Raw genomic sequence first — 144,179 nt, forward strand, 5'->3', positions numbered from 1 at the left:
TAGCAAAAATTGGGTTTGATCCTTAGTGTATGGAATCAGAATGCTATCAGGGTCTTTGCCAAAATGTTGTCGAGAAAGCAAGCGACCTTTAATAATGATAGAAGATACCTGAGCAGGATAGACAGCAATAACTTTAGAGGATGTGGTGGGCAAATGAACCCAAAGCAAGGGGCAACCTTTATTTTTAAAATGTGGATTCCACTGCCAGAATAGTCCCGTGGGTGTATGAGGGGTGTGTAATATAACCAAAACCAAAAGAAGATTATAAGATATTTGTGTAACAAATTGTTGAGCAATGGCTTCTGTGACTTGAATTAATGCTTGCCGCGCCTCAGGAGTAAGCTCTTGAGGAGAAGAAGGGTCAGAATCTCCCCTTAAAATATCATTAAGAGGCAAAAGCACATAGGTGGGTAGTTTTAAATATGGTCTTAGCCATTGGATATCCCCTAGTAATTTTTGAAAATTGTTAAGAGTGTGGAGATGGTCCACATGCAATTTTATATTAGGGATTTGAATTTGACTAGTTTGAAGTTTGAGGCCCAAGTAGGTGTAGGGGTCCTGTGTCTGAACCTTATCAGGGGCTATCTGAAGTCCCAAGGCAGTAAGGGCCTTATAGAGATCCAAATAACAATTGTTAAGATCATAGGTATTAGGTGCAGCGATTAACAAATCATCCATATAATGTAATATATAAACTTGTGGCCACTGCTCTCCCACAGGGTCTACTGCTTGAGCAACATATTTTTGGCAAAGACTAGGGCTGTTAGCCATACCCTGGGGAAGGACCTTCCATTGAAATCTTTGCATAGGGCCCTGAAAATTGATGCAGGGAAGGCTGAAAGCAAAATAGGGTCTGTCCTCAGGATGTAAAGGAATAGTAAAAAAGCAATCTTTAAGTCGATGACCATTTTATAATAGTCCCTAGGAATAGCTACCGGTGTAGGAATGCCTGGCTGTAATGCCCCCATCGGGCGCATAACCTTATTGATAGCACGCAAATCCTGTAAAAGGCGCCATTTGCCTGATTTCTTCTTAATAACAAAAATAGGAGTGTTCCAGGGTGAGGTTGAGGGTTCCACATGGCCGGCTGTCAACTGTTCCTGTACTAACATGGAGGCAGCCTCTAATTTTTCTTGGGTAAGGAGCCACTGATCCACCCACACAGGAGTTTGAGTTTCCCAAATAATTTTGTCTGCATGGGGTACAGGAGGGTCAGGGACCGACACTAAAAATCCAAATACCCAAGTCCAAATTTGTTTTTTGTATGGGCTGTACAGTCTCAACCTGTCCTTGTCCTAGCCTCCCAAGGCCTGTACCAGGGATAAAGCCCATACAGAGCATTTGATGAGTGACTAAAGAGTTGGGACTAGCAAGAATAGCTTTCATTTGGCTTAGAATGTCTCGTCCCCAAAGGTTGACAGGGAGATCAGGAACAACGAAGGGGGTAACAGTTCCTTTATTTCCTGTGTTATCTTTTGTGTCAGTCCAATTAAGCACCCTGGAGCTAACTAAGGGGTTTTTTGATTGCCCTATTCCTTTAAGGTCAGTTAATGATGAGGTGAGGGACCATTCTGATGGCCAATATTTTTGAGAAATAACTGTGGCGTCCGCACCAGTATCTAGGATCCCTTGGAATTTCTTTCCTTCAATAAATAAGGTAAGAGTGGGTCTTTTGTGGGAGATAGGTTGGACCCAATACACATCAGAGGAACCTAAAGAGGCTGTGTTTCATGGTGAATTTGGGGCGGCAGGAGTGTTTCCTGAATTAAGGGGAAGGAGTATTAATTGTGCAATTCTTGTTCCTGCAGGGATGGCTGCTACTCCGTTAATAGCTGTGGCCAGTATTTTAATTTCTCCAGTGTAATCATTATCAATGATGCCAGGGAAGACCTGAACACCTTGTAAGGTGTTAGAAGCTCTCTCAAGAATAAGAGCACACATATGAGGTGGAGGGGGGCCTACAACCCCAGTGGGTATTATTTGGGGTCCTTGCATAGAGTCTAATATTGTATCGGTGGAGGCACAGAGGTCCAATCCTGCACTGCCTGGGGTAGTGCGTTGGAGGGAGGTGATTGTGGAGAAGGACAGGGGGCCTGGATTGGGTTGGGAGTCTGAGAGGGAACAAACCTTATTGCCCCTGGGTTTGTTCTGGGGGCGGTCGGGGCCAGGGGCTGACCCCGAGAGGAGTTTCCCGAGAAGTTAGAGGGAATAGGCTGTCCAAGGGCATTGGTCTTGGATCTACACTCCTTGGCCCAGTGGCGACCTTTACCACATTTAGGGCAAAGGGTGAGCGGAGGTAGTTTAGCCCCTGTTTGAGGAGATATGGGTCCTTGACCCAGTCTCCCTGTTGGGCAGTCTCGTGCAAAATGGCCAGGTTGTTTGCAAGTAAAGCAAGTACGTGGGCCAGGGTGGTGAAGGGCCTTGGTGAAGGCAACGCCAATGGCAAGACCCATGGGCTGTTCCTACCCTGGCACACAGCCTAATGAAGTCAGAAAGGTCCCCTTTATCTTTGTGGGGCTGAAGAACATCTTGACATATCAGGTTGGCATTTTCAAAGGCAAGATATTTTACAAAGGAGCTCTCGTTTTCACTTGGTCCAAGTAAGCGCTCCGCAGTTAGATTAAGCCGGGCAACAAAGTCACTGTAAGGCTCGTCAGGACCCTGACGAATTTTTGCTAGGGAGGTGGTGGCCGAGCCCTTTTGAGGGAGCCATCTCCAAGCGTGCAAACCAGGAGTTTGAACCTGTGCTAGGAGCCCAGTAGGGAAGTGCGCCTGTTTAACGTTAGTATCAAATGGCACATTACCCACTAGTTTAACATAGGTCCAGGATTTAGAGGAAGACTTGGTTGAATTTTTTTGGGCAGTTTCCCGACAGTATTCCCTAAAGTCTGCGCTCCACAAAAGGAAGTCACCCGCACTGAGGGTGGCTTGGGCCAAAAATTTCCAATCATTACGGGTGAGCCATTGTGTACTATGGTTCTCTAGCAAGGCCAGTGTATAAGGTGCAGTGGGGCCATACTGTGTACAAGCCTTTTTAAGTCTTTCAAGAAAGTGGAGGCTCAGCCTTTTATAAGAACTAAGGGCTCCACTCTGTCCAGAGGTGGGCTCCTCCTCATCCCCTGATTCCTGGTCCTCCTCTTGTTCTCTCTCTGGTTCTACCTCTTGTTCCTCCCCTGATTCCTCTTCCTGACTTCCTTTTAAATTCTCTGCCTCAGTTTGTGCGGGCTGATCTGCTTGACTGCTAGTAACTGGAAAGGCAAGAACAGGCTGACCACGTGGCTTCACCTTACGAGTATTAAGGGGTCTTGGGCCAGTTTGTGTTAACTCCATGCCCAAAGCCAGTGAGTGAAGTTCAGCATCAAGGGCTTTTAGTTCTTTTAAAAGTTGGATTTGTTCCCGCCTATGTTGGAGAGACTCGCGTAAAGGGGCTAGATTAGGCAAGGGAAGTGGGGAAAAAATGTCTGGGGTGGCTGTAGGTCCCTGAAGGGCCGGAGCACAAAAGGCAGGGGATATATAAGAGGAAGGTGGATTTTTAAGAGGTGGCAGGTCTGGAGAATGGTATCAAGCCGCTGCCTCCTCCAGGGTAGCCTCATCCTCTGGGGTCAACTCATCATGGGGATTTAAAACCGGATAAATCTTAGGGGGATTTTTAGGGGACTCCTTTGGTAAGGTGGGGTCTGGGAGGTTCCTGGGGTCTGGGAGGGTCCCAGGGTCCTGAGAAGGCTGAGTAGGGGGCATTTGAATACTAACCGAAGGGCATGCCGAGGGGGAACGAGAGGTGGATTGCATTGCCTGCTCCCCAATTTTTACAAGTTTTAAAGTGCCACTGTCAAAGGGTGAACTTTTAAGAATCTCATTAATTAAATTCCAATAAGAAAAGGCAGTGATGGGCACCTTTTGAGGACCAAAAGTCTCATAATAATCTTTGAGGCAGTCTCCTACTCTGAGCCACCTTTTACCCTCAATCGACCCCTCGAGGAGAAACCAAGGACACAAATCCTCTATGTATGAAAAGAATGATCTTAAATCCTTTTTCTTAACACGTGTTCCCCGAGTCTTGAGGGCCTCCTTGAGACCCGTCAGAAACAAATCATGTGACGAAACTGCTTGTCCCATGGTGTGTCACTCACCTTGTGCCGGCCTCACTCTCTTCCTGGATCTGACTCCCGGTTGCGTTTGCCGAGGTGATCCCGAATCCCGCTTGGCCAAGGCTTCCCCGGAGGGCGGCGTTTGCTTCTCAGACAAAAGGCTTGAGTCAACCACGTTGGGCGCCAACTGTCCCGAACCGGAGGACATCAATGAGGACGGCGAACCTAAGAGAGAAGGAATGAAGGGACAAGAGATGCAGGGAGTGACAGCAAGACAGGAATTCTGATCAAGCTGCAAATTTTTATTGTTCTCACGGGTATTTATGCTGAGGTAATGGGGGGTATGACGAGGTGCAGGCTGGTTGGATGTGTTCTTCTATTGGGCTCCTGATAGGCTGCAAGTTCACGCCGGCGGGAAGGTGAGGTTCACGCCGGTGGGAAGGTGAAGTCCCAGAAGAGAAGCTGTAGGCGCCTTAGGTGCCATACTGTCAGAATTATCAGCCAGGAGTGGGGGAGGGGTGCTGCTGCTTATTGTAAAGGTCAGAATGTTCTCAGAATGAGAACTTCTTGGTCCCTGACAAAGCTGGACAAACTGACTTGTTCCTGTGTGGTAAAAGATTCAGCTGAGTTCCCACAGGGGTCACTTGTAGAGAACTTAAGAGCAGCTCCTTAGCTCCATTAGTGCCATTGGTTAGGCAGGGTCGCCTTGATGAGGTGGCTTCCTTTGGAAGCATCAAGGGATTTCTCCATTTTTCCATGACCCTCCTCTGCAGCAGATGCACTGAGTGATTTTTCATCCTCTAGTGGTCTCAACAATCTCCTTGATCAGGAGGTTGTGTGACCCAGAGTTGCAAAGCTCCTTAGAGAAGTCCTCTTATTCCCTGGGTTCAGGCTGACTGAGGGCAAAAGATCCAAATACTGGTCTATCTTGCCCTCTGTATTTAGTCTCAATCTCTAAATTTGGTCTTAATCATCCAGCAAGCCAGTGTCACCAGTCATAAAGTAAGAGTGCTGGGCTTTAACTTCAATGTCTATAACTTTACAGTTATTTACCCTTTTATCTAACTGGAGTCAGCATTAGTACTGGAAGTTACCACTATCTGTTCTATATGTGATGGCTTATTATCAAATTTACCTAGGTTGTGTGTTCTTGAAGCAGCTACATCTGCAAAACATTAACAGGTAAGTTTTAGCAAGAGTAAAATTATATATTCAACTTGCATAATAGTTATCTTAAATTTTGACTGAGAACCACATTATATCCCCTATTTGAGATTATAGTAATTTTACAACAAAAACCAATCTTTTGACTATAACTTTAAAGAAGCTGTAGTCTGGCTTATTTTGGAGCCATTCTACATGCAGTGAGGTGGGAGGCAGAGCCTCATCTCAGTTAAGGCATGGTTCTTTACAGATCTTAAGTGTTCTAATTCTCATGTTGATCTTTGCTTCTTCCTTAAATATCATTAAGTAGTTTACATATACTGTTTCCTGAGTCTATATAAACTTTATAATTAACACAATTTAACATTGTATCTAAAACATGAATCAAAGAAAGGCTGAGAGAGCTCTTAACTTTCATTTTGTGAGTCAAAGTGGCAAAATGTTTTCCTGTTTCACAATATTAACCTTTAAACAAGTCAGGCTCTAACTTTTATAAATACATTTATATTTGAAATTTGTTATCTCAGTGTAAAAAGTAACAAATTTTACATATACCCTATTGATAGCAGGTTCTATAATAGAACATTAAATGATAGAAATAAATCCCCAATTAAAATTTACTCTTTATAAGTTTAAGATTACCATTACAGACACGTTTAATCTGGAGAATAGCAGAGCTTGATAAAATCCCTGTGTTAAAAACTTGAATACCTGGAAAATATTAACACATTTAATATACAAAGAGTAACCATTTCACAATTACCTTGACACTTTTATATTACCAAATTTAGTTTTTAAAGAAAAATGTAGACTCTGTAACATAGTACAATACTCTAACAGTTGTTTAACCACAATTTGAATAAGCCCCAATTTTTAACATTAATTGTTCTAAAGAATAAAACTTAATAGACATAAAGTTGAGTAAATTAGTGTTTCTAAGCAATCCTTGTCATTTTACCATATAGATTAAACTTCAGTTTATATCAGAACATTAGTATTTCACCTTATGAAAAACCTTAAATAGCTTTAGCTGTCTCACATACATACAGCCAACTTAGTTACACACAAACTTGCTGAAACTTGCCCTTTACTTACACAGACTTTCTTAGCACTTACTTAGACCCTCATGTATTTCATCACACAAGCACTTTCTTACCCAGAAACGTTTCCTTTTCCCTTTTACTAAATATATTTCCATACCCAGAACCTTTAATTTTCTCTTTCCTATCTGTTGACCCCTTTTTGTTCACATTCTGAAACAACTCTTATGAAATTTCTGAATTTAGATAAATTATTCTATTTTAATAAGATTAAATGTTTTGTTATTTATAGTACTCTAATTGAAGTACAGTTGAAAATTTTGGGACCCTTTGTATATAGAATTGCACTTGTTAGGACATAACTCTTAGTAGCCTTGTTTTTAGGTTAGTGATGACACAAAGCAAGTTTAAACACTTTTATTTACCAACCTATGAAAACACCAATAATGTTTAAGCATGATACCCCATGGAATTTAAGGAGTTAAAAGTACTCGATGTTTTTTAACAATTAGCATTTGAACTTTGTAAATTAATCAGATGTCTCTACAAACACATTTGAGTAATCCATTACATGTTAACTCTAATTCACTTATTCTGTAAAAACCAAGATATCAGACAAGTGTCCTGAACAGTATTTGCCATCTCTTTCCTGTTGAAGAAAAGTCCTAGAAACAATTGATATTAGACATTTTATTAACATCAATATTTTATTAGCTTGACAACCTAGAGACTTGTGAAATATTTTCAAAGACATTTTACTTTTATTAGTTTACCCAATTTGAATTGAACCTTTAAATCATGTGAATTAAAAGTATCCGGATCCATTTTTAAATTTTAATTTTAGGAGCACTCAGTTTTGCTACAGAGAATACATGACATCAGACAGCATGACATACAACTAACACAAAATCAAAGCCTTGTAACTTTATAGGTGAATCTCCATTGCAATGCAACAGATGTTCAAAAATTCTAGTTGAATAAAAAATAGAACTCATCAATAAAATCATGAGCTCAAAAAAAGTATAGAATTGAAAAAAAAAAGAGTCCTGCAAAAATGGTACGGCCATTAATTACTTCAGTAAAGCACCATAAAATTTACTTTTGCTGGAGTTTAGGTAAGATTCTTTTTACCTTTTTTTCCTTGGGTTTTAGACTGATTTCCTACTGTGCTTTTAGGCTTCCTATTTACATTTCAATGTAAGCATTGACTGAGATCTGGAAGGATCTAACAGGTTTTAACAGAAACCTTGTGCCTAGGGCATTTTAGCCATCTCATCAGGACAGGTTGGATGTCAAATAAAATTATGAGACCTTATTTTCCATTACTTTTGAGAATGAAGCTACTTTGCTAAATTCCTCACTGAGATATGCCATTGGTTATTGAGCTGCCTATGGCTGCCTATCCAGGATTTATTTTCCCCTTTGTGACAAACAGGTTAAATCTTGCTTCATACGTAAGCTGAGGACAGGAGCTTGAAGTAAGGCCCCTTCTTGATATTCCTGGGGCAGAATATTGTCCTATGGTGGCTATTTTCTGTAGTATTGAACCTGTTGATGACAAAATTAAACTTTATTTTTTGAGATCTTTTAATTCCCATTAGCTAAGAAATTTAGGAGTTCCATAATGGCCTTTTGATTCTCCTCCTGGGTGGAGGCACATAAAGGATGTCACTTACTTACAGGAGAACAATCACAGATGTTTTGTCTCTGAATTTTGTTAAGTCCTTAGCTAAGGTTTGTCCAGAACAGGTGAGGGCCATCTAAATCCTGAGGCAACACTGTCTAGGTTAGTTGAGATACAGTATCTGGTTCCTCAAAGGCAAACAGAAATTGCTATTCAGAGTCTAGCATAAACAGGAAAAGCCATCTTTTAAATCTAACTTAGTAAACCAAGCAGCAGTTGGAATCCAAGATAAAAGTGTATGGATTAAGAACTACAGGGTGGGGGAAATTACTGCTTCATTATTTTAAGGTTTTGGACTAGGCAGTTTGCTTTTTAACTCCTAAAATGGGTGGATTGCATGGGCTATTGCAAGGCATTAAAAGTTTCTATCAGCTGGAATCATCTTTAATAAGTTCTTTTTCTTGCCTATATGTTCCCTTTTCTTGCTTTTTGATGTCTATTAAAAAAAATGGAAGATGCAAGCTGGAGAAGATCATCTGAGGATTGATCAGGGCCACGTGCCAATTTTTGTAATTTTCTCTAAATATTTGGGGCTGACTAAATGATAAATTTGTACCTTAAAAGTAGGTGGTCCTTTATAGACTCAGGATTCAGGGTGGTGTGTTTTCTTATTGCCTTCCTGAGTCTTTCTGTGAAAATAATAGGACTTTCCTGCTATTCCTCTTTAGGCATCCTACTCATTATTCAAATCCCAGTTAGGATGGTTTCTGGGAACTGCCTGTGCTCTAGATGGTGAATAGCATAATTTTCCAGGTGAAGTCAAATACCTGGCATAAGTTTTGAAACATCTCAATATTTATTAGGATCCTCCAAAAGCCTCTTTAAATTTATTTTTGTCTGTCTTATGTTGGGAGGGTCCCCTCAATTTTCCTCCTTTAGTGGGCAATTCCTCAAGGCTTTCTCCTCTCATGGTAGAGATTATTGATGGCAAGCATGGTAACACATGAAAGGCACTTTTCTTGATCATTTGCAATTTAGCAGTATGCAGGCTAGTGGTGAACCTGGCAATACTGTTGAGAGAGAAGCTCCCTTCTGAGTTAGAAGTATTAGGGATGTCTCCCTAACTTTGAGCTTCCTTACAGTCCAAAAAAACCGGTCTCTCACTACCTGGCTTTGCCAAAGTTATTTCTGGCTTTCTTTGGCAAAGTGCTAAGGTCCTAGTTTGCCCTGTGCTAGACACCCTGGGATGATTCAGATTTAAGGGCATTATTGCTTTCCTCCTGCCACTATAAACTCCTAATTATGAAAAATGATGACAAGAGTAAAAAGTGTGACTTTTGCCTATATTTTTGCCCTGTAGACTAAAGGAATCTCCGGAGGGTGAGGGGACATCTCTTGGTTGTTAGGCGTATAACGCCCTTTGCTTGGAGGGTCACAGGGCAGGGGTTTTTAAATGCCTCCCTCTTGCAGCTTAAAGAGAACATGAAAGACCCTCCGTCCCCCTGTCCAAGGAAGATCACGCGAAGACACTGGCTGCAAAAGCAAGAGGCTATTTATTCGTACACAGGCACCTGCAGGTGCTCAGTAAAACCTCAGCCGGAGCTTCGGTGAACTGGCACACCGGGCTTTGGGGCACAGGGTTTGTATAGGGTGAAGGGGCAGGTTTCGCGCGCGTGGTAAGCAACAGGTATCTTATTGGCTATTTTGAATCCAGCATTTAGACATCCTTGGAAAAGCCATAATTTTACTTTAACTGGAGAGGGGGAAATGAAAGATAGAGACACAGGTTTTCCCAAATTGCCCGCAGCCTCGCACTTCTGCACCTGCATAAACAGGCTTTCCCTAATTGCCCGCAGCATGGGTCGTAAAAATGGTAAAGAATGTATAAACACAGACTTCTCTCATCTTATCTGTGAAGTCCAGGGGAGCTGACCCGAGAAGGAACCTTACTAAGGATAACCCTGGGGGGGGGGGGAGGTCAGAGCGGCTCAGAACTTAAGATAACATGCTTCACAGGCCATAATTTTACTTTGTCATTTACAGTCCTTTGTTATCTCATCCTATTTACTCTGTCCTTGGTCAGGAATCTGGTATCAGAAGTTTTACAGGACAGTTTTATAGTTCCTGCTTATCAGCTCCTGTTAGTTCAGACATGCTCTGACTTTCCCAATTATCCTGCCCCTTTCTTAACTAAATCTTCAGATAAATTCCTTTAACATGCCCCATTAATGATTTTTCTTTTTCTCTTAAAATAGGCCTGAGCTGATGGGGCAGGGGTCTTTTCAAACACAGTGAGCACATTTAAGCACAGGAACAGTAATTGGGAGACTCTAGATGTCTAGACTAGTGAACGCTAACTATGGGAACAAAGGGAACCTGGACATTTTCATAGTAATCATCACAGGCCTTAATCCTACAGCTTGTATTCCTAATGTCTGACCGGCAAGGGAAGGGGAGCATCCAGGAGGGAGTGGAGTGAGGGAGTGTTGTGCACTGCAAGGCCCATACAGAGGCAAAGGTAATTGGTGCTTTCCCTCAGTGCCACTCGTCTACCGATCACTCTGGATACCCCTCAGGGCTGTCAGGAGGGGGAGTCCAGAGAAGGAACCTTTGGGGTCCACCGAAGAGTAGCCCAGGCTGTGAATCCCACAGTTGTTCCAACCCTTCCTCCACCTCCACGAATCCTAGGCAGATCAGGACTAGGGACACTGTGTACTTGGGGCAATTGCACTCCGGGCCTGGACAGAAAAGTAGGAAACAGCTTCAGTACAGCCCAACATGCCTACAGAGCAGGTGATTGGAAACTTGCCTGGGCAGAGAATCCTCTCACCCAAGTCTTTAGAATGGCAGCTGCACTAACTGCATTTAAGTAGCTGAGGGGTGCCCATTTTGCCCTCCAAAAATAAAGAGACAGAAAGATGCACCTCAAACAGATGTGGGGTGCATGGAGAGAGAAGCTTATTTACTTTGGCGTAAGTCTTTGTGGGACCTCCAAATCTGATACCGCCATTTACTGGTGATGAGTTCTGCTCCTTCTAATATTGAAGATTGAACACTAGAGAAGCAGCCAAGGCAAGCATATTAAGCAGGTTTTATTTAAAGGTAATAATACAGACTTCTCCCAGCAGGAAGAAGGGGGCCATGGTTGATGTTCTAAAGTCCCAAGAAGTGAGAGCACCCTACATCATTTATAGGTTAAAGTCTTGTTGAGAACAGGGTGGTATCTGTGCTGCTAACTGTCTCAATCACCCAGATGCAGGCAACACAGGACAAACAGGACTGCTGGTCACCTGTGCTTACCAAGGTTGTTAAGAGATATTTGTCTGAGGAATGTGCAGTTGCCTGGAGACCTTATCTGTCAAACACGGGGGGGGGGGGGGTAGCACCAACTCATCTCCTGCATAGTTCACCCCTTCCCTCCTCCCTTCTTCCACTAGGACCTTTCAGTTCTGGCGGGACCCAAGGAGAATCAAATAGATTGGCAGGACCTAACCAGAGGAGGACTAATGTTTATCTGTTCAAATGTTAACCAATTAAAAGAACACTGTAAAACTGCTTGCCTTTCATTATAAAAACCCTGCTAAATGAGGCTCAGGGCCTCTTAGCATCACCTGTTTTTGAGGGCGTGGAGGAGAAGGCTCCAGCTTGCAAATAAATGACTCTTTGTTGCTTGCATTGATCCTGGTCTCTGGTGGTCTTTATGGGGTCTCCAGCCTTTGGGCACAACAGTCTCTTTTGTTCTGCAATTCTCTCCCCCTTATCTCTCCTTCCTGCCTAAGTGACTAGGCCTGGTTTTGCATTAAGTGAGAAACCATGGGCAGGGGGAGGGCCAGGGTGATTCAGGCAGATAAGGGCCCAGAGGGCACAAATTAGCAGTCTGTTGTTTGCAGTCCTTGATAAAGGCAGGTAAATTTGGTAATCAATGGCCTCCAGAGATCCTTGACATTCCATTCTTCCAGGGGCTGTTTCCAACTTCCAGAGGCAGATGGCTTTATGGCCTCCATTTCCTCGATTTGACCAGATCCCCTATTTCTACACTAACTACCTGTTCTTAATTCTGGCCTCAGCAACAACAGGTGTTGGCGAGGATGTGGGGAAAATGGTACACTCATACATTGTTGGTGGGGCTGCAAATGAGTGCAGCGACTCTGGAAAGCAGTGTGGAGATTCCTTAGAACACTTGGAATGGAAACACCATTTGACCCAGCTATCCCACTCCTCGGCCTATACCCAAAGGAATTCAAATCAGCATACTACAGAGATACAGCCACATCAATGTTCATAGGTGCTCAATTCACAATAACCAGATTGTAGAACCAACCTAGATGCACTTCAATTGATGAATAGATAAAGAAACTGTGGTGTATATATATACAATGGAATATTACTCAGCCATAGAGAATGATAAAATTATGGCATTTGCAGGCAAATGGATGCAATTGGAGAATATCATGCTAAGTGAGATAAGCCAATCACAAAAAAACAAAGGAAGAATGATCTCTCTGATAAGCAGATGATGACACATAATGGGGGGTGGAAGGGGTTAGTATTAGGGTTAGAGTTAGGGTTAGGGAGGGGGGCAAGAATGGAGGAAGGAAGGACTATATAGAGGAAAAAGAGGGGTGGGAGGGGCGGGAGGAAGGGAAAAATAACAGAATGAATCAAACAACATTACCCTATGTAAATTTATGATTACACAAATGGTATGCCTTTACTCTATGTACAAACAGAGAAACAATATGTATCCCATTTGTTTACAATAATAAAAAAGGAAGAAAATGTATTTGTTAAAAAAAATAAAATAAAATAAAAAATAAATATATATTTTTTTCTGTAAAAAAAAAAGTCATGAGCTCAAAAAAAATATATAGAATAAAAAAAAAAAAAAAAGAGTCCTGGAAAAATTATATGTCCGTTAATTACTTTAGTAAAGCACCATAAAATTTACTTTTGCTGGAGTTCAGGTAAGACTCTTTTTACCTTTTTTTCTTGGGTTTGAGACCAGTCTCCTACTGAGCCTTTAGGCTTCCTCTATTTACATCTCAATGTAAGCCTTGACTGAGATCTGGAAGGATCTAATGGGTTTTAACAGAAACCTTGTGCCTAGGACACTTTAGCCATCTCATCAGGACAGGTTGGATGTCAAATAAAATTATGAGACCTTATTTTCCATTACTTTTGAGAATGAAGCTACTTTGCTAAATTCCTCACTGAGATATGCCATTGGTTATTGAGCTGCGTATAGCTGCATATCTGGGATTTATTTTCCCCTCAGTGACAAACAGGTTAAATCTTTCTCCATAGGTAAGCTGAGGACAGGAGCTTGAAGTAAGGCCCCTTCTTGATATTCCTGGGGCAGAATATTGTCCTATGGTGGCTATTTTCTGTAGTATTGAACCTGTTGATGACAAAATTAAACTTTATCTTTGAGATCTTATAAATCCTATTAGCTAAGAAGTGTAGGAGCTCCATAATGGCCTTTTGATATTCCTCCTGGGTGGGGGCACATAAAGGATGTCATTTACTTACTGGAGAACAATCACAGATATTTTATCTCTAAATTTTGTTAAGTCCTTAGCTAAGGTTTGTCAAATACATGAGGGCCATCTAAATCCTGAGGCAATACTGTCTAGGTTAGTTGAGATACAGTATCTGTATCTCAACAGGTTCCTCAAAAGCAAACAGAAATTGCTATTCAGAGTCTAGCATAAACAGGAAAAGCCATCTTTTAAATCTAACTTAGTAAACCAAGCAGCAGTTGGAATCCAAGATAAAAGTGTATGGATTAAGAACTACGGGGGGGGGGGGGGATTACTGCTTCATTATTCTAAGGTTTTGGACTAGGTAGTTTGCTTTTTAACTCCTAAAATGGGTGGATTGCATGGGTTGCAAGGCATTAAAAGTTTCTGTCATTTTGAATGATCTTCAATAAGTCCTTTTTCTTGTCTTTATGTTCCCTTTTCTTTCCTTTTGATCTCTATTAAAAATGGAAGGTGCAAGCTGGAGAAGATCATCTAAGGATTGATCAGGGCCATGTGCCAATTTTTGTTATTTCCTCTAAATATTTGGGGCTGACTAAATGATAAATTTGTACCTTAAAAGTAGGTGGCCCTTTATGGACTCAGGATTCAGGGTGGTGTGTTTTCTTATTGCCTTCCTGAGTCTTTCTGTGAAAATAATAGGACTTTCCTGCTATTCCTCTTTAAGCATCCTACTCATTATTCAAATCCCAGTTAGGATGGTTTCTGGGAACTGCCTGTGCTCTAGATGGTGAATAGCATAATTTTCCAGGTGAAGTCAAATACCTGGCATAAGTTTTGAAACATCTCAATATTTATTAGGATCCTCCAAAAGCCTCTTTAATTTTTGTCTGTCTTAAGTTGGGAGGTGTAAGAGTTGCTCAGGCCAAAGGACATGAGAAAGTTAAATGGTAGGAAAGGGTTAACTAAAAAAAGTCAGAAAATGGCCCAGAAAAGATAATGTAACCCCCACCTGCATTTTGTTGTAGTTTTGTGACTAAAACAGATAAGGAACTGAGCTCTGGAGCTAATCCTGTGTAAACATCACCAAATTGCTGGTAAACCATAAATTTGCCCACCCAAGAAAACTGCAAAAAAACTGCTTGTTTGCTTCCCATTATAAAAGGCCGCTGTACTTTGGCTCGGGGCTCTTTGCCTCTGTCCTGCTGTAAGGACATGTAGTGGGCCCTAGCAAGCTTGGACAATAAACCCTGTGCGTATTGCATGAGAAGGTCTCTTGGAGTCTTCCTTTGCGGGCGGTGGGTGCCGCGACCCTAACATTTGGAGGTCCCACCAAGATTTCCCTGCTGCCCTGGTCGTTTCCAACAGGCTCTTCTCGGGGTAAGTAAGGCGCCTATATTCTGTTCAGGTTCTGGCATTGCTGTGACTGTCGAGTGTAAGGCGTGAGCCTTCCCTGACCGTGGTGGATAGACGCGTCCTGGAACCACAAGTCACAACCCTGGGGGACGCCCCAGAGGTGGGAGGACTCCAGGGACGCCTGGATGTCTCATTTACAGTAGGTTCTGAAACAGTGACTTTGTTGCCAGAGAAATCAGAATCAGTAAGACAGGTGCACCATTTGAATTGTTGTTAATGTCTTTTGGGGGTCGTTTTGTGTCACTGTCTGTTTTTCTTTGTCTCTTTTTGTATTCGATCTCTTCCGTTATTGTCCTAGTAAGATGGGTCAAGCAACTTCAACTCCTTTATCTTTAACCCTTGCTCATTGGTCAGAGGTCCGGAGCCATGCCCAGAATCTCTCTCTCATTGTTACAAAAGGCAAATGGCAGACCTTTTGCTCCGCTGAGTGACCATCCTTCGGAGTCGAATGACCTCCTGAAGGGTCTTTCCATTTGGTCCTGATCAGAAGAGTAAAAGATATTGTCTTCCAACCCGGCCGTGATGGTCACCCGGACCAAAAACCCTACATCATAGTTTGGCAGGACCTTTGTGAGACTCCTCCATCGTGGGTAAGACCATTCCTGCCCCCAGATTTAACTCCAAAACTGGCTCCGGCAACTGTGCTCCCTCTAAAATCTGACAATTGGAAATTGTTTGTTTTGTTTGCAAAATACCAACTAGACAATTTTGATTTAGCGCGCTTTATGTCTGTCTGTTTGTGTATTGGACCATACGGTCTTTACTCTTTTCTCATATTAAATTCTTCTTTGTGTTAATTCGATCTTAGGCTTAGGGATACTCATTGCAGGGTACTTTACAGTCCTTCTCCTTGTTCCTGAGAGATTTGTTTACTCCAATCCCCCTAGGCAGAGAGCTCAGCAGCTCCATTCCTCAAAAGTAGTGAGAAATAATGTTTTGTGATCTTCTGCATTCAAACCTAACCTGATTTCTCAACCAGGAAGAAAAAGGGTTAAAAAGTCCTAGGTGATCCCCCCTCCACCCTACCTGGCCTTGCCTAAGCCTGCATTGGAATGTAAACTGCAGCAGTCTCAGCAGGAAAGGGGGGTAACCTGAAAAAAAGAAAAAAAAAAGGTGTCCGGTTTAAATTCCTGGGCTGCTACACAGAACTAATTTTCTAGGATTCTTGGTTTGTTTTGTTTTTCTCTAATGCTGTATTTTTGAGCTCATAATTTTGATCCTGCATACCTAGGTTAATGATTTTTTTTCTTTTTGATCAGTTCTATTTTTTATTCAACTAGAGTTTTTAAACATCTGTTACATTGCAATGGAGATAAAGTTACAAGGCCTTTGATTTTGTATTATTTGTATGTCGTACTAATGTCATGTTTTGTCTGTATCAAAACTGAGTGCTCCTAAAATTAAAATTTAAAAATGGATCCAAATACTTTTATTCACATGATTTAAAAGGGTTCGATTTAAATTGGGTAAACTAATAAAAGTAAGATGTCTTTGAAAATAACTCGCAAGTCTCTAGGTGGTCAAACTAATGGAATGTTGATGTTAAACAATGTCTAATATCAATTGTTTCTAGGACTTTTCTTCAACAGGAAAGAGACAGCAAATACTGTTCAGGACACTTGTCTAATATCTTGGTTTTTGCAGAATAAGTGAATTAGAGTTAACATGTATGGGATTACTCAAATGTGTTTGTTTGTGACATCTGATTAATTTGCAAAGTTAAAATGCTAATTGTTAAATAACATCAAGTACTTTTAACTCCTTAAATTCCATGGAGTAACATACTTAAACATTATTGGTGGTTTCATAGGTTGGTAAATCAAAAAGTGTTTAAAATCGCTTTGTGTCATTACTAAAAACAAGGTTATTAAGAATTATGTCCTAACAGGTAAAACCCCAACCCAGAGGGTGAGTGTTGCATCTGCTCCCTTACCACTTCCCCCTGCTCCCCCTCCAGTTCTGCAAAGCTCCAAGGAGATCTTAGATTTGGATTTAGAGTTACCATCTCCCTCTCACTGTGTTTCAGTTAGAGTACCATAAACAACAAAGTATTTTATCTTGTTAAAGTAGAGTGATTTGTCTAAATTCGAAAATTTCATAAGTGTTGTTTCAGAATGTGGACAAAAAGGTGTCAACAGATAGGAAAGAGAAAATAAAAGATTCTGGGTATGGAAATATATTTAATAAAAAGGAAAAGAAAATGTTTCTGGGTAAGAAAGAGCTTGTGTGATGGAATACATGAGGGTCTAAGTAAGTGCTAAGAAAGTCTGTGTAAGTAAAGGGCAAGTTTCAACAAGTTTGTGTGTAACTAAGTTGGTTGTGTATGAGACAGTTGAAGCTATTTAAGTTTTTTTCCTAAGGTGAAATACTAATGTTCTGATATAAGCCAAAGTTTAATCTATATGGTAAAATTACATGGTAAAATAACAAGGATTTCTTAGAAACACTAATTTACTCTTAACTTTGTGTCTATTAAGTTTTATTCTTTAAAACAATTAGTCTTAAAAATTGGGGTTTATACAATTATGGTTAAACAACTGTTAAGAGTATTGTACTATGTTACGGAGTCTAAATTTTTCTTTAAAAACTGAATTTAGTAAGATTAAAGTGTCAAGGTAATTGTGAAATGGTCACTCTTTGTATATTAAATGTATTTATATTTTCCAGGTATACAAGTTTTTAAAGCAGGAAATTTGTCAAGCTGCTATTCTCCAGAATAAACTTGTCTGTAATGGTAATTTTAAACTTAAAGAGTACATTTTATTGGGGATTTATTTCTATCATTTAATGTTCTATTATGGGACATATTATCAGTAAGGTATATGTAAAATTAGTTACTTATTTCACTGAGATAAAAATTTAAATGTAAATGTATATCTAAGAGCTACTGACAGCCTGATTTGTTTAAAGGTTCATATTGTAGAAGGTGAAAGCATTTCGCTACACAAAAGAAAAGTTAAAAGCTCTCTCAGCCTTTCTTTGATTGATTCCTGTTTTGGATATAATGTTAGACTGTGTTAACAAATGTTCATATGGACTCAGGAATCAATATATGTAAACTTCTTAAAATGACATTTAAGAAAAAGTGTAATGCACAATAGCAAAAATGGGACAACAATGACTGAGATTGGGGTCTCTGACCTCATGACTGTAGCATGCCTTGTGCCTGGGAGTATTCCTGTGTAGTTGCACAAGATGCCTAACTGCTGTGGCAGACTCTGTACAGGAGTCCTATCAGCTTTTACATTGATCTCAGGCACACAGCTCTTGGGCAGAAAGAAATTGTTTTGCTAGATAACCAGTGTTTTATCAGTCCCCTTCTCTAGTTCCTGCCCACCTTACAGTAACTTTGGATAGTGGACTTATTTGAGAGCTACACAGAGTTCCTAACATTGCACTTTGCAGTTGTGGGAAAAAGTTGCGTAGATGTTCTAGTCTCTGTAACTCTCCTGAAAACAAAGAATAATGCTTACATAGTCTTTAACCTAATAATAAGACATGTATAAAGATTGCTAACATAACTCTTTAGGTCTGCATTTCCATCAGAGAACAGAACTCCATCTGATCTCAGCTTAATTTTCAAAATCTGTGTTTATAAACCTTTATTTTCTAATACTCCTTTGACCCCCACTGAACTTGAAAATTTAGTCATACTGGTCATGGCAAAAGGGGCAAAAATTAGCTTTAGGATTAGAACATTTTACTTAAGATTTGTGAAGAGCCCTGCCTTACCTGAGATAAGGCTCTCCCTCACCCTGCTACATGTTAAAATGGCTCCAAAGTAAGCCAGACTTTAGCTCATTTAAAGTTGTGCTCAAAAGTTTGATGTTTGTTGTAAAGATTACTAGGATCTCAAACAGGGAATATAATGTAGAACTCAGCCAAAATTCAAGATAACTATTATACAAGCTAAATAAGTTTTTACTCTTGCTAATTTCATTTTGTAAAACTGTTGCCTGTTACTGTTTTGCGGAAGGAGCTGCTTCCAGAACATACAACCTAGGTAACTTGTGATAATAGGCCATCACCTTCAAAACAGATAGTATATGGTAGTACTTTAATAAAAGGGTAAATGACTGTAGAGTTATGGACATTAAAGTTAAAGCCCAGTACTCTTACTTTATGACTGGTGAGACTGGCTTGCTGGATGATTAAGATCAAACTTAGAAATTAGAATTAAATACAGAGGCCAAGAGAAAAAAACAAAAAAACAAAAAACAGTATCTTGCCCTCAAAGTCAGCCTGAACCCAGGGAATAAGAGAACTTCTCTAAGGAGCGCTGCAACTCTGGGTCACACAACCTCCTGATCAAGGAGATTGTTGAGACTACAGGATGAAAATCACTCCATGCATCTGCTGCAGAGGAGAGTCATGGAAAAAGGGAGACACCCCTAATACTTTCAAGGAAATCCACCTCATCGAGAAGACCCTGACTAACCAATGGCACTAATGGAGTTAAGAAGCTGCTCTTAAGTTCTCTATGAGTGACCCCTGTGGAAACTCAGCTGACTCTTTAACAAGACAGGAACCAGGTCAATTTGACCAGCTTGATCTTGGACACCCAGCAAAACAGTTAAAACCAAAATATAGTCATTCTTGAGCATTTAAAAAAATAATATGTACACTTATGTTAGCCCACTAAAATTAAGAGTGGAAGCTACAAAAGAAAGATTCTTAGGCAACTTAAGATAAGTTTCTTATCAAGGGAAACTGCCAGAGTCAGAAGATTTTAGTCAGTTTAAGGCCTACAGTCACAGGTAGGCTTAATCTATGTTTGCTAGTATGATTATCTAGCCCTAAGTAACAGAAATATAGAGATCTCTACTTAACACAGGCTATACCAATAAAGAGATATTGTACAAAAATCAGATGACATTAAGTAGCTTAACTATATTTTCTGGGGACATCAATGACATTAAGAGTTAAATATCGTGTTTACATTCCTGATAACCTGGACAATGTTAAAGTCCCCAAATAAAAGCCTTGTTCCCTCCAGCCTTTGCTAGGCCTTGTTATGGGAACAACTTCTCAGTTCTTCCACCCCCTGGTGAGGAATTATTGACTTCTGTCATCTTTATGATATTCATTGGCATGTTCCAGATTCCACAACATTTATATTGTATCAATCTCATTTCAGTACTCATGTCTTTTTGTTCTTCTCTCATAGAAGCACCCATCCCCAGATGCCTTTACAGCCTGCTCTTCCCCAACCAGACTTCTACCTTGGACCCCTCAGTTGACCCAATTTCTAAAAGGGAACTCCAAACTGCTTGCCCCACACTGCCCATTTCCAGCTCAAAGAAGCCAGATTGGTCATCGCCCACTTTCCCTACAGCAGTGAAGAAGTTCCTCGTATTAGAGGGGGTAAATGAGGTCAGAATTGGGAACAGGTAGTTAGTATAGAAATATGGGATTGGGTCAAATTGAGGAAATGAAGGCCATGAAGGCCATCTGCCTCTGGAAGTTGGAGACTGCCCCTGGGAGAATAAAATATTAAGGATCTCCTAAGCTCATTAATTACCAAATTTACCTGCCTTTAAAGACTGTAAGTAAGGAGGTCTATGTGCAGCCCTGGGAGAAGAATGTGGGTTTTATGCTAATCATTCTGGAGTAGTGAGGGAATCCATGGCAAAAGTCAGAGAAGGACTAACAAACAGAAAGAAAGAATGGAAAGCTAGCCAAAGCTGGTTTGAATCCTGGTTCAATTTTTCCCCTTAGTTAACTACTCTGGTGTCCGCTATAGTGGGACCCCTAATATTGTTGCTACTAGCTTTAACTATAGGACCCTGTATACTTAACAGAATCATAGACTTTGTGCAAGAAAGGATAGGAGATGTCAAATTAATGGTAATTAGACAATAATACACAGCCCTGGGTGACTCAGATGGTCTCTAGGATTAGAGACCGACCAAGAGAAGGGGGAAATGTAAGAGTTGCTCAGGCCAAAGGACATGAGAAAGTTAAATGGTAGGAAAGGGTTAACTAAACAAAGTCAGAAAATGGCCCAGAAAAGATAATGTAACCCCCACCTGCATTTTGTTGTAGTTTTGTGACTAAAACAGATAAGGAACTGAGCTCTGGAGCTAATCCTGTGTAAACATCACCAAATTGCTGGTAAACCATAAATTTGCCCACCCAAGAAAACTGCAAAAAAACTGCTTGTTTGCTTGCCATTATAAAAGGCCGCTGTACTTTGGCTCGGGGCTCTCTGCCTCTGTCCTGCTGTAAGGACATGTAGTGGGCCCCAGCATGCTTGGACAATAAACCCTGTGCGTATTGCATGAGAAGGTCTCTTGGAGTCTTCCTTTGCGGGCGGTGGGTGCCGCGACCCTAACAGAGGGTCCCCTCAATTTTCCTCCTTTAGTGGGCAATTCCTCAAGGCTTTCTCCTCTCATGGTAGAGATTATTGATGGCAAGCATGGTAACATATGAAAGGCAATTTTCTTGATCATTTGTAATTTAGCAATGTGCAGGCTAGTGGTGAACCTGGCAATACGGTTGAGAGAGAAGCTCCCTTCTGAATTAGAAGTATTAGGGACATCTCCCTAACCTTGAGCTTCCTTACAGTCCAGAAAAACCCATCTCTCACTACCTGGCTTTGCCAAAGTTATTTCTGGCTTTCTTTGGCAAAGTGCTAAGGTCCTAGTTTGCCCTGTGCTAGACACCCTGGGAGGATTCAGACTTAAGGGCATTACTGCTTTCCTCCTGCCACTATAAATTCCTAATTATGAAAAATGATGACAAGAGTAAAAAGTGTGATTTTGCCTATCTTTTTGCCCTATAGACTAAAGGAATCTCCGAAGGGTGAGGGGACATCTGTTGGTTGTTAGGCATCTTTGCTTGGAGGGCCTCACAGGAGGGGTTTTTAAATGCCTCCCTCTTGCAGCTTAAAGAGAACACAGTGAGCACATTTAAGCATAGGAACAGGAATGGGAAGACTCTAGATGTCAAGACTAGTGAAGGGTAACTGTGCAAACAAAGGGAACCTGGACATTTTCATACTAATCATCCCAGGCCTTAATCTTATATTTTGAATTCCTAATGTCTGATGGGCAAGGGAAGGAGAGCATCCAGGAGAGAGTGGATGTGGGGGAGTGTTGTGCACTGTACGGCCCATACGGAGGCAAAGGTAATTGGTGCTTTCCCTCAGTGCCATTCATCTACTGATCACCCTGGATACCCTCAGGGTGGTCAGGAGGGCGATTCTGGAGAAGGAACCTTTGGGGTTTGCCCGAGAGTAGCCCAGGCCGAGAATCCCGCAGTTGTTCCAAACCTTCCTTTGCCTTCACGCATCCTGGGTGGATCAGGACTAGGGACACTGTGTACTGGCAGCAATTGCCCTCCAGGCCTGGACAGAAAAGTAGGAAATGACTTTGGCAGAGTCTAACATGTCTACAGAGCAGGTGATTGGAAACTTGCCTGAGCCGGGAAACCTCTCACCCAAGTCTTAAGAATGGTGACTGCACTAACTGCATTTAAGTATCTGAGGGGTGCCCAATTTGCCCTCCAAAAATAAAGAGACAGAAAGATGCACCTCAAACAGATGTGGGGTGCATGGAAAGAGAAACTTATTTACCTTGGCATAAGTCTCAGTGGGACCTCCAAATCTGATACCGCTGTTTACTGGTGATGAGTTCTGCTCCTTCTAATGTTGAAGACTGAACATGTGAGAAGCATGCCAAGGCAAGCATATTAAGCAGGTTTTATTTAAAGGTAATAATACAGACTTCTCCTAGCAGGAAGAAGGGGGCCATGGCTGATGTTCTAAAGTCCCCTGTGTTAGTATTTTAACACTGCTTATAAATCAGATGTCTCCTCTAACAAATCCATTTATGTAAAAACTTACGTAAGTTAAACAAACCCACTTATGTAAAAACTCATTTGCTCATTTGTAACTTAGGATACCCCTAGAAAGCAAGGTATGAAACAAGTCTAATTAACTTTAAGTCAGTTATTACTGTGAAAGAAAAATTCTTAGAAGCAATGGCCATTGCACTTTAAATATTTTATAGGAATTAACAATCTGGCTAGGCACCTGGAAAAATGCATGGTTTAGTAGAATCAATGGCACCTTTGTTCTAACAATTTAGATGGACCTTTTTTGTTAAAGTTTTATTTAAATCATGTGAATTGAAATTCATTTGTATCCAATCATGACATTTATGAGTACTTATCAATCAATCAGCCAATTATGATGACATGCGCATAATATAGACAAGCATGTACATAGACACAGAATACAAAACATGGGTTAAAATAATGCCCGTTGCATAATTTTACAGAATGACCATGACAATAAAGGGCCTGGGTAGTTGGGAAAATTAGGAATAGAGTGTGCCAGCAGTGGTGGACACCAAAAATAAAGTTTCAGGTGGCCACGTGTCCTCCACAGGGGCAGAATTACTCCTACCACCAACACTGTTTTTTCCCTGCTTTTCAAATGAAAAGAAGATTTACACATATGAGATCTTCCATTGTTCTTCCCCATTCCTAGGTCTAGAATTTTCATTCCCCATTCCTGAAATTAAGCTTCCCCCTGTCCTGAACCCCTCCTCATTGAGGTTTCTTGCACACATGGGCCCCCTGTGTGATCAGTCTTCCTTACTGGGGATTTTATTCACACACCCTTCCTGATTTCCTGGGTGTTGGCTTGTGTTCTGAATAGAACCTCAATGACCCTGCTCTTTTGGTAAGTTTGTTGAACTCTTGTCTCAGTCACACTCACACCACCTCTGGGATGTCACAACCACTAAGGTGGTACTTGTTTATCAAGCTGAACAATAGAACTTCCTCCCTTGGTCAGTCTTTACTTGGAGTTACCTGGTTGCCATGGTGCTTGCATGGCCCTCTCTATATGGTGCCAATCAACTTTCTATTTTGGGTCCACTGTCAACCTCAGTGATCACAGATTCCTCCCATGCTCTACAGCCAAGCAACAAGGAAGTAGAAGGTTTCTGCTCTAATGTGGGGCATCCTAACAACCCTGAAGTAGTTTATGAAACACTGGAGCTGGTGCAGAAATTGTTAGCAATACCCAAAAAAAAAAAAAAAAAATCAAACCTGTGGTAGGAGCTGGGTGTTGAAGGTGAACTTTCCTTCTGCCAGAAGGGCATGCTACAGAATCTGGGTAGCAAGTATGCTTGGGTGAGCAATCAGGAAGATTTAACTTTAATGCATGCTCCCTCCTGCTCTGATAAGAAGATTTGGTATAAAATCTAGTACATTAGACAATTTTAAAATTGTGGCAGGGAAATGCAAAAGTTATCATAAAAATGGATAACTGAATTTTTTTTGAGAGAGAGATCAATTGAATTTTTTTTTCAGGGTCTGGGGATTGAACTTAGGGACACATATCCACTGACACATCTTTGCACTTTTTATGTTTTGAGGCAGGATCTCATGAAGTCACAGAGGGCCTTTCACATTGCTGAGGCTGGTTTTGCACTCCCAATCCTCTTGCTTCAGTTTCCTGAGCAGCTGGGAGTACAGCAGTGTGCCATTGCACCTGGCTACAATTGGGGCTCACATGCCAAATAAGACTAGATGCTATATTCTTAAATTGGACCATCAAACTTTCTGTTTATCACACCCAGAGTCTTATTATTGCCCCATATTGAACTAGGGCCTTCAGAGTGATGCTCAAAAACCTTCCACAAAATCTACATGGTCTCATTGTCTTCCCAGGAACTCAGTGGAACTGGGAGTATTTACAAGGGGTCACATGGTGCTCAGAGCATCTCCCAGAGTCTCAGTGAAACTCAGGGCTTTCTGTAGAGTCTCAATGGGGCTCAGTGACTGACCCATTATGTCAGTAGGACTTAGGGCCATTCCCATTGTCATAACGGTGCTCAGGGCCTTCTACAGAGAGCTAAAGGAACTGAAGATATTCCAAGTTTTGTAGTGTAGCATGGTTTTCCTTAGTATTTCATTCTCTGTCATCATTTTCTCTAATAAATCATAGGGCTAGACCATACCCTAGGGTTTTATGTAAATGTTCCCTGCAGATTACAGGTCCTTCCACAGAATGTTAATGTGTCTTGGAGTGTGCACAGTTGTATGGGGCTAAGATATTTCCCACATATTTATTTGAAGTTAAAGACTTTGCTGTTTTCTCAGTGGGGTTCAGGACTTCTGCCAGGGTATAATGGAGATGCAGACCATTCCCAGGGTTGCATTGGTCTCAGGGATTTTCCAGGACATCAGTGGAACTCATGGCTTTTCCAAGTCTTGTGGGCTCAGTGCCTTCCAATGAATATCATTAGGTCTCAGGATTTTTCCTTATATTTGAGTGTGGCTCAGTGATGTCCATAGTACTTTATTAGGGATTGGATACTTTCCCAGTGTTTGTGGGATCCAAAGACTTTTAAAATTATCTCAGGGGGGTCAGGGACTTCACTGGGATCTGAATGAGATTCAGGAATTCCCCACTATATCATTGTGTTTTTGTGCTTTTCAATAGGACATATGGCCTTTCCTAGTCAAAAATGAGGATCAGGGCCTTGCCCAGAGTTTCATTGGGTTTCACAGCCTTTTCCAGTCTCATAGTCAGAGTTTGTTCTTCCAGAGGCATCATGGTCTGATTACATCCCCAGGCACTCAGTTGGACACCTAGAATTTGCTAGGGTCTGTATGGTTGAGGACATTCCCTAAATTCTCAGTGGGGCACAGTCCTTCAACAGGTTCTCAGCAGGACTCACAGATTTACCTCCATGTCAGTTATTCTCATGGACTTTTGCAGTGTCCCAGTGGTGCCAACTGTTATTCCCAGAGCTCCATATGACTTAGAAACTTCCCAAGGACACACTGGGTTCAGGGACATCACCAGGGTTCCAGTGAATATTATGACCTTATCCAGCTTCTTAGTACCACTAACAGCAATTCTCAGGGTCACAGTGGGGCTCAGGACATTGCCTGGGGTCTCATTGGTGTTCATTTCCTTCCCCATTCTTTCAGAGGAACTCCATCATCCTCAGCATCTCACTCTGTCTCAGGGCCTCTTACAAAACCTCAGTGGGGCTCAGTGCTATTCCCAATGCCTGAGTGAGGCTCAGTGCTGTTCTCAGACTCTTAGTGAGGCTCTGAGTGTCCCACACACACAGCCCACTGGGGTCTGGGTCTTCATGACAGTCTCAGAAAATGTAGGGCCTTATACAGTTTCTCAGTGGAGCTCAGCATCAATCTCAGAGTCACAGTGGTGCTCCTGATCCTCCCTAGATTCTTAGTGCAGGTCTGCCCTATGCCAGGATTTCAATAGGACTGAATGCCTTCCTCAAACCCTCTGTGACCTCATGACCTTCCCTAGAATCTCAGTGTCATTTGCAGTTGCCCACCTAATTTATTGGGGATCAGACTTCCCCAGTGTTTCTGTTACACTAAAGGCCTTCAGTAGAATATAAGTGGATTTGATGGCCTCCAGTGGAGTCCAAATGTTGTTGGACTCAACATAAGGCTTCAGGGCCTTATGTAGAGTCTTAGGGAAGCTCAGGTCTTCCCCAGGGTCACAGTCACATGAAGAGCCTTCCCAAGAGTTTTATTTTCATTGCCTTTTCTGAGAGTTATGAAGCTCACTGCCATTCTGAAGGTCAGAGTCATACTTAGGACCTTCCTGTGGTCTCATTGGGGGTCATTGCCTTGCCCAGAGAGTCAGTGGTACTCAAGATCATCCCCAGAGTTTCAGTGATGTTTGGAGCACTCCTATGATTTTTGTGGGGTCAGATTTTTCTGAACTGTTTCTGAGAATTTAAAGGTCCTAAATATAGTCTCAGTGTGGTTCAGCCCATTCAGTGTGGTCTTAATGAGGTTCAAAGCCCATAACAGTCTTTCACTGTGTCTCAAGACTGCAGTTCATGACATTGCTTAAAGCCTTACCAAGTTTTTCTGTGGCACTCAGTTCTTCCCAAGGTTATCATGGAGCTAAGGTTTTCCTCAGGGTCACAGTCCTATGTAGGCCCTTCCTCAGAATCTTAGTAGTCTCATTGCCTTCCCCAGAAACATGGTCCTTCCCTGGGATTCAGGGGGATAGGGATATTCCCCTGATTTTCCCCAGGTTCTCAGTTGGTCTCATGGACTTTCTGAGATTCTCAGTGGGACTAAGTTCTATTCCAAGTGTTGAAGTGAGGCTCAGAAACTTCCCTAAGAATAACTGATTTCAGAGTTGCTAGGGTCTCAGTGGATCCCACGGCCTTGTCCAGGTTCTCAGTGGAAGTCATTGCTTTCCCAGGATCACAGTGCTACTCAGGGTCTTCTCCAGAGTCTTATTGAGGCCCAGAACCTTCTCCAGTGTATTCACCAGAGTATTATTGAGCCTCAGGGCCTTCTCCAATGCCACATTGGTGAATGGAATCTTCCCAAGTGTCTTACTAAACCTCGGGTCTACTCCAGTATTTCCATGGCCTCAGAGTACTCCACAAGACTTTTGTTGGATTTAAATGCTTCCCCAGGTTTCTGGCAGGCCTTTGCTACTATCTTAGTGGGTTTCTGGGCCTTCATTTTGTTCTGGATGGCTCTCAGGCCTTCCCAATGGCAGTGTTTTCAGTGTTTTCAGGATTTTCTAGGTCATAAATGGGGCTCATGTCCACCCAAGAGTTTCAGTGGGACTCAGGGCCTTCCTTAGCATATCAGTGGAGCCTGGATTTCTTCAGTGTCCCAGTGGTGCTCATAACCTTCCCCAGAGTCTTAGTGGTCTCCTTGCCTTTCCCAGGCATTCAGTGGGGCTCTTAGATATTCCCATATTCTCAGTTCAGTATATTTATGAAGTTCTCAATGGGGCAAAGGCCTGATCCAGGATCTCAGTGGAACTCATGGACATTACCAGCACCTTTTTCTGTGTATGGGTTTTGCTCAGCAATATTCCCAGTGTCTCAGTGGGGCTCAGTGCCATTCCCAGGGACAGAGTTCTCCTCCAAGTCTTCCCCACACTCTTATTGAACTCAAGGCTACTTCTTCAGGTCACAGTGGTGCTCAGGGTCTTCTCCAGTGTGTTAATGGTGCTCAGATTCATCTCAAGCTTCTTAGTGGACCTTAGGATCTCAGTCTGGCTCAGCACCTTTCCCACAGTTACACAGGGGCCTAAGGCTTTCTGGACACAAAGGAGCTTTTGGAATCCTAACCTTCTTTGGAACATCTCTGGGTCACAAGATCTTCCCCCAAATTTCAGTGGCTCTTGGGGTTTTCCACAGAATCTTAGTGAGAATGAGATTCTTCTTCACTGGTGCTTTTATTGAGGCCAAAGGGCTTCACTAGACTCTCATTGGGGTTCAGCCCTTTTGAGCTGTTATGGGTGCCATTTCCTAATCAACCAAAACTTCCCAGTCACCCCTCCCCTTTTGGCATCTTACTTACCCTATCTCACACTTTTGCACAAACTGTACGGAGTTCATGGACTGTTGTCTCCCTGTGCCATTCACAGCCTCATCTCCAGCTGAACCACCACCTGAATCAAACATCCTTCCATTGCAACTGAGCAATGTGACTTTGCTCTGGGAATTACATCCTCAGTCACTGCAACCTCACTGGACTGGACCTCATATGGTTATTCGTACCACCCCAACCAGAGCCAAACTTCTAGGACTCTCCTCCTTGTACCATGTCTCCTGCCTTAAAAAAACACCCATCCCAGATATCCAGTCCTGGGCCTCCACTACACTGGGACCCACCAAATTCAAAATCTCTCGCCTATCCTCTATGACTCCTCCTATTCATGAATCTGTCTCAGGACTCTGGTCCAGCCTACAGGTGGTGTTTCTATGTCCAGGAGACTTGGCAGCAGGATGAGACCTCCCATCAGATCAGATCAGAGTGGAGAGGACTGTTCCCCCACAGAACCTGAATGGAAGCTCATCTTCAATCTCATTGATTTTAACTCTATATGTATCTCCCCTCACAGCCCCACTGCTATGGCTTGCTTTCTGTTTGACCAGACCAAAACATACTGCAGAAAGTGACCCACCACCTATGGGGCTACCCCTACCACCAGTGTGAAAGGCACCTCGTTGACCCTGCGAAGAACCCAAATGGAAACCTACCAATTATCCCAAATGATGAATTGAACCTTACAAACATCAATATCAAAGGCCCCTGGGCCCCCAAATGGTCATCAGGTTTGATAGAAGCTCTACATGTGTATGGAGACAAACTTCCCACAGTTCTGCTTACAATCCTGAGGACCTCTACTCAGGTGGTTCCACAGGTTCATATAACCATCGAAGAACAGAAAGAAGAATTTCAATGACAACTCAAGAAGTCGAGCCATCCCAGTGTTGACCGCTTCTCATGGCTTCCCCTGATACATCAAGGCCTTCAGTTTCTCAATTTGTCCAGGGCCAACAATAGCATGCACTGCTTTCTGTACCCAGGTTTAGATCAGACCCTCTACCAGCCATTTCTATCAATTCCCTCCTTAACTCTTTCTCAGCACCTCACAGGAACCCCTCTCCAACTTTGGAGGGGGATCCCCTTTTTCACAACTCCTCAACTTTACCTACTGTTACATTTCCTCTACCTCATAACCTTGCATCCTACTGTTCAGGTCTCTTCCTGGATGTTTGCTCCTCTGGGATTCTTTTTCTGGTGAAATGGCACCATAACAAAGAAATTAGATTACAATATGCCCTCTGCATTCACTGTGCCTCTGCTTTAGTTCCTCAACTGACACTATAGAGTGAAGCTGAATTATCCTGCTCGCTCAGAATCCCATCCCTAGGGTGTGACAGGCCTTATTCTTACCAGTGTAGGTCGGGCTCTCCAGACTCTCTCACTCGCATCCTCTGGATTGGGGGAAGATGGACTTGGTTATGCAGTCACTGCCACCCAGAAGCTAGAACAGCAACTCCAAGGGGCAGAGAAGTCTCTGCTGCCTCCCTGGCATCATTACAAAGACAAACTAATCCTAATGCCCAAGTTTCCTCAGAGAACCATCAGGTGCTAGATCTGCTGACAGCAGTCAAAGGAGGAACATGTTTTTTCCTATAGAAGAAAGTTGTTACTACATCAATGAAACTGGCCTGGTTGAGAAAAACATTCAGTCTCCAGACATCTGAATGAAAGGCTGAAGCAACAACAGTCACATGGCCCCTGGATAGGATGGCTAGTTTCCAGTGTTGTCCGCTGGATGACCACTGGACTTATCCCCACATTACTGATAAGACTTGAACTAATGATTTATCCCTGTCTTCTCAGGTCACTCTGGAGTCACATAAGTGAGGTGGCCAGAGTAATACATAACCAAATGCTCTTGAACCCTTACACTGGGCCTCCCTACCGAACCCACATCCAAGCGTCATCTCCATGATGCCCCCTATTAGGCAGGAAGTAGCCAGATGGACTCCAGTTCCCTATATCATCAAAAAGACTGAAATGTTGGGAAAGTCAGAAGTGACTGAATGAGGGCAGGCATCAGTAGCCATGCATGCAAAAGAGCAACCAGACACTGACTCATAAACCCTAATGGCATCTCACACCCGCCTGTCACTCAGTGGCATCACCAGACAATCCCAGAAGGACATGGGTCCCAACAGGGTTTCCAGCATACCCCAGGAAGACACATCCACCCCTGAGCTTACGCTGCCTACCCCAGGGTACAGAAATGCCACCCCATTGGAGACCTAGTGAGAGTTCCCTGGTCCTTTACTGTGGTGGAATGCTGAATCTTGCCTGAAAGCTGATCCCAATAATGCTTTGCTGAGATGCCTGTGATCTGATACCTTTCTGGTCAATATCCGACCTTACAATAACCTTCTGTGGAACATCATTGGGTCACAGGGTCTTCCCCCAAATTTCAGTGGCACTTGGGATTTTCAACAGGATCTTAGTGAGAATGAGATTCTTCTTCCCTGATGCTTCTTTGAGGATAACTGCCTTCGCTATACTCTCTTTGGGGTTCAGGACTCCGCTGGAATCCACATTGTGTTGAGGTCTGCTGGCAGTGTCTGGTGTGTCTCAGGTCTTTTCCATCTCATTGTTGGGCTCATGGTTCTTCCAATGCATCATTGGTCTTAGTGCTTTTCATGGGGTGTCAGTAGGCCTCAGGACCTTTTCCAGAATTGCAGTGAGGTTCAGAGTTGTCCATAGTATTTTACTGGGGCTCAGATCCTTTCCTAGTGTGTATGTTATCTAAAGGCTTTCAAAAATGTTTTAATGGGGTTCAGGGCCTTAAGTGGGGTCTAAATATATTTTCAGAGTTTTCTACTGTGTGTCATTGAATTCAGTGATTTTCAGCTGATCAGTGAAGCTAATGGCCTTTTCCAGTGATTCAGAGGAGGTCAGGGCCTTGCTCAGGGGATCAGTAGGTTTCATGGATGCCATGTGGTTGCTCAGACCCTGGGAAACAGATGTGGGAGCCTAGCAGGTGGAAGAAAATACAAGACAGTTGGGAGAGTAACATTCTTTATTCATATGTCACAGTAGTGTCTCGCCTGTCCCATCTCTACTTCATCTCCTAACCAGTCCCATTTAGCCCCCTGAGTCTTTTCCATATGACTTTTTTACATGTTAGTCAGACAAAAATGCAAACTGCCATCCGGTTGCATTTTAGGTGAAGCTCACAAACAAATATTTATACCCTGAGTACATGCACTGAATCAGAGTTCATGACATTGATCACACAGGAAAAACCTAGTCCACTGGAAGCCTCATCCAGAGACCTAACTATGGCCACTTGGGGACTATACTACTAACCACCCTTTAGAATTACATGCCTTACATTTTACACATCTGAACCTCTGAAGGCTTCTGTAATGATCCTTAGTGAGGAGAGCAGAGCTCTGAAGACAGGCCACAAAACCAATACAAGCCAAAACAACACACAGTCAGAAAGCAGTCCCCATCACCTAGGATCATTAAACCCATTGCCAGCCTCGCCCATAGTGAGGTGGCAGCTCAAGGCTTTCCCAGCAAGTACAGTTGTCCATAATCATATTCTGGATTCACCAGGGTATCCCAGCAAAGCTCAGGGCACTTCACTGCACACTCGGCTGCAGAGGTTTGGCCACACTGGCATATGCATGTGCTACTTCACTATGGTGTGGGTGACTACACATCCATGGATGGAAAAACACAACAGTTAAAGGCACTAGCACACGAAATAATTCTCATGTGGGAGAATACATGCCAGTTGAGTCCTAGGAAGGCATAGTGACAGCCCATGGCAGCTTACCTGGGTGGTGATACCACACAGGCACAGCTTGGTCCTGAACCTTGACTGGCTCTATGTACACTAACACCAGGGGACATGTAAATCGACAGGGAAAAATATGTTACCTTATAACCAGTGTCCCCACTGCAGGGCCTAGCCATGTCACATGCACCTGGGGGAGGGTGGTTCACTAGCCATCCATGGTGTCACAAGACAATCACACTCCAAACCTTCTCTCATGGGGCTGACGGGCTACCCAACAAGGCCGGGGACTTTAATGTCCAGTGCCATGTATGTACAGTTTGCACCCTATACAATGCAGTGGGAATAGGGAAAACAACATTCCGTGCTTCCCTGACCCAGGCTTAAGAACGACACCCTTGTAACCACCTGAACTGCACTGGGGCTGCTGGGCGGTGTAGCAAGACCTCCACAGGAGCTGGTCCCTCTCCAGGATGCTCATTCAGAGCTCTTGCAACTACCCACAGGCACCATGCCCTCTCCTTCATGGAAGGCAGGTGGACTGAAGTCCTGTGTCCTTCCTCAAGCAGGCATTATGTCTATCAGGACTGCAGCCTGTGAGTTTTTAGAGATGTGCAGCCACCATGGAATCTGTAGCCCAACTGCCATTGCTGCCACCATGACCTGTGAAATGTTTCCTGGTGGCTATACTGTGATGGGAAGTGCATACAAGGCTATCAACACTGCCAGGGCACAGGACATAGTTTGCTGACCTGCTTGACCACAAGGACATCAACAAGCATATAGCCATATCCACTGTCATCAAGGCAAACATGGCCCCTTCTCACCCCTGTAAAAGGCAAGTGGACTCAACCTGACTAATGTGAAAGGGACAGGTCATGCCCTGCACTACCTGGACATCTGTGACTCCAAGGTGTCAGGGATGTGGTTACTCCTGAGTCCAAACCACAATGGCCTGGCAGGCCCCTATGTGCATCTGACATTGAAGGCAGAGCCCCCTGTTTCCCTGCATTCTACATGGTTTCACCCCTGCAGCTCAGGCAGCCATGCAGCCATGACAGAAGGTCAGGGAAGCACCCAGTGGAAGCTCCACACCCCAGCCAGAGCGTTGGCTCCATCCTTCCCTGGGCTTTGCCAGAGCCTGGACAGGATGTGTACTGGTCATCTGCCTTTCCTGGCTCATGGCCCAAAGGTACTCAGTTGCTGAACCCCACAAAGGCAATGTCCTTCCACGACATTGTCTACTTTCCATGTAGTAACCCTAAGTTGACCCCTAAACATGGCCCAGCTATCGGTACAGAAGATCAGAGGTCCTGGTTCATGCAGTGCCACCATCACTAAGGCATGCAACTCAGTCCATGGGCTGCTTTGCCCATTCCCACATCATACCACAAGGTGTCAGCAGAGGGCTGTTTAGCAGCAGTAGTGGAAGGAGACCAGGGCCTTCTATTGGATCCTTAGGGTACCAAGAAAAGGCAGCCAAGGGGCTGCTCCCACCTTGAAGAGCCCTGGCTCCTTGACTTATATGTATCAGCCCTACCTGGTGCGTCCTCATTGGACACTGCATGGGCCTTAGAATGTGTAGGAGCTCAAGGGACATGGAATAGTAGACAAGGCTCTTCTTTGTCAGAAGTATGCCTCCCATTTTCCTAGGGTAGGTGTCTAACCTCCCCCTGTCCTTGGGGTAAGGGGCAAACCCCAATTCCTTCTGCCACAGATACTTGGCATGCACCAAAACTTCAGCAGTTCTCTAAAGACTCTGAGGTCACAAGGGCTGCATACACAGCTGCCAGCTGCTTCTCTATCAGGGTAGTGAACCTCTACACCCTCCACCACTGTGACCTGAAGCTTACTGGTCTCCCCGGATGCTCATGCACTGCCACAGTCCTCCTCCAAACCCATTCAGCTCAATGGGGCAAGCTGGGTGTGCTGCAGGCAAGGCCTGAGCTTGCTGAACAGTGTCTTAGAGCATCTGTTCAGTGGCTGCAGTCCAGTCCCACCAAACCCCTTTCTTCACTAGGGCAACAGGGCTGACACAACTGGCCCAAATGGGAACCACCAATGTCACAATAATGCAACTAGGTCTGCAAGTATACAAGAATTGTTGGTCACAGATCTAACAGAATTTTATCAATAACAGCCTCAGGCAAACTTTTGTCCTACCCAATGGAAACTTATCCAAAAACTTGAATGACTAGCCAGGACTTGGCACCATGGGCTTGTTTACTGCCCAGCCATGTGTCTCAAAATGGGCCACTAAGGTCAAGGCTTCAAGATTTCTATCTGCAAGACAGTCAGAGGTCTACAACACATCATCTGGGGAGAAAACGTGTACTGAGGGTGGCTGAGTCCACTGGGCCAAGTCACTGGCCACCAATCATGGCATAGGGTCAGGCTATGCAAATAACCCTGGGGCAACACTTGAAATGTCCACTGCAGGCCTTCCTCTGTGAAGGCAGACTGCTCCTGGCTCTCCAGCAAAAGAGAAGAAAGCACTAGCCAGGTCCATCATATAGTGCTATGTGGGCAGCTGGAAGGCCAGCTGGTCCCTGAGGTTGTTCCTAGGATGGCAGCTCCAGGGAAGGCAGTGCTGCATCAGCTCTCCATGGTGCCCTGTCATGCTGCAGGTGCCTCAGGCTTCTCCACTGGCGTGAAGTAGATTTAAAGAGCACCTGCTCCAGCTGCAGGATGGAAGCTGATTCCTGAATGTCCCCCTGGAAGGCAAAGCTGCTTCACTACACAGTCCTCCAGGGCTGAGGTGGGACCTGGGTCTGCTGTCTTGCATGTCCTGTCATAAGCATCTTCAGAACTGCCCCTCTACTGCAACCTGTAGACACAACCCTGGGAGCAAATCTACACCTAAGATGTACTCCAACATAAAAGGCAAAGGCACCATGTGTGCTTGTGGGGTGTGGACTCTCCCCAACAGGAGGGACACTGCCTTCAGTTGGATTGTTGGATCTTGTGGCCATCAACATGGCATATGTGCCTGGGAACTTACCTGTTTGCCAAATTCCACACTGCACTCAGCCCCAGTGTCCACCAGGGCCAGCACATTGTTTGGGGACCAGTAGGTGGCCAGCTCCACATGTGGCCTTTAGCACCCAGCCATTCATTCAGGGTGGGCACCTTGGCTGGATTCCTAGTCATGCTGAAACACAGTCCCCTCACTCCTCCTAGAAGCAGCCAGGTCAACTTTCAGTTGCACAGTTCAGGTTTCTCAGGATGCTTGTCTACCTCTGTCTCTTTCAGGTACAGCTGGTGGCATATCTGTTCCCACAGTCAAGAAGGACCAAAGTAGCCTGGGTGCTATCTCCTGGCATCTACCCCTTCTGCCAGGAGATCAGCCCTCATTTGCATGTGAGTGATTGGAATGGGCACTTTCTTTCTTTCTGTCTCACCTCCAGGACTCACTCTGTGCACTTTTTGGATGGCCAGCTGCTAGGCCTTCTCCCAGGCCAGCCATCATGCTAGTGACTTCACTAAAGGGGCATCCAACATATGGGTGAACATAGCCATCAGAGACCCAAATGTGGTGGGCTGAGCAGGCTAAAGAACAAAGTCTCTCATGCCACTAGTAAATCTTCCATCATGTGGTCCGCATGTATTCGAATTAAACATTAACTGACACAGATATATAATAATCTCAAAAAATGTAACACCAAAATAATAAAAATAAAAGAAAGCAATAACAATCAATAAATGGGCAAAGGACCTGAACAGACATTTCCCATGATTATGAATAGTCAACAAATATAATAAAAAATATTCCACATCTCTAGCAATTAGATACATGCAAACAAAAACTACACTGAGATTTCTTCTCACTCTAGTCACAATAGCAATTATCAAGAATAGAAGCAACAATGTTGTAGGGGAGGATGTTGGGGGAAAGGTATACTTATATACTGCTGGTAGGATTACAAATTGATGCTACCACTCTGGAAAGGATTATGGAGATTCTTCAGAAAACTTGGAATGAAACCACCATTTGACCCAGTTATGCCACCACTTGGTATATAACCCAAAGGAATTAAAATCAGCATACTACAGTGACGTGGCCACATCAATGCACCCTACATGTCTTCAGTTACTGCTCAGTTAATCCCTATCAGAGGAGTAATTCACTCATTGAGTTAAGGCTGTATTAAACCAGTTGTTTAGCCTCGGAATATTCTTGTATTGTCTCACCCATGAACTTTTGGGGGATACCTAATGTCTGAACCATAACAGTTTCAGTGCTATTGTGGGAAAAAGACTGACCAAGAAAGAGCAAGCAGAACTCAGAATGGAGAACTCCAAGTAAATTATTTTATACCAGGAGCCCAGAGAAAAACAAAACCCCAAATCTGAGCACCATCCACAGTTTCTCACAATATTTTTAGGTTATGTGTGATGGCTTCACAGATTTGGCTCCTTGGACATGTTACAGGCCAGTGTATATAGGCAATGACCATACAGATTCCATTTTGCTCTGAGACTCCATGTTATATAGTAAATGAGCTTCTCCTAAGGGAACACCCTGCCTCTATACCTATCATCAGTTATTTAGCGTGATATGTTTAGCAATACAAAATGATAATTCTTATGTAATGAAAAATTGCTCTGTTTTGATTTCTATTGCTCCTAAACAATGTACCATCTGAATGGTGATTGTGTGGATGTTAGTAACCATTCTTTAGTTTGTACCTAGGTTAGGGTCATTTTTACCCACTTCCCCCTCTGTTGATGATCTCATGATGTTAGTTTGTAATTTCAAATCATAGCAACAGACACTTATGATTCATGTGATTTTTAATATAAGAACACCAAAAACCCTATGGTTGGGGCTCTTCTCCCAATAACCATTTTTGGGGCATTGCATGAGCCAGTCAGCCAGCCAGCTTACTAAAGACTCTCAAATTTGGACTTCTCAGTAGCAACCAATCTCTTCTTATGTTGCACCTCACACTATGTAGTGTCATAAATTTCTAGTCTACTGGATATATGGTTCTGCATGGGCTCTAGTTGGAAATATGTTTACAGAAGCAGACTGCAGAAGGGGAAGAACTGCCTCCTCTTACAAGACCTTCAGGAAATCTCCAGCCTTGGGCCCAGAGCCCCTACAGGTACATTTACACTTCAAAGGTGAGGAGTCAGACTCCCAGTGGAAGTTATCTACACTCCAAAAGATGGGGGCCCATGGCTAATCAGACTTCCTGGGAAAAGGCTGAGAGAGGGGAGGGGAACTGACCCCTTCCCCAGGGATAGGTGTCTTACCATAACATTTTTACAATCTTATTTCACCACCAGCTCTGGGTTTGCAATCACACTATTCCCACAGTGTCAAAGAGGTTCAGTGGTATTACCAGAGTCTAAGTAAGGCTCAGAATCTTCCTTCAGAGCCCATGAGGTTCAGGGCCTCCATGAGGTTCTCAGTGAATCCCAGGACCTTGCCCAGGTGCTCATTGAAGTTCAGCCATTAGCAGGGCCACAGTGGTGATCAATGCTTTGTCCAGTGTCTTAGTGAGGTTCAGGGCCCTTTCAAGGATCTCAGTGGGGCTCAATCTCTTGCCCAAGATCTCAGTGGGATGCAGCCTAATTCAGTGTGTCATGGGCTCTCAGTTTTTTGTAGGATATCAGTGATTCTCATGGTCTTTCCAAGTTTCTCAGTGGGCTCAGGCCTCTCTCCATGGTATAAGTTGTATCCTGTTTTGAAAAAACCATGTTGCTAGACTGGAAATGATGAATTGCAGACTCCAAAGGGGGAGGTGTCTGAGCAGCAGCTCGGAATAATGATACCAGAAAAAAGTGGCAAGACACACAGATCAAGTTTATGTAGGTAGAATGTTAAGAAGATTTGTAAGGTTTCAAATTCACTCAGCACAAACTTGTGACTCTGACAGCTTTTTGTGATAGTTATCAGGCCTCCAGCATGAAAACCAATCCTTTATTTAAAAAAAAATATTTTTTATTGCATTTGTTCTAATTGGTTGTACATCACAGTAAAATGCAATTATACATTTTGATAGGTCATACATAAATGGAGTGTAATCTCTCATTTTTCTGATTATACATGTTGCAGGTCATACAGTCAAACATGTACATGTGGGGATAATGTCTGTTTCACTCTACTATCATTCCTTCCTCCACACCCCTTCCCCTGACTTCATTCCCCTCTCCCTATTATAAAGTGACTCTATTCTTCCCTCTCCCCTCCATATTGTGAATTAACTTCTGCATATCAGAGGAAAAAATTGGCCTGTTGTGATTTGGGTCTGGCTTATTTCACTTAGCAGGATATGTTCTAACTCCATCCATCTACCAGCAAATGCCAGAATTTCATTCTTCTTTAAAGGTGAGTAATATTCCATTGCAGAGTTGTAGTTGCTTCTTTAAAAGACTTTATTTATTTTTTTAAAGACTTTAAAACAAGCACACTGTTAATCCCTCTAAGACTTAGTTTCCCTAAGTAATAAAAACTTTAAAAACAATAAATTATACTGAAAAATAAGACCAGATTAATGTTTTAAGAAGTTCTTACTTTTTCTAAACATAGCGAATTAGTGTATTAAAGCTTAACCTTAGAAAAAAGCCCTTCAATAACACTGATTATAACCAACTTAATCACGTACATGAACTTTTTGAGACTTACCTTCTTGAAACCTTTTGAAACTTCCTTCAGCTTCTTACAATTAGTTTATTATACAAAACAGAAACATTTCTTTTTCCTTTTCAATTTCCATACTCCAATATCTTTCCATAATTATAATTTTCTTATATCTCTCTTTGTCCAGTTGCTGACTGTCAGAATTGCACTCACCTGTTCAAGCCCAAAGAATGGACTAAGAGATACTAGGTAGAGGGAAAAATGAGACTTTACTTAAAGATGTTCTTGAAAGACTGGGTACCTATGGGTCAGGAACACACAGATTGGGTACAACCAGCATTTTATCCCCTAAAGCACAAGAGCCCTCCCCAGGTTCCACACCTAGGTTTACTATTTCCTATTGGTTATGTAAAGAAATAAAATTTATTCATCCCCACAACCATTTGTTTACTTGTGGTTGGACAGTCCCCTGCATTGGGTGCATTGTGGCACTCTTCTCACAAATACCTTTATGAAGTTGAATTCCACTTAGGTAAAAATAAATTTACCCACTTCTAATTTTTGTGTTACCTTTGAAATCCAAAATATCAAACAAGTCTAGTTAATACTCTAAGTCCCTTATTCCTGTCAAAGAAAAATACTTAGAAGCAATGGACATTGTACTTTATATAACTTATAGATTGAATTGTGACTTAGAAACATGTAGATTAGTAATCCTGAAGATATTTGTACTCCTAACCAATTTAACTTATGTGAACTGAAAGGCATTTGGATCCATTTGGGTGACTGTTTACGTAGTTTATAAGTGTTCATTTATCTATTTCTAATCTTCACACCACATATACAATACAGACACAAGCATATATGGAGACAACAAATATAGGCGAAGATAATCAATAATTTTGTAACTTTATTCTGAGTTTAAAATTTCTACAGGTAGTGGGCAAAGTAGCTATTAAATTTAGTGCTTTAGAAATTAAGATAGAGCCTGTCACAGATTTTTAAAGTATGACTTAGACCTGGGAAAGGCCTATGCTTTCCAATTTCCCTCCCTGTGTGTAGGCCTATAATTTTTCCTGGAGATTCCTTGCACATCCCAAACTCCCTGCACACACAATGAGTGTTAAAAATATATATATATATATACCATTTTATCACCTTTTGTATCTTTTTCCCTTTTATCCTAAGACTCTCTTTCCAATATTTTAACATAAGGCCCCAAGCTCTATCTGGGGGAATTTTAGTGTCTTTCCCTCTGCTTGCCTCCCCTTCTCTAGAGTTTTTTGGGTTAGAGGCTAAACCCCCCAATGGTGGTCTCTTGTTCCCACATGCCATCCCATTCCCTGGCTGTGGGCTCAATTTCTGAAAAAGGGTTCAACTGCCCTTTTGGGAGGTTCCTTGTCTCACATCTCAATCACACTCACACAGCCTTCAGGATGTCCTGACCCCAAGGAAAAACTTCTTTCTTTAGAACAAACTTTCCTATCTTCATCTGTGCATGATGCTACCTGGGTGCTGCTGCACTTACCAGGGTGCTCTCTCTCTCTCTGATCAATTTTTGATTTGGGAACTGTTTTTAGTCCCAGGGATCAAGGTATTATCTCTCATCCCAAGTTCATGGCAACAAGGCAGTGGGATGTATCTCCTCTAAAGTGAATTCCCCACAAGCCACTAGGTGATGAATGAATCCCCAGGTTGGGTGTCAACATTTTAGAGATATCAGGGTGACCCATGGAATCAAGCATGTTCTCAGAAGTAGCTTGGAAAGGCAAACTTTACCTTAGCAGAGGCGTGGGCTACCAAAGTCTGCAAGCAAGCACAAGTTGACAGGCAGTCTGCCTATTTTTATCCCCAATGCAGAACTGTTCCCTTCTATGATAGGAGGAGTTTGGGGTTAAAACCATGTGACTGGCTCATTTTAACATTGGAAAGGTAACCAGGCATATTGGCACATGACTAATCCCAGTGGCTCAGAAGTCCGAGGCATGAGGATCACAAGTTCAAAGCCAGCCTCATCCAATATGAGGTGCTAAGCAACTCAGTGAGACCCTGTTCCTGAATTAAATACAGAGTAGGGCTGGGGATGAGGCTCAGTGGTCCAGTGCCACTGAGATCATTTCCCAGCACAAACAAAAATTGGGGAGGGCAACAGAGGGACTATAGTTAAAATGGCTGTGCTTGGATACATGTTGGGAATCTCAAAATGAATAAGTATCAATCTTATATCCCATATAAGGCTAAATACTATATTCTATATACTCAGTGTCATTCTGGTGTTCACAGTGGTGCTCTGGACCTTCCACAGGGTCTCGATGAAAATCAGTGCCTTGACCAGGGTCTCAGTGTTACTCAGATCATCCCCAGAATCACAATAGCTTTTGGGGTCTCCTCAAGTGTGTAGGCAGGTCTCTGACCTTCCCCAGGTCAAAGCAGTGTTCAGGGATTTTGCCAGAGTCTAAGTGGATTCTTCCCTTTCCAGAGTAACCCACTTGGGCTCTTGGACCTCCTCAGGGTCTCTGTGGATTTCAGAATATTCCCAAGGTTTTTCATGGGGCTCAGGCCCTTGCCTAGGGACTTAGGAGGACTCATGTCTATCCCCAGAATTTCAGACTGTGTCTGGGACTTTCTCAGAGTCTCAGTGGTGTTCCCAGATCTCAGTGTGACTGAGAAACTTCCTCCAGGGCACATTGGGTTCAGGGCCCTCACAGGGACTTAGTGCATCCCAGGGCCTTACCTATGTTCTCACTGAAGCTCAGCACCATTCTGAGTCAGGTTCAGTGCCTTCCCCAAGTGTGCATAAGGGCTTGGAGATCAGAACATGGGAGATCAGAACATTTCCAAGAGTATCACTGGGACTCAGGGCCTTCCCCAGAATGTCAATACAACTCAAGGCTGTCTACAAGTTCTTAGCAATTCTTCCCCAGTGTTTCTGTGTTTAGCATTCACTATTCTCAGTGGTATTCAGAGCCTCCTCTATGGTGGTGTAAATGGGGTGCAGGGCCTTTCTCAGTGTCTCATTGGTTCTCAAGACTCTTCCAGGACATCAGTGGGGCCCATGGCATTTCTAAGTGCTTCAGTAGGTTTCTGGACATTGCACTGACTCTTAGTGGAATTCTGGGTTTTCCTCAGATTCACAGTCATGCACTGACCATTCTCCAGTGTCACAGTCATGCCTAGAACAATCCCCAGGTCACATTCATGCATATGCCATTTTCCAGGGTCACAGTCATGCCTAGACCCTTCCCCAGCATCACAGTCTTGAAGAGTCTCTTCTCAGTGTCACAGATATGCATAGGTCATCCCCCATAGTCACAGTCTTGCATAGGGTCCTTCAAGAGGGCCACAGATATGCATTCAGCCATCCCAAATGTCATAGTCATAAATAGATCCCTTCCCCAGGGTCACACTCATGCATGGGGCTCTTGAGAATGGTCACAGTCATACAGAGGGCATCCCAAGTGTCAGAGTCATGCATCAGGCCCTTCTCCATAGTCACAGTATTGGATAGGTCTCTTCCCCAGTGTCACAGTTATGTCTATGGCCTTTCCTCAGGGTTACATCATGCATAGGGCTCTTCTGCAAGATCACAGTCATGCATAGACCATTCTCCAGGGTCACAGTCATACATAGCCCCTTCCCCATGGTCACAATCATCATAGAGTATTCCACAGAGTCATGGTCATGCATAGCCCTTTCTCAGGGTCACAGTTATACATGTTTCTTCAGTGTCCAGTCATGCATAGGGCCCTTGTCTATGATCCCAGTCATGCATAGGGCCCTTTCCCATTTTCACAGTCATGCATATTCTCTACCTCAGGTCACAGTCAAGCATAGGCCCATCCTCAGGCTCAAAGTCATGCATAGGCCCTTTATCATTGTCACAGACATGCATAGGTCCTTCCCCTGAGTAAGAGTCATGCATGGCACCATCCCCAATATCACAGTCATGCACAGGGCCCTTCCTCATGATCACAGTCATGCATAGACCATTCTCCAGGGTCACAGTCATTCATAGCCCTTCCACAGAGTCACACTCATGCATAGGTCCTTCCTAAGAGTCACAGTCATTCATCAGGACCTTCTGCAGGTCACAGTTATGGATAGGTGCTACCTCAGGGTCACAGTCATGAATAAGCCCTTCCACAGTGTCACAGTCATGCATAGGCCCTTCCCCACATTCTCAGTCATGCAAATGGCTGTTCCCTAGGGTCACAAATATGCATAAGGCCCTTCCTGAGGTTCATAGTCAGTCATGGACCCTTCCATATTGTCACAGTCCTACACAGGAGCCTTCTCCAGGCTCACAGTCATGCACAAATCTTCCAGGATTCACAATCATGCATACACCCTTCTGCAGGGTCACAGTCATGCCTAGGACATTCCTGAGATTCAGTCTTGCTTAGGGCTCTTCTGCATGTCACAGTCATGCATAGACCCTGCCTCAGGGTCACAGTCATGCACAGGACCTTCCCCTTGATCACAGTCATTCATAGGCCTTCCCCATTGTCACCATCATGCATAGGTCATTCCTCAAGACCACAGTCATGCATATGTTCTTCTGCAGACTCGGGGTCATGCATAGGGCCCTTCCCCAGGATAACTGTCATGCTTAGGGACCTTCTGCAAGGTCACAGTCATAGTTCATTAATCAGGATCACAGTCATCCATGGGGTCCTGCCCCATGGTAACTATCATGCATAAGCCCTACATCAGAGTTACAGTCTTTCACAGGCTCTTTTCCATGATCACAGTCATACATAGGGTTCTTCCACAGGGCCCAGTCATGGATAGAACCCTTCCCAAGGGTCACAGTCATTCACATGGCTCTCCCATACACATCCACAGGGTATCAGTCATGCATAGCCCCTTCCCCAGTGTCACAGTCATGCATAGGTCCTTCCTAAGGGTCATAGTTATGAATAGGCCCTTCCCCAGTCAGGGTCATGCCTGCAGCCCACCCCAGTATTACAGTGTAACAGAGTAACAGTCATGCATGGGGACCTTCTCCAGGATCATAGTCATGTATAGACCCTTCCACATGGTCACAGTCATGCATAGGAGTTTCTTCAGTTCTCAGTCATACACAAGGCCCTTCTGCAAGGTCACCATCATGCATAGAACCTTCCCCAGTGTCACAGTCATATATAGGGCTATCACCTTGGAACAGTCATGCACAGGGCCCTTCCCCAGTCACAGTCTTGCATAGGTCCTTCCACATGGTCACAGTTAAGCAAAGGATTTTCCTCAGGCTCACCATCATTCTTATGGATGTTCCACAGGGTCAGAGTGATGAGTAGGCCATTCTCCATGGTCACAGTCATTCATAGGGCCAATCCTCAGGGTTGCAGTCAAGCTGAGAGCTTTTCCACAGGGTCACAGACATGCATAGGTGTTTCCTCAGGGTCTTAGTCATGCATGGCACCCTTCTGTAATGTCACAGTCATGCATACAACCTTCCCCATTGTCACAGTCATATATAGGGCCTTCATCTAGGAGCTGTCATGCACAGGGTCCTTCCCCAGGGATTGCATTCATGGATAGGCTCTTCTCCATGGTCACAGTCATACATAGGCCTTTCTCATGATCACAGTCATGCATTCAGCCCTTCCGTAGTGTTACAATGATGCATAGGCCCTTCCCCAAGGTCACAGTCATGCATAGGAATTTTCTCAGGCTCAACTCATTCATATGGACATTCTGCAGGGTCACAGTGATGAGTAGGCCCTTCCCCATGGTCACAGTCATTCATAGGGCCATTCCTCAGGGTCACATTCATGATTATGGCCCTTCCACTGGGTCACATCATGCCTAGGTGTTTCCTCACGGTCTCAGTCATTCATAATGCCCTTCTGTAATGTCACAGTCATGCTTAGAATCTTCCCCAGTGTCAGTCATACATAGGACCATCACCTGGGAACAGTCAAGCACAGGGACCTTCCCCAGGGTAACAGTCATTCATAGGACCCTTCCCCAGGGTCACGGTCATTCATAGGGCCCTTACCCAGGGTCACAGTTATTCATAGCGCTCTTCTCCAGGGTCACAGTCATGCATTGAGACCTTCTCCATGGTCACAGTCATACATAAGCCTTTCCTCAGGGTCACTGATATGCATAGGGCACTTCCCCAGGGTCACAGTCTTGCACAGGGCCCTTCCACAGGGTGACAGTCATGCAAAGGGGCCTTCTCCAGGGTCACAGTCATTGTTGCTTCCTCAGGGTCACAGTCATGCATTGACCTTCCTCAGGGTCACCATCATGCATAACCCTTCCTCAAGGTCATAGTAATGCATAGGTGATTTCTCAGGGTCACAGTCATGAATAGGCCTCTTTCTGTGGTCACAATCATGCGTATGTTATTTTCCAGGGTCACAGTCCTACTTAGGGTCGTCCCCAGTGTCACACTGATGCATACGCTCTTCACCAGGCTCAGCACAAAGCATAGGGCACTTCCCCAGGGACACAGTCATGCACAGGGAACTTCTCCAGGGTCACAGTCGTAGTCCATTCCCATGGTCACAGTCATGCATAGACACTTCCTCAGGGTCACAGTCAAGAATAGTGAATTTCCTATGGTCACAGTCATGCATAGACCCATCTGCAGTGTCACAGTCATGCATATGCCCTACCTCAGGTCACAATCATGCATACAGCCTTTCTGCAATGTCATAGTTATGCATAGGACCCTTTCTGTGGTACAGTCATACATAAGGCCCTTCCCTGTGGTCATAGTCATACATGTGGCCTTTTTCAAGGTTGAAGTATCAATTACAGTTTTCCCAAGTGTCACAGTCATGTGTAGACACTTCCCCAGTAAGGTTCATGCATTCGACCCTTCCCCTGTGTCAAGTTAATGCATAGGTCCCTTGCCCAGAGTAATAGACATGCATAGGGAACTTCTCCAGGATCACAGCTGCATAGGTCCTCTCACATGGTCACATTCATGCGTAGGATTTTCCTCAGGCTCATACACATTCATAGGGATGTTGGATCTCATTGGAAGTAGATTTACCCCACATGTCTGTGAGAATCAGGGCATTCACTAGGATCCATGAGGAGCTCAGAGCATTCAACAAGGTCTCATTATTTCTACAAATCTTCCTCAATTCTTAGTGGGTCTTTGTGCCTTTCCCAGGGTCTCTTTCTGGCTCAAGGTCTTTTTTCAGAGCTTTGTTAGAATTCACAGTCTTTCGCAGAGTCTCAGTGGGGCTCACTTCCCCAAGTGCAGGTCTCATGATCTTTGTGGGTGCTTAATTTGTATCAGGACCTTCCTAGTGTCTCACTGGGCTTGGTGCTATATTCACAGTTTGGGTGAGGCTTAGAGATCCTCATTGGTGCTCAGGTACAAATCCAGAGTCTCATTGGAGGCTCAAGGACTTCCCCAGATTATCACTGAGGTTCAGGGGTTACACAATTGTCTCATTGGACTGAAGTCCTTGAGTCTCAGGGAATTCCCCAGAGTTACCTTGGGGCACTGGTGCCTTCCCAAGGTCCAACTAAGTTCAGAGCCTTTTCTAGAGATTTAGTGGAGCTCAAGTTTATTTCAGATATTCTCAGTGGGGCTCAGGGAAATGTCTACAATATCAGTGGGAGCAGGGACTGCCACAAAAATCCACAGTGATGAGATATTTTGCCCAATTCTCACTGAGTTGCATGGCCTTGTCAGTGGGGCTTAGGGTATTCCCAATGTGTTACTGTGGCTCAGGACTTCCCTAGGTTCTCAGAGGGATGCTGAGGCTTCCAATGGGTGAAAGTGGTGTTCAGAGCTTTTGCCAAAATTGTACTGATCTCATTGACTTCCCCAGACCCTCAGTGGGACTCATGTGGAGTTCAGGACATTCCCCAGTTATTCCATGCAGATAGATTCTTTCCCCACTCTCAGTGGAAATCAGGACCTTTACCAGAGATTCAATAGAGCTCATGGCCTTCTCTGGGGACTCACTGAGGCTCAGGGTGTTTCCCAGAATCTCAGTGTAACTCAATATCTTTCCCAGAGTCTCACTGAGGCTCTCAGACTTCCTAATGCACTCTGTGTGCCTCATAAATTTTGCAGGTTTATAACATGTATCAGGAACTTCACTAGAATCTTGCTGGGGCTCAGCAGTATATCCAGAGTTGGGTGGAACATAGATACTTTCACACATTCTGTGTGGAGCTAAGAATTTGTCCAGAGTCTCAATAGAGCTTAAGAACTTCCCCAACCAAATGGATTCAGGGCCTTCCTCAGAGTCTTAGTGAAACTCAAGGCCTTCCCCAGGGTCTCATTGAGCCTCAGACTATCTGAGGTACTTAATGGGGATGAGGGTCTTCCTCAGGTTCTCAGTGGGACTCAGATCATTCCCCAGTGTCTCCATGACATTCAGGACTTTGCCCAGAGTCTCAGTAGAGCTCATGTACTTTGCCAGAATTCTATTGTGGTCACAGTTTTTCCCAGGGTCTCAGTGAGACTCTGATTCTTTCAGAATTCTAAGTGGAGCTCCTGGACATCCTAGGATCTCAGGATCATCACAGTGTTCCCCAAGAATCCAGAGGAATCAGAGATTTTACCAAAATTTTAGTGAATCCCATGTTTTGCCAAGGTTGTCAGTGGGACTCAGTGCCTTACTTCAGAATGGTAGTGTTGTTTAGGGGTTTGACATGGTGTCAGAGGGACTGGGAGCCTTCCCCAGGGTCAAAGTAGTTTTCAGAGTCTTCCACAGGGTCTCAGTGGAGTGCAGTCTACACTAGGGTTTCAGGGAGCTCAGAGTTTTCCCCACTATCTCTATGGGGATCATGGATTTTGTGGGTGTCTCACAGGACCTTCCCTAGAGTTTCGGTGGGCCTTGGCTCCATTCCCCAAATCCCAATGCATTCAGGGCCTTCCCAAGGACTCAATGGCTCACAACATTCTCCATGGTTTCAGGGGAACTTACAGTCTTCCCCAGAGTCTCAGTGGGACTTGGGGATATCCACAGATTCTCAGTGGGGCTCAGAATTTTACCTAGCATCTCTGTGGTGATTAGGGCCCTTTATCAAGTCTCAGTCCATGCTTAGGGCCTTGTCCCAGGTCCCATCATATTCAGGCCATTTTATATGGTCTCAGTGGAGTTCCAAGTTTCCCCAGATTCTCACTGGGTCTCAGGAAATTCCCCAGGTTCTCTGTTGGACTAAAGGCCTTGCTCTGGGTCTCAATGTTGCTCAGGTTCTTCCCAAGGAATTCATTGGGGAAGAGGGCTTCTCCACATTTGCAATAGTGTTCACAGCCTTTTCCCAAGAACCCAGTGGTGTTCAGGGTCATCCCCAGGTTTCAGTGGAGATGATTCTCTTTCTAGGATGTGTGTCTCCTAGTCTTCCTGGGGGACTATGGGACTCAGGGCCTTTCCCATGATCTCAGTGGGGTTTGGGGCCTGTCTTAGGGTCTTCAGAGCTCTCAGAGTCTTCTCCATGTTCTAATTGGGTTTTATGCCCTTCCACAACTTTCATTGGGACCTATCACTTTACAGTTTGTCACCTGGGTTCATGACCTTCCCCAGAAATTTAGTGTAGCTGGTAACAAATTGTGAGTCTCATTGGTTCTCAATGGTTACCCCTGATGACCATGGATCTTTAACCATTTCCATAATCTCAGTGAGGCTTAGGACCTTCCCCAGTATGTCAGTAGTACTCAGAGTCATCCCAAGTTTCTTATGTGTAGGACATGACATTCTCCAGGGTCTCAGTTTGGCTCAGCACCTTGCCCAATGGCCTATAAAGGCTCAGGGCACTCCACTGAGTTGTCAGGTGTAAGGTCCTTCTCCAGAATTTCAGTGGCTCTTGGAGGTGTCCACAGGTTCATAGGGGATTTCAATTCTTCACCAGTGTTTCTTTGAGGTTAATGGTTTTCACTAGTTTCTCAGCAGGGTTTTAAGGGTTTAGGGGCCTTTCACAGTATTGCATTGTGTCTCAGTGATTTTCCAGCACCTCAAATGGGCTCATGGTTTTTCCAATGGATTCAGTGTTGTGCAGCACTTTCCACAAGGTAGCAGTAGATTGAAGGACCTTCTCCAGTACTTCAATGGATCTCAGAGACCTTTATAGTACTTCAGTGGTTTTCAAGTACTTTCATAGAATTTGTGTGACCTAAAGGCCTTCTAAACCATCTCAGTAGAGTTCAGGGCCCTCACTGTGGATTCAGGGATTTTCCTTTTACATCATTGGTATTCTGAGCTTTTCCATGTCTTTAATGAGGCTCATTGATTTTCATAGTGATTCAGTGGATCGTAGGGCCTTGTCCATGGCTTGTGAGTGGGTTTCCTGGTCTTTTACAATTTCACAGTTATGTTCTGTGTCATTTGCATATTCTTAGTGATCTCATTCCCTTCAGCAGGCAGTGAGTGAACTTCTTTAAGTGGGTGAACTTCTTTAAGTTGATCTTAGGACCATTCCCAAGGATAGAGTGGTGGTTAAGGCCTTTCATGGCTCAGTAGGGCTACATCATCTTCCTTAGGGGATAAGTACAAGTGAGAACCTTTTTCAACATCTTTTTCAACATCACTGAGAGGGCCTCAGTGCTACTCCCAGTCTCAGTGAGTCTCAGAGGTATTTGTACCCTCTCAGTGAAAGTACAAATCTTCCCCAAGAAAACACTGGATTTCAGAGTTATCCTGGGGTTGTCAGTGAATCCCAGGGTCTTTCCCAGGTTTTCCTTGGAGTTCAGTGTCTCACCCATGGTCACAATTGTGTTCAGGATCTTTCCCAGTTCTAATTGTTGGTCAGGACCTTCCCTAGTACCACAGTGTTCCTCAGGACCTGTCCAAGTATCTTAGTGAGGCTCATGGTTATCCCAGTATTTCAGTGGACCTCAGGGTGTGATACTATTGAGGTTCCAGAAGAAATCAAACATGTGCTTGAAAATGAGTGGGCAAGGGAAACTTTGCTTCTGTCAGAAAGTCTTTCTATAAAACCTATCTAGGAAACACACTTGGGCATGCAGTCTACATCTTTTTTCCTATTGTGGCACTACCCCTGGCTCAACTGGAGGACCTCAGGGTTACAATCTATATGGTTAATTTTAAATTTGGGGCAAAGAATGGGTAAGGCTCTAGATAAAATGACTACAATTTACTCTTACATCTCAATTAAGGTTAAATAACATATTTTGAAAATGGACCACTGGACTTTCCATTTCTCAGAAATCTGACTTTTAGCTTTTAAACATTTAATTTCATTTTCATTTTTCTCAAGTACCCATAAGTGTTGTCATCCATTCGAGATATATTAAATTTCTAATGTTGGAATCATCCACCATAAAGAGTCCTCCCCCTTTTAGTCATCCCTGTAGCCATTCCAGTCATTACTAGCACTTGTTCTGGTCCTATCCAGCCAAGTTGAACCTTGTGTGTTCTCAAGGTCTTCAATAAAATCAAATCCGCAGGCTGGAAATGATGAATGGCAACCTCTTGAAGTGGAGCCTGAGCAACAATTCATTTGATCATGATGAACAAGAAAAGCACAGATTATCTCTAATTGAATCAGAACAAACCTTTGTATCAGGCAGCAAATCTCTTCCTGTAGAACTTCTCAGTTTTAATTACTTTTGGGAGCACTGACCCTAATGTACCCCTCTAGTTACATGAAAAGAACCATTGTGTTTTATTTTCAATGTCCATGTGTGCCTGTACCTTGGTTCCATTCTCCTGTCAGGTGTTTAAGAACAAGTTGACAAAATTGACTTGTTCCTATTTACTGTTAGAGTCAGCTGAGATTTGTCATTGATCATTCATGGGAACACATGAGAGGCTTTTGGCTCCATTAGCTATTCTTCTAGCAGTTGTCGCAATGCCAGGGTCTTGCAGACCATACTTGACTTCCCTTGGAAGCATTAGAGATATTTCCTTCTCCAGAGAACCTCCTCTTTGCAGACTGTGCACTGGTTGCCTTCTGCTCTCTAGAGTCCCCTTGAAGCCCCTGATTGGGAGGTCCTGAGAAACAGAATTGCAAAGCCCTTAGAGAAGTCCCAGTGTTCCTGGGTCCTAGCTGATCTTAGAGGACAAGGGTCAAATATTGGCCACTTTCCCCTTAGGGTTTTCACCTACTTTCCTTTGGTATTGAGTTTGGGGTTTAATTATCCAGCTGCTCCATTTCATCAGTAATTTTAATGTATATAATGTTACAGTTACCCCTTCATTGAATTGGGGTTTCATATTAGTACTGGAAGTCAGCCTTATATGCTATTCTGTGCTATAGGTGATGGTTTATTATCTCAAATTAGCTCAGGTTGTTCTGTTACAAGGAGTACTTCTTCAAAACACTAATATTCCAAAGTTATAAGTTCCATGTCTAAAATAGAAAATAAAATTTAAAAGACCAAAAATGTGTTCAGTTTGAATAATAGCTTTAAACCAAGCAACATAATATCTATATTACACTAGTATGCTGGGGGCTGTGCCATGTGGGCTGCTCTGGGATGGTGCCTGGCGGCCAGTCAGAGGTTGTTTTGATCACATTGGCAGTGAGGAGGTTAATTAACATAAGCACACTCAGGTGATTTATCATTGCCCATATTCAACTAAGTCCACACACAATGCGTGCACAGGTGTTCCCCTGCTCGGGCCTGCTCATTTTAACCTTTGCCATGATAGGGTAGCTGGCTCCTCACCTGATCTCAACTGGCATGGCCCTGCCCTCTGCCTCCTGGAGGGAATATAAGTGGGCAGTAGGTAGAAGGAAAGGAGAAGCAGCATAAGAAGAAGCAGTAGCAAAGAAAAGCAGCAGCTAGCAGAAAGAAGAAGCAACTAGCAGACAGAAGAAGCAGCTAGCAGTAAGAAGCAGTAGACAGTGACAGAAGGCAGATCATAGAGTGGAGAATTGAGAACACACCTCTAGGTTGCACCCTTTAGTTCACAGGATGCAGGATGCACCTCTAAGAAGAAGCAGTAGAACTCTAAGAAGAAATAAATCTCTGATAAGCAAAGAAGCCTGTCTTTCTCTAAAACTTTCTCTATAAGCAAAGCCTATCTTTCTCTCAAAGCCTCTCTTTCTCTATAATCAAGCAAGCCTCTCTCTTCCTCAATAAGCCAGGGAATAAGCAAACAAGCAAGGAAGAAGCACAGGAATAGAAGTGGTTTATTTCCAGTCCACCTCCGATAAATACCCGTGCAATTGTTGCCGCAGGCAGTGACAAATGGTGGCTCATAAGGGGATGGGGAGCATATGAGGAAAGGGAAATCACCAATAACCTTATGGGGAAAAAGGAAATCAGAACAGTGGGGAAAGTAAACTGAGGAACCTCGCAGGAATAGGGCAAGGGAAAATTCCAAGTTCACCTCTGGGAATAGGTATGGCAGGGAAAGTAAGAACCTCGCAGTAGTCTCTGACCAGAGAGGTTTAAGGGTGAGGGATAGTAAAAAGAAATGGGGTTGGTCAAAAACTAAAGGTCAAAAAGGACAGGACAGTGAAGTGCAAAAATGTGTGTATTTTGTGTTTTTTCTGTTTGTCAAAGTCAAGAGTCTTGCTCTAAGTAGCGAGGTAAGCTGAGGCCCTGTCTCTCTCTGAGGCAGTTAGGTGCTCAGGATATCTGGCCAGGAAAACTGAGCCCCTATCTCTCTCTGGGGCAGTAGGTGCTCAGGTAAGCTGAGACCCTTTCTCCAGGGCAATTAACCCCTGTACCTGGGGCAGTTAGGTACTCAGGTAAGCTGAGACCCTGTCTCTAGGGCAGTTAACCCCTGTCCCTAGGGCAGTTAGGTACTTATGTAAGCTGAGGCCCTGTCTTTCTAAGGCAGTTAGGCACTCAGGATAGCTGGTCAGGGGATGAAATATAAAGAGGATGATAAAGGATCTCCAGAATGTGTGTATTTTGTATGGTTTGTGTGATTGTACTACGGTTAGTGTGGCCTTTGTACAGTAAAAGATGGGTTCAGAAATATCACAAAATAAGTCTGAAAGGATAATTCACAAAGGAGGAATGAAAAATATATTACAAGAAGGAGAAGAAGTGCTGGAAGAGATTAAAGAGGAAGTTAGCTGGGATAGCCAAAAACAGGAAAGTTCTGGGGAGGAAGAAAACACTGGGGAGGAATTAGAAAATAAGGAAACCACTGCATGATCATATGTTCAAACTCTAGCAGAAATAAGCCCAGGGTTTATAGGGGAAAGGCTGTTCATTGTGCCACAAGGGGATCTTCATAAACAGGACCTAATAGCAACAGAAAAGAACTGTTAATGAGAACAAAGTGAGGAATAATTACATGGTAGTGACTTAGAAAACAATTACTCAGAAAGTTTAAGAACAAGGGAAAAATGTAGGAGAAAGCTAAATCTGATACAAAGAACCCCAAAATTCTGGAACCTGCCCCTAAAAACATTAAAGAGGCAGTGGTGACTGATTGGAAAGAGCTATGCAGAGTAGTGTTATCTGGAGGACAATATCTGAATTGGAGGACTAAGTGGCAAGAAATAGCTGTTGAAATTTCTTGCAGAAATGCAGTAGCAAGGTTTCCTGGTAGGAATGTTGAATAAGAGAAGGCCAATATGCTTCAATAGATAATCAAAATCAATATAATCCTGGAGTGTATGCACAGATATATACAGCGGCAAAGAGACAATGCCCTAACAAAAGTGATGACTACAGTAAAATCTGTTACACCTTGTGCCCCAGGTCTCTGCCCAAAGCACAGAAGAGGAAAACATTGGGCTAATGAGTGCAAATTAGTTCCTGATGTTGAGGGCAAGATGTTACCAAATTATTTAAGAAATGGGGCACAGGACTCTGACTCAAGACTCACAAATGTACGGAGCTTTAGAGGGGAAAAATGTTAGATCACGAATTCAGATGGTTCCTCGACACAATCTTTTCCTAAGGCCCTGAATGTTTCTCCTAATGGTACTGCTGCAGTAGTTACTCACCAAGATACTATTATTAAGATTACATCTCAAGAATCAACTCAATTGGTGGAAATGGAAGTAGCTGTCATAGCCCTTATAGAGTTTAAGGAGTAACAGATCTTTTTGCTGATAGTGATTGCATCATTTGGGTGATTCCCAAATTAGAATTGGGTGGACCCATAGCCCCTCATAAGCTGATTTAGCCTCTCAGATGGTTTTCATCTTTTTCTCAGTAAAGCAAGCTGCTTATTTTCATCCTGTGTAACTAACTTTCTAATCCCTCAAGTTGGTGCCTCACCTTTAAGGAGGGCCTATAACTAAAGGGACGTGCACTGATCAAAAGGTTAATGGAGTTAATACTGAAATATGTAGAGAGGGTGAAACAATTGTTTTTTCATATACTGCTGTGTGCCTAGCTTTCCTTTTTGTGACTTTTAATGAGAACTTCTCTAGACAGTTATTTTCACAGATTGTACAACAATGGACAGATAGATTTGACGAGCTAGTAGCAAGGCTTCGACAACAAATCCTCACCATAAATGCCACTAAGGTGGAAGTCAAACTGGGAGGACTTATCACAGGAGCATTAGATGGGCTAGCACAATTTGGTACCAAATTTGGGGGACTCTTAAGTTTTACACTAATAAGCTTGGGTATGCTGTGTTAATTCTATTCTACATTTACAAACACCTCAAAGTCAGTCAATGGGCTAATAATGTGATCATAAAATAGGCCATGGCAGCCCTTGAAATGGAACAATCTCCCAACATAAGGCTTAGTATGCTGGGTCGGTAGTCAAAGACAGGTAACCATGGGAAAACACTGTACCACCTAAGACAGAAGGGCCAAATCCACATTGGAATCCTTCGATGATGGGTAAGGATAGGATGTTGATTCCCAGGACCTAAGACAGACACAATCCCTGCCAGCTTCATTTTCATTTCATATAAGGAAGGGGGAATTGTTGGGGGCTGTGCCATGTGGGCTGCCCTGGGATGGTGCCTGGCGACCAGCCAGAGGTTGATTTGATCACATCGGCAGTCAGGAGGTTAATTAACATAAGCACACTCAGGTGATTTATCATTGCCCATATTCAACTAAGTCCACTCACACAATGCGTGCACAGGTGTTCCCAAGTGCTCCTGTTTGGGCCTGCTTGTTTTAACCTTTGCCGTGATAGGGCAGCTGGCTCCTTGCCTGATCTCAACTGGCATGGCCCTGCCTTCTGCCTCCTGGAAGGAATATAAGTGGACAGTAGGTAGAAGGAAAGGAGAATCAGCAGTAAGCAGAAGCAATAGCAGAGAAAAGCAGCAGCTAGCAGAAGGAAGAAGCAGCTAGCAGAGAAGCAGAAGCAGCTAGCAAACAGAAGAAGCAGCTAGCAGTAAGAAGCAGTAGACAGTGACAGAAGGCAAATCATAGAGTGGAGAACTGAGAACACACCTCTAGGTTGCACCCTTTAGTTCACAGGATGCAGGACACACCTCTAAGAAGAAGCAGAAGAACTCTAAGAAGAAATAGATCTCTGATAAGCATAGAAGCCTATCTTTCTCTAAAACTTTCTCTATAAGCAAAGCCTATCTTTCTCTCAAAGCCTCTCTTTCTCTAAAATCAAGCAAGCCTCTCATTTCCTCATTAAGCTAGGGAATAAGCAAACAAGCCAGGAAGCAGCACAGGAATAGAAGTGGTTTATTTCCAGTCCACCTCCGATAAATACCCATGCAATTGTTGCCGCAGGCGGTGACACTAGTATGTCTTGGTGCCCATTTTGCCTCCTCAGAGACACATGAATATATCAACTCAATCACATATGAGATGCTTTACAAATTTTAATTTATTTTAATACACACTTACAACCTGACATACTTTTTATAATTTACCCAAATCTTAGTTTTGTGTGATATTCCTTGTTAATTTAGGATCATAGTAATTTCTTTTGTACACGTGATCAACTCAGGGGTAATTAACTACTGAGCCTTATCCCCAACTATTCTTTGTATTTTTATTAGAAACAGGATCTCCCTGAGTTCCATAGGACTTCATTAAGTTGCTTAAGCTAGCTTTGAATCTCACAATTTTCCTGCCTCAGCCTCCCAAGCTGCTCGGATTACAGGTATGAGTCACCATGCCCAGTGGGATTAGGGTAAAATTTTCAACAAATATCTCTTTTTTGATTATAATTTAAAATGAGTGGAAGTCTAACTTTCTTTGTAGTCAGTGTAACACAGGGTGAGAGGCTGATTCTTATCTCAATAAGGCAGGGCTCTTGACAAACAACACAATGCAACATTACATCTGAAAAATAATCAATAAACTGAGAGGTCCTAACTTACTCTGGGTACAAAAACTGACCAAATGCTTCCCTATTTCACCATGTAAGATTTTAAAGGAATCAGACTCTCATTATTTTTTAAGATACATTTAAATTTCCACCCTAATGTACAAATTCACACAAAAGTTTATATCTATCTTATTGAAAAACAGGTTAGCAGAACATGAAATGACTTAAATAAATCTCCAATTAAATTTGCTTTTTCATACAAATCTGAAGGCCATTACCACTACAGACAACTTTGGTTTGGAGAATACCAACTTGGTAAAGTGCTCTCTTAAAGGGATTCAGTTCATGTTTTAAAGAGTCATCCAGGAAATAATGGGTCCCCATTAATGCCTCTCTCTTAAGGGGGATATGTCTATACTTTCTGTGACAAGTTATTTCTTGATTGAGCAAAATCTTGGTTCAGGTAACTTGATCAGGGGCTAGGTTTGCAACTCAGTGGTCTAGACCTCCATGGCATGTGTTAGACACTGTGTTCAGTTCTCAGCATATAAATAAATACAGTAAAGGTTCCTTGAAAAATAAAAGTAATTTTAAAAAAGATAACATGATCCTTTTCTCAAGATTCCTTTGGCCCAAATGACCTTATTAACTCCTAGGATGCCCCCAGCAGAGCAGGCTTTGTTTTCTTTGCCTGGGAGACAATTTCCAAGAAGTTGTTACTCTTTGGATGAGAATGTCATCTGTACATTTAATTTACATAACAAAGTTTGTCACAGAAGAGAGACGGAGGGTTAGACAATATGGCACACAAAAAATAAAATAGGAGCCTTAATGTTTCCCCCAGCTTATAATGTAATAGTGCTGGTACCCATTGCCATGTTCTTTGTGACTGGCAGTTTTCACAACTTGGATAAGGTAGGACAGTTAGTACTCTGGCACTCAGGTAATGGGCCCCAATTAAGGTTTTATTTTTTAATGTAAAGGCTAACCACATGATATTAAACACTCCATCCAACACCTTTGTCCCAGAGAGGTAGAGGGGGCAGATGGAAGTGGGGATGAACCCATATGAAGGTTACTCAAAATTCCAATGAAGGACTAAAAGGACACCGTCAATTAGAAAATCATGGGTGAAGCAATAACCTTGGTACCCTCCCGATGAGTGTACAACATAGATTTCAACCTTAACCCCAAAGCTTTTGGATGTCTGTTGAACACAGACTCTAATCAATGTCTTCATCCAGAAACCATAAAACCTGTGTTAGGTTGTCCCTTGAATTACAGGAGTTCCTTCTTCCCTCATTCACACAAGTCTTACTCCTTTTTAATAAGATGCAATACTTCAATCTTTTACAGTACTTTAATTTAAAAAATGATGAAACTTTTTTGTATGCATATAAACTTACAACTGTTAGAATTTTAACCCATGTAATATTGCTCTCCCAGAAATGCACAATCTTAATTCCTTTTTTAAAATAAACTGATTTAAAACACACATTTAGAAGACCCAAATCTGTGTTACTGTGAACAGTGGTGACTTGAGCCATGGTTTCTGATTGTCTCATCACTCTCTCTGTCCTGGGAACTTCCTGTGCAGAAGTGCAGGACAATATGGCCCAGTTGCTATGGTGACAATCAGTCAAACAAGGCTCTGTGCAAAGGCACCGAGGTTCATCCGTTGGGGACGTGAGCTCAGGCACCAAGTCCTAGGGATACAGAGTTCTGGGCATAAGATAACCTCAATGTCTCCCAAGTTTCACTGTGATCTTTAGGTCTGTCTGCTTTGCTGAAACTTTCTCACAAATAACTTTTGATGACAAAACCTATGTAATAAACATGCTGACCTTGCTCTGAGTCATTCATCTTCCATCAGAAAGTAAATCCTTCCGGCTCCAGCTTTTTCACTTTATGTGTGTCTTCTATCTTTTCTCCATCCCACATCACTCTTCACTGGTTTCTGAATTAACTGCCAAACCGCACACAGCATTTTACCTTATGGAATTCAATAAGCTGAGAGTACTTCAATTTATATTTAGTTGATGTGTTAGTATTTTAACACTGCAAATAATCAGATGTCTCTTCTAACAAACACATTTACGAAGATAAATAGAACTATGTAAAAACTAATTTACTGATTTGTAACTTAGGATACCCCTGGAAAGAAAGGTATGAAACAAGTCTAATTAACTTTAAGTCAGTTATTACTGCCAAAGAAAAATCCTTAGAAGTAATGGCCATTGCACTTTAAACATTTTATAGGAAGGAAAAATCTGGCCAGCCACCTGGAAAACTGAGTGGTTTAGTAATATCAATAACACTTTGTTCTTACCAATTTAGATTGACCCTTTTTGTTAAAGTTTTATTTAATCATGTGAATTGAAATTCATTTTTATTCAATCATGACATGTATAAGTACTTATCAATCTATCAGTCAATTTTTATGACATGCACATAATACAGAGAAGCATGTACGTAGACACAGCATAAAACACTTGGGTTAAAATAAAGACTGTTGCATATTTTTACAGGATGACCATGACATGAAAGGGCCTGTGCACTTTGGAAAATTAGAAATAGAGTGTGCCAGCCATGGTGGACACCAAAAATAAAGGTTCAGGTGGCCATGTGTCTTCCACAGGGGCAGAATTATTCCCACCACCAACACTGATTGTTTTCCCTCCTCTTCAAAGGACAAGAAGATTTACACGTAGGAGATCTTACATTGTTCTTCCCCATTCCTAGGTCTAGAATTTTCATTCCCCATTCCTGGAATTAAGCTTCCCCTGGTCCTGAATCCCTCCTTATTGAGGTTTCTTGCACACCTGGGCCCCCTGTGTGCTCAGTCCTCCTTACTGGGGATTTCATTCACACACCCCTCCTGCTTTCCTGGGTGTTGGCTTGTGTTTCTGAATAGAGGATTGATGATGCCACTATTTTGGGAAGTTTGTTGAACTCTTGACTCAGTCACATTCACACCACTTCTGGGATGTCCCAACCACCAAGGTGGTACTTGCTTCTAAAACTGGACAATAGAGTTCCCTCCCTGGGTCTGTGCATGGCATTACCTGGCTGCCACGGTACTTGCTTGGCCCTCTCTCTGTGGTGCCAATCCACTTTCTATTTTGGGTCCACTGTCAACCTCAGTGATCACAGATTCCTCCCATGCTCTGCAGCCAATCAACAAGACAGTAGAAAGTTTCTGCTCTAAAGTGGGGCATCCTAACAACCCTGAGTTAATTTATGGAACCCTGGAGCTGGTGCAGAAATTGTTAGCAATACCAAAAAAAAAAAAAAAAATCAAACCTGTACTAGGAGCTGGGTGTTGAAGAAAGACTTTCCTTCTGCCAGAAAGGCATGCTACAGAATCTGGCTAGCAAGTATGCTTTGGTGAGCAGTCAGGATGATTTAACTTTAATTCATGCTCCCTCCTGCTCTGATAAGAAGATTGGTTGTACAATGTACAACATTAGCTAATTTTAAAATTGTGGCAGGCAAATTCAAATGTTATCATAAAAATGGCTGTAACTGGATTTATTTCTTTTTTTTTTTTTGAGTGAGATCAATTGAATTTTTTTTTTTTTTCTGGTTCTGGGGATTGAAATTAGGACCACATATCTACTGACAACATCTTCTGTGCTTTTTATGTTTTATTTTGAAGCAGGATCTTATGAAGTCACAAAGGGCCTATCACATTGCAGAGGCTGTTTTGCACTCACAATCCTCCTGCCTCAATTTCCTGTGCAGCAGGGAGTACAGGAGTGTTCCATTTCACCTGGCTACAATTGGGGCTGACATTCTTAATAAGGCCAAATGATACGTTCTTAAAATGGATCATCACACTTTCTATTTATCACATCCAGAGTCTTATTATTGACTGGTATTGAACAAGGGCCTTCAAAGTGAGGCTCAAAAACCTTCCACAAAATCTATGTTGTCTCACTGTTTTCCCAGGCACTCAGTGGAGCTGAGAGTATTTACAAGGGGTCACATGGTGCTCAGGGCATCTCCCAGAGTCTTAGTGAAACTCAGGGCATTCTGTAGAGTCTCAAAGGGGCTCAGTGATTTGCCCAGTGTGTCAGTGGGACTTAGGGCCATTCCCATTGTCACAGAGGTGCTCAGGGCCTTCTGCACAGAGCTAATGGAACTCAGGATATTCCAAGTTTCTTAGTATAGCTCAGGGTTTTCCCTAGTATTTCATTCTGGCTCATCACTTTCTCTAATAAATCATAGGGCCATACACTAGGTTTTTTATGAAGATCATAACTGTTCCCATAGTATTACAGGTCCTTCCACAGAATGTCAATGAGTCTTGGAGTGTGCACAGTTGTACGGGGATAAGATATATCCCGCATATATATTTGAAGCTAAAGACTTTGCTATCTTCTAAGTGGGGTTCAGGACCTCTGCCAGGGTATAATGAAGATGCAGACCTTCCCCAGGTTTGTGTTTTTTCTCAGTGATTTTCCAGGTCATCAATGAACTTATAGCTTTTCCAAGTCTTGTGGGCTCAGTGTCTTCCAATGAATATCATAAAGTCTCAAGATTTTTCCTCATATTTTAGTATGACTCAGGACTGTCCATAGTACTTTGTTAGGGATTGGATACTTTCCCAGTGTTTTTGGGATCTAAGGCTTTTAAAAGTATCTCAGGGAGGTCAGGGACTTCAGTGGTATCTCAATGAGATTCAGGAATTTCCCACTATATAATTGTTTCTTGGTGCTTTTCAATGGGACACATGGCCTTTCCTACTCCAAAATGGGGATCAGGGCCTTGCCCAGAGTTTCAGTGGGTTTCACAGCCTTCTCCAGTCTCACAGTCAGAGTTTGTTCTTCCAGAGGCATAGTGGTCTGCTTACATCCCCAGGAACTCAGTGGGACACATAGATATTGCTAGGGTCTGTATGGTTGAGGACATTCCCTAAATTCTCAGTGGGACACAGTCTTTCAACAGGTTCTCAGCGGGACTCATGGGCTTAACTCCCTGTCAACTATTCTCATGGCCTTTTGCAGTATCTCTGTGGTGCTAACTGTATTCCCAGAGCTTCCATGGGGCTCAGAAACTTCCCAAGGACACACTGGGTTCAGGACCATCACGAGGGTTCCAGTAAATTTGAGAATCTTATCCAGGTTCCTAGTACCACTAACAGTAATTCCCAGGGTCAAAGTGGAGCTCAGGACATTCCCTGGAGTATCATTGAGGTTCATTTCCTTCCCCATACCTTCAGAGGAACTTGGGCCATCCTCAGCAGGCACTGTGTCTCAGGGCCTCTTACAAAGCCTCAGTGGAGCTCAGTGCCATTCCCAATGCCTGAGTGAGGCTCAGTGCTGTTCTCAGACTCTCAGTGAGATTCTGAGTGTCCCCACTGAAGTCAGGGCCTTCATGAGGGTCTCAGGGAGTTGTAGGTCCTTACACAAGTTCTCAGTGGAGCTCAACTGCAATCCCAGAGTCACAGTGGTGCTCTCAATCCTTCCCAGATTCTTAGTGCAGTTCAGCCCTATACCAGGATTTCAATAGGGCTGAATGCCTTCTTCAAACCCTTTGTGACCTCATGACCTTTCCTAGAATTTCAGGCATTTGGAATTGTCCACACAAGTTTATTGGGGCTCAGACACCCTCAGTGTTTCTGTTACACTTAAGGCCTTCAGTAGAATCTAAGTGGTGTTGATGGTTTCCAATAGAGTCCAAGTGGTGTTCAGGGCCTTGTGCAGTTTTAGTGAAGCTCAGGGACTTGCCCAGGGTCACCATGATGCACAGAGTCTTTCCAAGAGTCTTATTGTCATTGCAATTCCTGAAAATCATGAAGATTCCATACATTCACAATGTCACAGTGGTATGCAGGATCTTCCTGGGGTCTCATTGGGGCTCACTACCTTGCCCGGGACTCAGGGTACACATTGTCATTCCCAGAATTTCAGTGATGTTTGGAGCAGTCCACATAATTTTTGTGGGTATCAGATCTTTCTGAACTCTTTCTGAGAAGCTAGACATTAACTAGAGTCTCAGTGTAGTTCAGTCCATTCAGTGTTGTCTTAATGAGGTTCATAGTCCTTCCCAGTCTCATTGGGTTTCAAGGCTCTTGCAGGTCATGACATTGTTTAAAACTTTTCCAAGTTTTTATGTGGCAATCAGGTCCTTCCCAAGGTTATCATAAAGCTAAGGTTTGCTTAGGGTCACAGTCCTGTGTAGGCCCTTCCTCAGAATCTTGTGTTCTCCTTGTCTCCCCCAGAAACATGGTTTTCCTGGGATTCAGAGGGGTAAGGTATTTCCCCTGATTTTCCCCAGGATCTTAATTGGTCTTATGGACTTTCTCAAGTTCTCAGAGTGACTCGGTGGTATTCTCATTGTTGAAATGAGGCTCAGAAAGTTTTCTAACACTCACTGATTTCAGAGGTTGCTAGGGTCTCAGTGGATCCCAAGGCCTTGCCCAGGTTGCCAGTGGAGGTCATTGCTTTCCCAGGATCACAGTGGTACTCAGGTTCTTCTTCAGAGTCTTATTGAGGCTCATGGCCTTTCCCAGTGTCACATTTTTATCCAGGGTCTTCCCAAGAGTCTTACTGGAGCTCAGGTCTACTCCAGAATTTGCATGACCTCAGAGTACTCCACAAGATATTAGTTGGATTTAGATGATTCCCCAGTTTTCTTGGAGGCCTTCTCTAGTGTCTCAGTGGGTTTCTGGACCTTCATTGTGTTCTGGATGGCTCTCAGGACTTTCCCAGTGTCTGCGTTCTCAGGATTTTCAAGGTCTTAAGTGGGCCTCATGCCCTACCAAGTGTTTCAGTGTGGCTGAGGACCTTCCTTAGCATTCAAATGTAGTCTGTCCTTCTTCAGTGTCCCAGTGGTGCTCATGGCCTTCCCTAGAGTCTTACTGGTCTCCTTTTCTTCCCCAGGCAGTCAGTGGGGCTCTTGGACATTCTCAGTGTGGTTCAGGATATTCATGACGTTCTCAATGGGGCAGCTCCTTTGTGCCAAAAAGCAACCAATCAGATGTCGACAGATAAACCCTAATGGCATCTTGCAACTGCCTGTCACTAACCAGGATCCTCAGTCAATCCCAGAAGGACATGGGTCCAAGCAGGGTCTCTGGCCAACCGCAGGAAAAATATCTACCCCCTGCCTACCTGAGCCTACCCCCCACCTACCCCAGGGTACAAAAACTCTGCTCTGTAGGAGCACCAGCACAACTTCCCTGGCCTTTACTTTGGTGGACCAGTGACTCTCACCTGAGAGCTGATCGCAAAAAAGCTTTATTGAGATGCTTGTGGTCTGATCCCTTTTTGTCCAGCATCCCATCTTACATTTGGGAGAGGGTCCTCTGGTCCAATTTCCTTCAAATGAGCCAGGAAATTCCTGCACTACTTCCTTTCTCTTCACCTGAGTCGACAGAAGTGGGGTAAGTTCCTTCATTTCCCTCTGCCTTTTTGTTGCACATTCCAAAAAGGGAATCTGCCCGTAAGTTGTGTGCTCACACCAGACCCCCACCCATTCCATTTGGGCCCCAGTAGATTGTGGAGATGTTCCAGTCTCTTATAGGACCCCCCACCATCCATTTAGAGCTAAGGAGACATCCTAGCCTCTGTCCCGCCTGCCTCCGTTTCACAGGTGAGCACAATCAAAATTTGGGACACCTCTTTCTGTTCCTATTTGCCCACTAGGTAATACTGAAAGGTCATGGGAAACTTCAAGTCTTCCTTAGACCCCAAAACTCCTTTGGGCTGTCTATATTTTAATTTTGCCAAATTAGGAGTCACCCAAGACTTACACCATAAGCAGCTGGTCTTTTACTCAACTGAGGCTTGGCCTCAGTATGTCTTGGACAATGGCACAAAATGGCCAGCAGAGGGAACTTTTGACTTTCAAATCTTCACTGATTTGGACAATTACTGTTACAGGACAGAGAAATGGTCAGAATTGCCTTACATTCAAACTTTTGGGACTTATACGCTCACTTCTCCCTTTTTTCTATGTGCTCCACTGCCTAAGTTTTCCTCACTAGAGATGGTCCCAAGCCTCTCCACCACTTCTCCTGCATCTTCTTCCTTCTTTTCAGATCCCCTGGAACTGCTTTCAGCCCCCCATGTGGTCAGCCTCTCCCTCCTACTCAGGCCACATTTCCTCCTCTTCTTCTACCCCAGTTCCTTCTCCACCAACCATGCCACTCTCAGGCCTACCTGCTTACACTCCTCCTTCTCTACTGGAAGATCCCTCCTCCTCTCTTCCTTCTTCTCCTCTTACAGGTCCCTCCTCCCCTTATCTCTCTTCCCCTCTTACAGCCATAACTCCATCCACTTCTTCTCCTTGGCAAGTTTTTCCACCTCTTCCCCATCTCTCTCCTCTCCTGTTAGCACTCACACCAGATCTCATTAAGTCCTCCAACCACCCAACCAAGTCCTCCTTTGTCCTCTCTGGAAAGGGGCTGGGGCAGAGGGCATTATGTGTGTCCACATCCCATTCTCACTCCAGGATCTCTCCAGATCAAAAAGCACTTAAGATCTTTCTCTGCTGGCACTTCTACTTACATTAAGGAATATAGAGATCTTTCTCAGGCTTATGATCTCACCTAGCATGATGTTTATGTCATTCTTTCTCCCACCCTCACCCCAGAGGAATGGGGCCCCCATCCAGGAGGCAGCACAAGATCATGATGACCAAGTCCACATAACAGACATAATGCTACTCACAAGTGCAGCAGCAGTCCCAAAAATGGACCAAATTGAAAATACCAGGCAGGCCAGCAGGGTTGCCACCATTGTGCTTGCATGGTCCAATATCTCATAGCAGGCATGCTGACAGTCTCCAATAAGGTGGTAAACTTTCATAAACTGAGGAAAATTACCCAGGATCTGGATGAGAATCCAGCCTTTTCCTTAACTGTCTTATATAGGCCCTATTCAAATACACTAAACTGGGCTCTGGATCCCCCTCTCTGTCTACAGTGCTAACAACCCACTTCATTTCTCAGTCAGCCCCTGATATTAGAAAACTGCTCAAACAAGCTGAGGAAGACCCTCAGACCCCTCTCTCACAACTGCTAAAAATGGTCTTCAAAGTATACAATGCCCAAGGGGAAGCAGCTGAACTGGCCAGGCAGGCTAGTTTACAGGAAAAGATAACACTCCAATCCCAATCTCTGGTAGCTGCCTGTGGCCTGCAGCTCCAGAGAGAGATTCAAATGGGGACAAGCAATCCTTTCCACCAGGGACTTGCTTCAGAAGTGGATGTGGAGGTCACTGGGTTCATCAATGTCCAAACCCACAGCCCCATTCTAAGCCGTGTCCCTCCTGAAAACAAGCAGGACACTGGAAGAGCAACTGCCCTATAGCATGTCGCTCCCCAGCGGCTCCACGTGGAGGTGTGACTGATCAAGCAGTCCCTTCTCTTGAGCTATCAGGATTTGCAGAAGACTAAAGGAGCCTGGACTCAAGAATCCCATCACCCTCACTGAGTCCAGGGTCAATCTCCAGGGGCAGGTAAGTTCATTACATTCCTTGTGGCCCCGGGCTACCTACTCTGTCTTGCCTGCCCACTCTGGCCATTTGTTTCCTTCCCAGATTTTGGTTATGGGAATTGATGGGAAACCCTTCTACCCAAACAGAACAGCTAACCTAGCCTGTGCCCTGCAGGGACATCCTTTTCCACACTCCTGGTCAATCCCTCCTGTCCAGTTCCCCTCCTATGTAGAGATGTTCTTCAACTCCTGGGAGCCACCCCACAACCTCTCCCCAGGGACACTACAATTACTCATCTTCTTCTACCTCTAGTTCTTACACTTTGTAACACCTTCACACCACCTACCCTGCCACTGCCTCCAGATACGGTCAATCCCCCAGTCTGGGGACACCTCCAAGCCAGTCATAGCCTTCCACCACAAGCCAGTCCTTATCCAACTGAAATTTCAAACTAAATTTTCTTCAATTTCCTATATATCCCACACATAGGGAAGGACTTACCCCCATCATACACAAATTTCTTACTCAGGGACTCCTCATTCCTACAGATTCTCCCTGTAAAACCCCCATATTGCCAGTCCACAAAAAATCAGGCACCTACCACTTAATCCAGGACCTCCACCTGATCAAGAGGGAGTTGTTACCATTCACCCAGGGGTTCCTCACCCCTACCCTCTTCTTTCCCACATTCCTTCATCTACCACTCATTTCACATTCCTGGATCTTAAAGATGCATTCTTCACAGCTCCCCTTCACCCTGACTCCTCCTACCTCTATCTTTACAAGGGTGGATCCTACATCCCTTAGGTCTCAAAAGTCAACATGGACAGGTTTACCCCAGGATTCAGGACAGCCCCAACCTCTTTGGGCAAGCCCTAGATCAGTACTTGGCTTCAGGTGATGTAGGAGATAGTACACTCCTACAGTATGTGGATGAACTTCTCCCATCCCTCAAAGCTCTCAAACACACACTGCTCAGATCCTTAACTTCCTGGTGTCTCAGAGCTACTGAGTGTCTCCAGCCAAGGCCCGGCTCACCACTAATTCAGTCACAAACTCAGGCATACTCCTTACTCCTACCTCTAAGAGCCTCACAACACACAGAATCCAGGCCCTCAGTGACCTCCAGTCGCCTAAAATGGCAGATTACATTCTCTCCTTCCTGGGTCTTGCTGGCTTCTTCAGGCACTGGGTCCATACTTTGCACTCCTCACCAAATCCCTGTACCAGGGAGCAAAGGAGACCTCTCATGGGCTCCTTGCCCCCCCCCAATATGATAGCTAATTTCTTTTACAAGCTCAGGGATGCTCTTACATCCTCCCCTACTCTCTCTCTCCTTAACTCTAACCATCCTTGCCGCCTCTTAACAATGAAATATAGGATGTTGCCACAGCCTTCTTGCAAAACCAACTGCCTTCCAGACAGGATAACCTCCCAGAAAGCCAAACTCTTTACCCTCACTAGGGTCCTCATTCTACCCAAAGGCAAACAGGTTAATATTTACACAGACTCCAAAGATGCCTTCTTGATTGCTCACTCACATTTGGCTATTTGGAAGGAGTGTGGGTTTCTAATCACAAAGGGTTCACCAGGGGTCCATGCCTCCCTGATTTCCAAACATTTGGAGGCACTTCAACTGCTATCCCAACTTGCCATTATACACTACTGAGGACATCAAAATTCCTCAGATGTATATGAGTAACAAGAAGGCAGACTCCATATTGTGGGGGGCAATTTGGAAACAAAGTCCTCAACAGCCCCCTTTCTTTTCATATCCACTATAATCAAACCTTAATATTCTCCACAGGACCAGGAAGACCTAATAAACCAGGGCAGCCATCTTCAGAATGACAGCTGGATCTTTCTGGGGAACCAGATTGCCCTTCCTAAGCAGCAAGCTATCAACTTGCTGATGGACATCATAACTCTCTACATATTGAAACCAGGCCTCTTCTGAACTTTTGCCAACCCCTCTTTTCCCTCTTTTATCACCCACATTGAGATCTACTCTCTAGCAGTTCCACTTCACTTGCTCCGGCTGCTCCACAGAATCCCCACAAGGAGGCATCAAACCAAAATTCCCAACACACCATATAGAGGCCAATAGCCAGGGGAAGACTGGCAGGTTGACTTCACCCACAAACCTAGACACAAAAACTCCTTTACTTACTTACTTTGGCTGGTACTTTTTCAGCTGGTAGAAGCCTTCTTCACCTCCAGGAAAACTGCAGACACCATTTCCTCCATCCTCATCAGCAGATCATCCAGAGATTCAAACTTCCTGCATCCATCCAGTCACACAACTGTCCTGCCTTCACCCCTCAGTTTGTTCAACTAGTGTCCAAAGCCTCAATGTCACCTGGAAGCTCCACATCCTCTACTGACCCCAATCCTCAGGTGAGGTTGAAAGGACTAACAGCACTCTCAAGGATCATTTGACTAAACTCACCATTGAAGTCAAACTCTCCTGGCCCAATCTCCTTCCATTGGCCCTTACCTGCATTCAGGCAGCACCCAGAGTCCCCACGGGTCTTAGCCCTTTTGAGCTGCTCTATGGGTGCCCTTTCCTAATCAACCAAAATGTCACAGGTACCCCTTCCCCTTTGGCATTTTACTTACCCTAACTCACACTCTTGCACAAACTGTTGAAGGAACACACACACTTCTGTAGCCCTGGACCATTCACAGCCTCATTTCCAGCTGAACCACCACCTGAATCAACCATTCTTCCACTGCAAACGGGTGACATGATGTTGCTTTGGAAATTACATTCTCAGTCACTGTAACTAGTGAGGTTAGACTTCACCTCATATGGTTATACTTACCACCCCAACCACAGCCAAACTTCTAGGTCTCTTCTCCTGGTACCATGTCTCCCACCTTAAAAAAGCATTCATCACAGATACCCAGTCCTGGGCCTCCAATATTCTGGGACTCACCAAACTCAAAATCTCTCACCAATCCTCTATGACTCATCCTACTCCTGAGTCTCTCTCAGGCCTCCAGCCCAGCCTACAGGTGGCGTTTCTATGTCCAGGAGATGTGCCAGTAGGATGGGACCTCCCACTCTCAGATCAGAATGAAGAAGGACTGTTACCTCACAGAATGTGACTGAAGGCTGAACTTCCATCTTGTAGATTTTAACTGTATACATATCTCCCCACAGAGCCCCACTGCTATGGCTTGCTTTCTGATTGACCAGACCAAAACATACTTCAAAAAGTGGCCCACCACCTGGGGGGTACCCTTACCACCAGTGTAAGGCACCATATTGACCTTGTGAAGAACCCAGAGAACAACTGATTAATTGGGCCAAACAGTGAATGGAACCTTATTACCATCAATATCTAAGACCCCTGGGCTCCCATTTGATCCTCACTTTTGATGGCAACCTCTACATATATATGGAGACAAACTTCCCACAGCTCCACTTACAATTTAGAGGGCCTCTACTCAGGTGGTTTCAAAGGTTAACATAACCATCCAAGAGCAGGTAGAAAAAGTTCAATCCCAACTCAGTGAGGTGGTTTATACCAGTGTGGACCCCGTCTCATGACTTCCCTTGATACGTCAGGGCCTTCAGCTTATCAATTTGTTCAGGGTAAACAAGAGCATGGCCTGCTTCCTCTACCCAGGTTTGGATCAGAACTGCCAAACAGCCATCCCTATCAATTTCCCCCTTAACTCTTCCTCAGCACCTCACAGGAACCCCTCTCCACATTTGGAGGGGGATCCCCTTTTTCACAACTCCTCAACAAATGTTACCTGCTGCTAAACCTCCTCTACCTCAGTACTTTGCAACCCTACTGTTCAGGTCTTTTCCTTAATGTTTGCTTCTTGGGGACTCTTTTTCTGGTGCAATGGCACTGTAACAAAGAAATTAGATTACAATATGCCCTCCACGTTCTGTGACCTCCATTTTAGTTCCTCAACTGACACTATAGAGTGAAGCTAAAATAACCTGCTTGCTCAAAATCCCATCCCTAGGGTGGGATGGGCCTTATTCTTGCCAGAGGAAGTCAGGATATCCCGAGTCTCCTCAATAGCAGTCTCTGGGTTGGGGGCAGGAGGACTTGTTTATGGAGTTACTGCCACCCAGAAGCTAGAACAGCAACTCCAAGGGGCAGGAGAAGTCTCTGCTGCCTCCCTGGCATCATTACAAAGACAAATAACTCCTATTGCCCAAGTTTCCTCACAGAACCATCAGGCGCTAGATCTCCTGACTGCAGTCAAAGGAAGAACACGCCTTTTCCTAAAGAACGTTGTTAGTACATCAATGAAACTGGGCTGGTCGAGAAAAATGTCCAGGCTCCAGATGTCTGAATGAAAGGCTGAAGCAACAACAGTCACATGGCCCCTGGTCAGGATCACTAGATTCCACTCTTGTTCCCTGACTGACCACTGTCCTTACCCCCATTATAGTGATAAAACTCCTACTAATAATCGATTCCTGTATTTTCAGGTCTGTCTGGAGTTGCATGAGTGAGGTCGCCAGAGTAACATACAACCAAATGCTCTTGCACCCTTACAGCCACCTCCTTAGGGAACCCACATCCAAGCTTTCTCCCCATGATGCCCCCTATTAAGCAAGAAGTAACCAGATGGACTCCAGTGCCCTATATCACCAAAGAGACCGAAATCTTGGGGAAGTCAGAAGTGACTGAATGGGGACAGTGCATCAGACAGCCCATGCGCACCAAAGAGTAACCAGATGCTGAAAAATAAATCCTAATGGCATCTCACACCCCCACCCATCACTCAGCAGAATTGCCATCCAATCCTAGAAGGACATGGGTCCCAGCAGGGTCTCCAGATACCCCAGGGAATACACATACACCCCTGAGCCTACACTCACCTACCCCAGTGTGCAAAAATGCCACCCCATCGGAGACCTAGTGAGACTTCCCCACACTTTACCTTGGTGGACCACTGAATCTTGCCCTAGAACTGATCCCAATAAAGCTTTGCTGAGATGCCTGTGGTCTGATCTATTTGTTGCCAACATCTGATCTTACACTAACCTTCTTTGGAATATCATTGGGTCACAGGATCTTCCCCAAATTTCAGTGGCACTGGAGTTTTCAACAGGATCTTAGAATGAGATTCCTCTTCCCTGGTGCTTTTCTGAGGCTAAAGGCCTTCACTACACTCTCATTGGTGTTCGGGGCTCCACTGGACTTTACATTGTGTTGAGGGCCTTTTGCAGTGTCTGGTGTGTATCAGGACTTTTCCAGCTCATCAGAGGGGCTCATGGCTCTTACAAGACATCATTGGTCTCAGTGCCTTCCATCAGTTATCAGTTGGCCTCAGGACCTTTCCCAGAATTCCAGTTGTGTTCAGAGCTGTTCATAGTGTTTTATTGGGCCTCAGATCCTTTCCCAGTATGCATGTGATGATATAAAGGATTTCAAAAATGTTTTAGTGGGGTTCATGGTTGTTGGGACTAATGACACATTAACTAACTCAGGCTGACTCCTTATTCCCTGGCTAGTGAGAAAGATCAAGGCCTCAGAGGTGGTTTTAATGGTTAATGATGATAAATTGGACCACCGTGAGGGATTGGTTAACAACAGTTCCATGATTGTGATCAGCTTGTTCTTGCCATATAGTCCTATGGGACTCTTATCTGCATGAACCTCCCATGCCTTGCTGACCTTTAGGCTGATTGGTTCCTGCATAGCCCCCACCCTACATAAAAGCTGTGTGATTTCTTCAATAAAGGAGTTTCTGCTGTGACTGGTCTCCCTGACGTGTCTGATTGTCCTCCTCCCAGAGGGCTGGGAACAGTTGGTCAGTTGACCCTACCTATCCTGGTCTGATCTTGTTGGGGAGTGTCCCCTTCCCTTGTCACTGGTCAAGAAGAGCAAGGGGGCTTAAGACCCCAACATGGGGTCTTCAATACAGTCTAAGTGTATTTTAGGAGTTTTTTGCAGTGTATCATTGACTTCAGGGATTTTAGCTGATCAGTGAGGCTAATGGCATTTTCCAGTGATTCAGTGGAAGTCAGGGCCTTGTTCAGGGGATTAGTAGGTTTCATGGCTTTCACTGTGGAGTCCCTGATCCTGGGAAACAGATGTGGGATCCGAGCAGGTGGAACAAAATAGAATACAGTGGGGAGAGTAACGTTCTTTATTGTGACATCACAGTAGCCTCTCTCCAGAACCCATCTCTAGCTTCATCCCCCAGCCAGTTCCAGTTAGCCCCCTTTTCCATATGACTTTTTACATGTAGACCAGACAAAAAGGCACACTGCCATCAGGTTGCATTGTAGGTTCAGCTCAGAAACATGCTTTTGGCCTGAGTACATGCACTGAATCAGATTTCATGACATTGACCACACAGGAAAAACCTAGCCCACTGGAAGCCTCAGTGAGGAACATAACTGTGGCAATTTTAGGCCTATACTACTAACCCCACCTTTAGAATTACATGCCTTACATTTTATGCATCTGAACCTCTGAAAGCTTCTGTAATCATCCTTCAGTGAGGAGGGCAGAGCTCTGAATCACAGGCCAAAACACCAATACAAGCCACAACAACACACAGTCAGAAAGCAGTCCCATCACCTAGGATCACTAAACCCATTGCCAACCTTGCCCATACTGAGGTGGCAGCTCAAGGCTTTCCCTGCAAGTCCAGTCATCCATAATTATATTCTGGATTCACCAGGATCTCCCAGCAAAGCTCAGGGCACTTCAGTGCACACGCAGCTGCAGAGGTTTGGCTACACTAGCATATGCATATGCCTCTTCACAAGGATGTGGGTGATGACACACCATGGATGAAGGGACACAGAACTTAAAGGAACTAGCACAGGAAATAATGTAGGAGGATGAATGGCAGCTCTGAGTTCCAGGAAGGGACAATGGCAGCCTGTGGAAGCTTACCAGGGTGGTGATAACACACCATGGCCAGGTCCTAAATCTCAGCTAGCTCTATGTACACCGATGCCAGGGAACACAAAAATGTACAGGGGGAAAATAAATGTTGCCTTATACCCCATGTCCCATCTGTAGTGCCTAGCCATGTCACACGCACCTGGGGGAGGGTGGTTCATTAGCCATCCATGGTGTCACAAGGCAATCTCTCTCCAAACCTTTTCTCATGGAGCTATCAGACTACCCAACAAGGCCAGGGGACTTTGCTCTCCAGGGCCATGTATGCTACAGTTTGCACCCTATTGAATGCAGAGGGAGCAGGGAAATGAATATTCATGTGCTTCCCTGACCCAGGCTTAAGGACAACACCCTTGTAACCACCTGAACTGCATTGGGGCTGCTGGGCGGTGCACCAAGATCTCCACAGGAGCTGGTTCCCCTCTCCAGGATGCTCATTCAGACCTCTCACAACTACCCACAGGCACAGTGCCCACCCCTTCATGGAAGGCAAGTGGACTGCAGTCCTGAGTCCTTGCTCAAGCAGGCCATTTTGTCTCTCTATCATGCCTGCAGCCTGTGTGTGGTGGGAGATGTGCAGCCACCATGGAATCTGTAACCCAGCTGCCATCGTTGTGCACTCTGAACCATGAAATGGTTCCTGGTGGCTCTACTGTGATGGGAAGTGCATACAAGGCTATCAACACTGTCAGGGCATGGGACATAGCATTCTGGCCTGCTTGACCACAAGGACACCAACAAGCATATAGCCATATCCACTGCCATCAAGGCAAACTTGGCCCCATCTCACCCCTGAAAAGGGCCAGTGGAGTCAAATTGACTTAGTGTCAAAGGGGCATGTCATGCCCTGCACTACCTGACCGTCTGTGACTCCAAGGCATCAGGGCTATGGATACTCCTGAGCACAAGCCACACTGGCCCTATGTGCATCTGACATTGAAGGCAGGGCCCCCTGTTTCCCTATGTTCCACATGGTTTCACCCCTGAAGCTCAGGCAGCCATGCAGCCAAGAAGCAGGTCAGGGGAAGCACCCACTGGAAGCACCACACCCCAGCCAGAACATTGCCTCCATCCTTCCCTGGGCTTCACAGGGGCCTGGACAGGAACAAATACTGGTCATCTGCTTTGCATTCCTTATGGCCCAAAGGTCCTGCCAATTCCTCAGCACCAAAAAGGCAAAGTCCTACCATGAAATTGTCTACTTTCCATGTAGTAATCCTGAGTTGACCCCTTAAACATGGCCCAGCTGTCGGTACAAAAGATCGGAGATCCTGGTTCATGCAGTGCCACCATCCCTATGGCATAAGACTCAAACCAGAAGCTGATCTGCCCATTCCCATATCATACCACAAGGTGTCAGCAGAGGGCTGTTTAGCAGAAGCAGCTGAAGGAGACAAGAGCCCTCTACTGGATCCTTAGGTCACCAAGCACAGGCACCCAAGGGGCTGCTCCCACCTTCAGGAGCCCTGGCTCCTTGCCCCATATTTATCAGCACTGCCTGGTGCTTCCTCAGTGCATATTGTACAGGCCCTAGAATCTGTTGGAGCTCAAGGGACAGGGAATAGTAGACAAGTCATTCCTTTGTCACAAGTAGGCTTCCAATTTTTCTAGGGTAGGAGTCTGAGCTACCCCTGTCCTTGGTGTAAGGGGCAAACCACAACCCCTCATACCACACAAAATTGCCATGCATCAAAACTTCAGCAGCCCCTGTTAAAGACTCTGAGGTCACAAGGGCTGCACACACAGCTGCCAGCTGCTTCTCTATCAGTGTAGTGAACCTCTGCACCCTCCACCACTGTGACCTGAAGCTTACTGGTCTCCCTGGATGCTCATGCACTGCCACAGGCCTCCTACAAACCCATTCAGCTCAACATGGCAAGATGGGTGTGCTGCAGGCAAGGCCTGAGCTTGCTGAACAGTGTCTTAGAGCATCTGTTCAGTGGCCACAGTCCAGTCCCACCAAACCCCTTTCTTCACTAGGGCAACAGGGCTGACACAACTGGACCAAATGGGAACCACCAATGTCACAATAAGCCAACTAGGTCTGCAACTAAACAAGAATTGTTGGTCACAGATTGTTGGGACTAATGACACATTAACTCAGGCTGACTCCTTACTCCCTGGTGAGTGAGCAAAATCAAGGCTCAAAGGTGGTTTCAAAGGTTCATGACGATAAACTGGACCACCGTCAGGGATTTGTTAACAACAGTTCTGAGAATGTGATAAGCTCGTGCTTGCCATATAGTCCAAGAGGACTCTCACCTGCGTGCATGCCCCTCCCTTGCTGACCTTTAAGCTCATTGGTTCCCGCCTAGCACCCACCCTACATAAAAGCTGTGCAATTTCCTCAATAAATGAGTTCCTGCTGTGACTGGTCTCCCTGACGTGTCTGATTGTCCTCCGCACGGAGGGCTGGAGCCTGGTCAATCGGCCCTACCTATCCCAGTCTGACCTTGTTGGGGAGTGTCCCCTTCCCTTGTCACTGGTTGAGAGGAGCAAGGGGGCTTAAGACCCCGAAAACAGATCTACCTGAATTTTATCAATAACAGCCTCAGGCAAACTTTTGTCCTACCCAATGGAAACTTACCAAGAACTTGACTGGCAAGCCAGATCCTGAAATCATGGGCTTTTTTACTGCCCAGTCATGTGTCTCAAAATGGGCCACTAAGGTCAAGGCTGTAAGCTTTCTATCAGCAAGACAGTCAGAAGTCAACACACATCATCTGGGAAGGAAATGTGTACTGAGGGTGGCTGAGTCCAGTGGGCCAAGTCACTGGACATCAATCATGGCATAGGGTCAGGCTATCCAAATAACCCTGTGGCAACACTTGAAATGTCCACTGCAGGCCTTCCCCTGTGAAGGCAGACTGCTCCTGACTCCCCAGAAAAAGAGAGAAAAGCAAAACCCAGGTCCAGTGCATAGTGCTATGTGGGCAGCTACAAGGCCAGCTGGTCCCTGAGGTTGTGCCCGGATGGAGGCTGCAGGGAAGGCAGCGCTGCATCAGCTCTCCATGGTGCCCTGTCATGTGCAGGTGCCTCAGGCTTCTCCACTGGCCCTAAGGAGACTTAGAGGAGCACCTGCTCCAGCTGCACGGTGGAAGTTGATTCCTGCATGTCCCCCTGGAAGGCAGAGCTGCTTCCCTCCACAGAACTCCATGGCTGTGGTGGGATGTGGGCCAGCTGTTTGTATGTCCTGTCATGACCACCTTCACAACTGCCCCTCTACTGTAGCCTGTAGACACAGTCCTTTGAGTGCATCTACACCTAAGACGTACCTCAGCATAAAAGGCAGAGGCACCATGTATGCTTGTGGGGTATGGCCTGTCCCCAGCAGTAGGGACATTGCCTTCATCTTGATTGTTGGGTCCTGTGGTGATCAACATGGCATATGGGCCTGAGAACTTAACTGTTTGCCAACCCCAGGGTGCACTCAGCCCCAGTGTCCACCAGGGCCAGCACATTGTTTGGGGACCAGTAGATGGCCAGCTCCACATGTGGCCTTTAGCACCCAGCCATTCCTTCAGGGTGGGTGTCTTGACTGGATTCCTAGTCATGCAGAAACACAGTCCCCTCACTCCTCCTAGAAGCAGCCAGGTTGACTTTCAGTTGCACAGTTCAGGCTTCTCAGGATGCTTGTCTACCTCTGCCTCTTTCAGGTACTGCTGGTGGACATATCTGTTCCCACAGTCAAGAAGGACCAAAGTAGCCTGGGTGCTATCTCCTGGCATCTACCCCTTCTGCCAGGAGATCAGCCCTCATTTCCATGTGAGTGATTGCAATGGGTACTTTCTTTCTTTCTGTCTCATCTCCAGGACTCACTCTGTGCACTTTTTGGATGGCCAGCTGCTAGGCCTTCTCCCAGGCCAGCCATCATGCTAGTGACTTCACTAAAGGGGCGCCCAAAATATGGGTGAACATAGCCATCAGAGACCCAAATGTGGTGGGCTGAGCAGGCTAAAGAACAAAGTCTCTCATGCCACTAGTAAATCTTCCATCATGTGGTCCGCATGTATTCAAATTAAACGTTAGCTGACACATATATATAATAATCTCAAAAAACATAACACCAAAATAATAAAAATAAAAGAAACCAGTAACAATCAATGAATGGGCAAAGGAACTGAATAGGCATTTCCCAGGAGTATGAATAGTCAACAAATATATGGAAAGATGTTTCACATCTCTAGCATTTAGATACATGCAAATTAAAACAGCACTGAAATTTCTTCTCACTATAGTCACAATAACAATTATCAAGAGTAGAAGCAACAATGGGTTTGGAGAGGATGTGGGGGAAAGGTATACTTATATACTGCTGGTAGGACTGCAAGTTGGTGCCACCACTCTGGAAAGGAGTATGGAGATGCTTCAGAAAACTTGGAATAAAACCACCATTTGACCTGGTTATCCCACCACTTGGTATATAACCCAAAGTAATTAAAATCAGCATACTACAGTGACATGGCCACATCAATGCACCGTACATGTCTTCAGTTACTGCTCAGTTAATCCCTATCAGAGGAATAATTCGCTGATTGGGTTAAGGCTATAATAAACCAGTCATTTAGCCTCTGAATATTCTTGCATTGTCTCATTCATGAGCTTTTGGGGGATACCTAATGTCTAAACCACAACAGGCTCAGGGCTATTGTGGGAAAAAGACTGATCAAGAAATAGCACTCAGAGAGGAGAACTCCAAATAAATTATTTTACACCAGGGGCCCAGAGAAAAACCAAACTCCAAATTCTGAGCACCCATCCACAGTTTCTCACAATATTTATAGTTTATGTGTGATGGGCTGGCATATTGACTCCTGGAAATGTTACAGGTCAGTATATATGGGCAATGACCAAACGGACTACATGTTGCTCTGAGACTCCATGTTACGTAGTAAATGAGCTTCTCCCATACGAATCCCCCACCTCTATACCCATCATCAGTTAGGTAGCATGACATGGTTAGCAATACAGAATGACAATTCTTATGTAATGAAAAATTGCTCTCTTTTGATTCCTATTGTTCCTAAATAATGAATCATGTGAACGGTGATTGTGTGGATGTTAGTAACCATTCTTTAGTTTGTACCTAGGTAAGGGTCATTTTGACCCACTTCCCCCTCTGCTGATGATCTCATGATGTTAGTTTGTAATTTTGAATCATAGCAACAGATACATATGATTGATGTGATTATTGGTATAAGAACTCCTAAAACCAATAGTCATTTTGGGGACATTGTGTGAGACAGTCATCAGGCCAGCTTAATAAAGACTCTCAAATTTGGACTTCTAATGGCAATCAAACTGTTCTTAACTTTCACCCCCACAACACTATGTAGTGCCCTAACTTTCTAGTCTACTAGACATATGGTTGTGCATGCGATCTAGTAGGAAGTATGTTACACCAGCAGACTGCAATAAGGGGAAGAAATGGCTCCTCTTATAAGGCCTTCAGGAAATCTCCAGCCTTGGGCCCTGAGTCCCTACAGGTACATTTACACTGCAAAGGGGAGGAGTCTGACTCCCAGGTGAAATTATCTGCAATCCAAAAGATAAGGACCCATGACCAATCAGATTTCCTAGGAAAATGTTGAGAGAGGTTAGGGGAACTGACCCCTTTCCCAGGGATAGGTTTCTTACTGTGATGGGCTGACAGATCTGGCTCCATGAGAATGTTGCAGGCCAGAATCTAAGGGAAATGACTAAACAGACTCCATTTTCCTCTGAGACTCCATGTTATGTAGGAAATAAGCTTCTCCCATGGGAACACCCCGCCTCTGTGCCCATCATCAGTTACTTAGTGTGAAATGTTTAACAATAAAGAATGATAATTCCTATGTAAAGAAAAATTGCTCTCTTTCAATTCCTATTGCTCCTAAACAATACACCATGTGAATGGTGATTGTGTGGATGTCAGTAACCATTCTTTAGTTTGTACCTAGGTAAGTGACATTTTGACCCACTTCCCACTGTCAGTGATCTCATGATGTTAATGTGTAATTTTGAATCATAGCAACAGACACTTAAGAGTAATGTAATTTTTGGTATAAGAACTCTTAAACTCTGTAGTCGGGGCTTTTCTCCCAAAAGTTATTTTTTGGGACATTGTGTGAGACAGTCAGCTGGCTTAATAAAGACTCTCAAATTTGGACTTCTCAGTGGTGATTAGTCTGTTCTTATGTTCCGCCAATAACATTACCATAACATTTCTACAATCTTATTTCACAACCAGGACTGGGTTTGCAATCACTCTATTCCCTAAGTCTCAGAGAGGTTCAGTGGTATTACCAGAAAATAAGTGAGACTCAGAATCTTCCCTCAGAGCCCATGAGGTTCAGGGCCTCCATGAGGATCTCAGTGAAACACAGGACCTTGCCAAGGTGCTCAGTGAAGTTCAGCCATTAGCAGGGTCACAGTGGTGATCAATGCATTGCCCAGTGTCTTAGTGAGGTTCAGGACCCTTTCAAGGATCTCACTGGGGCTCAATCTCTTGCCCAGGATCTCAGTGGGATGCAGCCTAATTCAGTGTGTCATGGGCTCTCAGTTTTTTGTAGGTTATCAGTGGTGCTCATGGTCTTCCCAAGTTTCTCAATGTGCTCAGGCCTCTCTCCATGGTATCAGTTGTATCCTGTTTTGAAAAAACCATGTTGCCTGACTGGAAATGATGAATTGCAGACTCCAAAGGGGGAGGGGTCTGAGCAGCAGCTCATAATAATGATACCAAAAAAAATGGCAAGAGACACAGATCAAGTTCATGTAGGCAGGAGGTTAAGAAGATTTGTAAGGTTTCAAATTCACTTGGCACAAACTTGTGACTCTGACAGAGTTTTTTGTGATAGTTATCAGGCCTCAGGCATGAAAACCATTCCTTTATTTAAAATTTTTTTTATTGCATCTGTTCTAATTGGTTGTACATCACAGTAAAATGCAATTATACATTTTGATAGGTTATACATAAATGGAGTGTAATCTCTCATTTTTCTGATTATACATGTTACAGGTCATACTGTCAAACATGTACATGTGGTGATAATGTCTGTTTCACTCTACTATCATTCCTTCCTCCACACCCCTTCCCCTGGCTTCATTCCCCTCTACCTATTATAAAATAACTCTATTCTTCCCTTTTCCCTCCTTATCATGAATTAACTTCTGCATATCAGAAGAAAAAATAGCCTGTTGTGATTTGGGTCTGGCTTATTTCACTTAGAAGGATGTTTTCTAACTCCATGCATCTACCAGCAAATGCCAGAATTTTATTCTTCTTTGAAGCTGAGTAATATACCATTGTAGAGTGGTACTTGCTTCTGGGAGGACTGACAGAAAAGTACTTCTCAATTGACAATGAAAGAACCATTGTCCTATCTTTTAAATGCCCATGTGTGGTGTGATTTGGGTATATTCTTTTGCCAGGTGTTTTAAGACCAATTTTGTCAAAACTGACCTTTTTCCTCTCTATTATTAGAGTCAGCTGAGAGTTATCAGGGATTTATCTTGGGAACTCAGGAGGAGCCTCTTGGCTCCTTTAGCTTTTCCTCTAGCAGTTGTGCCATCTTCTAGGATGGATCAAGGTCTTGCTGACCCCATATGGCTTTCCCTTTCTGTCCCCATGTGGTTTGCCATTATCCACTCCAATGACTCTGCTCTTTGCAGAGTGTGCACTGGTTCACTTCCTGTTCTCTAGGGTACTCTCAACACCCCTGATCAACAGGTCAGGTGAGTCCTCAGAGTTGCAGGGCTCTCAGAGGTGTCCTGGTGTTCCCTGGATCCTGGTTCACCTTAGAGGACAAGGACCAAATATTGGTGACTTTTCCTTGTCTCTTTCACTTACTTGACTTTGATCTCCACATTTTGGTTTTAAACTTCTAGCAAGTCAGTTTTGACAGTCTTGAAGTAAGAGTCCTGGGTTTTACCTTTTTGTCTTTCTTGAAGTAAGAGTCCTGGGTTTTAAATTTTTCCAGTCTTGATGTAAAAGTCCTGGGTTTTAACTTTAATGTCTATAATTAATTGGGGTCTGTATTAGAACTGGAAGTCAGAATTATATCCTATCTGTTCTATAGGTGATGGAGTATTGTCTCAAATTAACTCAGTTTGTTCTATCAGAAGCAGTGTTTCTGCAAAACACTAACAGGCTACAGTTATAACACTTAAGGAAAATATAAGATGTTAAAAGAGCAAAAACATTCAGTTTATATAACAGCTATGAACCAAGAAGCATAATTTTTATAATCTCAAACCTTTATTTAGTTATGTGTTATATCTCCTGTTTATTTTGAGATCTCAGTAACATTTACAACAAAAAAGCTAACTTTTAAACAAATTTTAAATTGGCTTAATTCTAGAGTACATTGGAGCCAACTAAAATGAAATGAGAGAGGCAGAATCTTATTTCAGCTAACACTTCTTGAAAATTTTAGGTAAATTGCTCTTTTTCTGAAAATGATCTTTGTCCCTTTCTTAAATATTATTTCACAGTGTTCTCATGTATTATTTCCTTAATCTTTCTGAATATCAGTTAACAAAATACAACATTAAATCTGAAGCATGAATTAAACATAAAGGCCAACAGAGTTCTTAACTTCAACAATTCAGACTCTCCCTTAATACCTTCCAAAAATACACTTAAATTCACATCTCTGTGTAAAGAGTAATACAAAATTATTTATATAACTTATAATAGCATGTTACATTAATCCAGTTACAAAACATTAAATGATATATGTATACATGAACTTAGTTATTTCTATGTAAATCTGAAGGAGAGTATTGGGAGAACATCAACTTGGTAAAATTCTCTCCTAAGCTTTACATGTTAAAATATTGTATACTTGAAGAACATGAAGTCATCTGATATACACAGAAGTCAGTGATTGATAGGGTCACATTTGCATACATTTCCTCATTAACTAAATTTAACCTTTACATTGAAACTTACACAAGGCTCAAACAGTTCCAGATGTACATATAACAGTTGTTTATTTAATCAGTTCCAAAGTAATCATTTTAAAAACTTCATTTATTTTTGTAAAAGACTTTAAAACAGGCACACTGTGAATCCCTTAAAGACTTAGTTTTCCTAAGTAATAAAACCTAAAAAATCCAATAAATTATATTTACAGATAAGACCAGATCAATGTTTTAAGAATTTCTTGTTATTTCTAAACATAGAAAATTAGCATATTAAAGGTTCACCTTAGTAAAAAAGCCCTTAAGTAACCTAGTGATTATAACCAACATAATCACATACATGAATTTTTTGAGATTTACTTTCCACAAACCTTTTGAATCTTACTTAGGCTTTTTACAACTCATTTCCCATACAAAACATATAGACTTTTTTTTCCTTTTAAATTTCCATACCTATAAGTTTCTTATATCTCTATTTGTCCACTTGCTGATTGTCAGAAATGCACTCATGTGTCCAAGCCCAAAGACTGGACTAAGAGATATAGGTAGAGGAAAAAGTGAGACTTTACTTAAAGATGGTCTTGAAAGACCCATGTACCTATGGGTCAGGAACACATAGATTGGGTACAACCAGCATTTTATCCACTAGAGCACAAGTTTCTTCATTGACTGAGTACTATGAGGTGTACAATCTTCCAGAATGTCACCTAGGTTTACTTTCTCCTATTGGTTATGTAAAGAAATAAAATTTATTCATCCCCACATCCATTTGTTTACTTGTGGTTGGAAAGTCTCCTTCATTGAATGCATTGTGGCCCTCTTCTCACAAATACCTTTATGAAGTTGACTTCCATTTAGGGAAAAATAAATTTAACCACTTCTAATTTGTGTTACCCTTGAAATCCAAGATATCAAACAAGTCTAGTTAATACTCTAAGTCCATCATTTGTGTCAAAGAAAAATACTTAGAAGCAATGCACATTGCACTTTATATAACTTATAGATTTATTTGTGACCTAGAAACATGTAGATTAGTAATTCTGAAGATATCATTACTCCTAACCAATTTAACTTTTGTGAACTGAAAGGCATTTGGATCCATTTGGGTGATTGATTACTCAGTTTGCAAGTGTTCATTTATCTATTTGTAATTTTCTACCATGCAAACAATACAGACACAAGCATATATGGAGACAATAGATATAGGCACAGACAAACATACAACAGACAAGAAACAAGAATTTTGTACCTTTTTCCTGAGTTTTAATTTCTATAGTTAGGGGGCAAAGTAACTATTAGATTTAGGGCTTTAGAAACTGAAATAGAGCCTGTCACAGATTTTTACAGAATGACTCAGACCTGGGAAGGGCCTGTGTTTTCCACTTTTCTACCCTGTGTCTAGACCTATAATTTTTCCTGGAGATTCCTTGCACACCCCAAACTCCCTGCACACTCAGTGAGTGCTTAATAAACAATAACATTTTATCACCCCTGTTTTTTTTTTTTTTTTTCCTTTTGTCCTAAGACTCTCTTTCCAATATTTTACCCCAAGGACTATCTGGGGGAATTTCAGTATCTTTTTCCTTGCTGGTGTCTCCTTCTCTAGAGGTTTTTTGTTAAATGTTCAAAAATCCTACAGGTGTTCTCTTGTTCCCACATGCCATCCTACACTCTAGTTGTGGGCTCATGTTTCTGAAAAAGCGGTCAACTGCCCTTTTGGGATGTTCTTTGTCTCATATCTCAATCACACTCACACAGCCTCCAGGATGTTCTGACCCCAAGGAAGAACTTCTTTCTTTAGAACAGACTTTCCTACCTTCATGGATACATGGAGCTACCTATGTCCTGCTGCACTTACCAGGGTTCTCTCTCTCTCTCTCTCTCTCTCTCTCTCTCTCTCTCTCTCTCTCTCTCTCTCTCTCTCTCTCTCTTTCTGATTACCTTTTGATTTGGGAACTGTCTTTAGTCCCATAAATCACAGGTATTATCTCTCATCCCAAGTTCATGGCAACAAGGCAGTGGGATGCATCTGCTTTAAAGGGAAGTTCCCATGAACCCCTAGGTGATGAATGAATCCCAAGGTTGGGTGTCAACATTTTAGAGATATCAACATGACTCAAGGGATCAAGCATGTTCTCAGAAGCAGCTTGCAGAGGTGAACATTACTTCTGCAGAAGGTGGGCTACCAAAGTCTGTAAGCAAGTACAGGTTGACAGGCAGTCTACCTGTTTTTATCCCAATGCAGAACTGTTCTCTGCTCTGATAGAAGGATTTTAGGGTTACAATTATGTGATTGGCTAATTTTAAAGTTGGAATAGGAAGCCAGGCATATTGGCACATGACTAATCCCAGTGGTTCAGAAGTCTGAGGCATGAGGATCACAAGTTCAAAGCCAGCCTCAGCCAATGTGAGGTGCTAAGTGTAGAGACATGTTTACAACTGTATGAGGAAGTAGCTCTAAGATGGTGGCTGGCATATAAGACAGCCTTATATATGCTGATTGGCTGCCTTAGTGTATATAAGACATTCTATTCACCTGGGAGGAAGGCAGCACCTCTAAGAATCAGCAGACCTCTAAGAAGTAGCACCTCTGAAAGCGTAGCCTCTCTGGAAGCATAGCCTCTCTGAAAGCGTAGCCTCTCTGAAAGTGTAGCCTCTCTGAAAGCTTAGCACCTCTAAAAGCAAGTAAACCTCTCTTCCTCTAAAAGTAGGACTGTCTTTCTCTATAAACTAGGGAGCAAGCAAGCAAGCAAGGTAGAAGCCCAGAAAAAGATAAAGAAGTAGTTCATTCCCAGTCCGACTCTGATACTTTCCTGCAGTAGCATTACTGCAGGCAGCAACAGCTAAGCAATTCAATGAGACCCTGTTTCTAAATAAAATACAAAGCAGTGCTGGGGATGTGGCTCAGTGGTCGAGTGCCACTGAGTTCAATTTCCAGTACAAAAAATAAAAAATTGGGGAGGGGAAAGGAAGGGCTATAGTTAAAATGGCTGTACTTGGATACATGCTGGGAACCCCAAAATGAATAAGTATGAATCTTAGGTCCCAGATAAGGCTAAATACTATATTCTATATACTCAATATCATTCTTGAGATAACTGCGGTGGTCTGGGCCTTCCACAGGGTCTCCGTGGGAATCAATTCTTTGCCCAGGGTCTCACTGTTGCTCAGAACATCTCCAGAATAACAGTAACCCTTGGGGTCTTCTTAAGTGGATAAGCAGGTCTCTGGGGCTTCACCAGGTCAAAGTAGTGTTCAGGGATTTTGCCAGAGTCTCAAAGGATTCTTCTCTTTCCAGAGGAACTCACTTGGGCTCTTGGACCTCCTGAGGGTCTCTGTGGATTTCAGAATATTCCTAAGGTTTTCATGGGGCTCAGGCCCTTGCCTAGGAACTTAGTGGGACTCATGGCCATACCCAGAATTTCAGTTTGTGTCTGAGACTTTCTCAGAGTCTCAGTGGTGTTCCCAGATCTCAGTGTGGCTCAGACTTTCTCATGTGCACTCTGGGTTCAGGGCCCTCACAGGGACTTAGTGCATCTCAGGGCCTTACCTATGTTCTCAGCAGAGCTCAGCACCATTCTAGGGTCACACTGGTGCTCATTGCTTTCCCTAGTGTTTGAATGGGGCTCTGCACCTTCCCCAGTTTCTCAGCAGATTTCATAGCCTTCCACAGGGTCTCAGTCAGGTTCAGTGCCTTCCCTGTGTGTGCATAGGGGCTTGGAACATTTTCTAGGGTGTCATGAGGGATCAGAACATTTCCCAGAGTATCACTGGGACTCAGGCCTTCCCCAGAATGTCAATAGAACTCAGGCTGTTTACAAGTTCTTAGCAATTCTTCCATCGTGTTTCTGTGTTTAGCATTCACTATTCTCAGTGGTGTTCAGAGCCTCCTCTGTGGTGGTATAAATGGTGTGCTGGGCCTTTCTCAGGTCTCATTGGTTCTCAAGGCTCTTCCAGGACATCAATGGGGCTCATGGCATTTCTAAGTGTTTCAGTGTAGTTCTGGGCATTTCCCTGCCTCTTAGTGGAATTCTGAGTTTCCCCCAGTGTCATAGTCATGCACAGACCATTTCCCAGTGTCACAGTCCTGTCTAGGACATTCCCCAGAGTCACAGTCATGCATATGCCCTTCCCCAGGGTCACAGTCATGCATAGGTACATTCAGGAGGATCACAGTGATTCATAGATCCTTCCTCAGGTTGACAGTCATGCATAGACCCTTCCCCAGCATCATAGTCATGAAGATGCCCTTCCTGGGGGTCACAGTTATGCATAGGTCATTCCCCATGGTCACAGTCATGCATAGGCTCCTCTTCAGGGTCACAGTGATGCATAGGCATTTCTACATGTTCACAGTCATGGGCTCACCATCATGCATAGCCCTTCCACAGGGTCACAGCATTGCATAGACCCTTCTCCAAGGTCACAGCCATGCATAGGCCGATCCCCACAATCTCAGTCATGCAAATGGCCCTTCCCTGGGGTTACAGATGCATAGGGCCCTTCCTGAGGGTCATAATCAGTCATAGGCCCTTCCACATTGTCATAGTAAAGCACAGGGGCCTTCACCAGGCTCACAGTCATGCGCCAATATTCCAGGGATCACAGTCATGTATACGCCCTTGTACAAGGTCACAGTCATGCATAGTATATTCCTGAGTATCACAGTCTTGCTTAGGGCTCTTCTGCAGTGTCACAGTCATGCATAGGCCTTTCCCCAGAGTCATAGTCATGCACAGATCCTACCTCGGGATCACAGTCATGCACAGAACCTTCCCCTTGATCACAGTCATTCATAGGCCATCCCCATGGTCACCGTCATGCATATGCCATTCCTCAAGACCACAGTCATGCATACGTTCTTCCACACACTCAGGATCATGCATATGTCCCTTCCGCAGGGTAACAGTCATGCTTACAGACCTTCTGCAGGGTCACAGTCATAGTTCATTAATCAGGGTCACAGTCATGCAGGCCCTACATCAGGGTCACAGTCATGCATAAGCCCTACATCAGTGTCACGGTCTTGCATAGGCTCTTTTCCATGGTCACAGCCATACATAGGGTCCTTCCACAGGGTCACAGTCATGAATAGAACACTTCCCATGGGTCAGAGTCATGCATACAGCCCTCTGAATGAAGACTGACATGCTTATGGCCATTCCCCAGGGTCACAATCCTGTATAGACTCTTCACCATTCACAGGCATACATAGACCTTTCCCCAGGGTTACAGTCATACATAGGGCCCTTCTCCAGTGTCACAGTCATGCATAACCCTTCCACGTGGTCACAGTCTTCCATAGGGCCTTTGTGCAGGGTGACAGACACACACACACAACTCTTCCCCAGGGTCACAGTCATGCACAGGGCCATTCCCCAGAGTAACAGTCATGCATAGAGATCTCTCCAGGGTCACAGTTTTAGTCCCTTCCTTAGGGTCACAATCACACATAGGCCATTCCTTAGGGATGTAGTCACTCATAGGGCCTTCTGCAGGGCCACATTCATGATTAAGGCCTTTCAGAGGGATACAGTTATCCACAGACCCTTCCTCAGTGTGACAGTCATGCATACAGCCCTTCTGCAGGATCACAGGAATGCATAAACCCTTTTCCATGACCACAGTCATGCATAGGCCCTTCCCCAGTGTGACAGTCATACATAGAATCCTTCCAAAGGTTGAAGTCATATATAGGCCTTTTTCCATGATAATAGTCATGCATAGGCCCATCCTCAGTCTCACTGTCGTGCATGGGGCTCTTCTGCAAGGTCACAGTCATTCATAGCATCATTTTAAAGATGACAGTCATGCATAGGCCCTTTCCCAGTGTCACAGTCATGCATAGGCCCTTCCTCAATCTCACAGTCATGCATAGGGTCTTTCTGCAGGGTCATAGTTATTCATAGGACCCTTTCAGTCATATAGTCATGTGTAGGGCCCTTCCCCATGGTCACAGTCATACATACAGTCTTTTACAGGGTTACAATACTGATTACGGATTATCCCAGGGTCACAGTCATGCATACCCCTTCCCCAGTCAGGGTCATGCATTCAGCCTTTCCTCCATGTCAACTTAATGCATGGGCCCCTCCCCCAGGGTAATAGTCATGCATAGAGACCTTCTCCAGATCACAGTTGCATAGGCCCTTCTACATGTTCACAGTCATGCATAGGATTTTCCTCATTCATTAGGTTTGTTGGATCTCATTGGGACTAGATTTGCCCCATATATCTGTGAAAATCAGGGCCTTCACCAGGGTCTCAGAGGGGCTCAGAGAATTCAACAACGTCTCATTACTTCCAGAAATCTCCCAATTCTCAGTGTGTCTTTCAGTCTTTCTGAGGGTGTGTTTCAAGCTCAAGGTCTTTTTACAGGATTTCATTGCAGTTCAGGGTCTTTCCCAGAGTCTCAGTGGGGCTCAGAGACTTCCCCAAGTGCATGCTTCATGATCTTTGTGGGTGTCTAACTTGTATCAGGACCTTCCTAGTGTCTCACTGGGCTCAGTGCTATATCCACAGTTTCAGTGAGACCTAGAGGTTCTCAGTGGGGCTCAGGTACAAGTCCAGAGTCTCAATGGAAGCTCAAGGACTTCTCCAGATTCTCAATGAGGATCAGGGGCTACATAATTTTCACATTGGGCTGAGGACCCTTGAGTCTCAGAGTTTCCCCAGAGTTGCCTTGGGGCACAGATGCCTTCCCAAGGTCCAACTGAGTTCAGAGATTTTTTCAGAGTTTCAGTGGGGCACACATTTATTCAGATAATCTCAGTTTGGCTCAGGGAAATGTCTACAATCTCAGTGGAGAGCAGAGACTTCCACAAGGATCCACAAGAATGAGATCTTTTGCTCAAGTCTCACAGAGTTGCAGATCCTTTCCCACATTGTCAGTGGGGCTTAAGATCTCCCCAGTGTTTTACTGTGCTCAGGACCTTCTCTAGATTGTCAGAGGGGTCTGAGGCTTCCCAAGTGTGAAAGTGGTGTTCAGGGTTTTTGCCAGGATTGTACTGATTTCATTGACTTCCCCAGACCCTCAGTCTGGCTCACATGGTGTACAGAACATTCCCCAGTTTCTCAATGCAGATTGATCCTTTCCCCAGTCTCAATGGAAATCAAGACCTTAACCAGAGATTCAATAGAGCTCAGTACCATATCTGGGTGTCTCATTGAGGCTCAAGGTGTTTCCCAGCATCTCAGTGGAACTCAGTATCTTTCGCAGAATCTCACTGAGGCCCATAGACTTGCCAATGTTCTGTGTGTCTCATGAATTTTGCAGGTTTATATCATGTATCAGGACCTTCACTAGCATCTCACTGGAGGTCAGTGGTTTATCCAGAGTTTTGGTGGAACATAAATCCTTTCACACATTCTCTGTAGGGGCTTAAGAACTTGTCCCGAGTCTCAATAGAACTTAAGAACTTCCCCAACCAAATAGATTCAGGGCCTTCTTCAGAGTCTTAGTAAAACTCAGGGCTTTCTCCAGAATTTCATTGAGCCTCAGACTATCTGAGGTACTTAATGGGACTGAGGGCCTTCCTCAGGTTCTCAGTGGGACTCAGATCATTGCCCAATGTTTCCATGAGGTTCAGGACCTTGCCCAGCATCTTAGTAGAGCTCATTTAGTATGCCAGAATTTTATTGTTTTCACAGTCTTTCCCAGGGTCTCGGTGTGACTCACATTCTTTCAGAATTCTCAGAGGGGCTCCCAAAATGCCTAGGTTCTTGGGGACATTACAGAGTTCCCCAAGAATCCAGAGGGATCAGAGATTTTGCCAAAATCTCAGTGAATCCCAGGTTTTGCCATGGTTCTCAGTGGCTCAGTGGCTTACCTCAGAGTGGTAGTGTTGCTCAGGGACTTTGACAGGGTCTAAGAGGGAATAGGAGCAGTCCCCAGGGTCAAAGTAGTTTTCAGAGCCTTCCATAGGTTCTCAGTACATTTCAGTTAGGGTCAGTGGGCCAGAGTTTTCCCCAATACCTCTGTAGTCATCATGGATTTTGTGGGTGTCTCACAGGACCTTCCCTAGAGTTTCACTGGGCCTTGGCTCCATCCCCACAATCCCACTGCATTCAGGGCCTTCCCAAAGACTCAGTGACTCACAAAATTCTCCAGGGTTTCAGTGGGACCTAGTCTTCCTCAGAGTCTCAGTGGGACTCAGGGCTGTTCACAGATTCTCAGTGAGGCTAAGATTTTTACCTAGAGTCTCTGTGGTAATTAGGGCCCTTTGTCAAGCCTCAGTCCATGCTTAGGGCCTTGTCCCAGGTCCCACCACATTCAGGGCATTTTATATGGTCTCAGTGGAATTCCAATTTCCCCAGACTCTCACTGGGTCTCAGGACATTCCCCAGGTTCTCTGTTGGGCTAAAGGCCTTGTTGTGGGTCTCAATGTTGCTCAGTTTCCTCCCCAGGATTTCAGTGGGAGAGGGCCTTCTCCACATTTGCAATAGTGTTCACAGCTTTTCCCAAGACTCTGTGATGTTCAGGGTCATCCCCAGGTCTCAGTGGATATGATCCTCTTTCTAGGATGTGACTGTGTCTCCTAGTCTTCCTGGGGGACTTATGGGCTCAGGGCCTTTCCCATGATCTCAGTGGGGTTTGGGGCCCTCCTTGAGGTCTTTGGAGCTCTCAGAGCCTTCTCCAGGTTTTAATTGTTTTCTATGTCCTTCTGCAAGGACTCATTGGAACCTATCACTTTACTCTTTCTCACCTGAGTTCATGACCTTCCCCAGAAATTCAGTAGATCTGGTAACACATTGTAAGTCTCATTGGTTCTCAATGGTTACCCCTGGTGACCATAGGTCTTCAGACCATTCCCATGATCTCAATGAGGCTTAGGACCTTCCCCAGTATCAGTGGTACTCAGAGGAATCCCAAGTTTCTACATGTAGAACAGGACTTTCTCCAGTGTCTCAGTCTGGCTCAGTGCCTTCCTCAATGTGTTATAAAGTCTCAGGGCATTCCACTGTGTTCTCAGGTCTAAGGTCTTTCTCCAGATTTTCAGCAGAACTTGGGGGTGTCCACAAGTTCATAGTAGGACTTAGATTCTTCACCAGTGTTTCTTGGAGACTAATGGCTTTCACTAGTTTCTCAGTAGGTTTGAAGGGTTTGGGGCCCTTTCACAGTATTGCATTTTGTCTCAGTCCTCTTCCAGCACATCAAAGGGACTCATGGTTTTTCCAAGGGCTTCAGTGGTTGTGCAGTGCCTTCCACAAGGTAGCAGGAGGTCAAAGGACCTTCTCCAGAACTTCCGTAAGCTCAGGGATCTTTATAGTACTTCAGTGGAGTTCAACTACTTTCCTAGGTTTTGTATGATCTAAAACATCTTCAAAAATATTTTTCTAGATTTCAGGACCCTCACTGGAGTCTGAATGGGATTCAGGATTTTTTCTATTACATCACTAAATTTCTGGTATTTCCAGGTCTCTGATGAGCCTCATTCCCATAGTGAGCCTATCTCATTTCATAGTGATTCCCATATCTCATTTCTTAGAGATTAAGTGTATTGCAGGGCCTTGTCCAGGACTTCTGAGTGGGCTTCCTTGTCTTTTACAGTCTCACAGTCATGTTCAGGGTGTTTTGCATATTCTTAGTGGTCTCATTCCCTTCAGCAGGCAGTGGGTGAACTTCTTGAATATTCCCAGCCTCTCACTGTGGTTCAGGATGGTTCCTAGGTTCTTAATGGACCACATATCTTGCCCAGTTTCTCAGATGTACTCCTGGTCTTTACCAGGCTCTCTTATTCTCAGGACCTTTGCAGTGTCTCAGTCATGCTCAGTGCTCTTCTCAGAGTCTCACTGGGATTCACATTCCTCCCCAAGTGTACCCTGGATGAGTTCTTTGCTATGGTCTCAGTGAATATCAGAGCATTTCCCAGGGTCTTCATGAAGTTCACTGCCATTCCCAATGTCAGAGTTGTGCTCACAGCCTTCTCCAGCATCTATGTGACACTCAGAGACTTGTGCAGTGTATCAGAGGGGTCCAATCCCTTTCCCCATATCAGTGGGGACTCTGGGCTTACCCTAGCTTCTAATCCGATCTCAGAACCTTATCATAGTTTCACTGGGACTGTGGGTCTTCCCAAGAATTTTAGTTACATGTAGAAATGTTCACATGATCTTTTTGAGGCTCAGATAATTTCCCTTGTGTTTTGAAGATTCTAAGGCCTTCACAACAATTTTAGAGGGGTTCAATGCTTTCACTGGTTTCTCAGTGGTGTTCAGGATCTTCTACAGAGTCAGAATGAGGCTGAGAGCCTTCCACAGGTTCATGGTTGTTTGTACAACTTTTCCAGGAGACTTAGTGGTCTCATAGCCTTGTCACAGTTTAAGCAGATCTCAGAACCATTCCCAAGGATATAGTGGAGGTTAGGACATTCCCCAGGGTCTCAATAGGGCTCCATTATCTTGCTTAGGGGCTCAGTACATGTGAGGACATTATTCAGCATCTCAATGGGGCTCAGTGCTATTCCCAGTCTCAGTGAGTCTCAGTGGTATTTCTAGCCTCTCAGGTTACCAAACCTCCCCAAGAAAACACTGGGTTTCAGAGTCATCCTGGGATTCTCAGTGAATCCCAGGGTCTTTCCCAGGTTTTCCATGGAGTTCAGTGTTACACCCATGGTCACAGTGGTGTTCAGGATCATTCCCAGGTCTGATTGTTGGTCAGGACCTTCCCTAGTACCATAGTGTCCCTCAGGGCCTTCCAAAGTGTCTTAGTGAGGCTCATGGCTATCCCAGTATTTCAGTGGACCTCAGGGTGTGAAAATATTGTGGTGCCACAAGAAATCAAACATGTGCTTGAAAATGAGAGTGTGCAGAAGCTTTATTTCTGCCACAAAGTCATTCTATAAAACCCGGCTAGAAAAACACTTGGGCATGCACTCTATATCATTTATTCCTATTGTGGCACTACCCCTGACCCATCTGGGGAACCTCAGGGTCACAATCTATATTATTGGTGAATTTTACATTTGGGGCAAAGAATGGGGAAGGCTATAAATAAAATGACCATAATTTGCTCTTGCATCTCAATTAAGGCTAAATACTATGTTTTGAAAATCCACCATTTCTCACAAATTCCCCCTTTAGCTTTTAAACATTTAATTTCATTTTCACTTTGCTGATGTCCCCATTGGTGGTGTCATCCATTCAAGATATATTAACTTTCTAATGTGGAAATCCTCCACCATAATGAGTTCTCCTCCACCGTTAGCCATCCCGGTAGCCATCCCAGTGATTGCTAGCACTTGTTCAGGTCTTTTGCAGTGAAGTTGAAGTTTGTCTTTTCTAGGTTTTGATTAAAATCAAACCCCAGGCTGGAAGTGATGAATGGCAAGCTCTTGAAGGGATGTCTGAGCAACTATTCATCTGAAGATAATGAAACTGCAAAGCACTGATAGATCTTTAATTGAATCAGGCAGCAAATCTCTTCCTGTATAACTTCTCAGTTTTACTTACTTTTGGGAGCACTGACACTAATGAACTCCTCTGGTTACATGAAAAGAAACATTGCATGTATTTTAATTGCCCTTGTGTGCCTGTACTTTGGTTATGTTCTCTTGCCAGATGTTTAAGGATAAGTTGACAAAATTGACTGGTTCCTAAGTACTGTTAGAGTCAGCTGAGATTTGTCATGGATCATTCATGGGAACATGTGAGAGGCTTTTGGCTCCTTTAGCTATTCTTCTAGCAATTGTCCCATCTTCCAGGATGGACCAGGGTCTTACTGACCATATTTGACTTCCGTTGGAAGCATTAGAGATATTTCCTTCTCCAGAGATCCTCCTCTTTGCAGACTGTGCACTGGTTGCCTCCTGCTCTCTAGGGTCCCCTTGAAGCCCCTGATTGGGAGACCATGAGACCCAGAATTGCAAAGCACTTAGAGAAGTCCCAGTGTTCCTGGGTCCTAGCTGACCTCAGAGGGCAAGGGTCAAATATTTGTCACTTTTCCTTGGCACTTTCACTTCCTTGCCTTTGGTTTCCAAGTTTTGGGTTTAAACATCCAGCAACTCAGTTCTATCAGTAAATTTAATGTATATAATCTTACTCTTACTCTTTCCATTGAATTGGGGTTTTATATTAGTACTGGAAGTCAGCCTTTAATCCTATTCTGTGCTATGCATGATGGCTTATTATCTCAAATTAACTCAGGTTGTTCTGTTAGGAGAACTTCTTCAAAACACTAACAACCAAAACTTACAAAGTTCCATGTGGAAAATACAAAATGAAATTTAGAAGAATAAAAATGTATTCAGTATGCATAATAGCTTTAAACTAAGCAACGTAATATCTATAGTACACTGGTATATCTTGGTGTCCATATTGCCTCCTCAGAGACACATGAATGTATCAACTCAATGACATATGGAACCCTTTACAAATTTCAAATTCTTTTAAAACTCTCTTACAACCTGACATACCTTTTATAATTTACCCAAATCTTTACTTAGTTTTGTATGATATTCCTTGATAATTTTAGGATCATAGTAATTTTCTTTGTACAGTTGATCAAACCCAGGGGCAATTAACAACTGAGCCACATCCCCAGTCATTTTTTGTATTTTATTTAGAATAAGCTTCTCACTGAGTTCCTTATGGCCTCACTAAGTTGCTGAGGCTGGCTTTGAATCTCACAATCTTTCTGCCTGAGACTCCCAGGCTGCTGGGATTATAGGTATGAGCCACCAGACCCAGTAGGATTACAGTAATCTTTTCAACAAAAACCTCTCTTTTGAATATAATTTAAAATGAGTGGAAGTCTAACTTTCTTTGTAGTCAGCCTAACACAGGGTGAGAGGGTGATCCTAATCTCAATAAGGCAGGGCTCTTGACAAATAACACAATGTAACATTTCATCTGAAAATTAATCAATAAAATGAGAGGTCCTAATTTACTCTGTGTAGAAAAAGTGGCCAACTACTTCCCTATTTCACCATGTCAGTTTTTAAAAGAATCAGACTCTCATTATTTTTTAAGATACATTTAAATTTCCACCCTAGTATAAAAATTCACACAAACATTCATGCCTATCTTATTGAAAAACAGGTTAGCAGAACATGAAAAGACATAAATAACTCTCCAATTAAATTTACTTTTTCATACAAATCTGAAGGCAATTACTGCTACAGATGACTCTGGTTTGGAGAACACTAACTTGGTAAAGTTCTCCCCTAAACTGATTGAATTCATGTTTTAAAGAGTCATCCAGGAAATAATGGGTCCTCATTAATGCCTCTCTCTTAAGGGGGATATGTCTATACTTTCTGTGGCAAGTTATTTCCTGGTTGAACAATATCTTGGTCAAGATGATTTGATCAGGGACTAGGGTTTTGGCTCAGTGGTCCAGCACCTCATGGCATGTGTTAGACACTGGGTTCAATTCTCAGCACCATATGCAAATAAATAAAAATTCCTTTACAACTAAAACTATATTAAAGAAAGATAATGTGATATTCTTTCTCAAGATCCCTTTAACCCAAATGAACTTATTAACTCCTAGGACACTCCCACAGAGCAGAATTTGTTTCCCTTTCCTGGGAGACCCTTTCCAATTAAGTTGTTACTCTTTGGGTGAGAATGTCATCTGTACATTTCATTTACATACAAAGTTTATCACAGAAGAGAGATCCAGAGTTAGATAATATGGCACTCAAAAAAATAAAATAGGTGCCTTAATGATATCCCCAGCTTATAAATAATAGTGCCAGAACCATTCTTTATGACTGGCAGTTTTCGCAGCTTGGATAACATAGGACAGTTAACAGTCTGGCAATCAGGGTAATGGAACCCAATTAAGGTTTTATTACTGAATGTAAAGGCCAACCCCATGGTGTTACACACTCCAGCCAATATCTTTGTCCCAGAGAGGTGGAGGGGGGCTGATGGAGGAGGGGATGGACAACATATGCATATTACTGAAAAATTCCAATCAGGGACTAACAGGACATAGTCAATCAGAAAAGCATGAGTGAAGCAATAACCATGGTACCCTCCCAATGCCTGTACAAGAAGATTTCAACCTTAAGTCCAAAGCTTTTGGATTTCTATTCAGCAGACTTTGATCAATGCCTTCATCCAGAAACCATAAAACCTCTCTTAGGTTGTCCCTTACATTACAAGAGTTCCTTCCTCCCTCATTCACACAAGTCTTACTCCTTTTTAATAAGATGCAATAATTCAATCTTTTACAGTACATTAATTAAAATACAGCTGAAAATTTTTTGTATGCATACAAACTTACAACTGTTAAAATTTTAACCCATGTAATATTGCTCTTTGTTAGGATCCAGAAATGCACAATCTTAATTCCTTTTTTAAAATAAACTGATTTAAAACACACATTTAGTAGACCCAAATCTATGTACTGTGAACAGTGGTGACTTGGACCATGGCTTCTGATAGTCTCATCTCTGTTGTTGTGCCGGGAACTTCCTGTGCAAAAGTGCAGGACAATATGGCCCAGTTGTTATGATGACAATCAGCTAAAGAAGGCTCGGTGCAAGGGCACCGAGGTTCATCATTGGGACCTTGAGCTCAGGCACCAAGTCCTAGGAATAGAGAATTCTGGGCAAAACAAGATAATCTCAATGTCTCCCAAGTTTTACTGTGATCTTCAGGTCTGTCTGCTTTGCTAAAACTTTCTCACAAATAACTTTTTGATGACAAACCCTATATAATAAACATGCTGACCTTGCTCTGAGTCATTCATCTTCCATCAGAAAGTAAGTCCCACCCTGGCCCCAGATTTTTTGCTCTATGTGTGTCTGTCAATCTTTTCTCCATCCCACACCACTCCTGAATGGTTTCTGAATTAACTGCCAAGCTGCTCATGGCATGTTACCTTATGGAATTCAAGAAGCCGAGAGTACTTGAATTTATATTTAGTCGATGTGTTAGTATATGTTAGTATGTGTGCTTATAATCAGATGTCTCCTCTAACAAACACATTTATCAATGTTAATCACACTTATGTAAAAACTCATTTGCTCATTTGTAACTTAGGATACCCCTGGAAAGCAAGGTATAAAACAAGTCTAATTAACTTTAAGTCAGTTATTACTGCCAAAGAAAAATCCTTAGAAGCAAAGGCCATTGCACTTTAAACATTTTATAGGAAGGAAAAATCTGGCCAGCCACCTAGAAAAATGCATGGTTTAGTAGAATCAATGGCACCTTTGTTATTACCAATTTAAATGGACCCTTTTTGTTAAAGTTTTATTTAAATCATGTGAATTGAAAGGCATTTGTATCCAATCATGACATTTATGAGTAGTTATCAATTGATCAGCCAATTTTGATGACTTGCAATAATACAGACAAGCATGTACCTAGACACAGAATACAACATATGGGTTAAAATAAAGCCTGTTGCATATTTTTACAGGATGACCATGACTTGAAAGGGCCTGTGCACTTAGGGAAATTGGGAATACAGTGTGCCAGCCATGGTGGACACCAAAAATAAAGGTTCAGGTGGCCACGTGTCATCCACACAGGCAGATTTACTCCCATGACCAACACTGATTGTTTTCCCTGCTCTTCAAAGGAAAGGAAGATTTACACATATGAGATCTTACATTGTTCTTCCCCATTCCTAGGTCTAGAATTTTCATTCCCCATTCCTGGAATTAAGCTTCCCCCTGTCCTGAATCCCTCCTCATTGAGGTTTCTTGCACACCTGTGCCCCCTGTATGCTCAGTCCTCCTTTCTGGGGATTTCTTGCACACACCCCTCCTGCTTTCCTGGGTGTTGGCTTGTGTTTCTGAATAGAGGATTGATGGTGCCACTCTTTTGGGATGTTTGTTGAACTCTTGTCTCAGTCACACTCACACCACCTCTGGGATGTCTCAACCACCAAGGTGGTACTTGCTTATCAAGCTGAGCAATAGAGTTTCCTCCCTTGGTCTTTACTTGGAGTTACCAAGTTACCATGGTGCTTGCATGGTCCTCTCTGTGTGGTGCCAATCCACTTTCTATTTTGGATCCACTGTCAACCTCAGTGATCACAGATTCCTCCCATGCTCTGCAGCCAAGCAACAAGGAAGTAGAAGGTTTCTGCTCTAATGTGGGGCATCCTAAGAACCCTGAGTTAGTTTATGGAACCCTGGAGCTTTTGCAGAAATTGTTAACAATACCAAAAAAAAAAAAATCAAACCTGTGGTAGGAGCTGGGTGTCAAAGGTCAACTTTCCTTCTGCCAGAAGGGCATGCTACAATATCTGGGTAGCAAGTATGCTTGGGTGAGCAGTCAGGATGATTTAACTTTAATGCATGCTCCCTCCTGCTCTGATAAGAAGATTGGGTGTAAAATCTACTACATTAGACAATTTTAAAATTGTGGCAGGGAAATGCAAAAGTTATCATAAAAATGGATAACTGGATTTTTTTTGAGAGAGAGATCGATTGAATTTTTTTTTTCAGGGTCTGGGGATTGAACTTAGGGACACATATCCACTGACACATCTGTGCACATTTTATGTTTTGAGGCAGGATCTCATGAAGTCACAGAGGGCCTATCACATTGCTGAGGCTTTTTTGCACTTGCAATCCTCCTGCCTCGGTTTCCTGAGCAGCTGGGAGTATAGGAGTGTGCCATTTCACCTGGCTACAATTGGGGTTCACATCCTTCATGAGGTCTAATGATATATTCTTAAAATGGACCATCAAACTTGCTGTTTATCACACCCAGAATTTTATTATTGCCCCATATTGAACTAGGGCCTTCAGAGTGATACTCAAAATACTTCCACAGAATGTACATTGTCTCACTGTCTCTCCAGGCACTCAGTGGAGCTGGGAGTATTTACAAGGGTCATGTGGTTCTCAGGGCATCTCCCAGAGTCTTGGTGAAACTCAGGGCATTATATAGAGTCTCAACAGGGCTCATTGAGTGGCCCAGTATGTCAGCGGGACTTAGGGCCATTCCCATTGTCACAGGGGTGCTCAGGGCCTTCTGCACAGAGCTAAAGGAACTGAGGATATTCCAAGTTTTGTAGTGTAGCTCAGGGTTTTCCTTAGTATTTCATTCTGGCTCACCACTTTCTCTAATATATCACAGGGCTAGGCCATACCCTAGGGTTTTACTTAAGAGTAGAACTGTTCCCTGAGCATTACAGGTCCTTCCACAGAATGTCAATGAGTCTTGGAGTGTGCACAGTTGTATGGGGATAAGATATTTTCCACATGTTTATTTGAAGCTAAAGTCTTTGCTATGTTCTCAGTGGGTTCAGGACCTCTGCCAGGGTATAGTGAAGATGCAGACCATTCCCAGGGTTGCTTTTGGTCTCAGGGATTTTCCAGGACATCAGTGGAACTCATGGCTTTTCCAAGTCTTGTGGACTCAGTGCCTTCCAATGAATATCATTAGGTCTCAGGATTTTTCCTCATGTTTGAGTGTGACTCAGGGCTGTCCATAGTACTTGATTAGGGATTGGATACTTTCCCAGTGTTTGTGGGATCTAAAGTCTTTTAAAAGTATCTCAGGGGGTCAGGGACTTCACTGGAATCTGAATGAGATTCAGGAAATTCCCACTATATCATTGTGTCTTGGTGCTTTTCAATGGAACACATGGACTTTCCTAGTCAAAAAAGGGGAACAGGGCCTTGCCCAGAGTTTTAGTGGGTTTCACAGCCTTCTCCAGTCTCACAGGCAGAGTTTGTTCTTCCAGAGGCATAGTGGTCTGCTTACATCCCCAGGCACTCAGTGGGACATGTAGATATTGCCAGGGTCTGTTTGGTTGAAGACATTCCCTAAATTCTCAGTGGGACACAGTCTTTCAACAGATTCTCAGCAGGACTCACTAACCTCCATGTCAGTTATTCTCATGACCTTTTGCAATATCTCAGTGGTGCTAACTGTTATTCCCAGAGCTCCATATGACTTAGAAACTTCCCAAGGACACACTGGGTTCAGGGACATCACCAGGGATCCAGTGAATATTAGGACCTTATGCAGCTTCCTAGTACCACTAACAGCAATTCCCAGGGTCACAGTGGGGCTCAGGACATTCCCTGGGGTCTCATTGAGGTTTGCTTCCTTCCCCATTCCTTCAGAGGAACTTGGGCCATCCTCTTCATCTCACTGTGCCTCAGGGCCTCTTACAAAGTCTCAGTGGGGCTCAGTGCCATTCCCAATGCCTGAGTGAGGCTCAGTGCTGTTCTCAGACTCTCAGTGAGGCTCTGAGCTTCTCCACACACAACCCACTGGGTTCAGGGCCTTCATGAGCGTCTCAGCAAATGTAGGGCCTTATACAGCTTCTCAGTGGAGCTCAGCATCAATCTCAGAGTCTCAGTTGTGCTCTTGATCCTCCCCAGATTCTCAATGCAGGTCAGCCTTATACCAGGATTTTAATAGGGCTGAATGCCTTCCTCAAACCCTCTGTGACCTCATGACCTTCCCTAGAATTTCAGTGTCATTTGGAGTTGCCCACCTAATTTATTGGGGATCAGACTTCCCCAGTGTTTCTGTTACACCAAAGGCCTTCAGCAGAATATAAGTGGAGTTGATGACCTCCAGTGGAGTCCAAATGTTGTTGGACTCAACATAAGCCCTCAGGGTCTTATGTAGAGTCTTAGGAAAGCTCAGGATCTTCCTCAGGGTCACAGTCATATGCAGAGCCTTCCCATGAGTCTTATTTTCATTGCCTTTCCTGAGAGTTATCATGCTCACTGCCATTCTGAAGGTCAGAGTCATACTTAGGACCTTCCTGGGGTCTCATTGGGGGTTATTGCCTTGTCCAGGGAGTCAGTGGTTCTCAAGATCATTCCCAGAGTTTCAGTGATGTTTGGAGCACTCCTGTGATTTTTGTGGGATCAGATTTTTCCGAACTGTTTCTAAGAAGTTAAAGGTCCTAACTATAGTCTCAGTGGAGTTCAGCACATTCAGTGTGGTCTTAATGGGGTTCAGAGCCCTTCAGAGTCTCTCACTGGGTCTCAAGACTGCAAGTCATGACATTGTTTATAACTTTTCCAAGTTTCTCTGTGGCACTCAGGTTATCATGGAGCTAAGGCTTTCCTCAGGGTCACAGTCCTATGTAGGCCGTTCTTCAGAATCCTAGTAGTCTCATTGCCTTCCCCAGAAACATGGTCCTTCCCTGGGATTCAGTGGGATAGGGCATTCCCCTGATTTTCCCCAGGTTCTCAGTTGGTCTCATGGACTTTCTGAAGTTCTCAGTGGGACTAAGTGCTACTCCCAGTGTTGAAGTGAGGCTCAGAAACTTCCCTAAGAATAACTGATTTCAGACTTTTCTAGGGTCTCAGTGGATCCCAGGGACTTGTTCAGGTTCTCAGTGGAGGTCATTGCTTTCCCAGGATCACAGTGCTACTCAGGGTCTTCTCCAGAGTCTTATTGAGGTCCAGAGCCTTCTCCAGTGTATTCTCCAGAGTCTTATTGAGTCTCAGGGCCTTCTCCAATGTCATATTGATGACCGAATTCTTCCCAAGAGTCTGACTGAAACTCGGGTCTACTCCAGTATTTCCATGGCCTCAGAGTACTCCACAAGACTTTTGTTGGATTTAAATGCTTCCCCAGGTTTCTGGGAGGCCTTCACTAGTATCTTAGTGGGTTTCTGGGCATTCATTGTGTTCTGGATGGCTCTCAGGCCTTTCCCAATAGCAGTGTTTTCAGGATTTTCTAAATGGGACTCATGTCCACCCAAGTGTTTCAGTGGGACCGAGGGCCTTCCTTAGCATATCAGTGGAGTCTAGCCTTCTTCAGTGTCCCATTGGTGCTCATGGCCTGCCCCAGAGTCTTAGTAGACTCCTTGCCTTCCCCAGGCATTTAGTGGGGCTATTCTTAGTTCAGGATATTTGTGAAGTTCTCAATGGGGCAAAGGCCTGATCCAGGATCTCAGTGGAACACATGGACATTACCAGCACCTTTTGCAGTGTATGGGTTTTGCTCAGCAATATTCCCAGTGTCTCAGTGGGGCTCAGTGCCATTCCCAGGGACAGAGTTCTCCTCCAAGTCTTCCCCACACTCTTATTGAACTCAAGGCTACTTCCTCAGGTCACAGTGGTGCTCAGGGTCTTCTCCAGTGTGTTAATGGTGCTCAGATTCATCTCAAGCTTCTTAGTGGACCTTAGGATCTCAGTCTGGCTCAGCACCTTTCCCACAGTTACACAGGGGCCTAAGGCTTTCTGGACACAAAGAAGCTTTTGGAATCCTAACCTTCTTTGGAACATCTCTGGGTCACAAGATCTTCCCCCAAATTTCAGTGGCTCTTGGGGCTTTCCACAGAATCTTAGTGAGAATGAGATTCTTCTTCACTGGTGCTTTTATTGAGGCTAAAGGGCTTCACTAGACTCTCATTGGGGTTCAGCCCTTTTGAGCTGTTATGGGTGCCATTTCCTAATCAACCAAAACTTCCCAGTCACTCCTCTCCTTTTGGCATCTTACTTACCCTACCTCACACTTTTGAACAAGCTGTTAAGGGAGCTCATGGACTGTTGTCTCCCTGTGCCATTCACAGCCTCCTCTCCAGCTGAACCACCCCCGGAATCAACCATCCTTCCATTGCAACCGGGTGATGTGATTTTGCTCTGGGAATTACATCCTCAGTCACTGCAACCTCACTGGACTGGACCTTATATGGTTATTCTTACCACCCCAACCAGAGCCAAACTTCTAGGACTCTCCTCCTTGTACCATGTCTCCTGCCTTAAAAAAGCACCCTTTCCAGATACCCAGTCCTGGGCCTCCACTACACTGGGACCCACCAAACTCAAAATCTATCACCTATCCTCTATGACTCCGCCTACTCATGAATCTCTCTCAGGACTCTGGCCCAGGCTACAGGTGGTGTTTCTATGTCCAGGAAACTTGGCAGGAGGATGTGACCTCACAGTCTCACATCAGAGTGGAGAACTGTTCCACCACAGAACATGACTGGAGGCTCACCTTCCATCTCATCAATTTTAACTATGTATCTCCCCTCACAGCCCTACTGCTATGGCTTGCTTTCTGTTTGACCAGACCAAAACATACTGCAGAAAGTGACCCACCACCTATGGGGGCTACCCCTACCACCAGTGTGAAAGGCACCTCATTGACCCTGAGAAGAACCCAAATGGAAACTTACTGATTGACTCAAATGGTGAATTGAACCTTACAACCATCAATATCAAAGACCCCTGTGCCCCCAAATGGTCATCGAATTTGATGGAAGTCCTACAAGTATATGGAGACAAACGTCCCACAGTTCCACTTACAATCCTGAGGGGCTCTACTCAGGTGTTTCCACAGGTTCGTATAACCATCAAAGAGCAGAAAGAAGAAATTCAATGACAACTCAAGAAGGCAGTTCATCCCAGTTTTGACCCCATCTCACACCTTCCCCTGATACATCAAGGCCTTCAGCTTCTCAATTTGTCCATGGTCAACAAGAGCATGGTCTGCCTTCTGTACCCAGGTTTAGATCAGACCCCTGAACAGCCATCCCTATCTATTTCCACCTTAACTCTTTCTCAGCACTTCACAGGAACCCCTCTCCATCTTTGGAGGTGGATCCCCTCTTTCACAACTCCTAAACTTTACCTACTGTTACACTTCCTCTACCTCAGTACCTTGCACCCTACTGTTCAGGTCTCTTCCTGGATGTTTGCTCCTCCAGGATTCTTTTTCTGGTGCAATGGCACCATAACAAATAAATTAGATTATGATATGCTCTCCGCATTCACTGTGCCCCTGCTTTAGTTCCTCAGCTGACACTATAGAGTGAAGTTGAATTAACCTGCTTGCTCAGAATCCCATCCCAAGGGTGGGATGGGCCTTATTCTTACCAGTGGAGGTAGGGCTCTCCCGAGCCTCTTCACTTGCAGCCTCTGGGTTGGGGGCAGGAGGACTTGGTTATGCAGTCACTGCCACCCAGAAGCTAGAACAGCAACTCCAAGGGGCAGGAGAAGTCTCTGCTGCCTCTCTGGCATCATTACAAAGACAAATAACTCCTATTGCCCAAGTTTCCTCAGAGAACCATTGGTGCGAGATCTCCTGACCGCAGTTAAAGGAGGAACATGTCTTTTCCTATAGAAGAAAGTTGTTACTACGTCAATGAAACTGGGCTGGTTGAGAATAATGTCCAGGTTCCAGACATCTGAATGAAAGACTGAAGCAACAACAGTCACATGGCCCCTGGCCAGGATGGATAGATTCCACTGTTGTCCCCTGGATGACCACTGGCCTTACCCCCACATTAGTGATAAGGTTCCTACTAATGATTTATCCCTGTCTTCTCAGGTGGGTCTGGAGTCACATAAGTGAGGTGGCCAGAGTAACATACAACCAAATGCTCTTGCACCCTTACACTCGCCTCCCCACCGAACCCACATCCAAGCGTCCTCTCCACGATACCCCCTATTAGGCAGGAAGTAGCCAGATGGACTTCAGTGCCCTATATCATCAAAAAGACTGAAATGTTGGGGAAGTCAGAGGTGACTGAATCGGAGCAGGGTATCAGGCAGCTGTGCATGCAAAAGAGCAACCAGACGCTGACACATAAACCCTAATGGCATCTCGCACCCACCTGTCACTCTGTGGGATCTGCAGACAATCCCAGAATGACATGGGTCCCAACAGGATCTCCAGCATACCCCAGGAAGACACATCCACCCCTAAGCTTATGCTGCCTACCCCAGGGTACAGAAACACCACCCCATTGGAGACCCAGCGAGACTTCCCTGGCCCTTTACCTTGATGGAATGGTGAATCTCGCCTGAAAGCTGATCCCAATAATGCTTTGCTGAGATGCCTGCGGTCTGATGCCTTTCTGATCAACATCCAATCTTACACTAACTTTCTTTGGAACACCACTGGGTCACAGGGTCAGTTTCCATCAGGTGTAAGTTGGTCTCAGGAACTTTTCCAGAATTCCATTGGGGCTCAGAGTTGTCCATAGTATTTTACTGGGGCTCAAATCCTTTCCTAGTGTGTATGTTATCTAAAGGCTTTCAAAAATGTTTTAATGGGGTTCAGGGCCTTCAGTGTGGTCTAAATATATTTTCAGAGTTTTCTACTTGTATCATTGGTATCAGGGATTTTCAGCTGATCAGTGAGTCTAATGGCCTTTTCCAGTGTTTCATTGGAGGTCAGGGCCTTACTTAGGAGATCAGAAGGTTTCATTGATGCCATGTGGTGGCTCAGATCCTGGGAAACAGATGTGGGAGACTAGCAGGTGGAAGAAAATACAAGACAGTTGGGAGAGTAACATTTTTTACTCAGATGTCACAATAGCCTCTCGCCAGTCCCCATCTCTGCTTCATTGCCCAGCCAGTTTCATTTAACCCCCTGAGTCTTTTCCACTTGACTTTTTTACATGTTGGTCAGACAAAAATGCACACTGCCATCAGGTTGCATTGTAGGTGCAGCTCACAAGCAAATATTTATACCCTGAGTACATGCACTGAATCAGAGTTCATGACATTGACCACACAGGAAAATCCTAGTCCACTGGAAGTCAAGCCAGAGACCTAACTATGGCCATTTGGGGCCTATACTACTAACCACCCTTCAGAATTACATGCCTTACATTTTACTCATCTGAACCTCTGAAGGCCTCTGTAATGATCCTTAGTGAGGAGGGCAGAGCTCTGAATCACAGGCCACAACACCAATACAAGCTGCAACAACACACAGTCAGAAAGCAGTCCCCATCACCTAGCATTACTAAACCCATTGCCCGCCTCGCCCATACTGAGGTGGCAGCTCAAGGCTTTCCCTGCAAGTCCAGTCATCCATAATCATATTCTGGACTCACCAGGGTCTCCCAGCAAATCTCAGGCCACTTCAGTGCACACTCGGCTGCAGAGGTTTGACTACACTGGCATACGTATGTGCTGGTTCAATATTGTGTGGTTGATGACACATTCATGGATGAAAGAACACAGCAGTTGCAGGAACTAGCACAGGAAATCACATCATGTGGGAGGATGCATGCCAGCTGAGTCCCAGAAAGGTGCAGCAACAGCCTGTGGCAGCTTACCTGGGAGGCGATACCACATGTGCACAGCTTGATCCTGAAACTCGGCTGGCTCTATGTACACCAACACCAGGGGACACAAAAATGCACGGGGGGAAAATAAATACTGCCTTATACCCTGTGTCCCATCTGCAGGGCCTAGCCATGTCACATGCACCTGGGGGAGGGTGGTTCGCTAGCCATCCATGGTGTCACAAGGCGATCACACTCCAAACCTTTTCTCATGGGGCTGATGGGCTACCCAACAAGGCCGGAGGACTTTATTGCTCAGGGCCATGTATGTTACAGTTTGCACCCTATTGAATGAAGTGGGAGGAGGGAAAACAACATTTCGTGCTTCCCTGACCCAGGTTTATGTGTGACACCCTTGTAATCACCTGCACTGCATTGGGGCTGCTGGGCGGTACAGCAAGACCAACACAGGAGCTGATCCCCCTCTCCAGGATGCTCATTCAGAGCTCTCACAACTACCCACAAGCACCATGCCCACCCCTTCATGGAAGGCAGGTGGACTGCAGTCCTGCAACCTTGCTCAAGCAGGCCATTATGTCTATCATGCCTGCAACCTGTGGGTGGTGTGAGATGTGCAGCCGCCATGGAATCTGTAGCTAAGCTGCCATTGCTGCCACCATGACCTGTGAAATGGTTCCTGGTGGCTCTACTGTGACGGAAAGTACATACAAGGCTATCAACACTGTCAGGGCACAGGACATAGCATGCTGACCTGCGTGACCACAAGGCCATCAACAAGCATGTAGCCATATCCACTGCCATCAAGGCAAATATGGCCCTTCTCACACCTGTAAAGGACCAGTGGACTGAACCTGACTTAATGTCAAAGGGACATGTCATGACCTGCACTACCTGGCCATCCGTGACTCCAAGGTTTCAGGGATGTGGTTATTCCTGAGCCCAAGCCACACTGGCCTGGCAGGTCCCTAAGTGCATCTGACATTGAAGGCAGGGCCCCCTGTTTCCCTATGTTCTACATGGTTTCACCCCTGAAGCTCAGGCAGCAATGGAGCCAAGACAGCAGGTCAGGGAAGCACCCACTGGAAGCTCCACACCCCAGCCAGAGCATTGCCTCCTTCCCTCCCTGTGCTTCTCAGGGGCCTGGACAGGAACATGTAGTAGTCATGTGCCTTGCATGGCTCATGTCCCAAAGGTCCTGCCAAGTGTTCAACCCACAAAGGTGATGTCCTCCCATGAAATTGTCTACTTTCCATGTAGTAGCCACGCATTGACCCCTAAACACGGCCCAGTTATCATTACAGAAGATCAGAGGTCCTGGTTCATGCAGTGCCACCATCCCTAAGGCATGCAACTCAGCCCAATAGATGCTCTGCCCATTCCCACATCATACCACAAGGTGTCAGCAGAGGGCTGTTTAACAGCAGCAGTGGAATGAGACCAGGGCTCTCTACTGGATCCTTAGGGCATCAAGCCCAGGCAGCCAAGGGGCTGCTTCCACCTTGAAGAACCCTGGCTCCTTGACTCATAATGTATCAGCAATGCCTGGCGCTTCCTCATTGCACACTGCATGGGACTTAGAATGTGTAGGAGCTCAAGGGACATGGAATAGTAGACAAGGCACTCCTTTGTCAGAAGTATGCCCCCCATTTTCCTATGGCTGGTGTCTGACCTCTCCCTGCCCTTGGGGTAAGGGGCAAACCCCAATTCCTTCTGCAACAGAAACTTGGCATGCACCAAAACTTCAGCAGCCCTCTAAAGACTCTGAGGTCACAAGGGCTGCATACACAGCTGCCAGCTGCTTCTCTATCAGGGTAGTGAAACTCTGCACCCTCTACCACTGTGACCTGAAGCTTACTGGTCTCCCTGGATGCTCGTGCACTGTCACAGGCCCCCTCCAAACCCATTCAGCTCAACATGGCAAGCTGGGTGTGCTACAGGCAAGGCCTGAGCTTGCTGAACAGTGTTTTAGAGCATCTGTTCAGTGGCCACAGTCCAGTCCCACCAAACCCCTTTCTTCACTAAGGCAACAGGGCTGACACAACTGGACCAAATGGGAACCACCAATGTCACGATAATCCAACTAGGTCTGCAACTATACAAGAATTGTTGGTCACAGATCTACCAGAATTTTATCAATAACAGCCTCAGGCAAACTTTTGTCCTACCCAATGGAAACTTATCCAAGAACTTGAATGACAAGCCAGGTCTTGGCATCTTGTGTTCCTTACTGCCCAGCCATGTGTCTCAAAATGGGCCACTAAGGTCAAGACTGTAAGCTTTCTATCAGCAAGACAGTCAGAAGTCAACAACACATCATCTGGGGAGAAAACATGTACTGAGGGTGGCTGAGTCCACTGGGCCAAGTCACTGGTCACCAATCATGGCACAGGGTCAGGATATGCAAATAACCCTGTGGCAACATTTGAAATGTCCACTGCAGGCCTTCCCCTGTGAAGGCAGACTGCTCCTGTCTCTCCACCAAAAGAGAAGAAAGCACTAACCAGGTCCAGCGTGTAGTGCTATGTGGGCAACTGTGATGCTGGCTGGTCCCTGAGGTTGTGCCCAGGATGGTGGCTGCAGGGAAGGCAGCACTGTGTCAACTCTCCATGGCACCCCATCATGTGCAGGTGCCCCAGGTCTCTACTGGCCTGAAGCAGACTTAGAGAAGCACCTGATCCAGCTGCAGGATGGAAGCCGATTCCTGCATGTCACTCTGGAAGGCAGAGCTGCTTCACTCCACAGTTCTCCGGGGCTGTGCCAGGACCTGGGCCGGCTGTCTTGCATGTCCTGTCATAAGCATCTTCAGAACTGCCCCTGTACTGTGGCCTGTAGACACAGCCCTGGGAGCACATCTACACCTAAAATGTACTCCAGCACAAAGGGCACAGGCACCATGTGTGCTTGTGGGGTGTGGCCTCTCCCCAGCAGTAGGGACACTTCCTTCATTTGATTGTTAGGGACTGTGGCCATCAACATGGCATATGTGCCTGGGAACTTACCCATTTGTCAAACCCCAGGGTGCACTCAGCCCCAGTGTCCACCAGAGCCAGCACATTGTTTCGGGACTAGTAGGTGGTCAGCTCCACATGTGGCTTTTACCACCCAGCCATTCCTTCAGGGTGGGCACCTTGGCTGGATTCCTAGTCATGCTGAAACACAGTCCCCTCACTCCTCCTAGAACCAGCCAGGTCGACTTTCAGCTGCACAGTTCAGGCTTCTCAGGATGCTTGTCTACCTCTGCCTCTTTCATGTACAGCTGGTGGACATATCTGTTCCCTCGGCTCAAGAAGGACTGAAGTAGGCTGGGTGCTATCTCCTGGCAATTCAACCCTGCTGCCAGGAGTTCAGCCCTCATTTGCATTTAAGTGATTCTGATGGGCACTTTCTTTCATTCTGTGTGTCACCTCCAGGACTCACTCTGTGCACTCTGTGGACAGGCATCTGCTAGGCCTTCTCCCAGGCCAACCTTCATGCTAGTGACTTCATTAAGGGGTGCCCAACATATGGGCGAACATAGCCATCAGAGACCCAAATGTGGTGGGTTGAGCAGGCTAAAGAACAAAGTCTCTCATGCCACTAGTAAATCTTTCATCATGTGTTCCTCATGTATTCAGATTAGACATCAGGAGACACAGATATATAACAATCTCAAAAAACTTAACACTGAAAATAAAAGAAACCAATAACAATCCATAAATGGGCAAAGGACCTGAAAAGGCATTTCCCAGAAGTATGAATAGTCAACAAATATAATGAAAAATGTTCCACATCTCTAGCAATTAGATACATGCAAACTAAAACTACACTGATATTTCTTCTCACTCTAGTCACAATAGCAATTATCAAGAATAGAAGCAACAATGGTGTAGGAGAGAATGTTGGGGTAAAGGTATACTTATATACTGCTGGTAGGATTGCAAATTGGTGCCACCACTCTGGAAGGAGTATGGAGATTCTTCAGAAAACTTGGAATGAAACCACCATTTGACCCAGTTATCCCACCACTTGGAATATAACCCAAAGTAATTAAAATCAGCATACTACAGTGACATAGCCACATCAATGCACCCTACATGTCTTCAGTTACTGCTCAGTTAATCCCTATCAGGGGAGTAATTCACTCATTAAGCTAAGGCTGTAAAAAACCAGTCATTTAGCCTCTGAATATTCTTGAATTGTCTAACCCATGAATTTTTGGAGGATACCTAATGTCTAAACCATAACGGGTTCAGTGCTATTGTGGGAAAAGACTGACCAAGAAAGAGCAAGCAGAACTCAGATTGGAGAACTCCAAATAAATTATTTTATACTGGGAGCCCAAAGAAAAACAAAACTCCAAATTCTGAGCACCCATCCACAGTTTCTCACAATATTTATAGGTTATGTGTGGTGGCCTGACAGATTTGGCTCCTTGGTAATATTACAGGCCAGTCTATATAGGCAATGACCAAACAGACTCCATGTTACTCTGAGACTCCATGTTATGTAGTAAATGATCTTCTCCTATGGGAACACTCTGCCTCTATCATCATCAGTTACTTAGCATGACATGTTTAGCAATATAAAATGTCAATTCTTATGTAACAAAAAATTGCTCTGTTTTTATTCCTATTGCTCCTAAACAACATACCATGTGAACAGTGATTGTGTGAATGTTAGTAACCATTCTTTAGTTTGTACCTAGGTTAGGGTCATTTTTACCCACTTCCCCCTCTGTTGATAATCTCATGATGTTACTTTGTAATTTTGAATCATAGCAACAGACATATGATTGATGTGATTTTTGGTATAAGAACCCCTATAACACTATGGTCGGGGCTGTTCTCTCAATAGGCATTTTTGGTGCATTGTGTGCCAGTTAGCCGGCCGGCTTAATAAAGACTCTCAAATTGGACTTTTCAGTGGTGATTGATCTGTTCCTAAGTTGTGCCCACAACACTACATAGTGTCCTAAATTTCTAACCTACCTGATATATGGTTGTGCATGGGCTTGTAGTAGGAAGTATGTTTACAGAAGCAAACTGCAATAAGGGGAAAGAAGGCTTTCAAGGCCTTCAGAAAATCTCCAGCCTTGGGCCCTGAGCCCCTACACATACAAAGGGGAGGAGTCACACTCCCAGTGGAAGTTATCTACACTCCAAAAGATAGGGGCCCAAAGTTAATCAGACTTCCTGGGAAAATGCTGAGAGAGGGGAGAGGAACTGACCACTTCCCCAAGGATAGGTGTCTTTCCATAATATTTCTATGATCTTATTTCACAACCAGGTCTGTGTTTGCAATCACTCTATTCCCAGAGTCTCAAAGAGGTTCAGTGGTATTACCAGAGAATAAGTGAAACTCAGAGTCTTCCCTCAGAGCCCACTGGTTCAGGGCCTCTATGAGGTTCTCACTGAATCCCAGGACCTTGCCCAGGTGCTCAGTGAAGTTCAACCATTAGCAGGGTCACAGTGGTGATCAATGCATTGTCCAGTATCTTACTGAGGTTCAGGGCCCTTTCAAGGATCTCACTGGGGCTCAATCTCTTGCCCAGGATCTCAGTGGGATGTAGCCTTTATTCAGTGTGTCATGGGCTCTCAGTTTTTTGTAGGATATCAGTGGTGCTCATGGTCTTTCCAAGTTTCTCAGTGGACTCAGGCCTCTCTCCATGGTATCAGTTGTATCCTGTTCTGAAAAAACCATGTTGCCAGACTGGAAATAATGAATTGCAGACTCCAAAGGGGGAGGGGTCTGAGCAGCAGCTCAGAATAATGATACCAAAAAAAAAAAAATGGCAAGAGACAAAGATCAAGCTCATGTAGGCAGGAGATTTGGAAGATTTGTAAGGTTTCAAATTCACTCAGCACAAACTTGTGACTCTGACAGAGTTTTTTGTGATATTTATCAGGCCTCCAGTATGAAAACCATTTGTTTATTTTTAAAAAATTTTAATTGTATTTGTTCTAATTGGTTGTACATCACAGTAAAATGCAATTACATATTTTGATTGGTCATACTTAAATGGAGTGCAATCTCTTATTTTTCATATTATACATGTTGCAGGTCATGCTGTCAAACATGTACATGTGGTGATAATGTCTGTTTCACTCTATTATCATTCCTTCCTTCACACCCCTTCCCCTGGCGTCATTCCCCTCAACCTATTATAAAGTAACTCTATTCTTCCCTCTCCCCTCCATATTGTGAATTAACTTCTGCATATCAGAGGAAAAAATTGGCCTTTTGTGTTTTGGGTCTGGCTTATTTCACTTAGCAGGATATGTTCTAACTCCATCCATCTACCAGCAAGTGCCAGAATTTCATTCTTCTTTAAAGGTGAGTAATATTCCATTTCAGAGTTGTAGTTGCTTCTTTGAGAACTGACAAAAAGTACATCTCAATTGCAATAAAAGAACCATTGTCCTATCTTTTAAATGCCTATGTGTGGTGTGATTTGGGTGTATTTTCTTGCCAGGTGTTTTAAGACCAACTTCGCCAAAATTGACCTTTTTCTTCTCTACTATTAGAGTCAGCAGAGGTTTATCAGGGATCTTGGTTTATCAGAGGTTTATCAGGTTTATCTTGGGAACTCATGAGAAGTCTCTTGGCTCCTTTAACTTTTTCTGTAGCAGTTGTGTCATCTGCCAGGATGGATCAAGTTCTTGGTGATCCCATGTGGCTTTCCTTGGTTTCTCTTTCTGGCACCAGGTGGTTGAGCAATGAACCTGCTCTTTGCAGAGTGTGCACTGGTTCACTTCCTGTTTTCTAGGGTACTCTCAACACCCCTGATCTACAGGTCAGGTGACCCCCCCAGAGTTGCAGGGCTCTCAGAAGTGTCCTGTTGTTCCCTCAATCCTGGTTCACTGTAGAGGATGAGGGCCAAAATATCGGTGACTGTTTCCTTGTCCCTTTGACTTACCTGACTTTGATCTCCACATTTTGGTTTTAAACATCTAGCAGGTCAGTTTTGCCACTCTTGAAGTTAGAATCCTGGGTTTTAACTTCAATGTTTATAATTAATTGGGGTCTGTATTAGAACTGGAAGTCAGAATTACATGCTATCTGTCCTATAGGTGATGGAGTATTGTCTCAAATTAACTCAGGTTGTTCTATCAGAACACTGTGTTTGCAAAACACTAACAGGCAATAGTTATAACAGTTAAGGAAATTTAAAAATGCTAACAGGAGCTAAAATATTCAGTTTGTATAATAGCTATGAACCAAGAAGCATAATTTTGATAATCCCAAAACTTTACTAAGTTATGTATTTTATCTCCTCTTTATTTTGAGATCTCAGTAACATTTACAAAAAAAAAAAAGCTACTTTTGAACAAACTTTAAATCAGCTTAATTCTAGAGTACATTGGGGTGAACTAATATGGAATGTGATAGGCAGAATCTTATTTCAGGTGAAGGTTCTTGACAAATTTGAGGTAAATTGCTCTATTTCTGAAGATGATCTTTGCCCCTTTCTGAAATATCATTTCACAGTGTTCTCATGTATTATTTCCCTAATCTATCTGAATATCAGTTAACAAAATACAACATTAAATCTGAAGCATGAATTAAATATAAAGGCCAAGAGAGCTCTTAACTTAAACAATTCAGTCTCCTTAATACTGTAAACTCGGGGGCATGGCTAGTGACCAAATAAAATTGGACAGAAAGTGACCGAAGCAAATTTTATTGGAATTTGGTTCTTGGGCGAAATTCCCAGCCCCCAGGGTATAAGTCAAGGTATGGATTTGGAGAAAATTGCCCGTGGACCCGGCTGACCAGGGTCTTTATAGGATGGAATGGGCTGGGGTCCTGCTGAGTGACAGGTGGAGGTAAGGGTCATTGGCGTTTTCCTGCCCGTTTGATTGGTCGCTGTGTGGTTCACTGTTCTTTACCTCAGTTGCTCTGCTCTCCATCATGTAGTCACCCAAATTCTGACTTAACAAATACCTTCAAAAAATACACTTAAATTCCCATCTCAGTATAAAGAGTAACACAAAAATATTTATATATCTTATAATAACAGGTTACATTAATCCAGTTACAAAATATTAAATGTCATATATACCCACTAACTTGGTTATGTCAATATAAATCCAAAGGAGAGATTTGGGAGAGCATCAACTTGGTAAACTGCTCTCCTAAGCTTTACATTTTAAAAGATTGTATGCTTGAAGAACATGAAGTCATCTGATATACAAAGAAGTCAGTGATATCTAGGGTATCATTTACACACTTGTCCTCATTAACTAATTTTAACATTTACACTGAAACTTAGACAAGGCTCAAACTGTTCTCAGATATACACATAATAGTTGTTTATTTATCAGCTACAAAGTAATCATTTAAAAGACTTTATTTATTTTTTTAAAGACTTCAAAACAGGCACACTGTTAATCCCTCTAAGACTTAGTTTCCCTAAGTAATAAAAACTTTAAAAACAATAAATTATATTGAAAAATAAGACCAGATTAATGTGTTAAGAAGTTCTTGCTTTTTCTAAACATATCAAAGTAGAATATTAAAGCTTAACCTTAGTAAAAAGTCCTTCAGTAACTGACTGATTATAACCAACTTAATCGCATACATGAACTTTTTGAGACTTACCTTCTTGAAACCTTTTGAAACTTACTTCAGTTTCTTACAATTAGTTTATTATACAAAACAGAAACATTTCTTTTTCCTTTTCAATTTCCATACTCCAATATCTTTCCATACTTATAACTTTCTTTTACTTCTCTTTGTCCATTTACTGACTGTCAGAATTGCACTCACCTGTCCAAGCCCAAAGAATAGACTAAGAGATACTAGGTAGAGGAAAAAGTGAGGCTTTATTTAAAGATGGTCTTGAAAGACCCATGTACCTATGGGTCAGTAACACACAGATTGGGTACAACCAGCATTTTATCCCCTAAAGCACAAGAGCCCTCCCCAGGATCCTCATTGGCTGAGTGTTATGGGGTGTATAATCTTCCAGAATGTCACCTAGGTTTACTGTCTCCTATTGGTTATGGAAAGAAATAAAATTTATTCATCCCCACAGCCATTTGTTTACTTGTGGTTGTACAGTCTCCTGCATTGGGTACATTGTTGCCCTCTTCTCACAAATACCTTTATGAAGTTGAATTCCATTTAGGCAAAAATAAATTTACCAATTTCTAATTTGTGTTACCTTTGAAATCCAAAATATCAAACAGGTCTAGTTAATACTCTAACTCCCTTATTCCTGTCAAAGAAAAATACTTAGAAGCAATGGACATTGCACTTTATATAACTTATAGATTGATTTGTGACCTCGAAACATGTAGATTAGTAATCCTGAAGATATTTTTACTCCTAACACATTTAACTTATGTGAACTGAAAGGCATTTGGATCCATTTGGGTGACTGTTTATGTAGTTTATAAGTGTTCATTTATCTATTTCTGACTTTCACACCAGGTATACAATACAGACACAAGCATATATGGAGACAAAGATATAGGCAAAGATATACAATAATTTTGTAACTTTTTTCTGAGTTTTAAATTTCTACAGGTAGGGGGCAAAGTAACTATTAAATTTAGTGCTTTAGAAAATAAAATAGAGCCTGTCACAGATTTTTACAGTATGACTCAGACCTGGGAAAGGCCTGTGCTTTCCATTTTCCCTCCCTGTGTGTAGGCCTATAATTGTTCCTGGAGATTTCTTGCACACCCCAAACTCCCTGCACACACAATGAGTGCTAAAAAAAAAAAAAATAGCATTTTATCACCTTTGGTATCCTTTTCCATTTTGTCCTAAGACCCTCTTTCCAATATTTTAACAAAGTCCTGAGGTCCATCTGGGGGAATTTCAGTGTCTTTCCCCCTGCTGGCATCCCCTTCTCCAGAAGGGAGCTAATGGGGGTTAAAGGCTAAAGCCCCTAATGGTGGTTTCTTCTTCCCACATGCCATCCCATTCCCTGGCTGAGGGCTCAAGTTTCTGAAAGGGGGTTCAACTGCCCTTTTGGGAGTTTCCTTGCCTCACATCTCAATCACACTCACACAGCCTCCAGGATGTCCTGACCCCAAGGAAGAACTTCTTTCTTTAGAACAGACTTTCCTACCTTCTTTTGTGCATGCTGCTACCTGGGTGCTGCTGCACTTGCCAGGACTCTCTCTCTCTCTCTCTCTCTCTCTCTCTCTCTCTCTCTCTCTCTCTCTCTCTCTCTCTCTCTCCCTTGCTGATCAATTTTTGAATTGAGAACTTTTTCAGTCCCAGGGATCAAGGTATTATCTCTCATCCCAAGTTCATGGCAACAAGGCAGTGGGATGCATCTCCTCTAAAGTGAATTCCCCATGAGCCCCTAGGTGATGAATGAATCCCCAGGTTGGGTGTCAACATTTTAGAGATACCAGGGTGCCCCATGGAATCAAGCATGTTCTCAGAAGTAGCTTGGAAAGGCAAACTTTACCTTAGCAGAGGCGTGGGCTACCAAAGTCTGCAAGCAAGCACAAGTTGACAGGCAGTCTGCCTATTTTTATCCCCAATGCAGAACTGTTCCCTTCTATGATAGGAGGAGTTTGGGGTTAAAACCATGTGATTGGCTCATTTTAAAGTTGGAAAGGTAACCAGGCATATTGGCACATGACTAATCCCAGTGGTTCAGAAGTCTGAGGCATGAGGATCACAAGTTCAAAGCCAGCCTCTTCCAATGTGAGGTGCTAAGCAAATCAATGAGACCCTGTTCCTGAATTAAATACAGAGTAGGGCTGGGGATGAGGCTCAGTGGTCCAGTGCCACTCAGATCATTTCCCAGCACAAAAAAAGAAAAAAAATTGGGGAGGGCAACAGAGGGACTATAGTTAAAATGGCTGTGCTTGGATACATGTTGGGAATCTCAAAATGAATAAGTATGAATCTTATATCCCAGATAAGGCTCAATACTATAATCTATATACTCAGTGCCATTCTTGTGGTCACAGTGGTACTCAGGGCCTTCCACAGGTTCTAAATAGGATCAGTGCCTTGCCCAGGGTCTCAGTGTTACTCAGATCATTCCCAGAATCAGTAGCTTTTGGGGTCTTCTCAAGTGTATAAGCAGGTCTCTGGGACTTCCCCAGCTCAAAGCAGTGTTCAGGGATTTTGTCAGAGTCTCAATGGATTCTTCCCTTTCCAGAGGAACTCACTTGGGCTCTTGGACCTCCTCAGGGTCTCTGTGGATTTCAAAGTATTCCCAAGGTTTTTCATGGGGCTCAGGTCCTTGGCTAGGGACATACTGGGACTCATGGCCATTCCCAGAATTCAGTTTGTGCCTGGGACTTTCTCAGAGTCTCAGTGGTGTTCTCAGATCTCAGTGTGGCTGAGAAACTTCCTGCAGGGCACATTGGGTTCAGGGCCCTCACAGGGACTTAGTGCATCCCAGGGCTTTACCTATAATCTCACTGAAGATCAGCACCATTCTCAGTCAGGTTCAGTGCCTTCTCCAAGTGTGCATAGGGGCTTGGAGCATTTTCTAGTGTCTCATGAGAGATCAGAACATTTCCCAGAGTATCACTGGTACTTCCCCAGAATGTCAGTAGAACTCAGGGCTGTCTACAAGTTCTTAGCGATTCTGCCCCATTGTTTCTATGTTTAGCATTCACTATTCTCAGTGGTGTTCAGAGCCTCCTCTGTGGTGGTGTAAATGGGGTTCAAGGCCTCTTTCAGTGTCTTGTTGGTTCTCAAGGCTCTTCCAGGACATCAATGGGGTACATGGCATTTCTAAGTGTTTCAGCGAGGTTCTGGGCATTGCTCTGCCTCTTAGTGGAATTCTGGGTTTTTCCCAGGGTCACAGTTATGCACTGATCATTCCCCAGTGTCACAGTCATACCTAGAACATTTCCCAGTTCACACTCATGCATATGCTCTTTCCCAGGGTCACAGTCATTTATAGGCCCTTCCCCAGGGTCACGGTCATGCCTAGACCCTTCCCCAGCATCACAGTCTTGAAGAGGCTTTTTCTCAGTGTCACAGATATGCATAGGTCATTCCCCATAGTCACAGCCTTGCATAGAGTCCTCCCACAGGGCCACAGATATGCATTCGGCCATCCCAAATGTCATAGTTTTAAATAGAACCTGTCCCCAGGGTAACACTCATGCATGGGGCTCTTCAGCATGGTCACAGTCATACAGAGGGCATTCCCAAGTGTCAGAGTCATGCATCAGGCCCTTCCCCATAGTCACAGTCATGGATAGGTCTCTTCCCCAGTGTCACAGTTACATCTATGGCCTTTTCTCAGGGTCAGAGTCATGCATAGGCCCTTTCCCATGGTCACAGTCATGCAAAGACTATTCCCCGTGGTCACAGTCATCCATAGGCCTTTCCTCAGGATTACAGCATACATAGGGCCCTTCTGCAAGATCACAGTCATGCATAGACCATTCCCCAGGGTCACAGTCATGCATAGCTCCTTCCCCGTGGTCACAATCGTACATAGGGCATTCCACAGAGTCATAGTCATGCATAGCCCTTTCTCAGGGTCACAGTTATATATAAGTGTTTCTTTGGTGTCACAGTCATGCATAGGGCCCTTGTCTATGATCCCAGTCATGCATAGGGCCCTTTCCCATTGTCACAGTCATGCATATTCTCTACATCAGGTCACAGTCAAGCATAGGCCCATCCTCAGGCTCAAAGTCATGCATAGACCATTTATCATTGTCACAGACATGCATAGGTCCTTCCCCTGAGTGACAGTCATGCATGGGGCCATCCCCAATATCAGTCATGCACAGGGCCCTTCCCCATGATCACAGTCATGCATAGACCATTCTCCAGGGTCACAGTCATGCATAGCCCTTCCACAGAGTCACAGTCATGCATAGGTCTTTCCTAAGGGTCACAGTCTTTCATCAGGACCTTCTGCAGGTCACAGTTATGGATAGGTGTTACCTCAGGGTCACAGTCATGAATAAGCCCTTCCACAGTGTCATGCATAGGCCCTTCCCCACATTCTCAGTCATGCAAATGGCTGTTCCCTAGGGTCACAGATATGACCTGAGGGTCACAGTCATGCATAGGCCCTTCCCCACATTCTCAGTCATGTAAATGACTGTTCCCTAGGGTCACAGATATGCATAAGGCCCTTCCTGAGGATCATAGTCAATCATGGGCCCTTCCACATTGTCACAGTCCCACACAGGGGCCTTCCCCAGGCTCACAGTCTTGCACAAAACTTCCAGGGTTCACAGTCATGCATACATCCTTCCACAGGGTCACGGTCATGCATAGGATATTCCTGAGAATCAGTCTTGCTTAGGGCTCTTCTGCATGTCACAGTCATGCATAGGCCCTGCCTCAGGGTCACAGTCATGCACAGGACCTTCCCCTTGATCACAGTCATTCATAAGCCTTCCCCATTGTCACCATCATGCATAGGCCATTCCTCAAGACCACAGCCATGCATATGTTCTTCTGCAGACTCAGGGTCATGCATAGGGCCCTTCCCCAGGGTAACTGTCATGCTTAGGGACCTTCTGCAAGGTCACAGTCATAGTTCATTAATCAGGGTCACAGTCATGCATGGGGCCCTGCCCCATGGTAATGATCATGCATAAGCCCTACATCAGAGTCACAGTCTTTCACAGGCTCTTTTCCATGATCACAGTCATGCATAGGGTTCTTCCACATGGTCCAGTCATGGATAGAACACTGCCTGAGGGTTACAGTTATTCACATGGCCCTCCCAATGGTGACAGTCATCCTTATGGCCATTCCCCATGGTCACAATCCTGCATAGACCCTTCCCAGTGTCATAATCATGCATAGGGCCCTTCTCCAGTGTCACAGTCATGCATAGGCTTTTCCTTAGGGTTGCAGTCATGCATATGGCCCTTCTCCAGTGTCACAGTCATGTCTAGCCTTTTCCTTAGGGTTGCACTCATGTACAGGGCCCTTCTGCAAGGTCACAGTCTTCTTCTTTTTTTTTTTTTTTTTTTTTTTGCGGTGCTGGGGATTGAACTCTGGGCCTTGTGCTCATGAGGCAGGCACTCTACCAACTGAGCCACATCCCCAGCCCCTGGTCACAGTCTTTCATAGGGCCTTTGTGCAGGGTGACAGACACACACACACCCTTTCCCCAGGGTCACAGTCTTGCATCCAGCCTGTCCCAGGGTCACCATCATGCATAGGGCCATTCTCCAGAGTAACAGTCATGCATAGAGATATTCTCAAAGGTTGAAGTTATAGTCCCTTCCTCAGGGTCACTGTCATACATAGGGCCCTTACCCTTGGTCACAATCATGCATAGACCCTTCCTTAGGGACACAGCTATTCATAGGGCCTTTCCACAGGATCACATTCATGGTTAGGCACTTTCTCAGCATTACAGTCATGCATATGGCCCTACCCATGGTCACAGTCATGCATAGACCATTTCTCATTGTCACAGTACTGCATAGGCCCATTTCCATGGTCACAGTATTGCATAGAGCCCTTCCCCAGGGTCACAGTCATGCAGGGTGTCTTCCACAGAGTCACAGTCATCTATAGGTCTTTCCCTGGGGTCACAGTCATCTTTACACCCTTTCCCATGGTTACGCTTATGTATAGGCCCTTTTTTCATTTTCACAGACATGCATAGGGCCATTACCTAGGGTAAGAGTCATGCATAGGGACCCTCTCCAGGGTCAGTCATAGTCCCTTCCTCAGGGATATAGTCATACATAGAGCTCTTCCCCAAGGTCACAATCATGCATAAGCCCTTCCTCAGGGACACAGTCATTCACAGGGCCTTTCCACAGTGTCACATTCATGGTTAGGCCTTTCCACAGGGTAGCAGTCATGCACAGCCCCTTCCCCAGTGTCACAGTCATGCACAGGCCCTTCCTAAGGGTCATAGTCATGAATAGGCCCTTCCCCAATCAGGGTCATGCATTCAGCCCATCTCCAGTATCACAGTGTAGCAGGGTAACAGTCATGCATAGGAACCTTCTCCAAGATCATAGTCATGCATAGGCCCTTCCACATGGTCACAGTCATGCATAGGAGTTTCCTCAGATCTCAGTCATACACAAGGCCCTTCTGCAAGGTCACCATCATGCATAGAACCTTCCCCAGTGTCACAGTCATATATAGGACCATCACCTTGGAACAATCATGCACAGCACAGAGCCCTTCCCCAGAGTCACAGTCATGCATAGGCCCTTCCACATTGTCACAGTCAAGCATAGGATTTTCCTCAGGCTCAACTCATTCACATGGACATTCTGCAGGGTCACAGTGATGAGTAGGCCCTTCCCCATGGTCACAGTCATTCATAGGGCCATTCCTCAGGGTCACATTCATGCTTAGGGCCCTTCCACAGGGTCACATCATGCATAGGTGTTTCCTCAGGGTCTCAGTCATTCATAATGCCCTTCTGTAATGTCACAGACATGCATAGAATCTTCCCCAGTGTCAGTCATACATAGGACCATCACCTGGGAACAGTCAAGCACAGGGCCTTTCCCCAGGGTAACAGTCATTCATAGGACCCTTCCCCAGGGTCACAGTCATTCATAGGGCCCTTCCCCAGGGTCACAGTCATTCATAGCACTCTTCTCCAGGGTCACAGTCATACATAAACCTTTCCTCAGGGTCACTGTCATGCATAGGGCACTTCCCCAGGGTCACAGTCTTGCATAGGGCCCTTCCACAGGGCGACAGTCATGCAAAGGGGCCTTCTCCAGAGTCACAGTCATTGTCACTTCCTCAGGGTCACAGTCATGCATTGGCCTTCCTCAGGGTCACCATCATGCATAACCTTTCCTCAAGGTCATAGTAATGCATAGGTGATTTCTCAGGGTCACAGTCATGCATAGGCCTCTTTCCATGGTCACAATCATGCATATGTTATCTTCCAGGGTCACAGTCCTGCTTAGGGTCTTCCCCAGTGTCACACTCATGCATATGCTCTTCACCAGGCTCAGCGCCATGCATAGGGCACTTCCCCAGGGACACAGTCATGAACAGGGAACTTCTCCAGGGTCACAGTCATAGTCCATTCCCATGGTCACAGTCATGCATAGGCTCTTCCTCAGGATCACAGTAATTCATATGGCCCTTCCACTGGGTCAGTCAAGGATAGGCCCTTCCACAAGCTCACAGTCATGCTTAACCCTTCCCCAGGGTCACAGTCATGCAAAGGACACTTCAGCAGTGTCACAGACATGTATACATTCTTCAATAGGGTCACAGTCATGCTTAGGACTCTTCCCCAGTGTCACAGTCATGCATCGGGTTTTCTTCAGGGTTGAAGCCATGCATAGGGCCCTTGCAATCTCACAGTCATGCATAGATCACTCCCCAGTGTCACAGTCATATGTAGACCCTGCCCAATGCACACATCTTACATAGAGCTTTCTGCAGGATCAGAGTCATGCATAGGGACTGTCTCTAGGGCCATAGTCATAGTCCCTTTCAAAGGGTCACCATCATGCATGGGCCCTTCTCCAAGCTCAGGGTCATGCATAGGCCCTTCCCTATGGTCACAGTCATGAATAGGCCTTTCCCCATAGTCACAGTCATTCACAGGACCCTTCCACAGTGTCACAGTCAAAGATAGGCCCTTTCTCAGCAGCACAGTCATGCATAGGGCACTTCCCAAGGTCACAGTCATGCATAGGCACTTCCTCAGGGTCACAGTCAAGCAAAGTGAATTTCCTATGGTCACAGTCATGCATAGTCCTTTCCCCATGGTCACAGTCATGCATAGACCCATCTGCAGTGTCACAGTCATGCATATGCCCTACCTCAGGTCACAGTCATGCATACAGCCTTTCTGCAATGTCATAATTATGCATAAGACCCTTTGTGTGGTACAGTCATGCATAAGGCTGTTCCCCATGGTCACAGTCATATATGTGGCCTTTTCCAGGATTGAAGTACTGCTTTGGGATTTCCCAAGTGTCACAGTCATGTGTAGACACTTCCCCAGTCAGGTTCATGCATTCAGCCCTTCCTCTGTGTCAAGTTAATGCATAGGTCCCTTCCCCAGAGAAATAGACATGCATAGGTAACTTCTCCAGGATAACAGTTGCATAGGTTCTCCCACATGGTCACACTCAAGCATAGGATTTTCCTCTGGCTCATACACATTCATAGTGATGTTGGATCTCATAGGAAGTAGATTTACCCCACATATCTGTGAAAATCAGGGTCTTCACCAGGATCTCTGAGGAGCTCAGAGCATTCAACAAGGTCTCATTATTTCTACAAATCTTCCTCAGTTCTTAGTGGGTCTTTTTGCCTTTCCCAGGGTCTCTTTCTGGCTCAAGGTCTTTTTTCAGGGTTTTGTTAGAATTCAGTCTTTCCCAGGGTCTCAGTGGGACTCAGAGACTTCCCCAAGTGCAGGTCTCATGATCTTTTTAGGTGTTTAATTTGTATCAGGACCTTCCTAGTGTCTCACTGGGCTCAGTGGTGTAACAGTTTGGGTGAGGCTTAGAGATCCTCATTGGTGCTCAGGTACAAATCCAGAGTCTCAATGGAGGCTCAAGGACTTCCCCAGATTATCATTGAGGTTCAGGGGTTACACAATTGTCTGATTGGACTGAAGTCCCTTGAGTCTCAGGGAATTCCCCAGAGTTACCTTGGGGCCTTCCCAAGGTCCAACTGAGTTCAGAGCCTTTTCTAGAGATTCAGTGGAGCTCAAGTATTTTTCAGATATTCTCAGTGGGGTTCAGGGAAATGTCTACAATCTCAGTGGGGAGCAGGGACTCCACAAAAATCCACAGAGATGAGATATTTTGCCCAAGTCTCACTGAGTTGCAGGGCCTTGCCCAGATTGTCAGTGGGGCTTAGAGTCTTCCCAGTGTGTTACTGTGGCTCAGGACTACCCAAGATTCTCAGAGGGTTGCTGAGGCTTCCCAAGGGTGAAAGTGGTGTTCAGGGCTTTTGCCAGAATTGTACTGATCTCACTGACTTCCCTAGACCCTCAGTGGGGCTCATGTGGGGCTCATGTGACTTCCCTAGACCCCCAGTTACTCCATGCATATTGATTCTTTCCCCAATCTCAATGGAAATCAAGACCTTTACCAGAGATTCAATATAGCTCACAACCTTCTCTGGGGGCTCATTGAGGCTCAGGGTGCTTCCCAGAATCTCAGTGGAACTCAATATCTTTCCCAGAGTCTCAATGAGGCCCACAGACTTACTAATGCTCTGTGTGTCTCATAAATTTTGCAGGTTTATAACATGTATCAGGAACTTCACTAGCATCTTGCTGGGGCTCAGTGGTATATCCAGAGTGAAGTGGAATACTTTCACACATTCTGTGTGGAGATAAGAATTTGTCCAGAGCCTCAATAGAGCTTAAGAACTTCCCCAACCAAATGCATTCAGGGCCTTCCTCAGAGTCTTAGTGAAACTCAGGGCCTTCCCCAGGGTCTCATTGAGCCTCAGATTATCTGAGGAACTTAATGGGGATGAGGGATTTCCTCAGGTTCTCAATGGAACTCAGATCATTACCCAGTGTCTCCATGAGGTTCAGGACCTTGCCCAGAGTCTCAGTAGAGCTCATGTACTTTACCAGAATTCTATGGTGGTCACTAAAGGACTAACAGGACATAGTCAATTAGAAAAGCCTGGGTGAAGCAATAACCTCGGTACCCTCCCAATGTCTGTACAACATAGATTTCAACATTAACTCCAAAGCTTTTGGATGTCTGTTCAGAACAGTCTCTGATCAATGCCTTCATCCCGAAACCATAAAATCTCTCTTAGTTTGTCCCTTGCATTACAGGAGTTCCTTCTTCCCTCATTCACACAAGTCTTACTTCTTTTTAATAAGATGTAATACTTCAATCTTTTACACAGTACTTTACTTAAAACACAGCTGAAAAATTTTTGTATGCATACAAACTTACAGCTGATAGAATTTTAACCCATGTAATATTGCTCTTAGTTAGGACCCAGAAATGCACAATCTTAATTCCTTTTTTAAAATAAACTAATTTAAAACACACATTTAGTAGAGCCAAATGTATGTTACTGTGAAATTGGTGACTTGAATCATGACTTCTGATAGTCTCATCACTGTCTTTGCCCTGGGAACTTCCTGTGCAAGAGTGCAGGTCAATATGGCCCACTTGCTATGGTGACAATTAGCCAAACAAGGCTCTGTGCAAAGGCACTGAGGTTCATCAGTTGGGACCTTGAGCTCAGGCACCAAGTCCTGGGGATAGAGAATTCTGAGCATAACAAGATAACCTCAATGTATCCCAAGTTTCACTGTGATCTTCAGGTCTGTCTGCTTTGCTAAAACTTTCTCACAAATAACTTTTTGATGACAAAACCTATATAATAAACATGCTGAGCTTGCTCTGAGTCATTCATCTTCCATCAGAAAGTAAATCATCCCCTGGGTCCAGATTTTTTTTCCTCTGTGTATCTGTCAATCTTTTCTCCATCCCACATCACTCCTTGCTGGATTCTGAATTAACTACCAAGCTGCACACAGCATTTTACCTTATGAAATTGAAGAAGCCAAGAGTACTTGAATTTATATTTAGTTGATGTGTTAGTATTTTAACACTGCAAATAATAAGGTGTCTCCTCTAACAAGCACATTTATAAAGATTAATCCCACTTATGTAAAAACTCATTTGCTCATTTGTAACTTAGGATACCCCTGGAAAGCAAGGTATGAAACAAGTATAATTAACTTTAAGTCAGCTATTACTACCAAAGAAAAACCCTTAGAAGCAAAGGCCATTGCACTTCAAACATGTTATAGGAATGAACAATCTGACCAGCCACCTGAAAAAATGCATGGTTTAGTAGAATCAATAACACCTTAGTTCTTACCAATTTAGAAGGACCCTTTTTGTTAAAGTTCTATTTAAATCATGTGAATTGAAATTCATTTGTATCCAATCATGAAATGTATGAGTACTTATCAATCTATCAGTCAATTTTGATGACATGAACATAATACAGACAAGCATGTACGTAGACACAGCACACAACACATGGGTTAAAATAAAGCCTGTTGCATATTTTTACAGGATGACCATGACATGAAAGGGCCTGTGCACTTGGGAAAAATAGGAATAGAGTGTGCCAGCCATGGTGGACACCAAAAATAAAGGTGCAGGTGGCCACTTGTCCTCCACAGGGGCAGATTTACTACCACTACCAACACTGATTGTTTTCCCTGCTCTTCAAAGGAAAGGAAGATTTACACATATGAGATCTTACATTGTTCTTCCTCATTCCTAGGCCTAGAATTTTCATTCCCCATTTCTGGAATTAAGCTTCCCCCGGTCCTGAATCCCTCCTCATTGAGTTTTCTTGCACACCTGTGCCCCCTGTGTGCTCAGTCCTCCTTACTGGGGATTTCTTGCACACACCCCTCCTGCTTTCTTGAGTGTTGACTTGTGTTTCTGAATATAGTCTCAATGACCCCACTCTTCTGGGAAGTTTGTTGAACTCTTGTCTCAGTCACACTCACACCACCTCTGGGATGTCCCAACCACCAAGGTGGTACTTGTTTCTCATGCTGGACAATAGAGTTCCAGCATGATTATACATATTATTATAATGTAATAGTGCTGGAACCCATTGCCTGGGTCTGTGCACGGGGTCTGTGCATGGGGTTACCTGGTTGCCACAGTGCTTGCTTGGCCCTCTCTCTCTGTGGTGTCAATCCACTTTCTATTTTGGGTCTACTGTCAACCTCAGTGATCACAGATTCCTTCCATGCTCTGCAGCCAAGCAAAAAGGCAGTAGAAGGTTTCTGCTCTAACGTGGGGCATCCTAACAACCCTGAGGTAATTTGGAACCCTGGAGCTGGTGCAGAAATTGTTAGAAATACCAAAAAAAAAAAAAAAAAAAAAATACAGACCTGTGCTAGGAGCTGGGTGTCAAAGGTGAACTTTACTTCTGCCAGAAGGGCATTCTACAGAATCTGGCTAGCAAGTATGCTTGGGTGGGCAGTCTGCATGCTTTATATTAAATGAAAGCTCCCTCCTGCTCTGATGAGAACATTGGGTGTAAAATCTACAACATTAGCTAAGTTTAAAATTGTGGCAGGCAAATGCAAAGGTTATCATAAAAATGTGTATAACTGGATTGTTTTTGAGAGAGAGATCAATTGACTTTTTTTTTTTTTTCTGGAACTAGGGGTTGAACGTAGGGCCACATATCCACTGACAACATCCTCCACATTTTTATGTTTTATTTTGAGACAGGATCTCATGAAGTCGCAGAGGACCTTTCACATTGCTGAGGCTGATTTTGCACTCACAATCCTCCTGCCTCAGTTTCCTGAGCAGCAGGGACTACAGGACTCTTCCATTTCACCTGGCTACAATTGGGGCTCACATCCCAAATAAGGTTAGATGCTATATTCTTAAATTGGAGAATCTGACATTCTGTTTATCACACCCAGAGTCTTATTATTGACTGGTATTGAATAAGGGCCTTCACAGTGATGCTCAAAAACATTCCACAGAATCTACATTGTCTCACTGTCTTCAAAGGCACTCAGTGGAGCTGGGAGTATTTACAAGTGGACACAGTGGTGCTCAGGGCATCTCCCAGAGTCTTAGTGAAACTCAGGGCATTACGTAGAGTAGCAAAGGGGCTCAGTGGCTTAGCCAGTGTCTCAGTAGGATTTAGGGTCATTCCCATTGTCACAGAGGTGCCCAGGGCCTTCTGTACATAGCTAATGGAACTCAGGATATTCCAAGTTTCTTAGTGTAGCTCAGGGTTTTCCCCAGTATTTCATTCTGGCTCACCACTTTCTCTAATAAATCATAGGGGTTGGGCCATACCCTAGGTTTTTTATGAGCATCTTAACTGTTCCTGAGAATTACAGGTCCTTCCACAGAATGTCAATGCATCTTCAGGTGTACACAGAATTATGGGTCTTAGATACTTCCCACGTGTTTATTTGAAGTTAAAGTCTTTGCTATCTTCTCAGTGGGGTTCAGGACCTCTGCCAGGGTATAATGGAGATGCAGAACTTTTCCAGTGTTGCTTTTGGTCTCAGGGATTTTCCAGGTCATCAATGGAACTCATGGATTTCCAAGTCTTGTGGGCTCAGGGTCTTCCAGTGAATATCATTAAGTCTCAGGATTTCTCCTCACATTTGAGTGTGGCTCAGGGTTATCCATAGTACTTTATTATGGCTTGAATACTTTCCCAGTGTTTGTAGGATCCAAAGGCTTTGAAAAGTATCTCAGGGGTCAGGGACTTCACTGGTATCTGAATGAGATTCAGGAATTTCCCACTATATCATTGTGTCCTGGTGCTTTTCAATGGGACACATGGACTTTCCTACTCAAAAATGGGGATCAGGGCCTTGCCCATAGTTTCAGTGGGTTTCACAGCCTTCTCCAGTCTCACAGTCAGAGTTTCTTCTTCCACAGGCATAGTGGTCTGCTTACATCCCCAAGCACTCCATGGTACACGTAGATATTGCTAGGTTCTCTTTAGTTGAGGACATTCCCTAAATTCTCAGTGGGACACAGTCTTTCAACAGGTTCCCAGCAGGATGCACAGACTTACCTATATGTCAGCTATTCTCATGGCCTTTTGCAGTGTCTGAGGTGCTAACTGTATTTGCAGAGATTCCATGTGGCTCAGAAACTTCCCAAGGACACACTGGGTTCAGGGCCATCACTAGGGTTCCAGTGAATTTGAGGACCTTATTCAGGTTCCTAGTACCACTAACAGCAATTCCCAGGGTCACGGTGGAACTCAGGGAATTCCCAGTGGTCTCACTGAGGTTCATTTTCTTCCCCATTCCTTCAGAGGAACTTGGGCCATCCTCAGCATCTCACTGTGTCTCAGGGCATTTTACAAAGTCTCAGTGGAGCTCAGTGCCATTCGCAATGTCTGAGTGAGGCTCAGTGTTGTTCATTCTCAGAGTCTTGCTGGAGCTCTGAGTGCCCCCCCCCCAACAGCCCACTGGAGTCAGGGCCTTCCTGAGGGTCTCTGTAAATTTTAGGACCTTAAACAGGTTCTCAGTGGAGTTCAGTACCAATCCTAGAGTCACAGCGGCACTCATGATCATTCCTAGATTCTTAGCGCAGTTCAATCCTACACCAAGCTTTCCATAAATTTCAAGGCCTTGTTCTGTGAACTCTCAGCCTTCCCCAGAATTTCAATGTCATTTGGAGTTGCCCACATTGTCTTTCTGGGGTCATACTCTTTCCCCATGTTACTGTTACACTAAAGGCCTTCAGTAGAATTGAAGTGAAGTTGATGGGTTCCAGTGGAGTCCAGATTGTGTTCAAGGCCTTATACAGAGTCTTAGTGAAGCTCTGTGTCTTCCCCAGGGTCACAGTCATATGCAGAGTCTCACCAAGGTTCTCATTATTGTCATTTCCTTTCCTGAAAATCATGAAGCTCACTTCCAATCTCAATGTCTCAGTGGTAATCAGGACCTTCACGGGGATCTCAATGAGGCTCATTGCCCAGGGAATCAGTAGTACACATGGCCATTCCCAGAATTTCAGTGATGTTTGGAGCAGTCCATGTGATGTTTGTGAGTATCAGATCTTTCTGAACTGTTTCTGAGAAGCTAAAGGCCTTAACTAGAGTCTCAGTGTGGTTCAGCCCATTCAGTGTGGCCTTAATGAGGTTCACAGTCCTTCCCAGTGTCTCATTGTGTCTCAAGGCTCTTGAAGTTCATGACATTGTTTAAAGCCTTTCCAAGTATTTCTGTATCACTCAGATCCTTCCCAAGGGTATCATTGGGCTTAGGGTTTTCTCAGAGTCACAGTCCTGTGTAGGGCCTTCCCCAGAAACTTGATCCTTTCCCGAGATTCAGTGGGGTAAGGACATTCCCCAGATTTTCCCCAGGATCTCAGTTGGTCTCATGGACTTTCTCAAGTTCTCAGTGGGACTCAGTGCTATTCCCAGTGTTGAAGTGAGGCTCAGAAACTTCCCTAAGACTCACTAATTTCACACTTTGCTAGGGTCTCAGTGGATCCCAGGGCCTTGCCTTGTTCTCAGTGGAGGTCATTGCTTTCCCAGGATCACAGTGCCACTCAGGTTCTTCTTCAGAGTCTAATTGAGGTTCAGGGCCTTCTCCAGTGTCACATTGGTGTCCAGGGTCTTCCCAAGAGTCTTTCTGAAGTTCAGGTATTCTCCAGTATTTCCATGGGCCTCAGAGTACTCCATAAGACATTAGTTGGATTTAGATGCTTCCCCAGTGTTCTGGGAGGCCTTCACTAGTGTCTTAGTGGGTTTCTTACCTTCATTGTGTTCTGGATGACTCTCGGGCCTTTCCCACTACCAGCATTCTCAGGATTTTCAGGTCATCAGTGGGGCTCATGCTCTCCCAAGTGTTTCAGTGTGACTGAGGGCCTTCCTTAGCATATCAGTGGAGCCTGTGCTTCTCCAGTGTCCCAGGGGTGCTCATGGCCTTCCCCAGAGTCTTAGTAGTCTCCTTACCTTCCCTGGGAATTCAGTGGGGGCTCCTGGACATTGTTAGTGTGGTTCAGGATATTTATGATGTTTTCAATGGGGCAACGGCCTCACCCATGATCTCAGTGGGACTCATAGTCATTACCAGGGTCTGTTCTTCTCAGCATATTTTGCAATGTCTCAGTTTTGTTCAGTTCTATTTCCATAGGCTCAGTGGGGCTCAGTGCCATTCCCAGGCATAGAGTGTTACTCAAAGTCTTCCCCACACTCATATTGAACTCCAGGCTTCCTTCCCCAAGTCACAGTGCTGCTCAGGGCCTTCCCCAGTGTGTTAATGGTACTCAGGTCCATCTCAAAAGATTCTTACTGGACCTTAGGATCTCAGTGTGGATCAGTACCATTCCCAAGGTTACAGGCACTTAGGCATTCCCTAGAGAGGGGGTATTTCTGAAACCTAACTATTGGAGCAGTTGAAAATGACTAAATGGGCACAGGGCATCAGGCATACCATGCATGCCAAAGCGCAACCAATCAGACATCGACAGATAAACCCTAATGACTTCTTGCAACCTCCTGTCACTCAGCAGGATCCCCAGTCAATCCCAGAGAACACAAGTCCCAACAGGGTTTCTGACCAACTGCAGGAAAAATATTCACCGCAGAGCCTACCCCCTGCCTGGGTACCAAAATTCTGCCCTGTCAAAGACCCAGCATGACTTTTTTAGCCCTTTACCTTGGTGGACCAGTGAATCTCACCTGACAGCTGATCACAATAAAACTTTGTTGAGATGCTTGTTGTCTCATTACTTTTTGGCCAGCATCTGATCTTACATTTGGGAGAAGGTCCTCGCCACCACCACATCAGGTTTGAGGTCTACCCTCTCCTTCAAATGCACAAGGGAATTCCTGCACTACTTCCTTTCTCTTTACCTGGGTTGACAGAAGTGCAGTAAGTTCCATGAATTCCCACAGCCTTTCAGTTGCACCTTCCAAAAAGGTGATCTGCCGATAAGCCGGGTACTCACACCGGACTCCCACCCATTCCATTTCGGCCCTGGTAGATTGTGGAGAAGTCCAGTCTCTGACTGGCCACACTCTGCCCATTTTGGGCCCCCAAAGCCTAAGGAGACGTCCTAGCCTCTGGCGCATGCCTCCATTTTACAGGTGATCACAATCAGAATTTGGGATGCCTCTTTCTGTTCCTGTTCACCCTGCATGTGATACTGAAAGGTCATGGGAAACTTCAAGTCTTCCTTAGACCCCAAAACTCCTTTGGGCTGTCTATATTTTAATTTTGTCAAATTAGGACTCACCAAAGACGTATACCATAAGTGACTGGTCTTTTACTCAACTGAGGCCTGGCCTCAGTATGTCTTGGACAATGGCCCAAAATGGCCAGCAGAGGGAATTTTGACTTTCACATCTTCACTAATTTGGGATGATTACTGTTATAGGACAGAGAAATGGTCAGAATTGCCTTACATTCAAGCTTTTTGAGACTTACATGTTCACTTCTCCCTTTGTACTACCTGCTCCAGTTCCCAAGTTTTCCTCACCAGAGATGGTCCCAAGCCTCTCCCCCATTTGTCCTGCACCTTCTTCCTTGTTTTCAGATCCACTGGAAGTGCTTTCAGTCCCCCATGTGCCCCACCCTCCCCCTCCTTACAAGGCCATATTTCCTCCTCTTCTTCTACCCCAGCTCCTCCTCCACCAACCATGCCACTCTCAGGGCCGCCTGCTTCCACTCCTCCTTCTTCTCTTATGATCTCACCTGGCATGATGTTTATGTCATTCTTTCTCCCACCCTCACCCCAGATGAATGGGGCCCTCATCCAGCAGGCAGCACAGGATGGTGATGACCAAGTCCACATAACAGACATAATGCTACAGGTGCAGCAGCAGTCCCAACAACGGACCAAACAGGACTACCAGGAAGGCCAGCAGGGTCGCCACCATTGTGCTTGCATGGTCCAATATCTCATAGCAGGCATGCAGGCAGTCTCCAATATGGTGGTAAACTTTGAAAAACTGAGGGAAATTACCCAGGATCTGGATGAGAATCCAGCCTTTTCCTTAACCGCCTTATAGAGGCCCTTACCAAATACACTAAACTGGGTCCTGAATCTCCCTCTGCGGCTACAGTGCTAGCAACCCACTTCATTTCTTTAGTTGGCCCCTGATATTAGAAAACTGCTCAAACAAGCTGAGGAGGGCCCTGAGACCCCTCTCTGAGATCTGGTAACAATGGCCTTCATAGTATATAATGCCCAAGAGGAAGCAGCTGAACTGGCCAGGCAGGCTAGTTTACAGAAAAAGGTATCGCTCCAATCCCAAGCTTTGGTAGCTGCTGTGTAGCCTGTGGCTCCAGGTAGAGCTTCAAATGGGGACAAGCAATCCTTTCCACCAGGGGTTTGCTTCAGATGTAGATGTGGAGGTCACTGGGCTTGTCAGTGTCCAAATCCATGACCCCCTTCTAAGCCGTGTCCCATCTGAAAACAAGAAGGACACTGGAAGAGTGACTGCCCTATGGCATGTCCCGCCCCAGTGTCTCCACATGGAAGTGTGACTGCTCAAGCAGTCCCTTCTCTCAAGCTGTTGAGATTTGCAGAAGACTAAAGGAGCCCGGACTGAAGGATGTTTGTGTGATGACACGATCAATGTGCTGCCCCTCATCTCCAGCCCAGTACTCTGGCCTAGGGACACTGGGGCACAGACTTGGCTGTATCAGTCCCCACCATGGAATCTGAGTCCTCCATTCTGGCAAATTCAACCCCGGGAACCCTTCGCCCAACCCCCAGTACTTAAAGCCATCAAAATCCATTTGTGTAATGGCACACAGCTTCCATGAGCGAGTGGGCAGATGGAAAGGGATTCCTTATCTTCAAGTCTCATCTTTCTTGTTTCTTGGCTCTTCCTGCAGGCTCAAGTGCCTCCAGACCCTGCTTCTCCATCTTCCCCTGCATCCCCATATAATATAAGCAGCCCCATTCCCCACAAGTAGTGGGAGATAATTGTTTGACAATTTTCTGTGTCCAAACCTAAATTAAAAGGACTTAAGCATCAAGTTTCTGCTTGAACATTTTAGCCCCTTTCAGATTCAGATCTCAGTCAAGGCTTACATTGAAATGTAAATGGAGGATGGTTCCGTGGGAGATCAGTCTCAAATCCAAAGAAAAAAAGTGTCCATTTTAAATTTCTCCTGGGCTACAACTCAGAATACTTTTCTCACTTTCACCTTTTCTTTCTTTCTCATTTTCTCATGCTTTAATTAATAACCATTATCATTTTTCTTCCTGGACTTTTGTGTTTCTTAAATGCTATATTTTTGAGCTCACAATTTTGATCCTACATACCTAGATTAATGATTTTTGATCAGTTCTTTTTATACAACTCTAGAGTTATTTTTGAACATCCTTTACATTGCAATGGAGATAAGTATTACAAGGCCTTTGCTTTTGTGTTAAATATAAGCGTGCATAAAAATTAAAATTTTAAAAATGGATCCAAATATTTTTAATTCACATGATTTAAAGAGGTTCAATTTAAATTGGGTAAACTAATAGAAGTAAAATGTCTTTAAGATTAACTCACAAGTCTCTAGGTGGTCACACTAACAAAATATTAATGTTTATAAAATGTCTAACATCAATTTTTCTAGGACTTTTCTTCAACAGGAAAGAGATGGCAAATACTGTTGGTACACTTGTCTAATATCTTGGCTTTTCCACAATAAGATGAGTGAATTAGAGTTGACATGTATGGGATTACTCAAATGTGTTTGTTAGAGACATCTAATTAACTTACAAAGTTATTCCATAGAGTAACATACTTAAAAACATTATTCTTTGTATATTAAATGTGTTCATATTTTCCAGGTATACAAGCCTTTAAAGCAGAAAAGTTATCAAGCTGCTATTCTCCAAATTAAACTTGTCTGTAATGGTAAGCCTATCATTTAATGTTCTATTATAGGACCTGTCATCAATAGGGTATATGTAAAATTTGTTAAATGTATTTCTAAAAGTTATTGAGAGGACAGTTGAAAGCTCTCTCAGCTTTTCTTTAATGCTTACATACATATATAAATGTTGCTGACATAACTCTTTAGATCTGCATTTCCATCAGAGAATGGAGCTCCATCTGATCTCAGCTTAATCTTCAAAATCTGCATTTATATTTTCTAATACTCTTTTGCCCCTCACTGAAAAGCCATGTGTTACCTGAGATAAGGCTCTGCCTCACAACCCTGCTACACATTCCAATGACTCCAAAGTAAGCCTGACATTAACTCATTTAAAGTTGTGTTCAAAAGTTTGATGTTTGTTGTAAAGATTGCTGTGATCTCAAATGGGAACTCAGTCAGAATTCAAGATAACTATTGCACAAACTGAATGTTTTACTGTTGGTCATTCCATTTTGTATTTTTCTCATAAACTCTAATTATTGCCTGATCAGTATTTTGCAGAAGTATTGCTTCAAGAGTGAACACCATAAATTAACTTGGAATAGTAAGCCATCACCAATAGGACAGATAATGTAAACCCCAATTAGATAAAAGGGGGTAAATAACTGTAAAGTCATAGACATTGAAGTTAAATCCCAGTACTCTTACTTTATGACTGGTGAGACTGACTTGCTTGATGGTTAAGATCAAACTTAGAGATTGAGATTAAATACAGAGGTCAAGAAAAGTCCATATTTGGGTCTTGCCCTCAAAGTCAGCCTGAACCCAGGGAACAAGAGGATTTCTCTAAGGAGGTTTGCAACTCTGGGTCACACAACCTCCTGAGCAAGGATATTGATGAGGCCACTAGAGGAAAAGCCACTCAGTGCACCTGCTGCAGAGGAGGGTCAAGGAAAAAGGGAGACATCCCTGGTGCTTTAAAGGAAAGTCACTTCATCAAGGAGACCCTGACAAACCAATAGCACTAATGGAGCTAAGAAACTGCTCTTAAGTTCTCTATGAGTAACCCCTGTGGAAATTCAGCTGACTCTTTAACAGATAGGAACAGGTCACTTAGACCAACTTGATCTTAAACACGTAACAAAACAATTAAAACCAAAATATCACCATTCTTGGGCATTTAAAAGAAATAATAGTTAAATGTAACTTAAGATGTACACTTGTGTTAGCTCACTAGAATAAAGATTAAAAGCAACAAAAGAGAGATTCTTAGGCAAATGTGCCTGATAACTATCAAGAGAAACTGCCAGTGTCAGAAGTTTTAGTCAGTTTAAGGCTAGTATCTCTACTAAATGTTGCATACCTGCTATGAGATATTGGACCATGCAAGCACAGTAACAGTGGCTTTGCTGGCCTTTCTGATAGTTCCAGTTTGGTTCAGTTATTGGAACCTGTGCCTGTGGGTAAGTTAATGTCCATTAAATGGGCTTTCTTAGCATGGTCCTGTGCTGCCTGTTGGACACTGGGAGTGGAGGAAGGCTATTAAGACTGTAAGTTTGGGAAGATACTTAAATTCCTTAATATAAGTAGAGGAATCAGCAGAGAAAGACCCTAAATGAGAATGGAACTTAGATTCACATAACCCCTTTGCACCAGCTACCTCTTGGAGAGGATAAAGAAGCTCTGGGTTAGGCAGTGGGAGAGTCTGAAAAAGTTGCCTGTTAGTGCTGACAGGGAAGGAGGGAGCAGACTGGACAGAGAGGCATTCTGAAGGAGGAGGTGGGAAGGGAAGTGGGAGGGCTCCAAGGAGGAATGGGGGAGGAGTTGCAACTGCAGGAGGAGGGGACAGGTTTGCAGGAGGAGGACAGGAAGAGGAGGCAGAGTTTTGGCCAGAGCATGGGGGGGAGGCCGAGTTTGGGACCACTCTAGGGAGGAGAATGTGGGTGGTGGACCAGGTAGAAGGAGGAGCGGGGCAAGCGCCAAATTCCACAAAGAAAGCTTGCAAATGGTTGTGAGTACTTTTCGGTGGCCATCTAAGACACTGAGGCTTGACCATGGTCGAATAAAAAACTAACCACTTTTCTGCTTTAAAACAATGACTGCCCAAGTCTGTGAGAATTTGAAAGTCTAGAGTGCCCTCTGGTGGCCATCTTGAGTCATTACCTACATTATACTGGGGCTAGACCAAGGTTGAATAAAAAATTAGCCGCTTATGGCTTCAGTTTCTGGGAAGTCCCAGTTTGGTAAAATTACGGTGGATACACCCTAAAGGAGTTTTGGGGTCCGATGAGCTCCTGGTATTTCGCATTAGCCATCCAATTTTGCCCAGAGAGAGATGTACAGAAGCAGAAGAGGCACCCAAGTTCTGACTTGTGTACACTGGACAAAGGCAGGCGAGCCAAAAGCTGAGACATCTCTCAAGTCTTGGGGGCCCAAGACGGACACGGAGGCTAACTGGAAGCCCAGACAACTCTTCTGTGACCAGAGCTGGAAGGGCAGAGGGAGTCTGTGGCCCACCAAGGGAACAGAACCCTCGGCCTAACGGAAGGAAAATTGGAGCTGCAAATGGGAAAAAAACCAGGGAACTTACCGTGCTTTGAAGTGGGATGGAACAAATGGAGCAGAGCTGAGTGGGATGGGGACGGAACCTCCTGGTTCTTCTGAGGAGGGGGTGGATCTCAACCCCAAGGTGGGGGAGCCTGAAAAACACCTCCTGGGTCTTGGCACCAAATGTAAGCTCGGTGGGATATGTGGGCTCAGTGGGCACAGTTAGTGGCCAAATAAAATTGGACAGAAAGTGACCAGAGCAAGCTTTATAGGAATTTGGCTCTCGGGTGAAGTTCCCAGACCCCTGGGGTATAGGGACCCAGAGAAAATCGCACATGGTCCTGGCTCCCCAGGGTTTTTATAGGCTGGGATGGGAGAGGGTCCTGTTGAGTGACATGAAGAGTGAAAGTGGACATGAAGAGTCAGTGGAACTTTCTAGCCCACTTGATGGTCACCTTTCACAGGCTGGCCTTTGTTCCAGCTCCTCAGCCGTGCAACCTACAGTCACCTAAATTTCTGACCTAACATAGGATGCCTAGAAATCTATTATGAGGCCTTCAGGAAAATCCTGCTATTTTCATGAAGAGACTCAGGAAGGCAGTAAGAAGACACACCACCCTGAATCCTGAATCCATAGAGGGCCACCTACTTTTAAAGTATAAATTTATCATTCATTCAGCCCCAAACACTTAGAGAAAATTACAAAAATTGGCATGTGGCCCTAATCAATTCTTAGATGAAGATTGCATCTTCCATTTTTTTTAAATAGAGATCAAAAAGAAAGAAAAGGGAGCATAAAGACAAGAAAAAGGGCTTATTAAATATCATTCAAAATGACAGAAACTTTTCATGCCTTGCAATAGCCCATGCAATTCACCATTTTAGGAGTGTAAGCAAACTGCCTACTCCAAAACCTTAGAATAATGAAGCAGTAATTTCCCCCACCCTGTAGTTCTTACTCTGTTATCTGAAATTCCAGCTGCTGCTTGGTTTACTAAGTTAGATTTAAAAGATGCGTTTTTCTGTGTATGCTAGACTCTGAATAGCAACTTCTGTTTGCCTTTGAGGAACCAGATAATGTGTCTCAACTAACCTAGAGAGTGTTGCCTCAGGATTTAGAGATGGCCCTCACCTGTTTGAACAAACCTTAGCTAAGGACATAACAAAGTTCAGAGATAAAATATCTGTAATTGTTCTCCAGTATGTAAACTCCTAAACTTCTTAGCTGATAGGAATGATAACATCTCAAAAAAATAAAGCTTAATTATGCCATCAACAGGTTCAATACTACAGGAAAATAGACACCATAGGATAATATTCTGTCCCACGAATATCAAAAATGGGCCTTAATTCATGCTCCTGTCCTCAGCTTACCTATGAAGCAAGATTTAACCTGTTTGTCACAAAGGGGAAAATAAATCCTGGATAGGCAGCCATACGCAGCTCAACAACCAGTGGCATATCTCAGTGAGGAGCTTAGCATAGTAGCTTCATTCTCAAAAGTAATGGAAAATAAGGTCTCATAATTTTTTTTGACATCCAAGTCTGTCCTAATAGAAATGGCTAAAATGCCCTAGGCACAAAGTTTCTGCTAAAACCTGTTAGCTCAGCTCCTTCCAGATCTCAGTCAAGGTTTACATTGAATGTAAACAGAGAAAGTCTAAGGGCTCAGTAGGAGAGCAGTCTCAAACCAAAGAAAAAAAAAGAAACAAAAGTTTTACCTGAACTCTAGCAAAAGTAAATTTTATGGTACTTCAATAAAGTAATTAATGAACTTATCATTTTTTTCCAGAATTCTTATTGTTTTTAATTGAATATTTTTTTGAGCTCATGACTTTTTGATCAGTTCTAGTTTTTAATTCAACTAGAGTTTTTGAACATCTGTTACATTGCAATGGAGATTCACCTATAAACTTACAAGGCCTTTGATTTTGTATTATTTGTATGTTGTACTGACATCATGTTTTGTCTGTATCAAAATTGAAGTCTCCTAAAATTAAATTTTTTAAATGGATACAGATACTTTTAATTCATGAGATTTAAAAGGGTTCAATTTAAATTGGGTAAACTAATAAAAAGTAAAATGTCTTTGAAAATAACTCACAAGTCTCTAGGTGGTAAAACTAATGAAATGTTGATGTTAATAAAATGTCTAATATCAATTGTTTCTAGGACTTTTCTTCAACAGGAAAGAGATGGCAAATACTGTTCAGGACATTTGTCTGATATCTTGATTTTTACAAAATAAGTGAATTAGAGTTAACATGTATGGGATTACTCAAATGTGTTAGAGACATCTGATTAATTTACAAAGTTAAAATGCTAATTGTTAAATAACATCAAGTACACTTTAGCTCCATAAATTTCATGGGGTAACATACTTAAACATTATTGGTGTTTTCATGGTTGGTAAATAAAAAGAGTTTAAAATTGCTTTGTATCACCACTAAACTAAAAACAAGGTTACTAAGAGTTATGTCCTACCAGGTACAATTCTATATACAAAGGGTTCCAAAAGTTTCATGTGTTTCAATTAGAATACTATAAATAACAAAATATTTAATCTTATTAAAATGGACTAATTATCTAAATTCAGAAATTTCTTAAGAGTTGTTTCAGAATGTGAACCAAAAGGGTCAACAAATAGGAAAGAGAAAATAAAAGGTTCTAGATATGGAAATTTAGTGAAGAACAAAATCTTTCTGGGAAAGATAAAATACATGGGAGTCTAAGTAAGTGCTAAGAAAGTCTGTGTAAGTAAAGGGCAAATTTCAACAAGTTTGCATGTAACTAAGTTGCTTGTATGTATGTCAGACAGTTAAAACTATTTAAGGTTTTTCCTAAGGTGAAATACTAATGTTCAGATATAAACCAAAGTTTAATCCATATGGTAAAATGACAAGAATTTCTAAGAAACACTAATTTACTCTTAACTTACTGTCTATTAAATTTTATTCTTTAAAACAATTAGTCTTATAAAATTGCGGTTTATACAATTATGGTTAAACAACTGTTAGAGTATTGTACTATGTTACAGAGTCTAAATTTTTCTTTAAAAACTAAATTTGGTACTATAAAAGTGTCAAGGTAATTGAGAAATGGTCACTCTTTGTATATTAAATGTGTACATATTTTCCAGGTATACAAGTTTTAGAGCAGGGAATTTATCAAACTGCTATTCTCCAAATTTAACTTGTCTATAATGGTAATTTTAAACTTATAAAGAGTAAATTTTATTGGGGATTTATTTCTATCATCTAATGTTCTATTATAGGACCTGTTATCAATAGGGTATATGTAAAATTTGTTACTTTTTACACTGAGATAAAGAATTTTAAATGTAAATGTATTTCTAAAAGAGCCTGATTTGTTTAAAGGTTAATATTGTGAAATATGAAAACATTTTGCCACTTTGCCACACAAAAGGAACGTTAAAATCTCTCTCAGGCTTTCTTTAATTCATGTTTTAGATATAATGTTAAATTGTGTTAATTAGTGTTCATATAGACTCAGGAATTAATATATGTAAACTTCTTAAAATGACAATTAAGAAAGAAACAAAGATCAACATCAGAATTAGAACACTTCACTTAAGATTTGTAAAGAGCCACCCCTTACCTGAGATAAGGCTCTGCCTCCCACCTCACTGCATGTTAGAATGGCTCCAAAATAAGTCAGACTGCAGCTTCTTTAATGATATATTCAAAAGTTTGGTTTTTGTTGTAAAATTACTGTAATCTCAAACAGAGGATATAATGTATAGCTCAGCCAAAATTTAAGATAGCTATTATACAAGCCAAATATTTTTTTTACTCTTGTTAAATTCATTTGTAAAACTCTTACCTGTTAATTTTTTGCAGAAGTAGCTACTTCAAGCACACACAACCTAGGTAACTTGTGATAATAAGCCATCACCTATAGAACAGATAGTAGTAACTTCCAGTACTAATACAGACTCCAGTTAAATAAAAGGGTAAATGACTGTAAAGTTATAGACATTGAAGTTAAAGCCCAGTACTCTTACATTATGACTGGTGAGACTGGCTTGCTGGATGGTTAAGATCAAACCTAGAGATTGAAATTAAATACAGAGGGCAAGAAAGAAAAAAAAAACAGTATCTTGCCCTCAAAATCAGCCTGTACCCAGGGAACAAGAGGACTTCTCTAAGGAGCTTTGCAACTCTGGGTGGATCACACAAAGTCCTGATCAAGGAGATTAATGAGGTCACTAGATGATGAAAAGTCAGCCATTGCACCTGCTGCAGAGGAGGGTCATGGAAAAGGGAGAAACTCCTGATGCTTCCAAGAGAAGCCACCTCATCGAGGAGACCTGCCTAACCAATGGCACTAACGGAGCTAAGAAGCTGCTCTTAAGTTCTCTACAAGTGACCCCTGTGGAACTCAGCTGACTCTATAACAAGACAGGAACAGGTCAATTTGACCAGCTTGATCTTGGACACCCAGCAAAACAGTTAAAACCAAAATATAGCCATTGTTGGGCATTTAAATGAAATAATAGTTGAATGTAACTTAAGATGTACACTTGTGTTAACCCACTAGAATAAAGACTGGAAGCTACAAATAAAAGAGTCTTGGGCAAATGTGATAACTATCAAGAGAAACTTCCAGAGTCAGAAATTTTTAGTCAGTTTACACAGGTAAGCTTAATTCTATTTGTTGCTAGTATGATTATCTAGCCCTAAGTAACAGAAGTATAGAGATCTCTACTAAACACAGATTATACCAATAAAGGGATATTTTACAAAAATCAGATGACATTAAGTAGCTTAACTATATTTTCTGGGGACATCAATGACATTCAGCATTAATGTTGTGTTTACATTCCTGATAACCTGGACAATGTTAAAGTTCCCAAATTTGTACTCTTCAGCCTTTGTTAGGCCTTGTTATGGGAACAATTTCTCAGTTCTTCCACCTCCTGGTGACAGATTGACTTCTGTCAGCTTCATGATATTCATTGGCATGTTCCAGATGCTGCAACATTTACTTTGTACTATCTCATTTCAGTACTCATGTCTTTTTGTTCTTCTATCATACAAGCACCCAACCCCAGATGACTTTACAACCTGCTCTTCCCAACCAGACTTCTACCTTGGATCTGAATAAGCCCTTCCCCAGTATCACAGCCATGCTTGGGGTCTTTCCACAAGGTTGCAGTCATGCAAAGGCCCTTCCACAGAGTCACATTCATACAGACTGCATTCCCATGGGTCACATTCAAGCTTATGGCCTTCCCCAGGGGCACAGTCATGTATAGGCCTGTCCATGTGGTCACAGTCATGCATAGTTTTCTCCTCACACTCACACTCATTCCTAGGGATGTTTTGAAGGGTCACAGTGATGAAAAGGCCATGCCCCATGGTTACAATCATGCATCGGCCTTTCCTCAGGGTCACAGTCATGTGTAGGTCCTTCCCCAGTGTCACAGTCATGAATAGGCCTTTTCCAATGGTTGCAGTCATTCATAGGGCCCTTCTGAAGTCACAGTCATGGATAGGTCCTTACTCAGGGTCACAGTCTTACATAGGGCTCTTCCCCATGGTCACAGTCATGCATAGGCCCTTCCTCATTGTCACAGTCATGCATAGGGTTTTTCTGAAGAGGAAAGTTATGCATAGAAACCTTTCTGTGGTACAGTCATGAATAGGGCCCTTCCCCATGGTCACAGTCATACATACAGCCTTTTCCAGGGTCAAAGTACTGCTTAGGGAATTCCAAAGGGTCACAGTAATGCATAGACACTGACCCAGTCAGGGTCAGTTCAGGCATTAGGCACTTCCCTGTGTCATGTTAATGCATAGGCCCCTGACCAAGGGTAATAGTAATGTATTGGGATCTTCTCCAGGATCACAGTTGCATAGGACATTCCACATGGTCACACTCATGCATAGGATTTGCCTCAGGTTTATACACATTCATAGGAATGTTGGATCTCATTGGAACTAGATTTTCCCCAGATATCTGTGAAAATCAGGGCCTTCACCAGGGTATCTGAGAGGCTAAGAGCATTCAACAAGGTCTCATAATTTCTACAAATCTTTCCCAATTTTTAGTGGGTCTTTGGACCTTTCCTAGGGTCTCCTTCTGGCTCAAGATCTATTTTCACGGTTTCATTAGAATTCAGGGTCTTTCCAGAGTTTCAGTGAGGCTCAGAGACTTTCCCAAGTGCAGGTCTTATAATATTTGTGGTTTTCAAATTTATATCAGGACTGTCCTAGTGTCTCACTGGGCTCAGTGCTATATCCACAGTTTCAGTGAGGCCTAGAGGTTCTCAATGGGGCTCAAATACAAGTCTAGAGTATCAGTGGAGGTTCAAAGAATTCCCCAGATTATCACTGAGGATCAGGGGCTACATAATTTTCTCATTGGACTGAGGGCCCTTGAGTCTCAGGGCTTTCCAGAGTTGCCTTGGGGCACTGGTGCCTTCCCAAGGTCCAACTGGGTACAGAGCATTTTCTAGAGTTTCAGCGGGACTAAAACTGTTTCAGATATTCTCAGTGGTGCTCAGGGAAATGTCTACAATCTCAGTGGGGAGCAGGGAACTCCACAAGGATCCACAGGAATGAGATTTTGCCCAAGTCTCCCTGAGTTGCATAGCCTTGCCTAGATCATCTGTAGAGCTTAGGGTCTTCCCAGGGTGTTACTGTGGCTCAGAGCCTTCCCTAGGTTTTCAGAGGGATCTGAGGCTTCCCAAGGGTGAAAGTGGTGGTCAGGGTTTTTGCCAGAACTGTACTGATCCCATTGACTTCCCCAGACCCTCAGTGGGGCTCATATGGAGTTCAGGACATTCCCCAGTTACTCCATGCAGATTCATTCTTTCCCCAGTCTCAGTGGAAATCAAGACCTTAACCAGAGATTCAATAGAGCTCAAGACCTTCTCTGGGGGGTCTCAGTGAGGCTCAGGGTGTTTCCCACCATCTCACTGGAACTCAATATCTTTCCCAGAGTATCACTTAGGCTCACTGACTTACTAATGCTCTCTGTGTGTCTCATGAACTTTGCAGGTTTATAACATGTATCAGGACATTCACTAGCATCTTACTGGGGCTCATTGGCATATCCAGAGTATTGGTGGAACATATATCCTTTCACACATTCTCTGAGGGGCTCAAGAACTTGTCCAGAGTCTCAATAGAGCTTAAGAACTTCCCCAACAAAATGGATCCAGGGCCTTCCTCAGAGTCTTAGTGAAACTCAGGGCCTTCCCCAGGGTCTCATTGATCCTCAGAATATCTGAGGTACTTAATGGGGCTGAGGGTCATCCTCAAGTTCTCAGTGGGACTCAGATCATTACTCAGCATTTCAATGAGGTTCAAGAGCTTGCCAAGTGTTTTAGTAGAGCTCATTTAATTTGCCAGAATTTTATTGTGTTCACAGTCTTTCCCAGGGTCCCAGTGGAACTCAGATTCTTTCAGAATTCTCAGAGGGAGTTGCAAAATACAGAGTTTCTCAGGGACATCACAGTATTCCCCAAGAATCCAGGGGGATCAGAAATTTTAGCAAAATTTCAGTGAATCCCAGGTTTTGCCAAGGTTCTCAGTGGGGCTCAGTGCCTTACCTCAGAGTGGTAGTGTTGCTCAGGGACTTTGACAGGGTCTCAGAAGGACTAGAGCTTTCCCCAGGGTCAAAGTAGTTTTCAGAGCCTTCTACAAGGTCTCAGTGAAGCTCAGTCTACAATACAATCTCAGTGGGCTATCTCTGTGGGCATCCTGGATTTTGTGGGTGTCTCACAGTCCTTTCCTAGAGTTTCAGTCAGACTTGGCTCCATCCCCACAATGCCACTGCATTCAGGGCCTTCCCAAGGTCTCAGTGGCTCACAACTTTCTCCAGGGTATCAGTGGGCTTACAGTCTTCCCCACAGTCTCAGTGGAACTCAGGGTTGTCCACAGATTCTCAGTGGGACTCATATTTTTACTAGAGTCTCTGTGGTGATTAAGGTTCTTTGTAAATTCTCAGTTCAAGCTTAGGGCCTTGTACCAGGTCAGTGGTACTCAGAACCATCCCAAGATTCTACATGTAGAACTGAACTTTCTCCAGGGTCTCAGTCTGGATCAGGACCTTCTCTGATGGCTTAAAAAGACTCAGGGCAATCCAATGTGTTGTCAGGTCTACGGTCCTTCTCCAAAATTTCAGTAGAACATTGAGGTGTCCATGGGTTCATGGGAGATTTAGATTCTTCACCAGTATTTCTTTGAGGCTTCAAGGGGCCCTTTTACAGTATTGTATTGTGTCTCAGGGCACATCCTGCACATAAAGGGGCTCATGACTTTTCCAAGGGCTTCAGTGGGATGCAGTGCCTTCCACAAGGTAGCAGAACTTCAAAGGACCTTCTCCAGTACTTCAAAGGATCCTTCTCCAGGGATCTTTATAGTACTTCAGTGGAATTCAAGTAGTTTCCCAAAGTTTGTGTGATCTAAAGGTCTTCTAAAGTATCTCAGTAGAGTTCAGGGTCCTCACTGGAGTCTGAATAAAATTCAGGTTTTTCCTATTACATCACTGGATTTCTGGCTTTTTCCAGGTCTCTATTGAGGCTCATTGACTTTCATAGTGATTCAGTGGATTG

The sequence above is a fragment of the Sciurus carolinensis genome, chromosome 11 (genome assembly GCF_902686445.1).
Source record: "Sciurus carolinensis chromosome 11, mSciCar1.2, whole genome shotgun sequence".
Taxonomy (NCBI): Eukaryota; Metazoa; Chordata; class Mammalia; order Rodentia; family Sciuridae; genus Sciurus; species Sciurus carolinensis.